Source organism: Podarcis muralis, chromosome 6, assembly GCF_964188315.1.
Source record: "Podarcis muralis chromosome 6, rPodMur119.hap1.1, whole genome shotgun sequence".
In the NCBI taxonomy this organism is placed as follows: Eukaryota; Metazoa; Chordata; class Lepidosauria; order Squamata; family Lacertidae; genus Podarcis; species Podarcis muralis.
In genome coordinates, this window is record NC_135660.1 from 61,717,521 (window position 1) to 61,861,699 (window position 144,179).

Consider the following 144,179-nt stretch of genomic DNA (forward strand, 5'->3'; position numbering starts at 1 on the left):
AAGCCAAGAGTTCAAAGCTGCTTTCCTTCAGAATCTTCCTTAGTGATGTTTTCTGGATTCTTCCCAAGATGGATTCAGTGGGTTCAATGTCCCCCCCCCCCCAAAAAAAAAAACCCTCAAGGGTCCATCTCTGACAACTGACACTGTAGCAGCCCTGCAATGTGCTGGCATGCCACATGGGGAGGGTTGTGAAGCAATGACACTTTAATTTGGAGCCCAAAGCTCTGGCATTATCATGGAGTGGGGATTTCGTTGCAAATGAGACTACAAACTATACAGAACACCAGCCTCAAAAGAGGCTCTTTGTTAAGTTGTCCCATCTGAATTACAAAATATAATTTAATACGCAGACACGTCTGTCTTATGAAAAGGACTGGGGCAATTTAATGGAGTAGGACAAATTACGTGTCTTAAAGTGCAAAATTATATCATGTAATAAAGAACACAACACAAGGCGTCTCTCACTGTTCTCCCCCGCCCCCCGGGTTCTCTTTTGGAATCAGTCTGGGTTATTGAAAAATAAAGAAATTTCCCTCTTGTTATGATGCAATTATGTGTCTCTCCCACCCCAAACGAAAAAAACCTCTTAACTCGGCATGCATGTGTGTTGAAGAGCTCCATTTTCATGCTTAATTTGAAACTACAGAGACCATAAAAGGAATATGGCTCTTATTTGTATGACTCACTGGTTTGGAGAAAATGGAGCTTTATATCCCAGGCACAGTTTTCTGACCTAGGGCAGAGTCGTAAAGGCCAGGGAGGCAGCAGACGTGCACAAGCCAGGCTTGTTACTGTAACAGGGAAACAGTAGGGGCAGGGAGAAGGAGTTGGCGTCAGGCGAAAGGAATTGGCAATGCATTCCCTTTTCCTTCTCTTACTCATGGGCTCCAGAGATGATTTTGTAGCTAGGCTGAGGTTCCCTGAAGAAGAAGAGGAGGAGGAGGAGGAGTTTGGCTTTGATATCCTGCTTTATCACTACCCAAAGGAGTCTCAAAGCGGCTAACAGTCTCCTTTCCCTTCCTCCCCCACAACACTCTGTGAGGTGAGTGAGGCTGAGAGACTTCAAAGAAGTGTGACTAGCCCAAGGTCACCCAGCAGCTGCATGTGGAGGAGCGGAGACGCCAGATTACGACTCTACTGCTCTTAACCACTACACCACACTGGCTCTCCTATAGAATCGTCTCCTTCAAATAATGTAGAGTTCTTTCCTTCCTGGTGGTTTTTGCCCAGAACTGATTGCAAGGTGCTTCCCAGCAGCTGGCCTAGTGCTAATCTTCTGTAGTGACTGACATGCCTATTCCCGCAGCAAGACTTGCGTTCTGCTCCAACAATAGGAAGCCTAATCAACACGAGTAGGAAACACTTTAAAATATGTATTGATTTCCGGAGCTGTGTTCTAAGCTACTGTACAAGGAAAGACGAGTACATGGTCTCCAGAGGGAGAATCAAAACAAAATACTACTACAGAAAAGATTGTGTTGCAATTGGGAAATTCAAAATGGTACAGAGGTGGGAACTTGGGAGTCCATAATGCTTACTAGCCATGATGCCTATGTTCTGCCTCCAGAGTCAGGCAGAAATGCTTCTGAATACCAGTTGCTGGAAAATACAGAAAGAGATGTCCTCTCATGCTCAGGTCCTGCGGTAGAAATCTGGGTGGCCACTGTGAGAACAGAATGCTGAACTTAATGAGCCATTGGCCTGATGCAGCAGGCTCTCCTTATGTAGCTCAGTGGTAGAGAATCTGCTTTGCATGCAGAAGGTTCCAGGTTCAATTCCTGGCAATCTCTGGGCACACCTGGAAATGTCCCATCTGAAACCCTGCTGCCAGCCATGCTAAGCTAGATGGCCTCGGTATAAAGCTGTTTCCTATGTTCCTATCCAATATCACTTCCTCCCAAATAGATGCCTGTACTGGGTGGATGATTTCCTTTTGCGGAGCAGTGGTATAGTGAGGCTTCAGCTATTTTCACAGCAGGGATTATGATGATGTCGTCTTCCGGGTGTTTGATGTTTTGATGCCAAGCAATTTTTTCTGTGAGAGAACCCTTACCAAATAAGCAGAGGAAGAGGTAAGTTACATTAGTATGCATGGCCGACTACCAGAGCTCTTCCATCATGCTGAATATTAAGCAAAGCAGGAGGAAAGAGGGAGGAAAAAATGTTGACTTTGTATGGGAGCCATAATCATTGCATTGGTGAAGAGTTCATTTTTGTTGTATAGTCTTAGTAGAGGCCTGGCTATCAGAATCACTGTTTTCAAGTGTCAGGCTTCACCAATGAAAAACAGCCCCAGTTCATCCCTGGTGCCTGAAGCTAGCTTGTTGTAACAACCAAACCTGGAAGAGCTGCTCTGTGTGTTGTGATGGTGCGAGACTCTTCCTGCTGTGTCTTCCTTTATGCACACTGGCTTGGAAAAGCGGAGGAGGTGGGGAGGGAATCTAGGGAAGCTGGATTTTCATTTCATCAGGATATCTTTTGTTCTCAAAAAGGGAATATGTGAATTATGGAATCTCTGAATTTAGCCCTATATTGACGTCTTGAGAAGAGTGTTGTTAAGTAAGATCTAACAAGCTGGAAGGTCAAACTGCTGACAATCTACACAAAGAGTAGAATCTCAACTCGAGAGAGAAATATGAGGAGATGAGGACAAAAGCAGCTTTCTATAAGTTTTCTAAAAGGAGCACACTGTTAAAAACCAGAGAAAGTACCAGGAGATTTCAAATGTCAAGTTTATTTAAAACAGCACTGCAGAATGCATGCCTAGGAAAGTCAGCTCCATGTTGAGAAGTTCTTTGCCTTCAAGACGCTATGGGCACCAACTCTGTGATATGCTTGTTTGTTAATGTCCAAGTCATCAATGAGATTCAGTGATTCAGTGAATGAAGAATGAGAGGCTTTAAGAAATCAAGCTGGGTGGACACAACTAAAAGGAGTGAGTGATAACTAGATTCATCTTTAAGTCAACAATCTTAAGGAAATCCAGAAATATTTCCTCATGATCTACTTCAACTGGATAGCAACCTCTCTTCGTGGGTTCTGCATTGGATCCATGGGTTAGGTCTTTCTGGACACTCACCTTGCCTCACATATCCCATGTCTTGCTAAACTCTTCACCTTTCTTCTGTTTCTCAAGACTGGCTCAGAGCTTACAACTTCCAATTAAAACTCTCCACACCAGCACAAACAGTAGCATTGATGTGAAGGCTCTTTGTGTTTTGGCCAAAATGTATTGGAAATGGCTTTTCCCCAGCTCCCCCACGGAGTATCGCCACACAGAAGCCATTTTCCCCACCCGAGTCAGCTTTGAGCTTTGAACCCTGCAAGGTCCTGCTTCAAGAGAACCAGGTAACAATCCTGGACTTCTGTTTTTATAAGTCAGTTCAGTTTTTATATGTCTGGCCCAGCTGCCAATTTTGGCAGTCTAAAAGTGGGGAGCCTGAGAAAGTGAGGCAACCCTTTCCTGCCTTTTCCTATCCTGTCATTATTGTCAGTATTGTGGCTGAGGCAACTACCATCACATTGCTGATCAGTTAGTTGGAGTGAAAAGAGCTGGAGCTCTGAATTGTGACATTCCTTCCCTGTCCCTAACAGATAATCAAAGATACTGATGGTCCTTGGGTTGGGTCTCTCCCAGTGCTGATCAGCTTTTTGGGTTGAAGCATATAGGTAGGCTAGTTTAGTTTGACACCCCAGAATGGAGGGGGCTCCAAACCTCTTAGGCCAGCTGACATTCAGATTTTTTAAAAGAAAGAGGATGAAGAGACACAGAGATTTTTTAAAAAGACATAAAACACAGACTGAGAGAAAGAGAGAGAAGATGCATTCAGCCATTGAGAGGTCCAGCTTTCTCACCATAGGGATATCAATGGAAGAGGGTTTCCCTTCACTTGCATAGTTAAAACCAAAACAAACCCTGATAATGAAGGCTGGAGTGTAGGAAGAAGGGCTGAATCAAACAATATGTCAATACCATGTTTGTCTCTTGACCTTTTTTGATTAGTCTCCAGACAGGATGCATCTCTCTCTCTCTCTCTCTCTCTCTCTCTCTCTCTCTCTCTCTCTCTCTCTCCCCCTCCCTCCCTCCCTCTCTCTCTCTCTCTCTCTCTCTCTCTCTCTCTCTCTCTCTTCTCCTCGCAATGATTGAAGGTGCTTCTGCAGAAACATCTTTGCCTGTGTTTTATATAAATGACCTAGAGTTAATGCTAAGCAGTGAGGTGACCAGATCTGCTGATGACACCAAATTATTCAGGGTGGTAAAATCAAAGAAAAGGGGATTGTGATGAACTCCAAAAGGATATCTCCAAAAGGGGTGAATTGGCATTAAAATAGCAAATGCGATCCAGGGCTTATTCACACATACCTATCCCCCACTCTTTCCAACCAGAATCCACAATTTAAAGCTCCATGTCTGAGCACCTTTTCTTTTTCCCTCTGGACCTTTCTGTGGTAAAGGTAAAGTGATGATCATTGAGACAAAATAAATTGCTAACTTCATAAATATACTAATTTGGCATGAACTGGCAGTAATTGGCCAAGAAAGAGATCATGGGAGTCATGGTGGTTATCTCAAGGAGAATGAAAGTGATCATGTGGAATTTTGTAGTTTGGTTTAATTTTCCATGCTTCTAAACATCTACATTAAAAATACTCAGCAAGATTGTTCAGTAACTTGGAGAATGATTTCAACAGTATGCTGATGGCATCCAGCTTCTCCTCCTCCTGCTCCCTTTCACTCTAGCAGGTGTGGCAGGCTGAATGACTCCCCTGAAGACAGTAATGGATTGAATGAGAGTGAATAAACTGAATCTCTATTCATACAATGCAGAGATGTTGATGGTGGTGGTAGTGGTATTTCATGGGAAATACGTCTTTGCCTGCTACTGTCACAGCTTGAGTGATAATGGGATGTGTTCTGAAACCTATTATGCCTCAGTGACAATCTTACTATTAGTAGCAGGAGTATGGGTATATTATGCTATTTGACTCAATGTGCATCCACTTTACTTTGCCCTGAATATCATTTGCAATTCATTGTCCATCCACCCATTTTGGAGATATCTTTTTGGAGCTGTTTTGCAGGTCACTATGGCTCTCACCATCCTGAATCACATCATCGCAAACTCGACCAATTCACTGCACACGCTGAAGTCCAGATTATTTTTAGATTAATTGCGTATCGCCAGTCCAGATGCAGATCTTTGAAGAATCACACTGCTTGCTTCCTTCACGGCAGAAACTGTCTGCTTATGACTACCCTCTGCTGCCTATTGTTTAATGCTAAAGTAATCCAAAACATTTGGAGACTAAGGGCTGCTTTGTGAATTAAATGGAGGTGGGGGAGGATGGAGATGATGCTATGAATCATTTCTATTTCACTGCGCATGCAAACTGCAGACCTGAGATAGAGTCGATGCTTTGTGTCAGACAGAATTTAATCCCTGAAACATTTTGTCAGCATAGTTCCATATTAATAGGTAATCAGGAATGCAAAAATGCTGAGCCATCTAAAATAAGCCAATCTATAGTTGATCTTTTGTCTGAGCCACACATTTTGAGGCCTGCAAACTTTGGTGTTGAAATTAAGTGTCTCAGTCCATTAGTTGCTCACTTCAACATGACTCGGCTGTAGTTGGACTGAAAATTGCACTAATGAGATGGATGTGAAATGGCCTTCTGTAGAATGAGCATTTTGATGATTTTTGCTAATTTACTATAGCACAACGGGCACATTAGGAAAATTTATCTCTTTTGGCTTAGAAGAGACTGTAGGCTATATACTAATAAAAATGGAGGAAAGGCTGTTATTTTGAGCTGGGAGTCATCAGCATGGCAAACTGATAAAGCATGTCCTGGGAATCCCAGGCCAGCAACTGGATTCATTGCATACATTGATTCTGCCTGGTTATTTCCATTCATCTCTGCATATTCAAATATGTATGTTCCCAGTGTTTTAACAGCCTATTGCTCATTGCAGTACAACCTGCAGATTAGATTTTTGGTGCTCTGTACCTTGAAAAATGTTTACATGCATTTCAATACCTCTCAATCATTTGCAGCCTCCAATAATCTTGCTTCTCAGTGTGTCACAGAAATTATTCCTGCATAGCAGATGCTTCTGTACTAAAAGACAGTGGTTTTTAGAGAGAAGCACAATGATCTAAATGTTGGTTGCTAACAGCGGTCTCACTATAGTAAATTCTCCAACCATTGGTGAGTGTTAGCACATAGCAAGAGCATGAGGAGCTGATGCCTTTGCTACACCCTGTCATTCACCCCATTCCCAAATTCCTTGAGTGTTTTCAATGTTCTCCAAATCTCTATAGGTTTACATAGCTAAACAGTACAGTGGTCCCTCGGGTTAAGTACTTAATTCGTTCCGGGGGTCCGTTCTTAACCTGAAACTGTTTTTAACCCGAAGCACCACTTTAGCTAATGGGGCCTCCCGCTGCTGCTGCGCCACCAGAGTACGATTTCTGTTCTCATCCTGAAGCAAAGTTCTTAACCCGAGGTACTATTTCTGGGTTAGCGGAGTCTGTAACCTAAAGCGTCTGTAACCTGAAGTGTATGTAACCCGAGGTACCACTGTATATTGATGGGCTAGTCTGCGAGCTAGAACCGTGGAAACTCTTGTCTTGACTCACAGGCTGTAATAAAGGGTGGGCAATGTTACTCTATTGTGCCAAGCAATGAGACAACCTGTGAGCCGAGAGTCAACAATGTTTGCCTTTGTTATCACAAAAGCTTCAAATGGCCTTTATAGAAAACACCATTGTTGAAAGGATCTGAAACCACTGTTATCTGCTGAAATGTACAGCCTGTGCACCTTGAATTTCTCCAGAAATAAACTATTCTGGCTGGAGAAGCATGCTTTGGGAGCAGGCTGCCAGTTTGCTGCTGTTCCTTTGAGAGGGTCTGGGAATTCTTCAAGATGGCTGCTGTTGGTCTTAGGAAGGGATCATAGCTCAGTGTGGCAAAGCACATTTTTACATACAGCAGGGATGGGGAACCTCTGACATTGCTGTTGCTAGACTCAAATTCCCATCAGCACCAGCCAGCCATCGGGGATCTTGGCAGCTATTATCCAGCAACATCTGGAAGGCTACAGGTTCCAGCTGCGAAAGATCATTGCCTCAAAGCTGCTTCTGGACAAAGTAGGCAATACTGAGCTAACTGGACCAATCATCTCCCTCAGCATAAGGCAGCTTCACATTTCCTAAATCATAATAATAACATTCCCTAACAGTGCAGCACTTCTTTATGGGAGCCAGTGTGGTGTAGTGGTTAAAAGTGGTAGACTCATAATCTAGTGAACTGGGTTCATGTCTCCGCTCCTCCACATGCAGCTGCTGGGTGACCTTGGGCTAGTCACACTTCTCTGAAGTCTCTCACCCCCACTCACCTCACAGAGTGTTTGTTGTGCGGAAGGAAGGGAAAGGAGAATGTTAGCTGCTTTGAGACTCCTTAGGGTAGTGATATAATAATATAATAATAATAAATTTTATTTATATCCCGCCCTCCCCAGCCGAAGCCGGGCTCAGGGCGGCTAACAACAATAAAACAGTACAAAAGTACAGCATAAACAACACTCTAAAATCATTCATTATAAAATTAATTAATTCAAGCCACTGGCAACCATTGGGCCAGAGCTCCACAAAGATTGCCGAGGGAGGGAGTCAGGCTGTGCCCTGGCCAAAGGCCTGGTGGAACAGCTCTGTCTTGCAGGCCCTGTGGAAAGATGTCAAGTCCCGCAGGGCCCTGGTCTCTTGTGACAGAGTGTTCCACCAGATCGGAGCCACAGCCGAAAAAGCCCTGGCTCTAGTTGAGGCCAGCCTAACTTCTCTGTGGCCTGGGACCTTCAAGATGTTTTTATTTGAAGACCGTAAGTTTCTCTGTGGGGCATACCAGGAGAGGCGGCCCCATAGGTACGAGGGTCCTAGGCCGTATAGGGCTTTAAAGGTTAAAACCAGCACCTTAAACCTGATCCTGTACTCCACCGGGAGCCAGTGCAGCTGGTATAGCACCGGGTGAATGTGATCTCGCAGCGAAGACCTCGTAAGGAGTCTCGCTGCAGCATTCTGCACCCGCTGGAGTTTCTGGGTCAGTCTCAAGGGCAGCCCCACGTAGAGCGAGTTACAATAATCCAGTCTGGAGGTGACCGTTGCGTGGATCACAGTGGCTAGGTCAGGGCGAGAGAGGTAAGGAGCCAACTGCTTAGCTTGGCGGAGATGGAAAAATGCTGCCTTTGTTATAGCTGCAATCTGCGCCTCCATGGAAAGGGAGGTGTCGAAGATTACACCCAAACTCTTAATGGACAGTGCTGGCACTAATTGCGCCCCCGCAAGAGATGGGAGTTGCCCCCCCAATCCCATATCGCCCCATCCCAGCCACAGGACCTCTGTCTTCGAAGGATTTAGCTTCAACCGGCTCCCACGTAACCATCCAGCCACAGCTTCCAAACATCTGGTCAGTGTGTCTGGGGCCGAGTCAGGATGGCCATCCATCAACAGATAGAGTTGGGTGTCATCGGCATACTGATGACAACCCAGCCCAAAACTCCGAACAAGCTGGGCGAAATCAACTTGCAGAACCATCAGTACATTTTTGGCCCATTTGTCATGCTTGTTTTTTTAATACCATGTAATACCTGTATCTGTTACCAATGCAGGACTATCAATTGCCTTTTTTTCTTTTTTCTTTGTAAGCAGGGCTTGTGCTTATGGATGTATGCCTAAAATGCAGAACCATTTAATCCTTTGTGATGGCTATTCAGTAAGGAGAGCCTTAGAGTTCAGAAGAAATACAAATTCTTTCAAAGAATCATCATCACATGTGGTCTGAATCTGAAACCGCTGCAATCCTACCATCTGCTCCACAATGAAGCCCATGACTACTGGTCCACTGGCATGGGAGAGAGAAGGCTTAATCTACTGAAGGTTTTGGGATGTAGTGGACCCAATCTCACTGCAGAGTTTAGGATTTGGAAAACTCCCAGTCATGTCTTTGTCACTTTATTGTGCTCTACAGCTTCCATTTACATCTGTTAAAATGCCCAAAGCTTTTCCATTCTCCTGAAACAGTATTTGGTAAGGACAGAAGAGGAACCATTCTCCAAAGGTCAGCCACAAAGTTCTGATAATTTCTGTCCAGCATTGGAGTCACGACGGAGAATTTACAGAATTAAACTTTGCTCTGTGGCCTGATTCTCACTCAAATGAAAACACATTGTTGGGCTCTAAACAGTATCTGGGCTGTGATAATTAATAGCAGCAGTGGCTAGTTCTCCAGGGGACTGGTAGGGCAAAAGGAAGGGAGACCAGCAGTAGGTGGAGCTAGTGCCAGGGACAGGCAGAACCACTCCTTGATTCATTGCAAATAACAAGGCAGGCGAGTGTGAATTCGCTGAGGGCAGAATCTTCTCCATTGTACCCTCCCTATTGAAGTTACCTGGGCGACAATCAGATAGCTGGCCTTTCCTGTCTCTTTCCAGGGAAACCCAGTTGGTGCCTATTTTATTAACTCACAAGCACCACAAAGAACAACCACATTTTCCCAAGCTTTCCATAGTGTTCTCAACCCCTGGTCTACCTGGCAGCATCAGTATATCAAGTACAAAGTCTCGGAGTCAAGCTACATAAGCTATGTGATGCTTTTTAAACACACACACACAGACCACATTTGTTGTGCTGGAAGCTTTCAGCCCCAAAATTAGGATATAAATCTTTAAAATAAATAGAAAAATAAATGAAATGAAACTTTCTCCCCTAAAGCTGTTGACTGGATCCAATAAGGGCTCTTCATTTAACTGTGAAGATAGAAACCACTGAGAGGTCAGATCAGAATATTTCACATCATCTTAGCCCTAAAATGGGGGGGGGGGAGCAGGAAGAGTAATAATTCCACAAAAAGAGCTTTAAAATGTTGCATAGCCATCCCTTTTTCTTATGTTAAGGATACCCTTCCTTCAAGCCAATTCCCTGTTTTGATGAAAAACTTTGATAAGCAACAGGGAGGGAGGTATGTTGTTCCATGATCTGTTTTTTTGCAACGTTCATACTGAAGCAAAGGCTTTGGGAGGCCTGACAAAAATAATCAGGACTCTTCATCATTTCTCCACCCTGAATGTTGACATGAACACTGTAGCCTAGCAATGAAAAGAGGTATTCAAACACACAACCGTGTGTGTCGACTCCAATTATATCCCATGTGGTTGGTCAAGGAAGGCGAGGTGTAGCTGTGATCCTCTGTGCTCTTATATGGAAATAAGTCCCATTCAAAATCAATGAGACTTCCAAGCGATTATCCCTAGGCTCAAAGTAGAAATGTTATTATCTCATTTGTAAAACTAGAAACTGCCATTGACTGATACCTGGAGTGTGCAATTAGTGCCTCTAACCGACAAGGCAATCAAAAGAAGACGATTTCATCATTGTTAGCGGTGTCGATAACTACACCTTTTCCCACACTGTCCACTTATCCTTGACACAAAGAGGGTAAATGCTCCCTTTCTATCCTTGACATAAGGAAGGTAAACGTTCCCTTTCTGTCCTTTGGAGGTTAACCAAACCTTTGTTCCTTGGAGGTTATTCTGTTCAAAGCTCCGCAGCATGAAGCTATTTAGATGGCTGAAATTACGTGTCACGCTGGAAAGCTATTTGGATATTTATGGTGAGCGTAAATCTACAAAGGTGCACCAGCCCTGTCAGGTGGGGATTGTATTTATTCATAAGATAAACATTAAAGCATGTAGGGACTGTTGATACGCTTGCACTTGATCCCATATCTCTGATGTGCTACTAAGTTTGAATTATAAGAAATGCATTTTGCATGGTGCAGATTAAGACAGATGAGAGAGGCCACTGTGTAATATGAACAGGCAGAGTAAAAGGGCTACATGACAGAGCAGGGTGCAAGAATGGAAGCAACACCAGATGATGTGGAAAGGTGGACAAGACACTGGGTCCAATCCCCATGCAGAGAGATGCTCATGGAAAAGAGACATACTGGGTGAATTACCTGCTATATGCTTACATCGAATGAAGCACCAATGTTTGGTTTTTAAAATGCAGGTGAACATGTTAATTCTGTTTATTTCCTTAGTCCCGCTCTATTCTGTCTTGGTCAGACCACACCTGGAATACTGTATCCATTTCTGGCACCACAGTTTAAGAAGGATGTTGACAAGCTGGAACGTGTGCAGAGGAGGGTGACCAAGATGATCAAGACATTGTAACAAATGAGCACTGGTAGACTCTCCTTCCTTCAAGGTCGTTAAGAAGAGGTTGGATGGCCACCTGTCATGGATGCTTTAGTTGAGATTCCTGCATTGCAGGGGGTTGGACTTGATGACCCTTGAAGTCCCCTCCAATTCTATGATTCTGTGATTTTAAGATGCCTGCAATGGCTAGGAAGCAGTGAAAGTTCTGCTACTTGAGCTCTGTTGTTTATATACATAGCAATCAAAAGATTTGAGGAGGCGGGGGGGGGGGGGGAGATAAAAGAAGAATGGAAATAATGATATATAACGTTTTCTCCAAAAGATAGATTTAATGCATTTTATAAATTGTGCTTTTACTTTTGTTCTGGTGGTATTTTACAAGCTGTTTTCAAAGGTTTTCCTCTTCAGTCATACCCAGGTGGTAAAAAAATAAATAAATGGAGATTTTAACGGAGAGTGTCCAAAATGCGTAAACTGCTAGCAATTACACAGGGACGTTGACAATCTGGTAAATGCCTCCAATTATGGTGTTCCATTAGCAAAGGATGGCAATGACCATTAGGCAACTTTTACTAGGCTGACTCCATAATTTTTGATATTCACCTGATGCATGTGGAATGTCCCACATTCCCTCTTTGCCCTTTGCAGCTATAGCTATCTATATTTGACATACCCTATAAGGTATATAGTGCCTGTATTACATATAAGACATTTCTTTTCTGCAGTGCAGCAGCTGGTAATTATGTTGATGTTTCTCCAAGCCTCCTGGGAACTGGCACTTGGAGCTGCCAAGAGTGAGATGAGAAAGCATTGCAGAGGCTGCAGAGAACTGTGGCTGCAGATTAACTGCAGTTCATTATTTTTCTTGTCGTTTTATTCAGATCCAGTAATAGTGGGATCGGTGAGTCAATAGGAGTAGTAGAATCACATTGTTTTCCGGGTGCTACTGATCTGGCTGCTGCATAAAAATCAACTGAAGTCTTATAACACACTGACATTCACGCCTTCACCTGTTCCTCCCCACTTGCTTATTTGCCCTATTTATCATTTTAACGGAAATGGGAGTCTCATGGGCAGAGCAATCCTGGACTCACTTTATGCCAGACCCATCAATTTTAATAGGTGCACTCTGAGTAAAACTTAGAGGAATACCACCCAAAGGACTTCAGCTGGAAGTTACGGGACATGCACTGAATAATAGATTCATAGAATTGTAGAGTTGGAACGAACCCCTAGGACCATCTAGTCCAACTCCTTGCAATGCAGGAAACTCAACTAAAGCATCCATGACAGGTGGCCATCCAACCTCTGCTTTAAAAATTGCAAGGAAGGAGAGATCACCACTTCCTGAGAGAGTCTGTTCCACTGTCTAACACCTCTTACATTCAGAAAGTTATTCCTGGTGTTTAGCTGGAATTTCCTTTCTTGTAACGTGAAGCCATTGGTATGGGTCTTACCTTCCAGAGCAGGAGAAAACGTGTGCTATTCCATCTTCCATGTGACATCCCTTTAGATATTTGAAGAGGACTATCATATCTCCTCTCAGTCTCCTCTTTCCCATAGTGTCCATACTATCACCTAGAAAGCTCAAACCATGAGAAGGCATGTAGCTCAGTGATGCCTAGGAAGTCATGGTCATGTTCTCAAGATGGTGACAGTCACCACATGTGGTGTGCGATCAAGTTGCAATTGTGGGTGCCTCTTGATTGCGCTGTCACCATTGCCTGCTCTGGAGCTTGTTTTGGCTGGTGTAAAGTTGCATTGTTGACAAGGGGTGATGGCTGAAGGGACACAGGATACAACATGCATCTCCCCCCCCCAATGTTGCCCATGGGCCACCCACATCTCTGACCTCTTTTCATTGCTTTGATAGTGTTACTGGTGAAATGACCCTACAAAGATATCAGGAGAGTTCTGATGGCTGCATATCTAAAAGTCTACCAGATTTGTAGTAGGGTTTGCGCCAAATCCTAAAGCTTCTAAGCTGGTGGATCTTGGTTACAAGATTGTGCTCTCAGTCACTTGTTTGGTTAAGCTTCTAGCTGCACCAGCCATTAATCTTGACTCTTATGTTTTCCTTGGAATTAAGCCAGCCTTGAACAGCACACAACTCTCTGTAGCAGCAAATCTTATTTCAGAATAAAGTTCTCAGAAACATTACCTGACTCAGGGATTCCAAGAATATTGCTGTCTTTCTGAACATCCGCCCATTCCTGCTTGTAAATAGAAACCTCTTTTGACAGCTGAGCAATGGTATACACCCGTCACGCAGGGCTCTTCAAATGCTTTCAAGATAAACAATTTAATTCATTACTTTTTCAGTGCTTGTCTCATTTCCTAAACTCCTATAGAAGGAAGTACTTGCTTCCTTTTTCAGATCCAGAATGCACGTGGAATAAAATAACTTTCCTCCTAACAAACATTCTGAAGGTTTGTCTTATTGGTTCAAATAGTTCATGGGAAATGCAAAATAGATTCACAGTCAGAAGTCTGTATAAGCCACAGTGCTAGATATTTAAGCTTCTAAGGACCTTCACAAAAACTGTACAGCCAGAGACAGAGTCCATAATTGACTCTGTATCCAACAAGCTGTTTTAAACTGCAGCTGTGTTATATTTTATCTAGGCTTTTAATTGTTAATTTGGGAAGGCTTTTTTTTTTTGGCAGCTGCTGTGGGTGGTTTTATCTGCAGTTTTAACTTTCTTGTACTTTGCACTATTTTATTGTAATTTTTTTACTTAACACAATTTGTAAAAATAAAAAGACCATCCAAGCAGCTTACAGAGACTGTAAACAAATATATACATTATTGTTAAAAATCAGACGTTAAAAACAAGCTGACCTGAAAGAATTCAAAATGTAAAATAAAAATGAGCTACTAAAAATGTACCGGCCCTGCCCTTCTCTTTTGTTTTCCCCTTCCCATATTGACTGCTTTTGGAAGGCTACAGAAGAACATAACTAAAATTTGGGAGGGTCTAGCTGTAGGGCTTATAAATTCCCACCTTTCACACCTCAATCTGAGCGTGATTAGGCTGTGCTTCTTTTCCAAGGATAAGTATTATTGTCAGGAATGGGGGATTTTATTTATTTTTTAATCCCGTGGGCTCATTATCTCAGTGGAAGGACCCACTTCAGCCAGGCAAAATACACAAGAATGCAGAGCAAGCCAGTAAAAAGGTTGTGTCCCGAGAAGCAGGTGTGTCCTGGGGAGATGGGGAGTAGTCTAAGAAGAGTCCTGAGGGCAGGACAGAGCAGCCTGGGGGAACCACATGCAGCACCCAAGGCCTGAGGTTTAAGCTGATGAATGGGGAGGCGCCATTGCTTCTCATCCAGCACAGTTTTGTTGTTGTCCTTTTTAAGTCTATACATGCTGGCTGGTTTGCAGCGTTCCATCGCACATTGTCAGTCTCTACGCTGCCCATTCTTCTTCATTATGGCTCATGATGACAACTTTGTGTTATAAAGTGCTGTAAGTGAAGAAAGTAATCAATAGACAGTGAGTCAGTACTGGAAACCCAATCCTAGTATGCAAAACCAGCAACACGAATTCCCCGTATTTCACTGAACTTCTCTTCTGAACCACACAGTGAAATTTTCAATTGAAAAGTTAACCATCAAACATTTATCCATTTCCGTTTAATCTTAGTCACCCCGTTGAGTTTTTGGTCCTTGGAGTGATTCTTAGGAATGCAAATCATTTATATAGCACTGTTCTCTCTCTCCTCCCCCCTGCCATCTTATCTATAGCAGTGGCAAACCTTTGAAATACACAGTCTGGAAACACTGGAGGAAATTGTTCCGTTTGAAATTATGGAGGCAATTTGGTATTGATTAGTTAAAATGAATGCTTCCTGTTGAAAATGGACTTTTGAAAGTATGCTATAAATGAAGTAGATAGGAAAAGATGCTGGCATGCCAGCAGGGGGGGAAATGCAACAATAATCTTACATTTCTAATTGATAGCGGGGAAGTTCAAGTAACACAAGGTTCGTCTTTGAAACCTTACAATTTACAAGGAGTCATTTGTTATACTTTCAGTTCGTAGAAAAAGATACAGCCACATCTCTTAGCGGTTGGCAGTGAAGGAGACAAGGCTGTGTGGTATTGAATTTTCATGCTCTCCTCTTGACAGTACGGTGCCTGAACTTGAAGAACATAAGAATAAGGGGTAAACACTCTTGATGGAATTAATAAATCACTTTATACATGTATGTTCCTCAAGAGAGAGCTTACCAGGGAGTTGGGGGAAGCCCTCGCCTGCAAGAGCTGGCCAAACTGAGGCAGACATTCCCACCTTGGGATGCTGTCCCTCCCCAGCCTGACTGAATCCATGGCAGAGCAACTGGCAACATTCCAGATGGGGGTGAGCAACAGAGAGACAGTGGGGAAGGGATGTGTCTGGTCTGCCCTGGATAAAAGGCTTTTTCTCTCCCTTCTCAGACAGAAGAGGGGGCCAGGAGATTGGTGGGACTTACCTGCGAGAAGCAGATGTGGGAGACATCCAATCCATTTCACATTTAAAGGCAAGTCTCCCTAATTCACACTTTCCAAAGCAACATGTGGACCAACCGGTGGACTCGGCTATCCTCCAAAACGTGCACTCCTACACACTGTGCAATATAGTTCTCCCCCCAAGCGACGTGTACAAAAATGCATGTGCCAGAGTAAAGTGTGCACAAAAATGCATCTGTTAGTAAAAATAAGATGCAATAATGTGTAATATTGGGGGGGATTGATTTGCCAAAATGTGTGCAATAGGGGACAAAGTTGTGTATATCAGGAGAAAATGGCATCAATATGCTGGTGTATTTTTATGATGCCTTTAAAAGATATAATAATACTAATCACCAACTGATAAGGAGAATTGAAGCCAAGATTGGAAAAATAGGCAACTGATAGAAACCGAAAACAACAGATTGGTCCCATTCCTTGTACCACTTAGCAAACAGCAGCCCAGAGAGCTTCTCCATTCTTCCCTATCCCATTGTTTGGCTCTTTGTACAGGCCAGATTATTTCTGTTTCTGTTTCCAGTGAACTAACTGAGACAGGACCCTTTGCTTTGGGTAATTAAAAAGTTGATAGTACTATCTCATGCTTTTTTTCCTTCTGTTTACTCTCAGTAAAGATGGGAAAAGATTTCCCTCCAGGACTGCCCCACCCAGGAGGCCAGTTGAGGTGACTCACTCAGGTGGCAGGATCCACAGGGGCAGTGTATCCTGATGTAGATCTTTCTGTCTTGTTCCTGATGTAGATCTTCACTCACACCTTCTTCCCTGGTGGAGAGGTGCCATTTTGTGGTTTGCCGCAAGTGCCAAAAATGTCATGGGCTGGCCTAGCAGCTTGCTGGCTTTGCCCCTTGCTCTTTCTTAAGGTGAAAAGGGCCGCCTCAGAGTTAGGGTGCGCCTATGAGGTCGGATTGCCCTAGTCCAATACCACCTGTTCTAACTGGCAGCAGCCCTCCACAGTATCAGGCAGAGAGAGATCTTTACCCCCCCCCCCCCAACTGTTACCTGTTCCTTTTACCTGAAAATGGTGGGGACTGAATCTGGAGCACAACAAGTATATGTTCTTCCGCTGAGCAATGCTCTCCTCATTTACCTTGGAACATGAAACTCATTACCGGTCTCTGAGCTGAAGTAGCCATGGATGATTGTGTCAACACACTTCATTATTATGCTGCTGATCGTAATAGTACAGATAACGGAGACAGATGAGAGAAAGGACAAAAATAGAACTTAAACGCATCTAGTCAAGTGAGCTCGGTACACACACTCAGGGCTTTTTCAGCAGTGATTACCACAGCAGTTCTGAGAGCTGATGAACCAAGACATTTTTAAAACTGAGCATTGATTTGTTTCACTGTGAGGAGTCCCTCAGGACAAGCCTTGAGTTGAAATAAGAATACAATCAATTATTCTATAGGTGGGCTTTTATTTCTTGGTTTAGATGTACAAGTATGGATCCAATGGTACAGGCTGTGTATACTGGCCCTGCCTTCATGGTAACTGTTTCATTTTGTATCTATGAAATTATTTAAATGAGGATGAAGAAGAGGCAAGACAAGTTTCTTCCTTTGACACACGCTTCCGTCCCCTGCTCAAACTAAGGAGAGTCACATGCAGAAACAGCCTTCAATGGGCATATCACTTGTTGGACACATACTGGCTGTGCACTCAATTGAACGAATACAGTGAACGAATACAGTGATTGAATGCTATCCATTGTTTTTATGGGTTGTGAAAATCCAGTAGCAGCTAGTGAGGCAATGCCTAGCACATTCCTCTGAAAGGAATTGCATCTACACTTGGCTGCACATCTGGATAAATATTCAACGGACTCATAATTTATCTTCCAGAAAGTGACATTCATGCTGGAGTCTTCCTCTATGGTTGAATCTCCTTAATTGGGCATCTGGCTTCACAGAATCTGCACAGGTAAAAGTTGGTGCACGTAACTGAGAGGATGGGCTCTGGCAGGTGTCCTAGGATGGGCACACTAGGTATGTAGTCTTTGAGATGAATTCTTTCCCCCACTTGCAATCTTTTCACCTGCAAAGTTAGGGAGTATGAATTGTCTTTAGTACATAACTACCGAGATTTCAAAACTTGGGAGAAAAATAAGGGGCTGCCTTATACCTGAAGCTTCTACTCTCACATCAGTTAAAGAGCAGGTGAAAAGCCACATTATATGCTGGAGCAGCATTAGCTACTGAAGGACACAGCAACCCAGACATGTTTTGTTGTGTTATCAGACAAGAATGGCAGTCAGGGGATATGAGATCTCTTGTTCTCAGTCTGGCCTTTACGTAAATTGATTGCTAAGGTTGAGCCAACTTGATATTTCTGACTTCCATTTAACAAGGCAAAACTCCCTTTTTGTGCCAGTGAAGCTAGCTTGTCTTACCTGCTAACCTTATTGTCTTTTTCTCACCTAGACAACAAAAGCTAGGTTTTTCTGGAAACTTATTTCCATCCTGTCTCCTAATCACCCTTAAAAACCTGTATATCAAACTAGTTAGATAATGTGAAAAGTTGAAATTTGGAGTTTTCTTCCTGTACTAGTTTGTATCATCATGGACAATAGGAAAGATCTACTACACAGATTGGCTTTTCATAATCCCTACCTCTTGAAGGCTTTAGGTGGTCCAGAGATAAGGAGTAGTAGGTGATACTTTAATCTCTACTAAAGGGCGAGAGTGAATTTACCTGGGATATTCTTTTGAACAGAGTCTTCTGTTATGCAGAATATTCATATTAAAGTTTCTTAGGGTCAGCTGAGTTGGCCACCTGCTTCCAAGGTCCTGGAATGATTTATTTTTTTAATTAGATGTTAATTCTTTGAACACTCTATGTTTATGGGCTCTACTGTTAGACTTGTTCATCAGTACTCCTGATCAGGACCTTGTATAGAAATAAATGAGCTTTCCACCTCAAGAATGAGTTTCAAAGCTTTACCAAAGAACAGTCTTAAATATGTTAGGAAAGATAAATGTTACAAAGTAAGACATTGCTCTCAAATAGCAGGCAATGTGGTTCAGTCCTTTAAGCCCTTTATGTAGTTCAGTAAACTCTCCTCTCTCTGATCCCAGAGAGATCCTAAACTTGTTCAGCATCGCAGAACTTGGCTTCATATGCCACTGCTGTTAGAGATCAGCAGTTCAGGTTTCTAGCAATGAGTAATCAGGTAGCCTAAACCTGTTAAATGGAAAAACACCAGCCTTCTGCTTTCATCTAGAGTGAAACCTCTCGCTTAATGTATACTTATCTGCTTTGCAAATGCAAATCTTTAGAGAAGTTTTAATTTCAGTTGATACAAACATTACACTTTAACATCTATCCAGTGCGATCACATTTTATGAGTATCAAAATGTTTTCTGTACAATAACTTCACAAAAAAGCCTCAGTTTATACTTTCCTGGAGGAAAGCATGATGAGAGCATGCATCTGTTATGGCTGCTGCTGCCATTTTATAAGCATGCTGCAAATATGCATGGAGAGGTATCATTATAATTTAATATAACCTTGGAAATGCTAAAAGGATTTGCAAACCAAATTTATCACTCTTTCAAGAAGAAACAAATAGGCAACTGTTCAAGAATGTAACACATAAAAGCTCCTTTCTATCTTAGTCCTAACAGTTTAGCAGAAAAGTCTCAACATGGGAAGTGATTGACATTTTTCACTCATTCCAATTGGCCTCCTTATTTAGCAGTTAGCTCTTTGTGTAAAAGTACAAAATGAACATTTGATGAAATTCATGGAAAGAATGAATGCTTTATTTTATATTCCACATCAGTGAATAAAGTTATTGATAGATAATATGTAATCTTTTGGGAGCACAGCAAAAAAATTCTTCTGCATTTTCCCCACTTACATTCACAATTCATTGAGTAAATCTGTTTCCTTTATTCTCCCCCTTTTGGGGATAAAATTAAAATAAAAAGACAAAACAGAGCTAGTGTCCTCTCTTTTCTAGCTTTTGAACACCAGTGATTGATGTAATTATGTAAAAATTGATAGAAAAAATGGGATCGGAGACCTTTGTGAAGCAACACAGCATATGGATTGATTCAAATCTACATCTCCAGAATAGAAACATGATTAATAATGTGTCCAAAACAATAACCATAGAATACCTTAGAGGTTACTGGAATCAATTTGCAAATAAAAAACAACTCATCCATCTTATGACTTTCACAATACGAAACAGAAGGTACAGTGTTTTCTTCTAAAAAGTTCAAGTACTTCTGAAAGAAAAAGACAAATATCGGGCAGTATGGGACCAAGTCATACTCAGAATAGACCCACTAAAATTAACAGACTTAAACTAGACTAATAGCTAACTTCAGTCCATTTGTTACAATAGGTCTACTCTGAGTATGACTTGGTTGGATACCACCCACTGTTGTGTTTGATGTCACTCTGATACTTTGGGTACTATATTACTGAGGTATGCATTGGTAGCAATGCTACACATACTTGCTCAGAAGTAAGTCCCACTCTGTTCAATGGGGCTTCCTTCCTGGTAAGTGCACATAGGAAGCACAACACTGCTTATTAAGGGCAAACATGCTTATGATTCCACTGTTAGAGATTACCCTGTGAATCAGGGAGTCGCTGGTTTGAATTAACTGTTTGCTGTGAACTCAGTAAGTGACTCATTGCCGTCCATTCTGCAGTATGCCCCCCGCATTGCTTCTGAGGCCACTCCAGGTTTAGAGCACCTGTAGCTTAAGCTTAATAAGTTTCATAGTAGATCTGCCCCTGCCTGCACCATCTCCAAATCTGCTCTGGAGGATTGTGGTGAGGGGGAATCCAGATTAAGGGAGCACACAATGGGAGGGGGAGAACATTCCAATGTGGAACATTCCACTGATGGAACATCTGCCTTGGTGCTACATTGAATATCATCCAATGTTTGACAACTATGTGAGGTTGGTAGAGACTTCAGGTCCCTTGTGCCAACCCTTCTCCATCTCAAGCTAGAATGCCCAGACCCAATGTATTCAAGAGCCGTCCTGTAAACCAAGCATGGCTGAGACTGTTCTCCAGCAACACATCTCTCTGTCCATAACACAGCCAGGGGGTGATCTATGGGAGCACATGTTCTGCTTTGTTGCTTGCATTGCTGTATGTACATTCTGAAATTGTGGCCTTCTCTTCCTCTCACAACTCTGCTTTCAATGATCTTCCAGACTTGCACTTCTAAGTTTTATAGGAGACAGGTGGCCTGTTCCACATGTTTTAATTCTTTCACGTTCATTGGAGAAAGAGAATGGTCTTGGGTTGTCTTCTAGTTCTCAGATTCAAGGATCCATTCTGCAATATATATTTTTTTTTGGGGGGGGGGGGGAAATCTAGATACTGTTCCTAATGACTGGATATACTATTATTCTTTGAGAGAATATGTTCTATACAAGTGACTATTTCAATTTTTCCAGTTTAGAGGGTCCCTCAAAAAGATCTACTGTTTCAGAGTGGCAATTTATTTGTGGTTGCATTTCTGTATCAATATAATGCAAATCTGTAGCTTGTTGTTCCAAAGAGCTACATAATTCTGGAGTAAAAGTAACACAAGGTACATTGCCGATTGCAGCCAGGTTATGGTAAATGGACTGTAACTAACAGCATGGCAATACTATAATGGACTGAGCCCCACTGATTGCTAAATAAAGATTAGCCTGGCAGAATATTGCTATCAGATGATATGATGTTTCTCTCATATTGATTTTGTTCCAGTTTGTGGAACTATTTTTGTTGTTGTTTACATATTTATAAACCACACTTTGTTTTAAAAAATACAGCAAGGCAGTATCCAACATACAAAATAGCAATGAAATCATCAAAACATAGACTAGAACAGCTTGGGGGGAAATGCGTTGTTGTATTTATGATATAACATTACAGAAAATATGAAAAATGTGAATGGTAGGCAAGTTTGATTTAGCTATAATGATGAAATCATGTTACTATTCTTTTATGCTACTTTGTTAAAGCTGGGCATCTGTGGTCCCATCCCGACTAGGATTTGTTTGGTAGGGGTGTTATGCAACATGTCATTGGCATAGTGATGGATTAAAACTGGACCATCCACACGTTATTCTGCTTTATGAGTTGTTCTGAAATGCTTCCCCGGTGCTATCACAATTATGCTGTCTGCAGGGGCACTCTTGAACAGTCGTGCAATGAAAGAGAAACAAAAACGTTTGTGATATAAAATGTTAAAAGGTGGTATTCAGCTGAGTTTTTATTCAACATAGATTCATTGAAATTGAACAACATAATTAAGGTAGGCCCATTAATTTCAAGGAGTCTATTCTAAATTCTCCTCTGGATTTCAGCAGGAAGCACGAGGAAACGGGGATGATGAGAGTCAAGGCTCATATTAGCTTAACATCAATCTATAAGTGGTTGACACTGAAATTGCTCCCCCAAGCTCCACTGATTCTGTGTGATCGGTTCCAGTCTGGCTGGCAGATAGTGGTCCTGAACTCTCTGCAAAAACTGGGCCTTGATCCTCAAGCCATCTTAAATTTGGGATTGGATCAAGCAAGATCTGTGGTTAGGCAACGAATTACGGACATAGAGAAACAACAGGACTGCTTAAGGTCCCCTGATTACTGTACATAACTGCAGAACACGAGAGATATGTTGCTGTCCCGGCAGCATACCTCCATTTCCTTGTATCCAGAAATCCAGAATTTACTCTTGCCAGAAGTTTGGCTCTGCCCTTGCCAGTTCTGGAAGGATCTTTTGGAAAAGTCCCATACGCCCAGAGACTTTGCGCCTGCCCATTAGGGGAAATAGGAAGTCCTGAACACTAATTTTTTAGATGTCCTTTTTACGATGAGGCTTGCTGACCTTCCAGACAAGCCCAAACTCAATTTTCTCCTCTTAGGCAAAAATCACAAGACGACCCGGATGGTCGTCAGATTTTGCATGCAGATTTGTAGGTGCAGAACACACCCTCCCCCCGGAAAACTGCCGTACCCAGCCTCCTGGGTGTCCCAGGGTCAATCTGCATGTTAGTTTAATTTTAGGTATTTTCATGTACATGCGACTATTTAAATTTTAATCTATAAGCTGTTATTATATACTGTTTTAAATGTCTATTTCACTTTTGTGAAAGTAGTCTCAGTTGTGCTTCTTGAACTGGTCTTTGACCGTAAATAATAATAATAATAAACAGGTTCAGCCTTCCTCTGACTTCATATTTGTGCCAAGCAAAGTTGTATTTGTTGGATTTCTACTTCTTATGCAGCTATAAAAGTGAGAGCTATAAAATGTCAGGAGACTATGGTATCATCCCAGCTGATTTGAGGTGATAAAATTATGAAAGATATTTGTGTTTGGCATGTGAATGCTTTGCCATTTCTTAAAAGTGTGGTCTGCTGCTTTAAACTACATTTAGATTATCCTGAAAGCTGTGATTCTGAAAACAATGTCTGTTGTTATGTAATACATGAAGCAACAAATGGCTGCTGAGTATGATTAATTGCTAAAACTAACTTGAGACATTTCATTGATCTCTGAAGCCATTTATTGCAAGTTTCAAAGCAATAGGAGATCATTCCTATTATATTCCAAATTGTAAAGTCAAAATGTAAAAAAGGGCATGTGTATTTCTCATATTCCTTCTTAACATGCCTTTTAACTTTGTTCTTGGGCTCTTCTCTGACATTCACTTTATAGATATGAACCGAGATCAATAGCCAAGCAACCACATTGTTAAATGCTGATTAAATTATTGAGGGTAGATGGCATTTGATGTAGGGCATTTAAGGAGGGTTATTGATTCCAAATTAGATTTGCACATGCCAGGACAATTGTGGCTCTATTTGCTAATAGAGGTTTCCCCCCCTGCATTTCTGGTTTCTTAATAAATAGCTGAGATATCTCGGTCCATAGAGCATGCAACTCTTAATCTCAGCTTCATGGGTTTGAGCTCCATGTTGGGAAAAAGATTCCTGCATTGCAGGGGGTTAGATTAGATGACCCTCATGGCCCCTTACATTTCTATCATCCTTTGATTTTATGAACAAAAAGTATTTAGTATTTGTTGAGTGAAAGGAAAACTAAACACTGTACTGTATAGAACTTTGAGTAGAGGGGTGGGGAGATATAATCTAATTTAGACAACAGCAACAAATACAAAATAATTAAAACTAGAGGCAGAGAAGTCTAATGCTGAAATAAAAACCACAGCATTTTAGTCTTAGGCAATCTTATGAGTCCTAGGACTTATTAAAAAAGAAATTAGCTGGCAATTAATTCCACAAATAAGGAGTAATAACAGAAAAAAAATTACTAAGAGGCAAGTGGGACGATTTTAAAAAGAATACCTGTCTGATTCTGAACTAGTTTGGGCACGGGAGGCTCCATATTTGTGATTTAAAAAAACACAAGTCTAATTTGAGTTCAGTTCCCCAGTTTTGCCACTGCCAAAACCAGGTTAGAACACAACTTTCAGTATACTTTTGCACACAGTGGGAAAACAGGCACCGATTAAAAAAGTGGAGTTGGGAGTTCTCTGAATATTGAATATGGTTCCCCCTAAATCCAGCCTAAATCCAAAGATGGGTGTATAATTTGTAAACACACTCTTCTCCCTCCCTCTTAGTCAACTACGGCTTGTGGCACCGTCTTTATAGCCCTCTGTTGTTGTTGTTGTTGTTAGAGAGCTCCAAGGAGAATTCCATTAGAAAAGCACAGCAACAAATACTGCAGCCTCAGAAGTCTATACATACTTGTTAGGTGTTCAGGATATAAAATAATCTCCAGTGCTGTAATAGTAAGTAGAGTGGAAGCTGGTTGCATGCCACAGGTGATGGGGACTGCGGTTTCTTCGCCCCTGGATCTTGTGTGTACATGTTTGTTTAATGGCAGGAAGTTAAGAGCCCGGCAAGACATTATTTGCTTTCTTCACTGCTGCATTCGCACTGCTGCTTCACACAGGGCTGCAGTCAGACATTGCCAGAATGTTTTCCTCCTGCTTAAATAATGATGCAATTGCTCGGGAGAAAGGGAGAAATTAAAGAGGGAGAGAGAGAAAGGAATAACTGCTTTCAGAGAGACGGTGTTAATGAAACTGCTATTAAAAGAGGAACCATTGTAATAAAAGTTAAAAGAAGTGAAACTGAATGGCTCGACCATGCAAAAGGACTGAGTATTTTTACTGCACCCCTCTGGTTCTTGTGGTTTCACCCAAACTAAATTAAAATGAACACCTTCAGGCAACCCGGCAGTAAACAAAACTCTTCAAAATAGAGTACGCTTCTAATTACAGTGTAACAAATGTGTACTCTTTCATCTACAATAGCATCGTCCCCCCATAAAATGTAGTACAGTCGTTTATGATTAGACAATCTAGAAACCAGACTTGCCAAGTTCTTATAATGAACTAAAGGGGGGAAACCCCAGTAATTTAAACTAAAAAGCACAACTAATGAGAAAAGCGCCACCATACCAACATCCTCCGTTCAGGTTTTTTCTTATGTTATCTCTGCCGTATCTTGCTTATGAAAGTGAAGCTTCCAAAACTGATTGGCTGGGCTGCTGTGATGGAACAGAATGTTCCTAGCCACTTCATGCTTGGGGAACAACACTGACCTAGTCTGCACATCAGTGCAGGCACCTCCTTAACTATGGCTTGAGTGTGGCTTGTTTCATTGCCTCACCCAAATCACCAGTCAAGCAACGAAGCTACTAGGCAAGAGGCACTAGAAAATGGAGCTGCTCTCAGCATTCCACCCCTGTTGGCATTTTCCCCCAAACTGACAGTTGCTGCTAATGTAGCCCAGTAATAGGTCCATTTCCCCCCTGCCCCCAGCTCAATTCTGCCCTGTCTGCACATGTCTGGTTCAGTTCCCAACTGCGGCTCTAGCTCGGCTGCATTTCTGCCTGCATATTCTTTCAGAAAGTGTGAATTAGGTCTGTTTCCCTTTAAATGCAAACTGAATCTCCCATTCCTGCCTGACAGTCTTTACAAGTAACAGATGAAACTACTTAAGTGTGCATTTGTATTGCAGTCCTGAGCTGCTGCCCCATATCAGCTGAGGTTTAGAGGACAGTTAGGCCATCCAGCACAGTGAGAGTGATGCTTATTAAAGTCAATATATAATTCACAGTAACAGCCTATTGCTGGTTGGGGGGAAAGAGAAATGAAAAAGTGTGGTTACAGAGTGGAAGAGTAAGCTAAAAGGGATAAACAGTTGCAAGCTGCAAAGGAGTATGGGTGTTTCTTTCTTGAGAGAGCAGAAGTAAGGGGTAACTGGCTGTTTGACAATTGCCAAGATTGCTAAGATTCCCACACTGTCACTCTCACAGGTGACCAGTAGAAAGAGAAATGCTAATATGGCTAGGCAAGGCCAGTAGCTGGGTGCCACAAGTAGAGAGACAGCTGAGGGTGGGAATTAGACTGGGTGGATGAAACAAACCATAGCTAATTGAATAATCTGCAGGACATCTTTTGGCTTAATGGTGGTTTGTTCAATAAACCATGGTTTAATGATGCTTTAATTGGACATGCAAACGTGGCCAAAGTGCTTCTCATAAGTTATATTTTTGTAATTACTCAAGAGAGAAAGATTTGCCTGAGTTCATGTTAGCTGAACTGAAATCAGGGACATACTGATTTGTAGAACAGTCTCTTTGCCACTATATTACGCTTGCTTTTCTATGAAACTCCATGCACCCTTAGATCTTATGAAGAAACCCTGCTCTGTGAGCAATCGCAATTGACAGCTAGTTTGTCTACCATAAGGAACAGAGCATTCTCTGTTGTGCTGTCACAATGGTTGGATTTCCTCCAAATCTTTATTATCTGAAAGACTGAGAAGAAGGCATCTGGTGTGGGAATATTTTTTTTCCAAATTTGCACTGTGTTTCTTTAACAATTTTATTGCAATACTGTATTAGTTTTATTTTATCCATGCGTAGCCTAGCAGTTTATGCGTTAGAGAAAAGTGGCTGAAAAATATAATTAATAATAATTGACTGGCTTGGCTTCCATTTTCTTCATGGAATCAGTAGAATTTCCAGGAGCTGGTCTAATTTTTGGTTGACTGCACAGTGGACCTTAATGTTCCAGTTTATGTTCTCATCTAATCCATACCATTTTTATCGGGGGAAGTATTTGGCTACCAACATTTAATGTGTTTTCTACAATGCAGCAAGAGAGATTAATGGGAGATAAGAATTGTAAAGCCGTTTGTTAGATTAATGCTCAATAATACACCTTCCAACATTCCACATTAAGGAGTTGGAGTGTGCTTTGTAATATTCCAATTCTCATACCAAGGATCACTACCTAAATCCCCTGACACCCTTAAACACTGTTACATATTGCTAAAGGCTCTATGCTACATCGGTGTGCTGTATTTATTAACTCTGCAGTAACCTGTGCCTTCCATTGATTTAAATACTAAGAGAGTGATGGCTCTTTTGGTAAAGATAGACTAGAAAAACATAACTGTTCAAATTATACATCAGCAACTGCAGTGTGTGAAATGGCAGGCTGTGCACCGTGTGGCTCCTTAGTATTCAGGCCCATGCATTTACCTGGAGACAAGATGAATCCATTACCCCTTCATACACTTCAATTCTGAGAGATCTCAGGGGAGCAAAATCCTGAAGCTAAATCCAGTCTGAATCCAACACAGACTGACAGTGCAATCCTTTACTTCTTTACTCAGAAGTAAGTGTTGTAAGATACAGTTACTGACTCACACTGGCATGCATGAAAGGTTTAACCTGAGCGCAGGCTGCTCTCTGCGGCCTTTTGTTTGCTCCTTTCCTATCTCAGTCTCTTCGTGCTTCCTGGAACAAGCAAGAAAGAGCCATGTGGAATGGCTCCCAACTGCAAGAAAAACCAAGTGAACTGAATTGCTCTAAAAATGAGATTTTATAGCCTGCGTCTTTGCTAACACAAAGACTGCATGATCCTGTTTGTAAGGAAACAAAGTTCTTTTCTTTTTAAGTTGGTTGGGACCTTTTTGCACCTTCAAATTACTGCCAACAGATGGAGACTTATTTTCGGTAACTTCTGGAACCTCTGTGAGTAAAATATTCACCTGTTTGCACAGCTAAGTGTCTGAGATTTATTCTAGTCTAAGTATTTGCATGGGGAACATTTGTTTAAATGTGGATAAGGGCAGATGTACAGAAAATCTCACCAAGTTTAAATGTGCTTGGATCAACCACTATTGTGCTAACTCTGCTACAGGAGAGTCTCTTTCAAACCTTTCAACAGGTAAGTGGGCATAAGACTTCTTCCTAACAATGTGGCCCTAACCCCTTGAGCTGTGCTGCTGGAGGTGGTCAGGGTTAAGACCAAGGCAATCCTGCTGCCACAGTAGAGGCTCCCCAGCTACTCCCAGTGGGATGAGGAGCTACCACTGTGGTTCTCTATGTTGGTGACAGCTGCATTGGGTTCCTAGCTTTTCTGAACATTTCTAATCTGATTTATTTTCTTTCTTATATTCTTTCAGAAGTGAATGTTGTAGGTAGGGAAAGTATCCAAGGATCAATATTTAATAAGGAGAAACTGTACCAATATACTGCAGAGTTGTTATTATTTTTTTACAGCAACTTGACGTGTTCTGGGATGTGTGTTGATTTAAATATTTATAACGAAAAGGTTTCATCTTGCTTACCTGATGTGGTGTTATGCACTTTCCAACTAATGCATAATATGACAAATTTATTTATATTTAAAGGTTTTTTTACAACACAAAGAAGAAGAAGGGGCTGGGGAAAGGATCCCAGAGAGCCTTAAGCAATAAAGCAAGACAGTCCCTGCCCTCAAGCTTAGAATCTAAAGCACAGAGAGGGGCAAGGGCATTCTGACGCTCTTGATGCGACACCCTTGCTATGCTTGCATGGTGCTGAGCTTCCATTGCCATGCCCCTTCCCTTCTCCCTCTCAGTAAGCACCAGCACCCCACTGTGTTGGGAGGCCAGGACAGCAACAAAGGCCCACCTGCACCACCTTCCTGGTTGTTCCTTATTGGAGCGAAGAAGAAGAAAGCAAATTTGTGCATCAGTGCTTACAAGGTCCCCCAACCTTTTAAAAATAAGCAGCTGAGGTGGGGACAGTCCCAGTTTTATTCTATCTCTCCCTATTTTTGCCTTTCAGGGAAGCCTCCTTAAAATGCTGTTAGTGTTGCCATTCTCCAGGGTTTCTCTCCACTTGGCTCTAGAGTAGAGATGGGGCCCTTGGATGATGCTGAACTTCAGCTCTCATCATCCTTCACTGCTGGTGACACTGGCTTGGAGTCTGACAGCATCTGGAGTGCAACAGGACCCCAGCTTTTCTGTACAAATTACATCTTTGAATGGAAATGCATTTTGTCTTTACATCACACACGTGTAACAGCCTGGGAATGAATGAGTCACCACACAACACACCCACTCCACCACCAGCCTCTGAGGCTTGTTTTTGAACTGTTGATGACATACTGTATTCTGTTTTCTGCTTTGTTCTTTTAAGCATTCTCTTGTAGCTTTTAAATCAACCAAGGACAGGCTGCTGCGGCATAAATGAATGAAGCTTACAACACTATTAAGAGCCTTCAACAGCGTGCCAGTATTAGAGAATGGTGCTCAGGAAGTGTCGCTTGAAATGAGAACTGGGCCATTACCCTATTTCATCTACTGACAATCCTAACTGGTCTTGTCTGCTCAGAAGTAAGTCATGCTGTGAGCCCCAGGTAAGTGCATCAGATTGCAGCAAAAGGCTAGGAGTGAGTGCCGTTGAATGGCATTGTAGAGACATGCATAGGGCTGTGTTTTACTCTTCCATGCACTGGAATCCTACGCACACTTCCCATTTGCATAGACTCACATTGGACTGAACTGTCAGAACAATATTATTCTAGTCACTATGCAGATACCAGAACAACAACAAAAATGTGTTTACTTTTTAGTGTCCTGATTTCTCCACAGTGGCCCAATAGCCCTTTAGAAGTTTAACTCTTATTTAGTGTGGAGTGACTTTCTTTTCTTTTCTTTTTTGAAGGGGGTCTACTTCTTGTGCATCTGGTGAAGTTTGGTTTGAAGCCTAAGAAAGCTCAGCATGGTTGGCCCAAGACATGTTGCTGATGAAACGACATTTTGGCATCTGATTTGACAAATCCAGCAAATAGGTCTGTCCCTTCCGAGCAATGAAAATTGTTGTTGGTTACATACCACTCCAATCTCCAAGAGCAATGCAAGATTCCAAGGGCATACCTAGCCATTGATGAGGTTGGCTCTGCCAAGGGCACAGGTACGTGTAAAAACTGTGATGTTGCTTGGCTTCCCTCCTGCTGCTGCTTTTACATTTAAGAATGCAGTGGTGCCTCTAGTTACGAACTTAATTCGTTCCAGCAGTCCGTTCTTAACCTGAAACTGTTCTTAACTAGAGGCGTGCTTTCACTAATGGGGCCTCTTGCTGCTGCTGTGCCACTGAAAAGGATAAACCAAGAACTCTGGCCACAAGTTGTGTGCCACTGGCACACGATTTCCGTTCTCATCCTGGGGCAAAGTTCTCAACTCAAGGTAACTCTTCCAGGTTAGCGGAGTTTGTAACCTGAAGCGTTTGTAACTTGAGGTACCACTGCAGAGCTTCCCTTGCAGGCTGCAGCCAGATCTTTTACGGAAAGCAGGCCTCACTACAATGTTGCAACTTGCCTATTAACACCTTATACCTTAGGGTACATATTTGCATCAGACTTCATGCTGAAATAAAACAGGCGTGCAAGAAGCCCAGAACTTTATTTTAATGCCCTGAAGGATGACTGGGAAAATATTAGCGAGAGTCTGACATTCATTCATTTATTGAGTTAAGGATGGGGGATCTCCCCCACAAAAAAACTTAAGACATAAACCCCGCATAGATACATTGAAACCAAGAGGAAAGATAAATTTAATAACAATTACCCTTTCCTGACACCTGAATTGGCTCCCTGAAGCTCCAGCCTCCCTCTGCCTAAGGGCAAGACCAGACTTGTATGGACATAATTCAGTCCTTATCAGTGCAGCTGTAGGCAATTTTATCCAGAAGCTAAACCCCCTTGAGATCAACGGAGCGCAATCCCATGCATGCCCACTTAAGCACGCGCTTCTCTGTTTCTAAGGGCTTAATAGCCAGGTATAGGATTGCAGCTTCACTTCCTAGTACGTATATTTAGGATTGGAGCCCAAACTGCCTCAGATAGCAGAGTGATCGTATAAGACCTTAATCCCTAGTATTCTACAGATTTTGGACTCCAACCTAGGTTGCCTCAAATAGCCTTCGTCTCTAGCGCATGTGTCTAGGATTGTATCCCAAGTACAGCGCCTTCTGAGCTTTAGAAAGTGGGCTGCGTTCCACGTGGCGTACCCTCTCCTTTAAAAACAAAACACTCCCGCCCCCGTCCAGTTCTTCGTTTCCTCCTTTCGTTCCAAATCGATCCCAAGGGAGGGAGGGCGGTCGGGTGTGTGTTTCTCTCGGGCCGGAGAGAGGCGGGGCGTCGCCTGGTGGGCGAAGGCGAGGCGCGAAGCAGCGTCTGTTGCCCTGGGCGCTCGTCTCCTCCGCCGGCTCTCTTGTCGGACAGGGCGGGGAGGCGGCGGCGGCGGCTCCGAGCTGCAAACTCGGCGTGGCTGAGAAGGTGGCGGGAAGGGCGCGACACAGACGCGCACAGAAGAAAGTTCGAGCAGAGCCACAGGGCAGCCCTTCTCCATGGAAGCCTCGCGGCCCGGACCTGACTTCGGGGCGCGCTGCGCCAGGAGCGACGAAGCTCTGGTCCTTTAGACTGGCCTCTCCTCGGGCGGAGAGGCGTCTGCGCGCAAGCAGCCATGGGCGACTTTCCCGAGGAGCAGCAGCAGGCGGAGGACGAGGCGTGCTGCGACTTCGAGCCTTTGCCTGCGCTCTCGGAGGACGAGGTGAGCGTGGCCCGAGGCGAGGACAGAGCAGCCCGGGCGCAGCGCGCAAACTTGCCCTGGACGGTCGCCTCCACCCTGCGCGCCTTCCAGCTCCAGCTTCCCTCCCCGCTCGGCTGCTTTCTGTGTGTGGCGCTTGTCTCGGGGCGGAGGGTGCAATCGCCCCTGCTAGGCCACTCCGGGGATAATGGGCTCTAGTTGACCTGCGGTTATTGCCCTCCCGTGTTGTGGGAATGTAACCTAGGAACCGCATTTCCATGGCCTGACAACCGTTGGCCGCTATTAACCTTTCGGGGAATAGGCAGCAGCAGTAGCAACTGGTCAAAATTGCTCCATAAAGGCGACTGGCTGAGCCCAGTCCACTTTTCAGTGAAAACTACCCCACATGCCTTTTAGAAAACAAAAGCACAAAAAAGCGAACCTTTCCTACAGCGAAGGAGAGCTATTAAACAAGTTTTTAAAAGTAGGTAAAGAGAGGCTGAAGTCCTAACATGCCTGGTTTTTTTTAAAAGCCTCATTGAAGTCAATGGTTGCTAAGTAAACACAGAGATTGAATCAAGCGGGTTTAATCCCTTAATGGTAGGTAGAGAGGCTGCAGTCCTAAGCAGATCTTGCTCTGAAAAAGCCTCGTTGAAATCCCTGGCTGCTACATAAAGGTAGAGGATGACTTGTGACCTCTAAGTAAAGGGGGCTGAATCCCATAAAGTCAGCTGCCCCTTTGATCCCATTGATTTTAGAGGGAGAAATAAGCAGAAACTTAACTCTCACAGAAGTCAGTGGGTCTTACACTGCTGGAGTGTGCCCATGTTTAGGGTCAGTTTGAAACATTGTTATCTTTCCAAAGTCATGGAAGATAGCTCAGCTGGTTAGAGCATGGTGCTGATAATGCCAAGGTTGCAGGCTTGATTCCTGTATGGGACAGCTGTGTTTTCCTCCATTGCATGGGGTTGGAATAGATGATCATCAGGGTCCCTTCCAACTCTCTGATTCTAAGCCTAATTTCACTTTTTAAACTGTGCTGAATTACCTTCTGTGTATGTTACCAGTCTATATTAATACAAAGGCATGTGCTTTGAGAAACTGAATTTTAGATACTTCAGTAAAGTGCCAGTATTATTACTTTCCATGAAAGGCCTTTAGTGCAACAAGATGTGTTAATCAAACTCTAGACATGTGCCAAAAAAAAGCGCATAGGAATGTAAATGTGGTCTTCCACTTGTACTGGAAGTAGGTGGGTTTTCATTCAGATCAAGGCATTCTTTGGTTTATCATTTGCTCATTAGTAAAAGATTTTGCTTTAATGAAGCAGAGAAGAGTTAGGGCAGTATCCAAGGCCAGTATATTAAGCTAAGTATTTACCCAGAAATGTCAAAAGGCAACTTTGAAAAATGAATGTCAGTGTGAGAATTATTTTTTTAAAAAAAACATGCATTCTTTTTTTTGGGGGGGGGGAATCAAGTAATAAACCTGTTCGTTAGCTTGCTCATAAGGAAGTATTTTTTGTTGACAAAGTACATGCAATGTCACAAACAGCTACTTTGGAACTGCTTACATTGAGAAGTAAAATACTGTAACAGTTGTGATCACCAATCAAGTTAATACCGGATATTAACATAAAGTAGGTGTTGTTGTTTAGTCATTTAGTCATGTCCGACTCTTCGTGACCCCATGGACCTCACCCCAGGTGAGGTGATAGTAGCAATATTTACCCCCCCCCCCATGAACCTTTGGACATATAGGAAAGGTTTAACATTTTTTTTATAAATGTGTCATTTTCTTTTGGCATCATAGATGAGTAAATAAATACACACATATCTCATTTGGATTTATGTTAATTCCATGCATTTTTCATTAGTAACAAGCTATTTGGGGGAAGGGAAGGAGATGGAATTATTTCATTTTCCCTGTGCTGCTCATTCATAGCTGTGCCCCACAAGCCCTGTGCTGTGTCATTGACAATCACCTTAGCAACTGTTCCAGATGAAATACATTTTGGAATCTGTAGACAGCTTCAACTAGAGAAAAAGAGCACCACAGACAGTAGGGGGGAGAATTAAGAACAGGAGAGGAATGGAACAACTGGAAGTCACCATAAAAGTGCACTGTGTGAAAGAGACATGCGTCTTCTAGATCTTTTGTCCTAGAAAGCCTTAAACTTGCTGGAAACATGTTGGGTTTGTGTATTATAGATTATATTTGACACAATTGGCTACAAGTAATGTCAAAAAATGTGGAGTAATTTATGAATTCATGTCTTGGCAGGAGAACGTGTCTCTTGCTGATGTATTGTCACTGCGGGATAGCTGTCTCACTGAGGAAGATATCTGGGCTGTTTGCTTGGAGTGTAGCCAGTCTCTGAAGAGCATTGCCCATTCTGCAATCTTTCAGACACTTTGCATTACTCCTGACACTTTGGCTTTTAACACCAATGGCAATGTATGCTTCATGGAGCAGATCAGTGGTAAGTATTTATGCTCCTAGGCAATTCGTTGCAAAGTGCAAAAACTCACGCTGAGAGGATGTAGTGAAACATTATATTCTCTCCATCAGACTTGTACATGGATTTTAATTAGATTGGAAACTGTAATTTCTTAATGCAAGGCTGAGTGTCAGCCCACGTAAAGCTAAATTAGGATATATCAACTAATACTGTATGTTCATTTAGTTGTTACAGTGTTGAACAAAGGTTTCCAATTCAAATTTTAATAAGCTTTTAGATTCGATTCATTGGGCTAATCAATATCTTCCAAAGGATCTACATGATGATTGCTGCCATACACTTGTCTGAATGTGCTTTAAATCTAAAGAGAGTCTTACAAATAGGAGAGGATGTGAGGAACTGAGGAGGAGATTTTTGTAAAAACTGATGTAGCTGGCATTGGCAATTTTTTTTTAACAAACAATAGGTTAAAGCCTTACGCAACTTACTGTCCCTCCAGTGAATTGGTCTCATACTTGTTGGAAATAATGATGGCTAAGAATTAAATTCCAAACTATCCCCATATCCCATTAATCTGTATGCTGAAATACTATTGGCTAAGATGATCAGAGCAATGTTGCCTTGCCTCAGTATTTCTAAACATTGTGAAGAAGAAGCCTGGAGGTAAACAAGAAGGCTGGATGCAAAGCTGGGTAATATTTAATCCTTCCGATGTGGCAAGAGGAAACCTATGAGGAAGTGGAGGTGATGGGCAGACATGGTTCTCCAGTATGTGAGAGGAACTGGGAATCTTCTGTTAGTATAATTGTGTCCTGAAATGCTCATCCAGCCAGCAACAGAGAGTATACTCTGTTTTGGAGGTGGGGACTCTTTGCAAATATGGAGAGATGGGGTTAAAAATGAATGTGACGTGGGGAGCTGCCTGTAAGCAACTGGAGGAAGGATGGATCTCTGGAACCTGTCTGCTTGGAACTGAGGAAGAGAAGGCACATCAGAGCCAGCTTCTACTCTTCTGAGGCCTTGTGCAGATGGGCAAGTCAGAAGTAGAGTTGAGGGCTCCACCACAGATGCAAGATGTATTGCCTTTTATTCTGGGTAACTATGCCGGCCTTGAAATTAACTACCTGCCTTGGGCAAGTAACAGTAATTTCTAAGAAAGTAGCTTTCTCAGGTTATGTGACACAAGATAAATGGGGCATATAACTTTGCTTATGTACTGGTAAATTTTTCATACTGTCCGTCAAGCTGTACTATATTAGCTCATTGGTTTTATTTTCATGTCTTGTATTTTTTCAAGCACCTTTAAATTGGGTCTAGCAGCTTGCAATACAAGATTTAATGGCTTCAGCATGGATTTATTATCTGTCTAGCAGCATCTCAAAACTCATTGTAGTAAATATGTAGTGGGGGCAACTATGTCTACTCTGTCATCAGAGGTGTTCTCTAAATGTTTTTGGGACTCCTGACAACCAAGGTTGCAATCCTGGCACTGGTTACTTGGGGGTAAGCCCTAATGAATTCAGTGGGACCTACTTCTGAGTAGACTTGGTTAGGATTGCAGGTGAGGAACCTCTGCTGTCTTGATATTGTTGGCAAGCAACTTCCATTATCCCTAACCATTGGCTATATTGACTGAAGCTGATAGGCGTTGGAATCCCAACAATGTTGGAAGGACCACAATTCCTATAGGACGGAGATATAACCTCTCTCACTGATGTGCCATTTTATATATGAGGATGTCTGAGATGGGTGGGCAGGAGGAAGAGGTAGCATCCTTACTCAGCATAAAATAGCATAAAATAGTGCAGGGAGATGGTGTTGGTTGTTGGTTTAGTCTTATCTGGAGTTTCCACGTCTGGGACAAGTGTGAGAAATGTAGTATGGACTTGTCCCATTTTTGCTTTCCCCCCTGCAAAGTCAAGACCTCCTCCTATCACATTTGTTTTTCTTATTTGTCTAGGTACAACTTCCTCACTAATTCTAAGACTGCTGTATAAATATCCTGGAGACCCTGAACTAAGACATCAGTCTTGGTTTTCCTCTTTGCCCTTTCTTGGACTTTGCATTTGATGAAAAGCTTAGCGTGGAGACGATTTCAGATTGCCATTTCTGATTTGTCAGAACTTAGACATGCCTAAATATGGTCATTGAAACAGCTGTCCAGCACCTTTACATTCTAAGGGGCCTTGCTTTCATACAACAAAATTCTGTTTTGAAATTTCTTGTATGTGAAAGGTTGACTGTCTTAGACATTTTGATAGTATTTGGTAGGAACCGACGCTAAACAAATTGAACTGATTTACTCAGTGCTGAAGCCTTTGAGATCTTCAGCAAGCTTGTTACTACCTATTTGTTCTCTGCTTTCTCTCTTTCTTAAAAAAGATTAATTTAACAACCATGTCAGAATTTCAAAATCTCCAGTTCTCTTCTCAAGTTCATTGATGATGTCTTTCTAGATTGCATTTAACTCTGATGTAATTGTTGAAATGACAAGAGAACACAATTTGTGGATAGCATTGCACTGATGGTGTCCTCTCTCTCCAATGATTCAGTAGCCTCAATTGAGTGATGTGTTACAGCATGAATTGAGCAAGTCTGAAATCCTCAAGCACTGCTCCTTGGATGTTTTTGTTTAAAAGGAGATGTCTCTGTCTTGATTTGTCCATTTCACCCTAAATTTAACCTGCTGATAACAAAGTGCTCTAGTGTTGCACTTGCTACTGTTCCTAGGTGCAATATTCACCCATTTTAGTTTTGCACCTAGGAATATTTCATTCATTTTGTTTGTATGGTGCTTTTCCACACACAGAAATCATGCTCAAAGCGGCTTGCAACAAAGAAGCACATGCATTTCAAACAAACACTACAAAAACAATTTCGTGATAACGTAGAAAAGCAGCATCAGTAGCAATTTCGGAACATAGCAAAACAAAAATAATAGCATACTAACATAGCAAAACAACAGCAAAAGTAGTAATTTACCAAACAGCCACATTCTAGTACTATAAATATGAAAAGATTACTTAAGCAACATGTAACATCCAGTAGTAAAAATAACAAGGCAGTTTCACAGATTCACCACACTCCTAAAAACACCCCTCCCACGATGTTGCTCTCAGCCCCTCTCCTGCAGCAGCAGCAGCAGCTTATAAGGCTTCCAAGGGCAAAGGGGGGGGGGGAGCTGGAAACACCCCTCCCATGATATTGCTCACCACCCACCTGCCCACCTGCTGTGTATTTACCCTTGCAACTGAGACGGTTAAATTCTTTTTCAAACCTGCTTACAGCCTTTGTTCCTTCTGTCCACTGTTGTCATTATCATCATCATTATCACTGGAAATTGAAGATTTATGTGGCATAAGTGGAGACTAAGGCTATGTCACTAGGTGAACACTTGGATCCTCTTTCACTATAATTCCCCCCAAATTATGAATGGGTGGGGGGAAATATATTCCTATGCAGTTAAGAGTATTCATGAACATTGCCTCCATACTTTTGATCAGACTCTTTTTCCTAAATGAGTCCCACCCTGGTTGATAGAGCTCCAATTTTAAGCGTAAATACTGCTTTGCTCGTATTGTGTTATCAAACAAACCCAACAGAGTAATTGTATACTTTGGATCATACTTTGTTTCTGAGGTTGTGCTGGTGGGAGACTAGGATCAGACCATGAACTAGTGTGGTACCTCAGGTGTGCCACTTCCCTGCTGGGGAGATAATTCACTATGGAGATACTAATAAATTAACTGGAAGATCCTGCGTCTGTCTTTATGCAAGGTCTCTCTGACCCTGTAAGACAGAATGTGCTAGAAATATCTTCCAGAAGAGCCCAGAGTCAGCATCTTAAGATCTGGAGTCTGTAAGAATCTATCAGTCTGTCAGCCTTCTTCTTCATCCTTGAAATGGATTGATGGCTTTTAACCTTCAAGATAGCTACACATGACAAGGATTAAATAGTTTGCAGTTTGTTTTTCCCCATTAGGCACATGCGATGATAAGGTATGTCTTTATCACTCTTATTTGGGATATTAGTAATTCCTTAAATAGAATTACTAGTGAGTTATACAGAACACCTTTACAATGCTTTTTTTTAGACAGGAAATATTAGGAAGTAATTGTATCTGTTTTGTGTGATTTTTTTTGGCAATGCATATTGCTGCATTTATATAATTCAGTAGTCAAAAGCTGTTGAATCTACTCTATAGATACTGGAAGGATTTTTAAAATTTTGTTCTTGAAACATTCTGCTTGAATGTATTCTATTTTAACTTCTTAATCCCTGCTTCTTTTTAAAGATGACCCAGAAGGTACCTTTGTGCCGCCAGAGATTGATGAAACTGGTAACACATTTGAGGTAAGTAATGAAGTTTCCATGTAACAACCTTGTGCTTCTATAACCACAAAGAGTTTCATAAAATTTTGAATTTTTGATTATTCCCCAAAATGAATGTCTATATGTTCCCCCCTCCCTTGATTTTGGCCCCCACATATTTTAATACAGTGGTACCTCAGGTTATATACGCTTCAGGTTACATATGCTTCAGGTTACAGACTCCGCTAACCCAGAAATAGTACCTCGGGTTAAGAACTTTGCTTCAGGATGAGAACAAAAATTGTGATCCGGAGGCACGGCAGCAGCGGGAGGCCCCATTAGCTAAAGTGGTGCTTCAGGTTAAGAACAGTTTCAGGTTAAGAGCGGACCTCTGGAATGAATTAAGTACTTAACCCGAGGTACCACTGTATGGATCACGTACAGATTTTTTATTGTTGTACTAACAATGACTTCCAAGAAATTAGTCCTTCATTATGTACTGAAACAAAACAAAACAAAACAAAACAAAATACTGTTTGGCAGATAAAAGTAGTCGTTTGCACTAAGCACCAGCTCTTTTAAACTCTGGTTTTTCTTAATTTGTTCAAGGGCTAATTCTGAATTTTATTTTGTTGTTGGTGGTGGTGGTGGAGGAACAGAGCACGCCAGGCACTTCTGTCTTCCACTGCCTCCCGCAGTTTGGTCAAACTCATGCTGGTAGCTTCGAGAACACTGTCCAACCATCTCGTCCTCTGTCGTCCCCTTCTTCTTGTGCCCTCAGTCATTCCCAACATCAGGGTCTTTTCCAGGGAGTCTTCTCTTCTCATGAGGTGGCCAAAGTATTGGAGCCTCAGCTTCAGGATCTGTCCTTCCAGTGAGCACTCAGGGCTGATTTCCTTAAGAATGGATAGGTTTGATCTTCTTGCAGTCCATGGGACTCTCAAGAGTCTCCTCCAGCACCATAATTCAAAAACATCAATTCTTCGGCGATCAGCCTTCTTTATGGTCTAGCACTCACTTCCATACATCACTACTGGGAAAACCATAGCTTTAACTATATGGACCTTTGTTAGCAAGGTGTTGTCTCTGCTTTTTAAGATGCTGTCTAGGTTTGTGATTGCTTTTCTCCCAAGAAGCAGGCGTCTTTTATTTTTGGGTCTGAATTTTATAGCAAACTATAAAATGTACTTGGTATTTTCTATAAAAATAGCTCATGATGGAATAGTTAATTTAGTCTTCTGGTATAATGAACTTACCAACTGATGTCTGTAGCCTAGTAGTTCATAAATGTTCTTTATTCTTGAGCTGAATTAGTGGCATAATTGTTTCCATTGATTCATTAGCCTCCCTGATCCTTTAGACCAACTGCAATGTGTGAATTTTTGTTGAACATCCTGTTCAGAATATTCAATGTTTTGTTGTTTCTATTATGAATTATATTCAAATAGTCTAATTAGCAGTGTGTGAATGTGAGCATCTATTTTTTATAGAGCCATTGTATAGAGCTACTCAATTAAAATTCTCATAATTTTTCTCCATTTTAAAAAGAATGTGTAAATGAGTCCTGGCAATTGGAATATTATATATCAGCAGGATGCAATGCAGTATTTCACATTATTAAGTTTCTTTTAAACTATGCTTTTAGATCTTTCAATCTATAGGGCAGTTACCTGAACCTACATCAAATGTATCACTACAATTTTATTGGTAATAAAAGTGAACTTATCGGATATGTTTCAGCATTAGGTACCTGGCCAGTTGTGGCTGATAGTGCTGCTGTTTTATATCCTCTTAATTTTAGGTACAGTTATTATATTTATTCGAAAGACATACCATACTTTTCCATGTATAAGATGCCCCTGTGTATAAGAGACTCCCATGTATAAGACGCCCCCTATTTTAGGGTTCTCAAATTTAAGAAAATGGGGGGAGATGGCTCAGAGTTGTGGAGCTTTTTTTAGGGGGAAATGTCGAAAATCACTCACCCACACATGCCGCTCAATCCGCCTCTCATCTGTCCCCTCACCAGCAGAAGCTACCAATTGCCCACCCAATTGCCGCAGCATTAGCCAGTCAACACCAGCCCTTGACGCAGCAACCAATAACACGCCTGATAGCTGTTGACAGCTGCGGCAGCAACCAATCAAACATCCACCCTATGCACTATCTGTTGATAAGACGACCCCCACTTTTCCGCATATTTTTTAAAGAAAAAAACCTAGTCTTATACACAGAAAAGTATGGTATTCTTTCAATCAGTAGACCACCTAAGAGTGATGGTCTCACCATGATATTTGACTTTTTAATAGGAGTGGGGAAGAGCTGCATTAACTAGTGTCTAACCTTCTGGGTGTCCCATGTTGCTAGTATGTCAAGCTAATGCAAAAAAATGGGTTGGATTCTTCTCCCTCTCATATATAGTACCCATTCATAGGGATTTTTTCAGCTGGAATTCAGTTCTGGAATATGGGCGCCATTGTCATTCAAAGAGAATAAGGCGAGTTCGGGCACCTCTTTTTCTAGAAAAATAGCAGTGCCATGGGTGTAGCCAAAGGGGAAGGGGGGCAGCTGCCTCCCAGATAATACAAATCAATACAGATCTGAGGTTCTGACCCCCTTAACAAAAGTCTATCCCTTCCAACAAAAGCCTGCCCCTCCTAACAAAAACCCTGGCTACGCCCATGAGCAGTGCCCATACACACTCATTCCTACATGTGCACCCACAATACAAACCCATATATCCCCCTCTCTCACACAGTAATATTTGAAGACCCTCCCATCAAAAGGCAATTAGGCTTTTAGAGCATAGGAGGCTGTTTTTAAGCTTCATTTTCATGTGAGGGAAGACTTCACAGAAGACGAGTGGTCCCCACTCCTGCCTTATAGGGTTGCTGAATCAAAGGTTCCAAAATTCAAGAAGTTTAAGTTGCACATTGTGCAATATGTTGCTTCATCTGCAAAAATGAAATGAAACAAAACAAAATGGAGGGAAGCACATTACTAGTGGTTTTCCCAATATTGGAAAGTACCAGGAAAGTTCTTTTTAATATTCTCTTGATAAACTTGATACAAAGTTAAGTTCATATGTTATGCTCTCCCTTTTCAAGTAGTCTTGGGCAAATTAGTATCATTCCAAATCTGTAAAGTGGTATCATTGTGATTACTTCTTAGTGTTATTATGGTGATACAATTAAGGGTGGTTACACTAGGAAAAAGGGACGCGGGTGGCGCTGTGGGTAAAAGCCTCAGCGCCTAGGGCTTGCCGATCGAAAGGTCGGCGGTTCGAATCCCCGCGGTGGGGTGCGCTCCCGTTGCTCGGTCCCAGCGCCTGCCAACCTAGCAGTTCGAAAGCACCCCCGGGTGCAAGTAGATAAATAGGGACCGCTTACCAGCGGGAAGGTAAACGGCGTTTCCGTGTGCTGCGCTGGCTCACCAGATGCAGCTTTGTCACGCTGGCCACGTGACCCGGAAGTGTCTCCGGACAGCGCTGGCCCCCGGCCTCTTGAGTGAGATGGGCGCACAACCCTAGAGTCTGCCAAGACTGGCCCGTACGGGCAGGGGTACCTTTACCTTTTTACACTAGGAAAAACACTTGCTACATAATACAGTAAGTCATAACTCAAGTCAGAATTTTGGGTCGTACACTAGGGATGGTTGCAGCACGGACATCAAACAAAACCAACATGGCTAGTTATGAATTCTGAGGTTTGGGTTTTTTTTTTAGTTTACAGCAACAAAATACATAGTTAAAATAGAAATGATGCATTTATTGAGGTTTAAGGAAGGTAAATGAACCCAGTTTTCTGCACTGAGTAGCTCTTTTTCAGCTGTAACTGTGTCCATGCCCTGAAACCAATCCTTGTTCACAACAATATGCCATGGAGAACTCTGTTTGAACAGTGATTCTGGATCACAGCTGTGACTGTCCTCAGTATCACTTGAACCTCTTGCTCTCATTTTGAAGATATCTATCCATATTCTGCAAATGAAAAACAATATTTTGATACTATACTGTACTGCACTGCACTGTTTAATTTCTTCTTTCTTTTTGTAGAACAGCTTTTGTTGTGTTATTGACGATGTATTGATGATTTACTTTGACCTTGGAAAACAAAGCAATAAAAAATATTATAAAAAAATATATATATACTGTACTGCACTGAAATATTTTAAGTGTTTATTTGTCCTTGAATCTTCCCACCACACTTGCCATCCTCTCCTGTCACATCAGTGTGATGCAGCACAGCCTTTGAGAACCACGGCCTTAGACTAGGTCAGGGATATCCAACATGTTGATCGCGATCCACTGGTAGATTAGATTGCAGTCATTCGCTGGCTGCCTTTCTTTAGCATAGGTAAAATATAATCTGGCCCCTCCCTACCACTCTGCTCTCCATTGTTGCACCATCTGCAGATTGGAAGGTGGAGTTTACTCAGCAAGGCTGTTTGTTTTCCCAGCGATCTGCTAGTGAGTGGCTATTCCCCTATCTTTTTTGAAGTTAGGCATGAACTCTCCAAAATCAGGGCTTTCCCCCTCCATAAAAAAGTTCAACAACTTTGACCCCCCAAAACCCAGGGCTGTCTAAAAAAAGCTCAACAGCTTTGACCTGAATGCCAAAAAGGGGGTAGATCACTGCCAGTTTTTAATTCTGTGAGTAGATCACAGTCTCTTGGGAGTTGGCCACCCCTGGACTAGGTTACCAGCTTTATTCTGAGCAAGGATCATTTGCTAAACAGAGAGAGTGAGCCATTATGGTGCAAAACCACGCCGCCACAGACAGGAGATTGCACACACCCAATTGATCCCCAAGAACTCCTTGCCAATTCCAACATAATGCCTATAGTTTGGCCATGAATCCTGCTCTTGAGAGTGAATAGATCCCAGCCAGGCAAGCATATCCTGTCTTGATTAAACCAAGTGCCCTTTGTGCATTTAGTGAGGAGACTCAAGCTTGTCCCTTTCAGTCAACACAAGATCACTATATTCAAAATAAGATCTGTCAGGTAGAGACACCCTTGTAACTTTGCTGTAGCCCTTAAGCGGGATGCCTAGCCGATATGACTCAGGATGACATGTGAGAACTCATTACCTGTGTCCTTTGTTATGTAATGATTCTCAGATTAAGCTCAGGTCTTTGTGAAAAGCCCCTTTGAAATCCCTGCTGAGGTTTATACAGAAGGTTACACAGAGGGCACTTGCATAGTATTCATTGGGAAGGAGCTCCAGAACAATAGTACTGCCACACTGAAAGCTCCTGGTACTCATGGAGCCAGTATCATTGTGAAGCACTGTCAAAAGTGTCACTGCTGCTGTTTGTAGTGGTTGAGCAGGATTATATAGGGCAAGTGTACTAGGCTCATGTTGTTTACGGCTTAATATACCTTAAATTTGCATATTAGTAGGCAATAGAGATTGGCTGGGGAGACCTGGCCGGATGGGCGGGGTATAAATAATACAATTAGTAGTAGTAGTAGCCAGTAGAGACTAAGTAAAAATATTTTATGCTGATGATAAACTGTACCTATCAGGAGGTGTGCTGCCATGTTCTGCACTGGCTGCTGTTTCTCAAGTAGCTCCAAATGGAAATCATTGCAGTACAGTAATTCAGTCTTGAGGTTACCAATGTGTGAGCCACTGTGTGGCTATGATATTTTTGCAGCTGTCATACCAACCCCTGCCTGCTGAAGATACCTATTTCAGCAGCAACAGCTGGATGTAGGAATACTACCACCAGATAGCATATCTCCCAGATAGGGAAACAATTATAGTTCTCACCTCCAAACAATACCGGGATAGTTTAGGGGAGAAGGATTTAAGGACCTCACATTACCTCCCCCCCCCCACCCCCCACTTCCCACCTCCACTGCCCTTATTAGTCCCAGGAAAAGGAAGTTTCCATTGATGCCATTCATGCATTAAATGTATCATCTAATTTGGTTGTCTTATATACGGAGAGGAACATTAATATTTCATATTTCCCTCCACAGTGTATTGATCAAGGAGACAAAAGCCTTATACTGGTATTGCTTGGGAATAATAGGAAACCAGAGTTTTGAAATCAGTCATTAAAATAGGTGCAGTTTTGAAAGGTTCAGTCTGTCATCTTGATTGAAACGGGTGAACTTTAATACAGTTTCCATACATGTAGAAAAAGGAATATGGTGTGTCTCTGCTTATTCAGGCTTTCTTTACATACTCACCAAACTAAGAACCCTTTACGTAATGTGGAACAGTGTGCTCATGCTCTGCTTTACAAAAGTACAGCATAATGTATAGTATTGGTGAAATGTATACATGCATTGACATAAACAGATTCTGAGTAGTAAAAAAAGGGTGGGGAAGAAGAATAGTGAAACTTTTGTGTACAAAAGATGTGGGTACTTTTGTGTACAAAAGATGTGCCTGCATCTGCCCAATGCCTCACCAAGCACTGAAGAATTCCTCGTTAAATTAGGGTTCCAAGTTATCCTAAGTAGTGGCTCAATTATTTAAAGTTGCTGCGCCATCAGTGGTAGACTGAGAATGTGGAAACATAGGTGTGTACTAGCCTAGTGTTTTACGTGGTGTCAAAATTTCAGCAGCAGACCTTGACTTATTAGTGCCACTGACACTCCTAAACTGGCAAGATCTTTTTCTAATCGCTGCAGCACCATCACAGTAGCATGAGAGCTGATATGACTAGTGGTGGTGCCATTGTGCACACTCATTCTACAGCTGCTGCCTCTGCTACTACTGCACATTGATCTAGCGCCACTAATGTGCAGTCCTGTTCTAGTCTCCTTAAACAGAATAATCGAATAATGGCATCTGAGCCAATACACTGTATGTGTTGCTTTGTTTTGTATTAACTGAAATGGATAGTCGCTTCAGTGGCTGTGAATAGCAATAATGGAAGAGGAATATATAATAGGCATAGCTACTTCAAACACCGTGCTATTATTTTACATAGAGATCCTGTGCAGGAAGTTGTTGTGTAGTCATTGCCGCGAACGTCGCTTGCGTTCGCACAATTGAAATACATTAGAAATGTTGTTAAAATAATTGGTGTTGTAAATCTGCTATATATTTGAATGGCTCAACAGGGAGCTAGTTATGAAAACTCCCCGTTACTATTGTTAACAGCAGAACTGACAAATTTAATTGTGCTGCCTTTTGAGGCTTTAATATAAATACAAACCATGCCATGTTGTCTACTGCTAAACACTGACGTTAGCTTTCATTTTTAAAAGTCAGCTCAAGCATCTACAAAACCTTACCTCACCCTGCAAGGTCTTTGTCGGTGAGCTTGCTTTGCGGTGACATTAAAAGGCTAATTCTGCTTACTCCCCTAGATGTTCAATGAAAAATATGAGTATATAGATTTGGTTATTATTATTTTTTAATATTGTGTTTGCTCAGTATGGATCACTTGCCCTTTAGGTGACATTTTGTCTAATTCAGACTCTGCCTAGCCCAGTAAGCTAAAGGGGTGAGCGGGCTTCAGGCAGTCGTGGGGACATGCAGTGACGCACAGTCTGATGTTCAGTGGAGAAGTACCATGTGAAGTAGCTGCTGTCACCCCTATCTTCATTGGGGGGGGGACTGAATAGTGGGGCGCTTCAAACCTCATATCGGCCCTAGTGCTGAGTAGATTCCCCTTTGTCCAAGGAGGCATAACCTAAAACTTCTGGGTAGTAAAGTATTGTCTGGAAAGAGGATGCAGGGTGTGGCTCATCTGTATCCTAAAGTCACCACAGAACTTGCTGCAATAATACAGTGCTTAAGATACAGTAGGGAGGTATTTCGTGGACGATCAACCAGCACACAACCTAGTTCGGGCATGCAGGCAAGTCATAAAAAAATTAACCTTTGTGTTTTGTTCCTGCTTTCATTGATCATGTTTTCAATGCAGGGTGTGTGGCAACTCTAACAGGAAACACTTCCTCCTGTCTAATATGCATTGAGGCAAACTGTTAGTGAGATTTATAAGTTATAGTGTTAGGAATGATTGCAAAGGAGCTATGTGTGCACATGCAAGAGAACCCACACAGAGAGTGGTTTCACAAATGTATGCTCACCACGTGGTGACTGGCATGTTTGAATGAGCCATCGCAGCTCTCATAACCCAGAGAGAGCTTTGGTGTTCTCCAGTGTTACTTAAAACACAGAGGCTTGGTTCATGCACATCGCTTTAAGTCATTGATTGATCAAGTGATGATGAAGTGTACATCATGGGATAGTTGTATTTTGGGAGAGGAGTGATAAGGACAAGAAAATATTTTCTATTTTCACTTTGACCTACTTAGTTTCCTCAAGCCATCTAATGCCCATTACTTAGATTATCATGGCCCCAAAGGGCTTTCTACTTCAGTGAATTTTTATATGTCTGCTGGAACCAACAGGATAGGATGGGGCATAAATAAATAATTTCCACTGAATGTTGTGCTGTTGTGGTGAAATATTTTCTGTAGGTAATGCAGCTAACCTAGAATTGGAAGGCTTGGCTACAGTTTCTCAAACTGGATAAACCACTGATCGCTGCTTCAGTGTTTTAGGCTTTTCTGATGTATCTAGGTCATTACAAATGCAAATCTAAATGTGCTTTTATGCTTTTTTTAATCACATTAAGGTGCATTTAATATTGGGCCACTTAAAATTAGAACACTTTCCTTAGCACATAAACCTTAAAGATGTTCTGGTCAGGAAGTCCAGGCAAGCCAAATGTATTCACAATTGAATGCCTCTGAATGGCTACTAGCCATGATGGCTATATGTTCCCTCCAGGTTTGGAACCACTTTGCTAGGGACAAACAACAGGAGAGATAGCTGTTGCCCACACCATGCTTTGGGGTTTCTCAGGAGCATCTGGTTAGCTACTGTAGGAAGCCAGGTGTCAGACTAGGTCAGGCATAGGCAAACTCAGCCCTCCAGATGTTTTGAGACTACAATTCCCATCATCCCTGACCCCTGGTCCTGTTAGCTAGGGATGATGGGAGGTGTAGTCCCAAAACATCTGGAGGGCCGAGTTTGCCTATGGTTTGATGCAGCAGATGTCTTAAGTTTATAAAGCCTGTGTACTGAACATTGTGTTAGCTAGTAACAAGCAAGGTACTGGCGGGTGCAAAAGTAAATTTTGCAAACTATAAATTAAGCAAAGCAAACAGATATGCAAAAGAAATTCTGCTATTTTCTGGTCTGTTAGGTATAGGGAAGAAAGGGCAAGAAGCAGTGCAGGGCACGTATCCTGCCCCTTCTCACTGGAAATGTGTGTCAACAGCAAAATATTCAGTATTGAAATTTTCCAGCCTCCCCCACCCCCATCTTTTAGGTGTATCTTAGCAGTCATAAAATAGACATTTTAAAATGATAGACATAATTCTGTGTAAATTGCACTTTGCTTTAACCATTCAGACCTGCCCATGCAGTTTAAATTCTGCTCAGAAAATTCTCTGGTCCAAACTTCTATCATTGTGCAAAAAGCTTTAGGACCAAAAGAATGGGAGGCTGTAATCATCAGTATTGCCATCATTGAAAACCTTGAAACCGCAGCTCCCTGTCTTGTTTTACATTCACACTGAACTCCTTACGTACCTTAATTACTCGCTTTTCTTTGACTGATCTGTCTCTCCAACTGATTTCTTTCCCATCCTGTCTCCTTCCTTGTTTCTGCTGATTTTTGCATTCATGTTCCTCATGAATTTTCTGTAGAGGCGTATCACTATACACGAAAGTTCATATTAACGTCAAAGAAACATTAACCAAGCAAGAAGGTAAATATCAACACTTTCTAGCTACAAATCATTTCTGAGACACTCCTGGCATCTGTGCTATATATACCTCGAGGACAGAGATGTTAAAATGAAGTGGCTGGGAAAAGCACTCCAAGTGTTGTCACTGAAGTGTTGCTGGATCTTTTCAAATCTGCAAGTTTTCCAATCAATCTTGAGGCTTTTTTTTTTAAATGCCCGCAAGGCTGGCCTTGACTTACAGTTCATGCATTGTACTGATACTTAGCATATCTCTGTTAAAGGAGTTGTAGAGTATTTCAATTTTTCAGTTCCTGGATTCTGTGCTTGGATATTGTGCACTTCAAGCTGTATTCAGGCTTCTAGCGTAGCCAAAATGTGGGGAAGCTGCCCAGGTGACCTGTTGTGTTAGGGAAAATGTCGACATGGCATTTGAACAGGCATGTTTCAAAAAAATCTATGCTAAGCATTTAGAACATGCCAAGGCCTCATTTTTGGGACGCGGGTGGCGCTGTGGGTAAAAGCCTCAGCGCCTAGGGCTTGCCGATCGAAAGGTCGGCGGTTCGAATCCCCGCGGCGGGGTGCGCTCCCGTTGCTTGGTCCCAGCCCCTGCCAACCTAGCAGTTCGAAAGCACTCCCGGGTGCAAGTAGATAAATAGGGACTGCTTACTAGCGGGAAGGTAAACGCCGTTTCCGTGTGCGGCTCTGGCTCGCCAGATGCAGCTTTGTCACGCTGGCCAAGTGACCCGGAAGTGTCTCCGGACAGCGCTGGCCCCTGGCCTCTTAAGTGAGATGGGCGCACAACCCCAGAGTCTGGCAAGACTGGCCCGTACGGGCAGGGGTACCTTTACCTTTACCAAGGCCTCATTTGTGCATGAGATGGATCCCATAGGATTGCCTTGCATATTACATCCGCAAATGTATTTGTTTATTTATTTATTTAGAACATTTATGCATCACTTTTTGGCTTGAGCCATCAAAGCAACCAACAACCTTTTAAAACACAACAGATACACCAAGAACTGACATGCTCAAGAACAAGTAGCTGCAGGTTGTGGTTTCTATGATTTTTTTTGTGGGTATACATGGAAGGGGAGACAGGAATAAGTCTGAACATTTTCCTAGTACTTTCAATTTCCTAGTACTACTACTTTCATTCTAGAGGCGAGTCTTGCTGTGTTAAGAGATCCTGGAGTTCAAATGAAGCTCTGCACTTTACATTAAAATGAGACAGAGAAGAAATAAATATTCACAAGTCAATAAGATGTGCACAGAAAAGTTTCCCAGTTACTCTCTTAAAACTGTTCAGCTTTTAATACACTCTCAGTATACTGTACCATTGTTTATTAGTAGCAGTGTTTAATTAAAGAGCTGAGAACTGCATTTAATTTAGCAGGGTTTTTTTGTTGTTGTTGCTAGCTTGTTTCAACATTTGTGACTTACTTATTTATCTAGCCTTAAGCTTTCTTTCTTTCTTTTTAATATTGCCCTTTTACTTCAGTGGAGAACACTCTAGTCTTGCTCAGCACATTCATGAGAAAATATAGATTTAGTATAAAACTAATATTGAGCACTATAGTGAGCTGTTTAGCTGTTTTCCAAAGAAACAAAAAACCCCATGTTCATCTTTAGGTGCCAAATGTGGAACCTTTCATTTCCCCAGTGGGATTTCATCTTCATTTTTTCTCCAGTATTGCACTATGCTGGAAAGAGATGATAGTGAATTTTAAATAAGGCTTGCAACAAAAATTCCCATTTGAGAATTATTTAATAGATTCATTTTATGCACTGCCACAGTAGGTTTCTGCTGGGGCTAACAAGCATTGCTAGTGTCAGCTCAGCCTCAAACAGGCATTTGTCCATGTTACAAAGCTGCCATTCAAACAGATATTGTAGATTACCAATATGTATCCCCCTGTTTTCTACATATGAAATGTTCTGTGTTAAGTTCTTGTATGGAGGCCATTTAAAGCTTTACACTGCTTTAAATTTCACATGCTTAATTGACCTTTGGGATAGACCTCCATTCCTTTTTGTTGCTTCTTGACTCAATGGGATGTATACAGAAAGGAGATTACTGAAGATATTTATAGTAGCATCATTTAAACGCAGCAGTAGGCTATTCACAAATGAAGAATGTTGTTCCTGAAATCTGTTGTCTCTCTGCTGCTGCCCCCCTATTCCTAAACCTACCTCTGTTTTTATTCTCACCTCTATTTTTATTCATTTGGAACCTTTGCCTCCAGTTCTTATCACCAGCATTCTTTTTTGGGCAAGGTGGTGAAGAGAGCGATAGTGGAGAATTTGCAGGAGTTCCCGGACGATAGAAACTATCTGGAGCAGTTTCAGTCTGTCTTCAGGCATTGTTTTGATTCTGAATCAGCCCTGATGGCCCTGATGGGTGACCTACGGTATATTGATAGTAAGACAGGGAAACTGTGTCCCTGCTCCTGCTTCTCATCCTGTCTGTGGCTTTTGAGGCTCAAGTAGTTTCCCTGGCTAGGAGTCCTTTTTTCAACCAAGGCTGGTGTGCCAACTTTGGCCTTTTTTGGACAGGGATAACGTAGCTGTGGTGATTTATGCACTGGCAATCTCATGACTTGATTATTGCAATGTGTTGCGTGTTCAGACCCAGAGACCTCCCCCCTAAATAAATTCACACATGACTCAAATTTTAGTTTTGGCCACAACTTTATTGATTACAGAAAGTGAGTGATTGCATAGGCTCTGGTTCGACTAGCTCCCTGCACTCTTGCAGGCAGCGCTGACCCAGGGCACCAGCATAGGTCAGCCCAAAGGTGAACACCTGGGAAGGTGAAAAGCCAGGAACAGACTCTGTTCACCACCCAGATGCCCCCCCCCAGACTCAGGTATGGGCACAACCCCCTCTCAGGGGTTGACCAAACCAGTTGAGTCCCTGGATTCCTTTAACGGAATACCGTTCACATAAGGATGGCGAGACCATTCTCCCATCCCTATTACCTGAACCAGTGCCTATCCGCAACCTTACAAGTTGTGATGATTTGCTATGTGGCAGGCGAAACCCAAATGGCAACAGCCAATTGGCCAAGTGGGGAAATTCCTATCGTGCCCCTGTCCCAATGGCAGACGACACATGACTGCATAGCAAGGTCAATCACACAAATCCCTAAATTTAGGGAGAGGTGGGTGGGTGTTCCAAATGCACGAGCCAAAAGAGGAAGCTCTGGGTCATATGCATGGGTATAAATAGGTCCCTCGATCCATTTGGACTGCGCCCCATTGGTCAGATTGAACCCAACATCGAGGGACCTACCAATTGGGTGTTGTGGCAATCCAATCCAACCCACCCATGACACAGGAGGTCAGTCTCCAGGTCTCACCACAACATCTGCCCTCTTTTAGGGAGGATACGATCTCTGTGTGCAGCTATCCTTGGAAGAGCCAGCTGGTGCAAATTTCTGCAGCTAGACAGTCAATGGGGAGAGACTACCATATAACAGTGGTGCTTTAAAACTTGCACTGGCTGCTCATGTGTAACTGGGCCAGGTTCGTGGTTCTGGTATTAATTTTCAAGGCCCTTGTTAATTTGCAACTTGGCTCCATGATTTCTTAAGGACCAGCTGATTCCCTATATCACTGTCCAGTCACTGTGATATTTCAGGGGAGTCTCTGTTGGTGATCCCCCATGGCTCAGCCACATAGTTTGTAACTACTAGAAGCCATGCATTCAGTGTTACGGCCCAAGCTAGTGGAACTCTCTTCCAACTGAGATTGGAACTTCAGGCATGTGACCAAGACTTCCATATTTCAGCAGGCATTTTATGGTAGTGTTTAGTTTTGTTGTGAATTTTATTGTTCTTATTCATCATATCAGTTTGTTTGTTTTTTTGGTACATTGCTTAGAAGTGTTGATGACTAAGTGATTTATCAATCAATAAAGAAATAAGTAAAATATAATTTTCTGCTATACCATCTAACCTAGCTTATGAATGTATTTTAGCTTTTGTATAAGATAGGGAATTTATAAAATTTGAATGTGAATTTGCAAACTTTTCTTTACTTTCTCTCTCGTTCCTACTGTTTCTGTAACTGTGTTATAATCAACAAAGACCATCTTCGCCACTACTTTGTCCTGAATTAGTGATGCAGCTGCTATAGCACAAAATTTACTATGTTTTACTAAATAAATTTGAAATGGGCAATTGACCAGGATAACTCCTAATTCCCTTTTCTGATATGGCTTTGTTGCTCTATGGACCTTGCTGAGGTGTGTTTTATGGAATGTGATGTGATAAATGGAGTGTTTTATTAAAGCTGAAAAGAGACTACAATTCTTTATATATTACTCTTATAAGATGTGTAAAATCTTACTGAGACACTCTCTGCTTGATGACTGCATTTTCAAGACTCCTGTGCAAGAAGGATAGCTGTTTTCCATGGAAACAGAGCTAGAGAAAGTGGAAAGGCTCTCAAGCTCCTTACTTGTTGAATTTCCCACAACTTTTCTATATACCTGGCCCTTCCTGCCTTCATAAAAGAGATTAGAACAACAGAATATTGTGACAAAAATCCCAGAGTATTAAAATTGACATTTTAAGCCATAAGGGACTGTGCTGGCCAGCAGGTAATGGCTTTTCCCACCTGCCTTGCCCCACCCTCAAGCCCTGGGAGCCTTCATAAGGAATCTCTTTCCATAGGAACTGCTATGAGGAGAGAGAGACACTGTTTGCCATCAGACAGTGGTTAGCCCCACCTCCAGCCCAAGGAACCTTCAGAAGGCAGTTGTTGCCACGGGCATTATGTGTGTCTGCATTTTAATGAGCTGAATAGAGTGAAAGGTTATGGGGGTGTGGAGAAGTGTGTCTGAACTTAACAATGCTTAGCTTATTTTTTGGTTGCAATTTTGTTCATGTTGTTAATACTCTTTTATTGATTATAAATCAATTTGTTGATTTGTTAATCATATAATATGACTTTTGCTTTAATTGTGATGTTTGTTGTTTAGTCGTGTCTGACTCTTCATGATCCCATGGACCAGAGCATGCCAGGCACTCCTGTCTTCCACTGCCTCCTGCAATTTGGTCAAACTCATGATGTTTAGTTGTTGTTTTTTAGCTGTAGATTTGTTAACCATTTTATAGATTGTTATTGTTTCACTGATGATTTGTTAATTACTCTATATGATTATTCTCTGTTTGTGATGTTCCATTTTGTTCTATCCTGTTATTGTTGTTTATCGTTTGTAAGCCAATTTGGGAGCCATTTGAATGAAAAACGGCATAGGAATATAATAAATAAATCGAATCAATCACTCAGTTAGGTATTATGGTTGGAGTGTTGGAGGTGGGATCCACATTTGACTATACACTTATTATGTGATTTCAAACCAGCTATGATCTCTTTTGCCTCACCTACTTTTCAGGGTGGTGGTTGGGATATTGTCAGGTTTGGAAGTTGTTGCTCGCGAGTAACCAGGCAGGACTCCGATCTGTCTTTTACAGGTTTTATTGGTGAAATACTATTTACAGTGCAGAACCCCAAAGTTCATGTCCGTCTCAGTCACTTGCAGATTCCGGGAGTGGCCCCTTCCGGTTTCTCACCCAACATAAGAACTTAGACACCCTAAATCTCTGCCTCCCCTCCTTATGTTTCACCCCTCTGCGCAAACTGGATGACGGAAACGGCATGTCAGTTTCCTGGCCAGCCGGGCTAGGTGAGGCGCTTGGGCTCTCAGTCGCATCTTCGAGCCCTCCCCTCGCCTGGCTATCCACTTCCCGCTCTGCTCCACTGGAAGTGTGGCTTCCCTGGCCGCTGGACGAGGAGCTGCTCCTCAGCAGCGTCAGAGGCTCTCTGTATTCTCCTGCCCCCCTCCCCTGTTCTGATAGCAGTCCCCTGACAGATATAATGATGGAGATGGAGAGAGGGAAGAAGAGCATGCATACCACCCTAGGCTCTTTGGAGAAAATGAGGGGTCAAAATATAATAAAACAATTACCTTCGAGATTTTACGTGCAACCATAAAGCTCACAAAAACCTACCTTTTGTAACTTTTGAGATTTTGATTCTAACAAATGCTTTGCTCTTTCACGAGGAGTTTTATTCATTTTATTCTTATGTGGTGAGTTAACTGACAAATTATTTCAAAATGAACATGGATTGTTTTTATGGTGCATTTAATGGATTGCATTTCAGTTCACTACTTTGAGGGCTTTGGGGCCAAAATAAACTTCAGTGGCCATCAGAAACTTGCCTGTTCAAAGAGCGTTTTAAACCTTGCATTTTTGATTAGGTGAGAACATCAATACGAGCCCTGCTGCGTCAGACCACAAGCCTACCTGGTCCAGCACCATTTCTCTCAGAGGCCGGCAATGCCATGGGAAGCCCAAGAGCAGACCATGAGCTCAGTCGCATTTTCCTGCTCATGATCCTCAGCAGTTAGTAATCAGCTGTATGCTGACTCTCATCCTTTAATACACAGCTATCAATGACCAGCAGCTTGCTCACCTTTTCTAACGATGTTGTCATAGCTACTGTTGTTTGGTTTATTATATTTGTACCCTGACTTCCTGCCAAGAGTGACTTCCAGAATGGCTTTTATGTGCTCTTCAAAGCCATAGCAAAGATATTTGACTATTTATCCAATGTAGATTCCTTTGTTGGTCGGGAAAAATAGTAGTGGATATATATGTCTGAATATCCTGGTTACAATCCTTCCTATACCTGCATAACTCAGGATTATCCAAAACAGTTTAAAAAAAAAATTCTGTGCCAACTGCACTATGTTTTTTCATCCCCCCCCCTTACATTGCACCTTGTACTACATACAGGGAATTGATGGTACTGCTTCTGTAGAGATGGCTGTAAGTGATAGGGTGCTGCAGTGGAGCAAATGGATCACTGTTGGACTGGCCCTCCCTTTGACAAATATATCCCTTTGACTGTGCTTGCACCTAGCCAGAAATTCCAGTATGAGCGATGCCTTTCCATACCACACTTCCTATTTTGTGGTGCAAAATACAGATAGCTCAGGCACTTGAATCAGTGTTAGTTGTCTCTGTTTGGAACATCCTGTTGGACTCTGCTTTCTGTATATAAGCTGTTGCATCTTATTATCTGCAAATAAGTCCTCGGACAGAAGCCTATTCAGACGATAAGGCAGTTTCCGAAAAAACGTATTTGATGGTGACTTGTTTTGCCAAGGGTTTTTTTTATCTGAGTGGGGTTTTGTTTCCTTGGAGCTTTTGATTCCAGAGAAATTGTGTCTCTGCCTTCAGGTAAAATGTGCCATGCCCTCTTAGGAGCTTCTTTATAATATGACCTTGTGGCATGCCCTTGGTATTTCCCCCCTTAAACTGGCATCCCAGGGAGTACTGAGGTAAGCCTATTTAAATGGGTTTTGGGTTGCACCAGCATAATGCACCAGTACTAAAACCAGCCTAAAATTCCCTTACAGACTCATAGCTGTCACCACCTGCTGAATTAAAAGAACAGTGGGGCTCTTTAAGTATCTTCAGGGGAGAGAGCCGACTGCCAAGTAACCAATCTCTGTCCACCTCACTCCCCTATATAGATAACACAGGTCTATTCAGAAGCTTGGCCGAGAACATCAGGAAAATAAAATGTGAGATACCTTGATTTAGGGACACATTGGTTTGCTGTAACAGAATGAATAGATTTATTAATCAGAACACATTTATTTTGGAATTATTTGCATACTAGATTGTCTTTTTCTGGCTTTCCCATGAAGAGCAATTTTTGTTATTGGTCTGCTTTTGCTGTTCACTTTGGGTAATTTTGGGTAGGGCTGTTTTATTGAGAGATTTGTATATTGCCCTTCACCAAAAATGGTAACAGGGCAATTTGAAATAATAGGATATTATTAATAGTATATGCAGCTGTTGTCTTTTTATTTTATCTATGTGTATTTTTATTGTATTATTGTGTTTTTATTGTTAGCTGCCTTGGAAGAGTATACTTCTGTCAGTGAAGGTCATAGATCATGGCTAGCAAATTTCCTCAGATATCAGCCAACTATTATTGTATTCTTAATTGCCTTGTATAAGCTGATGGAACAGAACAGTTTTCAGCAGGTACTGAAAAAACACTTCTGTTGGACAGTGGAATAGACTGATAGACTCCCTTAGAAGGTGGTGGACTATCCTTAATTGGAGGTTGTAAAACAGTGGTTGGATGGTCATCTGTCATGCTTGAGTTAGCTGAGATTTCTGCACTGCAGGGCGTTGCAATAGACTGTGTGATCCTCATGGTCCCTCCCAACTCTATAATCCTTTGATCTGTGAAAACTTGAAACAGAAGGCTCCTGTTGAATCTGTATTCCCCAAGACTGTGCTGATGACACAAAAGGCTTGGCGTTTTATTGCTGTCAGATGAGCTTTGCCAACTCAGGGAGTGACCAAAGCTTCTGCAGATGATCAAACTATTGACTGACAAAGTGGCAAGTCTTACTTGAGGATACTAGGCAGGGTTGAAACAGAGCTTACTGCAACGGTCTGCGTGTGATGGAATGCTGAGGTTTATTATTAGCTACAGCTTCTGGACAAGCGCCAGTGCCAGTGGCATTTCAGCAGGGAGATAATTCTACAACACTGATACCACCAGTGAAAAAGCCCATTGGGCTGTGGGGAGGGGGAATACAGATTCCATTTGTTGATCTTAATGCTCTTAGCGGACAGTAGAGGGGAAGAGATGGTCTTTCAGGTTGTTTAGTTCTGATGTGATTTAGTTGTACTAACTGTTGTTTAGTTCTGAAGTTGAGGGTGTTCATAGCTTTATTATTGTAATAGATTGTTGTGTGGTAACTGGCAAGCCACCTCCAAGGCCTGCTCTCAGGGAAAGAGGCAATGTTAAGAATATCCCAAGTAAACTGTTAGATGATCTTGCAGAATCTTTGTGTATTCTGCACATGTTTGATAGAAATTGAACTTTAGCTTAAAGATTTATTGTGGTGATGAGTCAGCTGAATTGCTAAGATCTTCTAGTTATTGCAGAAATTTTTGCTATTTTAAAAGCTGATACCTTGTTACAAGTTCGGATTATCCTCTCCTACCATCTGATTACTCACCATTAACAATTCCAGTTATGGAGAGCTTTTTTGTCTCTTTGTTTGGATACTGTATCATGTTGAGATTGTTTTTTGGCGTTCTCATTAATCAGATTGAATTCCCTTAGAAACTTTATTATAGGACATGCTTCTCTAAGCTCAAGTGAGGCTAATGACTCCGGTCTGGAGCATTTTTCAACTTATTTACTTCAAATAAAGCAATTAATCTAGAATGGAATTCTTTTTGCCAACACCATTCATAGATTGCAACAGCTCTTCTTTCACGGATGTGGAAGGATTTTTAACCCGTTCTGGCCACTAACACGTGAAACATACCTTGTTAAATATTATGAAACGTATATATGCTGTTGCGTCATGAAAGATGCTAGCTGGTTGGTGCAGTCCCTATCTTATTCAACATCATGTCACTGATGAAGTACAGTTCCGCTTGGCAGAAGCTACAGATTATAGCACTTATGGTGTAGATCAGGCATGTCCATTGTGTCAATCGTGACTGATCAGTTGATCGCGGGATGAATGTTCGTAGATCGCGGCCTTCCCTCTGCTGGAGATGCGCCCAAGGGGCTGCTGCGACACCACATGTGCACCCAGTCAGGGAAGCAACCAGGAAGTTCTTCTCACAGGAGGTGATGTTTTGCTGCTGTGCATGCCTGCCGTGTCAGGGGAAGCAACTGGCATCAGGGGAAGCAGGCGGAATACCCCCCTGCCCCCTCAGAAGAAGAAGCTGGCGTCGGAGGAAGCAGGCGTCGGGCGCCCAGCTACCCTGCCCCCATCCCTGGGTGGTAGGTCACTGCCAGTTTTTATATTGGATCATAGATCACAGCCTTCTTCGTTGGACATGCCTGGTGTAGATGATTCCACTTTAGATTCTGTTTCTCCATCTCACATGGTTGTACAGCTTTTCCTGGGTTTTCAATGCACCTGTGCCATTACTTCCTAGGATGAAGGAAGCCCAAGCCCTCCATGAAATGTGTGCTCACTGCAAACTGCTGTGTACCTCCTTCTTCTGCCTATGCACACAGTGGTTGTGTGGGGCATGGGCTGTGTTTTCATGAAGTTGGAATTTGTGATTCTTCTCTCATTCCAAATACAACACTGATGGAATTAGGAACATAGGATGCTGCGTTATACTGAAACAGATTATTGGTCCATCTAGCTCAGTACTGTCTATGCTGACTCATAGCAGCTCTCCAGGGTTTCAGGCAGTGAACCCAACCAGCTCTAGCTGGAGATGCTGCAGAGACCAATACAGGAGAAACATGTTTTGTTGCAGCTGGGGCAGATGAAGGCATCCACTTGTGCTGATGGAGGGGTACAATCGTGTGTCTTCTTTCTGCACTCCTCCCAGCAGTCATTCCTCCTCTGCTCACTGCTACGTTTCCTACATGGGAAGTGTAAGCATATGTGAAAAACTCACATATGGATATATTAAGCTGCCTAGTTGCTTAATATACTGTATGCACTGATCAGCAGCAGGTCTCAATGAACTTTGTGGGGTCCTTTCCCATCCCTGCTTAGTTCCTTTTTCCCAGGAGGTGCCAGGGAGCCTTCCATATAGACAGCATATACTCCGCCACTGTGTATATTCTCTTCCTTTTTCCATAGATCCAGATCTTTGTTTTAGCAGTCATCCCTGAACTGATGTACAGAATTATGAATTGGAAACTTTTGTTAACCTGCATGCATGTAAGATGATGATGATGAATGACACACAGCTTTTCTCCCATGTAGCAAATTTTTGTCTTGTGTGAAACGATGCTTACACAGGGGTTTTCTTTTTGATGAGTTTTCTTCTTCTTCTTCACTAAAAGTAGGGAGGGTTTAAAAGGCTGTGTGTACATATATTGCAGATAATTAATCAGCACTGTCAAAGTTGCAGTGCATGGTTTTAATAGACTTGGAGAAAGCTCCACCTAGTGGAATGCTGCCAAATCATTTCCCCCCCAATTTTTTCCTGAAATCAGAAGCATTGCAATTATATGCAATGTTCAGAGATGATTTAGATGCTCCTTCCAACTCATGGTTGCTGCTGATAACTGCTTCCCTCTGTGGACAATCAAGATCATTAGCAGGAATACTTGAATGCTTCTCTTACTCGTATTGGTGTGCACACTTGGTACAATTGGATTACCAAAATTAGATCACCCTCAGGGACTATATGACTATAGGTTATATAAAGGCTGATCCTTGCCTAAGATATAACATTAAGGTTGAGTGCAGGCTTCCCCAATTTTGTGTCCTCCAGATTTTTTGAACTATAATTGCATAATCCCTATGTTCTATGCTTGCTGGGGCTAATAGAGGGTGGCTCAAAACAGTCTGAGTGAACCACTTTGCTGATGGCTGCTAGTGTTTACACAAGGTGGAGAAAGTGTACTACAGGTGTATTACTTCATCTGTGGTCCACATACGGCTTAAGCTGGTTTTGCTCATTTTAATGGAGCTAATCTGGTTTTAAGTGGGAACACGTGGTCGTTTGTACAATGTGCTCATTTTCTGTATCCCAATTATTGCAGGCACATATCTTTTCCTTGGGAGCTACACTAAAAGCAGCCCTTGAATATATCATGGAGCCTGGAACCGATTCAGAATTCAAATTCAGTCAAGATCTGCATACTTTGCTTGAACAAATGCAGGAAGAAAGTCCTAAAGAGAGACCAGATATCGAGGTAAAAAAAAAAGTGTGCGATTGGTTTTTTTGCCTTGGAAACTTCCATATCATATTGACTATCCTGATGTGTCACCTTTAACATTCAACATTTCTCCACTCTTAAAGGATATCTTAGTTACTCTTTTGGAAGGCAGTTGCTTGATGGGCAAAGCAATTACTGTATACTGTAAATACAGGGTTTAGGGGGGTGATGCAGGGAAATGCAGAGAATGATTTCCAACTCAAAGTAGCCCAACACAGCACTTGAAACAAAGTGGCTGCTAAGCTACAAAGTAGCAGCAGCAATACAAAAACAACAGATGCTCACCGTTCCACATACTGTAATGCTAGGCACAAGAGTAATTGATAACCTTCTGTGTTGGAAACCATAAGTGGTGGTGGTCGTGGTTGTTTTAAATAAGGCTAAATGTTTTGGAAAGAGAGCCTCCCTTAATAGCACTCATGTGTTTAATATTATATGTAAAGTGGTACCTTGGGTTACGAACAGTCCTGCTTACGAACACTTCAGATGACGAACTCCACAAACCCGGAAGTAGGTGTTCCGGGTGGCAAACTTTGCCCCGGGATACAAACGCAATCCACTTCTGGGGCCGCGGGAGGCCTATGTTGGGATTGTCGGGTCAAGAATGTTTTGGGTTAAGAACGGACTTCTGGAACCAGTGGCGTAGCGTGGGGGGTGCGGGGGGGGGGGCCGGCCGCACCGGGTGCAACATCTGGTGTTAGGGCAAATCCACAGGTTAGGGGGTGCAAATCCACGGGTTAGGGGGCGCAAATCCACGGGTTAGGGGGCACAAATTACTTGCCTTGCCCCGGGTGCTGACAACCCACGCTACGCCACTGTCTGGAATGAATTAAGTTCGTAACCTGAGGTGCCACTGTATTCATATGCAGCAGAATTACCAAGAGAATGCAGATTTGTATCCAGGAAAGGGAACGGGTAAGGATTCATGACCCTTTCTTACACTAGTTGCTTCTTTTGACCAGTGACAATTTAGCATGGGCTAGACAGGATGTGCTAAAAACATGAATGGAGGTGTAAGTGAACATCAATGAAATAAGTATAAGGGACATTTTCTCCTTGGAATTTTAGGGACTGACTAACTACACATAATGTTTGGATGACTGCTGAAGTTTTTCAACTTGTATCAGAAAACAATAATAATAATGAAACAATCACTTCAACAAAGTGATATTGTAGTTTGAGCTCTCTAATGTCTGTAAGGAAAAAACATCTCTCTTTGCTTGAGGGTGACTTCCCATTTACTGTTGAAACACGACTCTGTGCTATTGAGTATGTACCTCTCTACATGTAAAACATTCTATGAATGATGGCTATGGAGTTTATTATTAATTCAAGAAAAGTCTGAAGAACACAATTTTAACTAAAAACAATGAATTTCATAAATAGGCAAATCAGCCTAATTAAATATATTTACAGTTGGTAAAGATTATTATAATTATAATTAATACTTTGTTGAACTATTAATTGAAATAATCCATTATAAAACATTTTAAAATGCTACAGTTCAAATTAATCTCTGCTAAATCTTGGAGAAAGGCTACAGTTGGGAAATAATGTTCCCTTACAACTCCTGAATGGCCTTGCTTCACAAATGCAAAATCTTGACGTTTCCTAGGGAATGCTAATCTCTTGTATCATGTTGAAGTCCATGTCCTGTATGATAACTAGGTATTAAATGCTTTACTTTACAATTATCATTATAGACTGTCATATCATTGAGTAAAGAGAACCTGAAGCTTTCTTCCTCGAGTGATATTTGCCAATGCCTCTCTGCAATTGGAAGAAGAGTGCTTTCAATTGAATCATGTGGCACCTTTCATGGTATGCTTTCGATAATGTAGCCCATTTGTGTAATGGAATCAAGAGCATTTTTTCTTGCTAAAGATGCAGAACCCAAGTAATTATAAATAGTGGGAGGAATCCAGGTCCCTTTCTACTGCATTAAGTAAAAAAAAAAATTCTTTCCATTGTTAACTTACAGTGAATTTTCATGCTCCTGTTATTTCATATTTTCAGATATTTTTATGATTACCATATATCCTGTTTTGCTAGCAAATAATTAGGATTAAGCACAACTGCTGCAAAAGTACAGTTCTGCACCCTCTAGCACTGTACTAATTTTGCATGTTGAGATTGCCAAATTAGCACATATGTGAAGGGGCAGTTGGGTTGTGTGGCTATTTGCTGCCTGTCATATAAAACACCTTCTGTCTTAGTGGAGGGGAAAGGTGGTTTGAAATGCCTTTGGGATCCTGTATTAAAAGCCATCTGTGGTTTGGTTCTCTCTAAAAAGCCAACCAACTTTTGATAGTAGTCTCTTTCCAACTGTAGGGCAGCATAAGGTGTGCATGTAATATCAGTGGAAGCTGCTTGTAATTTGGATGGGATGAGGAGATGGAGGGGGAGAAAACCGAAAATGTTTTTAATAAGAACATTTGTCTTTACACCCAGACAGTTGTGATAACTTGTGGAGTGGAAAAGTCTATGAGAGGATTTCACCTTATGAACAGTGCACAGATTACAATTTAAGAGAGCATTCATCTTCAGAGGTGGAAGACTTGGAAGTTGTGAGTGGTGGAAATTCTTCTCACACGTATACCATGAATGACAGAAATGGTGATATAAAAGAAATTAAAACCAACTCAGCGCATGAAAATGTTTGCTGTCAGCATGTTTCAACTCAGGTCACAAACTGTAAAGAGAACAGCAATAACAACAACATCAAGTGTGTGAATCTTGTCTTAGACACAAAGCCATGTACAAGTGAGTTGGAGGAAGATGCATTAAAAAGAAACTGCTCAAGGAAAGTAAAAGCATTTCCAAAGCTACCGTCTGGATCTGAGACAGACCCAAGAACTTTCTTCCCCTTTGTAAGTCATAGCGGACCACTAACATGGAAACAATATCCATTACAGCCCAAGTCATTATCTCAAGTCGATAATAATGAGAATGCTGCTTTAGAGGGAAACTTAAGTCATTGTGATGGAAATAATGAACTTGGATTTAAAGGAGCAGATTTCCAGGAACCAAATAATAATTTAGATGAATTTTACAAGAGCCCGGAAGTATCTTATCAAATCCACAAGCCGACCTGCAATGATAAAAAAGCATATATTCTTCCATACACTCGTATGGGTTCTGAAACTTCAAACAACTATGAACCAGACAAATCAAATTCTGACTGCAAGATACTAAAAAACCATAAATCATGGGAATACTGTGGAGAAACTTCCGCAAGGTCAAATGAAAACAGTCTGTTGCATATTAACAGGATGACTACGGGGCTTAGAACATTTAATGAAAATGGATGTAGCTCAAGCCTGCTAAGTTCTCCAGGACAAAATCACAGTGAGATGAAAGACTATTATGTTGAAGAGAAACAATATGAAGGCAGGGAGTCAGAAATGAGAAACAGCAAGCAGGTAGTAGAAACAGAAACTTCTTTTTTAAAATTGTCTTAAATGTGGCACTGAAGGGACATAGTTAATTTTGGGGGATGGAGGGGGTTGTCTTCCTTGGAAACGTCGTAACTCGCTTACATTGTGCATGCACTATAGTCAGCAGCAATTAGTTGAGCACTTTCATTATTACCAAAGGATTTAATTAGTAAGGATCTGAACTGAGGTGTGTGGTTGGTGAGCCTTTGATGTTTTGACATTTGTATGGTTAACTTTAATTGAATTGAACTAGTACTATAGATTTAAATTGCACTATACTTTTGTCAGAATAAATTAAAGGTAATTATCTGCAGATAGAAATCATCCTGAGTCACTCAATTTGCAGTCAGTTTTGTAAGAAATAAATTCTCTGGTTTCTTTTCTGCAGCTAAGTTAGTGTCGTGTGGCCTTGGCAAGCTACTTATGTAGTGCCTTACCAGGCAGTTGAGCAATCTGCTCTCTCTTCCCTCTCTCTTCTTGGACTGTGAATTGTCCAAGAAACATTTATGAGAGTAATGCACCAATAGTGGTGAATGGCTCCATCTGAATGACTTGCTTTATAATGACAGCAGCAATGTGGAGGAATTTAAAGCAGTTTAAACATATATTTGCTGTAGTGTCATTAATTTATGTGTGTATTGTGATACACTCTCTCTTTTTTGTCATAGCATACATTGAGATATTAAAAATTAGTAGATTCATAAGTAGGTTCAAAATTCTTTGCTGATTTTGGCTAATATATATGAATTAAATTAGTTTGATTCAGTGTGAAGATATTTAGGTTAAAGTCCCCATCTTAGAGATGGAGAAGATTACTTTTCCAGCGTATGTTCTCTCTCCCTCTCTCTCCCACCCCCCCTGTGTTTCACTTGCATGAGCTTGAGTAAGGTTTGGTACATAAGAGGTGTGATTCTTGCAGAAAGGAAAACTTGAACGTTGAGTGCTATCGTTAGCTTTCTTCTCTGCTGGTTAATTTTGTATAAGAAATTGTTCACCACTAGGAAGAGTCAAATAAACAAAATCTAGAATTTCTAGTAGTACGGCTTTAGAAGCATTTGAAAGCTTGTTTTATCTGGCCCCAAATGAAGGTGTGAGACATTTTAGAGACTGCTGCATTGTGGCAAGAGACTACAAGGTTGCATATTAAAACTTGGTATCAACAATCTTTTGTAACATACAGGCGTCTCTGATTCTTGTCACTAATCCTTTCATCCTGAATAATTGAAATTATATCTATGCAAGGTTGTTGAGATGCAAGGATATTGAGATAGATACAATAGTTTAGTGTATTATCATGAAAGAGGATATTTTTGAAATTATATAGAGGTTTATTGGGAAACGTGAAATAGTAAGCAGTGCTATCCTGTTTTGTTTTAACTGAAATCTATTGCAATCCATGTTTAGCTTCCCTTTATTCTACAGTTTTGGGTGCCATAAGGTACATAGGCATTACTTTCTGATTTCCCTCACCCACCACCAAATTACATATTACCACTAATTTTTCAAAGGCTTTGCAATACCAATGATCTTTTCCATTGTGGCATGCATTTCCTAGATTGGGGATTCCATAAGTTGCACAAGAATCATTTTGTAACTTTGATCACACAGCTCCTTTTGCAGCTGACTTCAATTCATGCTGCTCCATGTGAGCTTTCCCCATTCTCCTCAATGCTGGAGGTGGTGTTTAAAATGTAGTGCTTGTGTGTGTGACATTTTCTTGACCTTAGAGAATATAGAAATCCCCCTTCTTGTGCAGACTTTGGTGTGCTCATTGGAGTCCAGTCCATTGGTTCTGGTGTTCTGTTTTGTCCCGTAAATAATGCCTCTCTGCATTTCCTAAGTGGTTAGTATGCCTTCCTTTATGCTATAACCTTGCTTTCTTTATTCTCTGCCAAACATTGCCAAACCTGTTTGCCTGCTGGCTTCAAAACTGTATCTTTAGAATTCTTTTAAATGGCTTTTTCTTTGCAATTCTCAAATAAACACTTTTATCAATTCAAGCGTGACTGGAGCTCCTTTTTCCTCTAACCTACATAATTCCAGCCTCTATATCTCATCTCTTTTCATGCAGTTGCTAGAGTGTTTAGTGTGGGAAGCTACAGCTTGTGTGTGCATTCTTTCTATTGCTTTGTGCCAGTGGCCTTAAACCCTTTAAAGTGACAGAAGTGAAAACCAAGTAAAATTTGTGCATCACCTTAAACTACAGTTAAGCTAAACTGGTATAGAGGTGAAACAAAATTTAAAAATTCCTTCCAGTAGCACCTTAGAGACATGTGCTGATGCATGTTGTTGCCGAAATCATGGTTGCTTTGCTTCTCCCCCGCTACAAACGTAATGCTGGGAATTTGGTCACATTACACCATACAATTTGGGCATTTTAGAGCACACGTGCCCCCCCCCCCCAAAAAATATCCTGGGAATTTAAATTTGTTTAGGGTGGTGCTGATTGTAGGTCTGCGATAGGTGAGCTACAGTTTCCCCTCCGAAAAATGACCATGTTCTAAATGTCCTGCATTCCAGATGTGCTCATGGAAAGAGTATCTGAAAAAATTACTCTGTGATTTGGTCTTGCAGTAAAATTGTGTTTGATGTTTTTAAACAAAGGAACAAAGCAAATGTATTTTAAAGAGAAGCGACAAGAATTGTTTCATTTAAAAAACAAACCCCTGAAATTCAGCGCTTGGTTTTGATTTATCCCTTTATAACAATTACGTTTTATGCAGCTCACCTATAAAGGGATGGTAGGTCTGAAGTGTATTGACATCTGCTTTAGAATTATAAGGATGCATAAAAGGCAAATAATTTTAACCTCAGTGGATCAGCAAAGACATGCTTATCCTCTGCTGCAATATGAGTTTGCAGTAACATGTAATTCATGTTCAGTAAACTTCTCAGTAACCCCTCTCTGATGTCTTACTGGAGAGTCAAATGCTGCTTTTTGTATAAAGAAAAGGGAATATTAATAATAGAGCAGGTCAGGGAAAAGGTAAGGCCTTCTGCTTGGCATGTTGGTTTTATAAATATAGGGGGTTTTTGTCATATGGCAGCAGTTAAAGCTAGAGCTCTTACAGTCTTGACATCTTAAGAATCCAGCAACAGAAAACACCATGCGAGATTGCTGACTTTGTAGTTTGGCTCTCGGTGCTATCAACCTGTTTCTGTGAAATATATAAGTAATACCAATCTTTTTGTTGGAGCAGTAAGTTAATATCCTGCTAACTTCGCTAGCGATGTTTCTTATATTCTGGGAATAAAAGGCTCGCCACAAAATACTTATCTTTCCGTATCATTTTTGCTTGTTTCACAGGAGAGCTCTAAGTAGTGATGAAGCTTTTAAAGTAAGATGTACAAAGCACAGCTGCCAAGGTAGATCAAGTTTTAGAGCAGGCAGGTTAGAGATGACAGATATAGCTGAAGAGGTTCTGACATGTTGCAAAGAATAGACTGGAGTTTTATTAAGGACAAAAATAGCCTATTCTCCTCTTCTGTTGTCTTTTACAAAGTTTAATTTCAATTGAATCTTATTTCAAAAGTTGAGACCTTCTTGAAATGCTGCTAGATTTGGAGAGGTTAAACAGGATACATTAGGTAGCATTTGCTAATCAATAGAGGTCCCAATTGCTGTGCAAATGGTCAGACATTTACCCTACTTTCCCTAAACACAAAGCTCTACAGTGGAACCAGTTACATTTTAAAGTTTCTCCTGGTTCTTTGTATATATCTATTAATTTCATTTTGTCTGTGGGGGAAACTTCCCTTCGTATGCCAGTGGAAAAGGAATAAAACTATGATCTTGAATCAGTGAATTTGGCTTCAGAAATACTTTTTGTCTCTTAACTGTCCTTAATATTTTGTTTTCAGTCTGTTTTTCTGAAACGTCTCTTAACACAGTATGACAAACCACTGAAAGACTATGAGCTCTGGGCTTTATGCCATGAATGCTTGCTTGCTATGGAAACCTATACAATTTATCCAGGTAGGTCTTCCTTAATCTCTTCTTTTTACACTGATTTATTTCATTATCTTGACATTAAGGACACATCTTTCTGCAAACAGGTGTCTGGGCCCTGGTGAGGAGAAGGTGGATTGGCATTTGGGAGGTACACATTGATCTGTGGTTTATAAATTATGGCCAGTGCTATGTGGCATGCCAAGAGGCGGGGGCAGCTGAGGAGAAGGTTATCTTCTGATGGTTGTGATACCACTGGGCAGTCAGACAGGGAGCAATGGCTGTTGGAAAAACCCTGGTGCCTGCTTCCCATCCTTAAGAGTTTATTGAGACAGCCAGCTGGCTCATCATCTGTTGTAAGGATATAAGTATGTAGGGTATCCCATCCCACCTGAACTTGAGAAGAAGAGATCTCCAAGTGGAAATTTGTTTCTACTCATGGGTCTCTTTGTTACGGAGGAAGTCAAAATAGGCAGATTTTGTTCTACAAGGGAAGATGGGGCAAGTCAGTGTCTTGAAGAGCATTCATTTTTGGGGAAAGGAGGTTTGTTTGTTTTTAACAAACTTTCTTCCATTATTATGTCAGAATATTATGTACTGCCTTACGATATCTTTTGTGATACTGCGAGGCCCACAATGTTTAGATGTACTTAATTGCTGCTATATTTTGTTTTGCTTTTGTCTGAACAATCCCTGTAGCACAAATCTCTGAATGACTGAAGTATAATTTATTTTAGAATATATACAATCCCACAAATGAGTTTATGAAAGCAAGACTTTGTTATTTTCTCAGCAGTCCTAATATTTATAATACCTGTTTTTCAGCATACTTGTGTTTAGACTCTGTCTTGATTAACAGTGATGGAAGTGTTCAGTTTGTTCCACCTGAAAGTGAAGGTAATTTAGCATGCTGCTAATTTTATGAATTTCTATTTATTTTTGTCACCAAGATTAAAATAGATTATTTTATTTTTTTTAATACTTTAGGCTCATATGATATGTTTTATTTGGCTCCTGAGACAGAGGAAGAGGATTATGTTTCTGAAAAGGTATGGTGACATGTTACAAATATGGCTGTTTCCTTTAAAAGTTAAATAGAAGGACCTCTTTAAAGAAAATAAAGGGCACATTTTCTGGTTTACATAGATGCTTGTGGTACCAAGATAGCTCCATCTTATACTATATTTACACAGTAGTTTCCCATGGCACCTTAGAGTATTATCTTATGCTTTAAAAATTTTTTAGGCAAACCTTTTTGCTTAGCCAATACTTTAGACTCTAGAATACTTAATGCAACTAAAAAGGTATTTAAGAGTCTTCCCCTCACCTTAAGTATCAAAACAGACTTGACATTATTCTCACAATTACTAATATATTTTTAAAAAGTAATTAGTTGCTGCAAGGGCCTTACAATCTGGATCAGAATCTCTCTCTGTGTGTATGTGTGTGTAAAGGGCAGTTTAACTTTTTGTTCCATTATGGATTGGGGATTCTTGCTGCTCCTGTTTTACTCTTTCAAAAAAATATTAATTATAATAATGCCACATCTGCTTTCTAGCTTCTAGTTCAAGCAGTACAGGTTTGGCTGTGACATTAGACTTCATTTATTGTAGCTTGAGGCAAACTCAAAACTGAAAGTGAAAGTTGTGGCACTGTACTCGAGATCTGTAAACAATAGTGCAAAGTAAAGTTTTTACATTTTAAAAACATTTCAAATTAACATCATTTTGTGGATGTTTTGAAAAAAAACGCCAAGTGGTAGCACAATATGTTGTTCTGATTAATTTTAGAGTAATTGCGTTTGGCGAATATAAAGACCAAACTAGGCTTAATGTTTGTTATGTAGTGTGGTATTTCTCAATTCATTTTTGTTAATAGTCAGCGTCTAGCACAGGCGTCAGCAAACATTTTCAGCAGGTAGCCGTCCACTGTCCCTCAGACCTTGTGGGGAGCCGGACTATATATTTTTTGGGGGGGAAATGAACGAATTCCTATGCCCCACAAATAACCAAGAGATGCATTTTAAATAAAAGGACACATTCTACTCATGTAAAAACACACGGATTCCTAGACCGTCCGTGGGCTGGATTGAGAAGGCGATTGGGCCGGATCCGGCCCCCGGGCCTTAGTTTGCCTACCCATGGTCTAGCCAGAGGAGCTGCACTGAGACCATGGCATGGGTGATGATGGTGGGCTTTTTTTAACCCTTTGAGTTTGTTGTCGCTCTAATGGGAATCAGACCTCCATTGCCAATAGCTGGCTGGAGGGTGCCTGAAACCAAAGTGGGGCAAAGGGTTAATTTCCCTGCCCTTACACTATGGTTCTGATTTGGGTCCCTTGCCCCCAGTGCCTGCTATTTGTTTAATCAAGGCACTGTGGCCACAAACTATGAGACAAAATGTGAAGTTTAGTTTGGCCCCAAGAGCATGGGTGAAATTGACTTCTGTTCTGCTATCTTAATGGCGGTTAAGCATTAATGGAACATTTTCCTATGCTGATCAGATGTTTTGTGTGCAATATATATGCATTTGTTGCGCATAAGCTTCTCATCTCAAGCTAGCGCTTTGAGTACAATATCTCCTACACCCAAATATGAACTATTGTATACAGTGGTACCTCGGGTTACAAACACTTCAGGTTACAGACTCCACTATCCTGGAAGTAGTACCTTGGGTTAATAACTTTACCTCAGGATGAGAACAGAAATTGCACGCTGGCGACGCAGCGGCAGCGGGAGGCCCCATTAGCTAAAGTGGTGCTTCAGGTTAAGAACAGTTTCAGGTTAAGAACGGACCTCTGGAAGGAATTAAGTTCTTAACCAGAGGTACCACTGTATATTGGAAAACAATGTACGACACATTGACAGGGGGGATTCATTGCTGCTGCAGATTGCTGTCTGCATTATTGTTGTGTGAACATCGCAATGAGAAAGCTTCCCTTTTCTTTTCCCTCTCCCCATATCCAGCTATGCTATTTTACAAACCTTTTCCTTTCTATTTAATTTTGTACGCTTTAATTCTTTTTGGAGGCTTTGTCTTATTCTGCTATGTTATGTCTGTTCTACACAGCATATCTAGTCAGATTTTAGATGCCTCCAAAGTCTTGAACTGCAACAGTGCTTTCTCCCTCCAGGTTGCTTTTGTGTTACTTTCAGAACTGATGATTCAGTGGTACTAACTCAGTGGTGACCAACGTGTGCTTGTGGCATGCTTTCGGTGACCATGAAGGAAGGTGCATAGTTATGCTATGCTGTGCCCTGACTTCAGGTATGCCTGGGGTTGGCTCAGTTGCCTGTGCCGATGCCGGAAGGAATGTCGGCACAGCCATTTGTAGATTGTGCTTTTAGTGAATACCCATCCTTGCGCTGGAGACCTGAAATTGGCTGCTTTAAGTATATGTATTTAAGAGCAGGGTTCAATCTGAGTGGGAGTCGTCCAGTGACTTGGTTGCCTATTCACTGTGCCATTTCCAACAGGTCTGTATTTACTGTATTGCTGCAATTTTGTGGAGAGCTGCAAAACATAATTTCCCACCTGATCACAAAATAGTGTTGCCAAGGAAACTGAAGAATTTTCTTCTGGATATGGCTAGACGAAAGTCAGAAGACAGGCCTTCTCTGGCAGATGCAATTAAGGTGATTTAAATTAAGCAATTTCTTTTTTTCCAAAAATTGCAAAAATGTATTTTATTCCTGCAAATTATTCTGGTACCGAAGATAACTTACTTTCTTTTTCTTTTTCTTTTTGGTAACAACTCTAAATTAAGGAGTTGATAACTGTACTCGGTTTCATTCCTTAGTGGCTCCATTGAGAACCAAGGTGTGGCGTTTTGTTGTTGTTTAAAAACAATATTGAAATATAGCAACTTCAGATTAGTTGTGATAAAATAATACTCCTAAATTTAAAATTATTTGCAAAATTATTTCTAATTTTTGCACCTATCCTCTGTCTAATACTAAACACTTCAAAATGCTGTTTTCTAGACATGTGATAGCTATCTTCTTGAACAAAGAATAAGCAGCAAGAAGGTTCTGGCATGTTTAACCAGATCTGCCTTTCAGGTATGAGTGTTTACCTTCATGTGTTCAGAAATAAATAAATAAATGAGAATTCCCACGAAGCTTCTTAGAACTAGATTTGGCTCCATGAAACTCTTCTGTCACCTCCCATTTCTGCACTCTGTAACTAGCTTTAAATATCAATTATCCAATGCCTTGGTTAAATAGAATTAACATAACAGATCAATGTAATTAAGATTTCTTTTTAACTCCATATGTAAATGTGTAAACCTTCTCTCATGTTTATGTAAACTGCTCCTGAATCCTAACAACCACATCTACAATAACAACACTCCATAGAAGCACTAGCGTTGGCTGTTCAAAAACCATTAAAGATGTGCCATATCTCAAATATCTTGGAGCACATCTCCTCCATTGTCCACGGAACTCTTGCTTAATTAAAGACAAGTTAAGATTTCTGTCAGCATTGTACATTTTGCTACAATATCTGGGGCTGCTTTACATGTGTTACAGAATCCTGCCTGCTTTATATACTGGGAGTAGCTCTTCTGCAAACTGGCCTACCTCCCAATTGGAAAAGTTTCATCAGCTAGTAATTTTCAAACCAGTCCTGTTGGGGCGTGACTTGGTCCAATTAGAAATTTTTATGTTGGGTGGCCCTCCACTATTATTTCCACTGCTCCCACATCAACATGGAATGCTGTCATATTTTAACATTTTCTCTGTTTTGTGTTGTGTTTCTATACAAAGAATAGAATCTAATCAAAGCAAACACAACTCTGTATATAATGAATGTATAATATGCACTGAATGTCCCAATGCAATTGGTATTGTGACTCAAAATAATATAATATTATAATAATACCAATACAGAATTGTGTTTGTTTTGATGTGTTTCTAAAACAAGCCTGGATGAGAATAGCTTATGTCCTCTGAGTAGCTCTTGCGCTGCATTCCTTCAAAGCTCTTTCTACTGTCTAGTCTTTCCTGGCCTTGTATTATGCTGGAATCTATACTGTACTTTTTGGAAGCTGACAGTTTCAAACTGTATGAGTCAAACTGTATGAGGTCAGCATTGGCTTCTAGTGTTCAAGCTCCATTAATTAAAAACCCAGGAGCCACATAACGCTATGCTTGGCTCAGATAAGGGTATTTTTTAGAGCAGAAAGAGAGTTTGGTATACCAGGCTAGTGGCTCTCCTGATTAAAGAACTTGTTCTACAAAAATGGCAAGAATGTGTGGGAAAGAGGTGCCTGGAAAGACAGCACCCTCCCTCTTTGCTTTTCTTGCTTGTTGCTATGGCAGCAGAATTGGAGCATGCTGGAATATGACCAAGAGATGCTTAGCCTTCTATATGATAAGTACCCTCAGTGGTTTTAGGGTAGCCTTGGACTTTGACAACGGCCATTTTGTCTGCCAGTTGACTCAAATGACCAAGGAGTGTACTAGGGACCTACAATTGCTTATTCGACTTCTCCACAACCTCCCAGTGCATTTGGGAAATTAAATGCCGCATTCCACACGTCCTTTTATTTCTGGTGCATTTGTTTTTGGGAGTGGGGGGGATTCAAACCTGGTGATGCATTCCTTCCAGGGAATATGTGCAGAAAATGTAGCTATTATTAATCCAGAGCAAGTTTCAACAATATTTCACAATAGGAAGGAACAATTATGGCTGGTCTAGAAATATAAACGACATTGGGCTCAAGGACTTCGCTCTATGCTTTTATTCTTTTGACTCCTTTGAAATTGGAAGTATTAAGTGTGTTGAGCCCTCAGGAAAGAGCAGACGAAAGCTTGAGCAAATAAATGTTTGTCTTTATCACTGTGTGCTTTAAAAGACAATTTATAATGCATTTGTGTTTTTTGCTTTTTACTCTTTGGCTGTTAGGCTTTCAAAGAAGCGGATTCTTTTAATGATAGCATGCCTTTTGATTTACAAAGTGAGAGAAGTTCAGTGGATGAAAACTTAGGTGAGTGTACCTGTAGGCATTCCTGCATTTTTATTTTGGGAAGACGCCATTTCCAGTCATGTTGGAAATATTTTTCTTATGTAAGCAATTGTACATCCTGCCTTTATGCTAAATGCATACTTTTGTCTTTGTCTTCACCTTCTGCATATTCAGGATTTTTACCTATGAGCAATGAAAGCAAACTGATAGCAGTGAAAGGACCAGTCCCCTGCCAGCCTTCTTTGAACAGAGAAAGTACCATGTTGCCAAGTGCTTTCACTTCTACAGCAACCCATTTCAAGCCAATTATTCTACATCAAAACATTGATATTAAAAAGTAAGTGTGTTGGTGTAATGTCCAGAAAGTAATATGCTGTATTTGATGTGATGCAAAATGAGATTTTAGTATTGTTTTAATATTCTTCCTTCTTTTGACTGAGATGAAGCCATTTTGGCTTGGTTTGGTGTTCTGAACATCATTTTTCAGCAAGGCGCCATGTAGATTTCCTGCTTTTTCTAGTATAATAAGAGCATAAGGATTACTAGATCAGACCAAGAATCATTCAGATTGCCCACGGAGGCAAGTCAGATGTCCATCCTTGGCATCTGCAATAGCTGTGGTACCGTCATATGGAATTTCCATTTTGCTAACGTGTCTTTGAGGCTATACTTGGTCGGAAGAGGAATTTCATTTCATTTTAATGCCATAAATTGAAACAGTGCCTTATTTATAGGAAAAATACCACACCAGTGGTTTTGACATCAGATGCAAAGCGCAGGCAATTTAGGGTGCTAGACCTTTAAATATCCCAGTATTAAACACTCACAATGTGATTCCCACACTTCTATCCCCTCTCAGTGAAAAGACCACAAACTTAAGTAAGTTTAAATATTTTACTTACAGCAATCATAGGTCACTCATGCATCATTCAGTGCTGTAGCAGAAACAACACAGGTGAAAACTTGCTGAGTACAAAAATACAAAAGATGGTTTTCAAAATTGGTTTCTGGAGCTTGGGAGTTCCAGCCTCATGCCTCTGGTCAGTTACATGGTTCGAACAGGAGGGGTGTGGAAACAGGAAACAACCCTTAATCCTCCCTCCCTGAAGATGAGGGAGCATGACCTAGCCGAGTCTTCTCTAGCAATTTACAGCTCTGTGGTCCTTAACCACTCCATTTACTAACTAGCATAGACATGCCTTGTTAGGTTTGACTGCAAAATCTCCCACAGGTATAATTTTAAGAATTATTTGCAGTAGAATTATTACTCCCACCCTTCCCCCAGTACTCTTATAGTGGGCCATTTCTACTACAAAAGAAAAACCTCCTTTCATTGTTTTGGCTGTTTCTAACTCTTCAGACTCAAACAGTGATTTTTATTTTGCTTAATGTATGAGAAGTAATGTACCTTGTTGATATCACCTTGAAACAATTTTCTCTTACATCTGTATTAAAAAGGAAAGCAGCATTTCATCTTAACTGCCATGCCTAATAGCTATTGATGCACCTATTAAGAGTCATTGAGGCTGGTATCCATCATTACATTTTGGTAATTAATTGTAAGATTATTCATTCTGTGAGGGGAAAAAATATTTTATATGTTCTAAGCCTACTACCAATAAAATTAATTGAATTAGCTTGATTGTTATATTGGGAAAGAAACATTGTTCTGTCTCTCCATGCAAATTAAAATTCTACAAACCTCTGTTATGTCTTTTCTTAGCCATATATAGGGCAAATAACAACAAAAATTAAACAGGAATTAGGGAGGGGATTCAGAGTAGATACGTTCAGCATTGTCACTGAAACACAGAAACAGTTACAGTGGTACCTCTGGTTGCGAACGGGATCCGTTCTGGAAGCCCGTTCGCAACATGAAAAGAATGCAACCTGCAGCGGCATGTCTGCGCACACGTGGGTTGCTATTCGCCGCTTCTGCGTATGCGCATGACGTCATTTTGCACTTCTGTGCAAGTAAGTAACCCTTTCTGGTACTTCCGGGTCGCCACGGGACGTAACCTGAAAGAACGTAACATGAAGTGGACGTAACATGAGGTATGACTGTATTAAGAAGACTTCGGTGTGGAAGGTAAGAGTACAGCAGATTGTGGATGGGTCAATGTGATGTGTCAAATTCCTGCAACTGTTTTGCATAAAGTATCTTGTTTTTCAGAGGTACTGCTGCATCCTCAGTGATACAATGTGGAATGACTATGGAAAGTGGTGTGCCTGTGGATTTTAAAAATTCAATACGTTTAAATATTGATTCTGAAAGCAAGATGGATGAGGACTCTGATTTGCCAGCAGTCTGTGTTACTACATCTGGTATTCTGGAGCAGGATAAACAAGGATTGGAAGCCTCACTTCCGACTGGTGCAGAGGAGCCAAAAACAAACAGTGCTAGCTCAGGCATGGCAAAATTACCCTTATTCTCTGAAACCTCATGTCCTTCTCAAGGGAAGCGTCCTTCCTCAAGCGATCCTAACTGCACCGTGTCTTCTAGTATGGCTTTTATAAACAATTTCCTTTTGAAGCAGGACCCAGTCACAAGGGTGTTAACCCTCGTACCAGTCCAGATTGCTATATCAGAGCAAATACCGAATAAGCCTCTTCATTCAAAAACAGCTTACAGTTGTTGTCCCAGCTTACACGTCCTCCTTTCGGATTCTATAGTGAACTATGATGTTGACAAAGCATTGCAAAGCGCTTCACCCACGAACCATCTGAGGAATTGCGAGACTAGTAACGCACGGCATGAATGTCTGGACATGAAACTGAAGATTAATAGTTCACCCCTAACTACAGTTAACAAAGAGCCTGAAACCAGGTATCCTGAAAAGAATCTGTCCCTAACGTTTTGTGAGGAATGCAATACAGATGCAAGGAATAATGACCCTTTATCAAATCACTCGCCGGAAGCCTCTGGGGAATCAAGTCCTCCTTGTTCACTGAACCTGGAAACCTCTCTCCATAATAATGGGATAAACGAAAATTTCTTGAAGAAAGTGGTGCATCTTATCCAAGAAGAGTTTGCATCTGGTACTCATCTGATGAATACAGTTGAAGCTCTGGCCATAGGTAGGCATTTAATACTTGGAATCACATCATAGATGCAAAAATATATTCTAGACCATGCTCAAATAGAGATTCTGGTGGCTTTGTGCAAGGCATGGTCTTGATGGTTATTTTTAATTAAAGTTGGCATGTGCAGATCCCAAGAGTTCTCCTGTACCATTGAAAGTGGTTTTTGTTTTTAATATGACCTGAATAGTTCCAGTGGTTCTGATTTCTTCCTTCATCTGATTTCATCTGTGTAAAGGGGAAAGCCTATTCTAGATAAGAATGTCTGTTTTTGAAGCTCTTGTTTTATTTATATACATTTGTATCCTGCCCTTCCTTCAAGGAACTTAAGAAGATGATGATGATGATGATGATGATGATACCCCACCCATCTGGCTGGGTTTCCCCAGCCACTCTGGGCAGCTTCCAACAAAAGATTAAAAACACATTAAAACATCAGTCATTAAAACCTTCAGATGTCTTCTAAACGTCAGATAGTTCTTTGATGGGAGGGCATTCCACAGGGTGGGCGCCACTACCGAGAAGGCCCTCTGCCTGGTTCCCTGTAACTTCGCTTCTTGCAGTGAGTGAACTGCCAGAAGGCCCTCGGAGCTGGACATCAGTGGAGACGCTCCTTCAGGTATACTGATGGGGGTGGAGACGCTCCTTCAGGTATATTGGGCCGCGGCTATTTAGGGCTTTAAAGGTCAGCACCAACACTTTGAATTTTGCTCAGATACATACTGGGAGCCAATGCAGGTCTTTCAATACAGGTGTTACATGATTTTATTATCCCAACAACCTTGTAAGGTAGGTTAGGCTGAGACATGGTAAGTGGTCCCAGGGTCACTTACCATGAGATGGGTCTTTGAGCTTGTCCCCTCCTTAAAATATGTTCACAAAATGTTACAGGCATGCAGAAGAGAATAGATCACATAACCAGTAATGTAGCCAGTCGGTTGCTGCGATAATTGGTGCAGCCATTCATATGTGATACTTCACACTGCAATAGGCATACTAATTTGGGTGAACTATATTTTCCCAGTGACAGATTGTTTACTTAGCCCTATACCTTAATTAGTTGGGGTATTTTTCCCCCATATTTCATTTTAAATCAAAATTCAAGTGCTTTGGACATTCCCTTGATCAAAGGAACAGTAACTTGTTATTTATTCAATTTCTTATCTTCTCTTCACCATGAGTCCTAGAGTGGGTTGCAACCATTTAAAAATACAATATTAAAATCAGTTAAAACTTGCCCAACAAAGCTTCACAAAACATACTGATAACCACGTAAGAGATTTGCTGTCTCCCCCTTCCCGATTTAATTCTCATTTTTTAAAATGTCTTGAACCAGGTAAATATATTTACAGCTTAAAGGATCTCAAATATAAAACTTTCTGTAATGCAATCTCCGAAAAATTTTGCGATGTTTTCTGGGAAGAAAAACTACTAGCAAAACTGTATGATGCAGCAAATGGTAAAACTGTTATATTTGCAAGGTAAGTGACTCTTCTGTTATCTGTTAGAATATGTGTTGGCATTTGTTCTCTGGCGTGACATCTAAATGAGGCACTGGAACTAGAACTTCTTCATTGATCTAATGGTTGAGGAAGCTGAGTATGTTTAGCCTGGGACAGAGGAAACTGAGAGGAGATGTCACAAGGAAGATGGACCAAGCTTGGTTTCTGCTGCTCTGAAGGGTAGGACTTGAACCAATGGATTCAAGTTTCCAGAAAGGCGATTCCAATTAATCAAGAAGAACTTTCTGTCTGACAGTGGAACAGGGGGTGGTGGGTGGGCTCTCCTTTCTTGGAGGTTTTTAAGCAAATGTTGGCTGGCCATCTGTCATGGATGATTTAGTTGACATTCCTACATTTCAGGGGGTTGGACTAGATGATTCTCGCAGCGCCTTTCAACTCTACAGTTCTGTGATTCTATGAACTTCCTTGCCTTTTGACATTGACTCCTAAACTCCCATTCCTGGGTTGGATCATGACGTTTTATCTAATTATTAAGTCAGGGAAACTTAACCAAGTGGGAAATGCATTTTTAAAAAGGAAAGGATTTTAGCATTTAAGAATTATGCAGGAGCTTGAATTGGCTGGTATATCTGTATGGACATAAACATGACTGTGCTGATGTAAAAATGAATAAACCCATCAGAGGCTATAAACCACTCAGAAGTTGTGACTGCAAGCTGCCATGCAATCAAGATGGAATCCCTCGTTCACACTATGCAGTTTGTTCTCTAGAGCTTGGTTATAGTGTATCTAACGTTAAAACTTCATTAAGAGTATAATGAAGATATTTCTTAATTTCGGTGTTGAGTGCAAAAAGAAAAAGATGACGACTCAAAACATATGGTTGGCATTTCATAAGTTTATATCATGAATGCCTCTAGTTTTGCTTAATGTTTCTCATGACTAAGTTATTACATAGGAGGCTTTAATGAAGACCAACAATATACTGGTGTCTATTCCCTGTTGAAGGGACGCGGGTGGCGCTGTGGGTAAGACCTCAGTGCCTAGGACTTGCTGATCGCATGGTCGGCAGTTCGAATCCCTGCGGCGGGGTGAGCTCCCGTCTTTCGGTCCCAGCTCCTGCCCACCTAGCAGTTCGAAAGCACCCCTAAGTGCAAGTAGATAAATAGGGACCGCTGTATAGTGGGAAGGTAAACGGCGTTTCCGTGCGCTGCGCTGGTGCAGGCTCGCCAGTTGCAGCTTCGTCACGCTGGCCACGTGACCCGGAAGTGTCTTCGGACGGCGCCAGCTCACGGCCTCTAGAGCGAGATGAGCACGCAACCCTAGAGTCGAACACGACTGGCCTGTACGGGCAGGGGTACCTTTACCTTTACCTTTATTCCCTGTTGGCAATGTTTCGGAAAATGGCTTTTTGTAGAAAAGAGAGAAATGTGTGTGTGTTGGGGTGGTGTTAATACAGTTTCTAAAAGAAGTATTTTCACATTTTTATCAGGTATTACTGTGTTCAGAACATCTTTTATAGACATAACTGAAAATGTGTTGTGGATTGACTATTGAGGAGAAAGCTAGGAATGTCTCTGGAATTTATATTGCATGCTTCTTTGGGTGAAAGAAAGAACAACAGAGGAAATTTCACAACCACTGTACCTTGTCCAATGTCATTGTATACTAGTGGAGTGGTTTTCAAACCTTCTGTTTTATGGAAACTCTGCACATCGACCTGTCTGCCAGACTTTTGTTTAATTTTTGTTTTTATTATTATGGTACATTGCAGAAGACTCTGCGGCCTGGTCCAAAACAATTCACATGGAGTGCTAGTTTATGTCTCTGAGGTCTTGTTTCCTTTACTTTTGTTGTGTGCTGCATAACAAGAAAACCTGAATGAAATTGTTTTTAAAAGTTTCAGGCCCTTTGAACCTCATATTTGAGCTTTTCTCCCTAACAAATCTTTCCTGCATGTCTCTGTGTATTCAACTATCTCACCACCCCATCTCTCTATTTACAGCATGAATGAAACAAAATACTGTGGCAACACATTTCAGAGCCAAAATAAACCTAAGAATCTTGGGGACACCAGTGAAGAAACAAATGGTAAGGAAAGACCACAGCTTGTGATGATGGTCACAGCTTGTGATGATGATAATGAGACCAGAAAGTGTTAGAAGATATTAATTCAGTTGCTGAAGATATTAATTCAATTGCCAGTGGGATAGCCATGTTGGCTCCTTGCAGCAAAAAGCAACGAAGCATCATGTGGCATGTTAAAGACTAACAAATGTATTATGGCATAAGCTTCGGTGGATTACACTCCACTCCATCAGATGCATACATACCCCGAATTACAAGTATACATACACACATGGATGGCAGGGGGTGGGGAAATTGTAAATAGTGAGGTCAGAGGGAAATTATATACGGAAAAGTGCAGAGTGGTAATTGCCTAATTCACAGTGATAATTCACAAAACAGTTGTTGATATCACATATTGTGGAACCAATTAACATATGTAATATGCTAAAAAGAGTTTGTCTAGGTTCAGTTCACAAATGACCGCATTTGAACCTCTTGATGTAGTCTAATTAAGCAGTTTTATGTTGCAGACTTTCTTTGAAGTTGTTTTGTTCCAAGATGCTCACTTTCATAGTGTCCATAGTGGTTAAAATGCTGCCTGCTCCATCCAGCTTTTTAATGTTGTGGTTTATGATGTCAGATTTATGTGCATTTATTTTTTACATAGAGACTGACCTGTTTGTCTTATATAGAAAGGCAATGTTGACAGAGGATGGCACAGATCACATTGGAAGGTGCACAGGAGAATAAACTCTTTCTAATAGCTGTCCCTTCCACTCATAGAGTTTCGGTGTTGGGGACCCTATCTGTAGCAAAGCATTTATGTGTTTTCCACAAGGACAGGCTCGTCCCCTCCTTTCTACCCAAAGTTCTGTTGAGATTCCATGTTCAGCAAGAGTTGGTGTCCCCTACGTTTTGTCCCAACCCTGCTCACCCATTGGAAAAGGCCTGGCACTCATTAGATGTGAGGTGTGCACCCAAGGACTAAAGCATGTAGATTAACTGATTTCTTATTTATTTCCTTTCACCACACTTCCTTGGGCAAAATGGTTAGCTCCTTCACCTTATCTAGGTGGCTTAAAGCTTGTATTGTGGTGGAATATGGAGCTTTGAAGCTTTTCCAACCATCTTCTTTGATGAATCAAAGATGGTTCATCAACCATCTTTACAGCTCATCCTACTAGAGTGGCAGCCACTTTGGCAGCTTTCTTTGCTAACAACCCTTTGATTGATATCTGTTGGGCAGCCAGTTGGCTGTCCCTAGCTACATTCACAAGGGGAAGTCATAAGATGGAGCTTATGCCTCAGCAGAGGCTGCTTTTGGCTGTATGGTCTTGCACCAAGTCCTTCTGGCCTTACTCTCCATTGCAGCTGGGATCCACCCTAATTGGGTTTGCTGTGTGGAACATCCCTTTTTTTTTTTAAATATTTTTTATTGCTTTGTTTTCCAGGGTCAAAGTACAACATTAATACATCGTCAATAACACAACAAAAGCTTTTTTTTTTACAAAGTAAATAAACAAGAAAAAAATAATTCACTTTTTCAAATCTTTTTTCGACATCAACTGGACTTCCCCACATCCTCCATCCCTGCATTCTTTACAATAAAAATCAACAGCAAATTAAAACCTTGTTTCATGTGTTTTTGTATTTTCATCTAATTATTTACTCTAAAAGTTAAGCTTTTCTCAGTCGTAACTTAGTTTCAATCATTTCCAAATCTCAATACTGAAGCATGTTTTTCTCAAGACTTAGCAAATTCTCAACATTCATATAACTTAAAATGTTTTTGTAAGTAGTCCTTAAATTTTTTCCAGTCCTCTTCCACTGCCTCTTCTCCCTGGTCTCGGATTCTGCCGGTCATTTCAGCCAATTCCATGTAGTCCATCAGTTGCGTGTGCCATTCTTCCAGTGTGGGTAACTCCTGTGCCTTCCAGTATTTGGCTATAAGAATTCTTGCTGCTGTAGTTGCATATAAAAAGAAAGTTCTATCTTTCTTTAGCACTCTCTGGCCCACAATGCCCAGGAGGAAGGCTTCTGGTTTCTTATGAAAGGTATACTTAAATACCTTTTTCAACTCGTTATAAATCATTTCCCAAAAAGCCTTCACCCTCGGGCATGTCCACCAGAGGTGAAAGAATGTTCCTTCAGCCTCCTTACATTTCCAACATTTATTATCAGACAAATGATATATCTTTGCAAGTTTGACTGGGGTCATGTACCACCTGTACATCATTTTCATAATGTTTTCTTTTAAGGCACTACATGCCGTAAATTTCATACCGGTGGTCCATAACCTTTCCCAGTCTTCAAACATAATGTTGTATCCAATATCTTGTGCCCATTTTATCATGGCTGATTTAACTGTCTCATCTTGAGTATTCCATTTAAGCAACAAGTTATACATTCTTGAAAGCACTTTCGTCTTAGGTTCAAGTAGTTCTGACTCTAATTTTGATTTTTCCACCTGGAAACCAATTTTTTTGTCCTTTTTAAAGATCTCTAAAATTTGGGCGTAATGAAACCAGTCTCGCACCTTTCCTTTCAATTTTTCAAAGCTCTGCAACCTCCAAGTGTCCCCTACTTTTTCTATTATTTCACAGTATTTTGCCCAGCCACCCCCCATATTAAGTATTTTTGTGGCCTTAGCCTCCATTGGTGACAGCCACCTCGGAGTCTTGTTTTCAAGTAAGTCCTTGTATTTAGTCCAGACAGTAAACAAAGATTTCCTGACAATATGGTTTTTAAATAACTTATGAGACTTTACCTTGTCGTACCACAAATATGCATGCCATCCAAAAGCATTGTTGAACCCTTCCAGATCTAGGACATCAGTGTTTTCTAGCAAAAACCAATCTTTCATCCAGCAGAGGGATGCAGCTTCATAGTACAACCTTAAGTCCGGCAGGGCAAATCCCCCTCTTTCCTTCGCATCTGTTAATATTTTAAATTTTATTCGGGGCTTTTTGCCCTGCCAGACAAACTTCATAATGTCCCTCTGCCACTTTCCAAAACACTCCACCCTGTCCACGATCTGCAGGGCCTGAAACAGAAACAGCATTCTTGGCAATACATTCATCTTAACTGCTGCAATTCTTCCCAACAAGGAAAGTTTCAGTCTTGACCAAATTTCTAAGTCCTTTTTGATTTCAGACCAACATTTTTCATAATTATCTTTAAACAAGTTCAAATTTTTCCCAGTCAAATTAACCCCCAGGTATTTCACTTTTTTAACCACATTTAGCTCCGTTTCCTTCTGAAACCCCTCTATTTCTAAAGGTGTCAAGTTTTTCACCAAAACCTTAGTTTTTTGTTTATTTAACTTGAATCCCGCCACCCGACCAAACTCAGAAATTAGTTCTAAAGCTCTTTTTGTACTGGGTTCTGGCTCCTGTAATGTCAAAACCAAATCATCTGCTGTGTGGAACATCCCAACCCAATAATCCAGCAACACCCTCCTGAATCGTATAGTATAGTTGGTACTTACCTGAACAGTAGATTTAGGAGGGTTCACTGGGCTATTAGGACTTCGTCCTAGTGGGGACTGCAATGGTCTGTAAGTTTGTGTTGGAATGTTCACAAGTCCCCCACCCCACCCTTACTGGGACGCGAGTTTTCTGTTATTTTATTTACCCTTATTGTGTTGACTCCATTGATTGTCGATCTTGGAGGGTCTGTAAAACTGATCGGCAGCTGATCACTTCCTGGAAGAGTTTTCTTTTCCTGCATCATCATCAAGGCATATCCTAAGACCAACCTGATAGCCCAATGACTCCTCCAAAATCTACCATTCAGATTAGTACCAACTGTACTTTCTTAATGAGAGCTAAAAATAGGGGACTGTAGAAGAATGGTATTGGAAAGTTGCGTCTCGCCTTCTTTTATAGTCCCAATTTGTTGATAGTGATGATGGCAGCTCCTTTGTCAGCATCTTTAATTATGATGTCAGTATTGTTTCTGAGGCTGTGGATGACATCACACCCTGCATGGGAGAGGTTGTATCTTAGCTGATTACCTCAACTTGGGCACAGTGACAGAAGTACTCCATATAAAAACCTAACTGTGCGTGATGTTGTGGGGTCTATGCAGAATTCTTGTTTCTGTGCTATTTGGGGGTACACTGTCCAGTAGTGTTCAGGGAAGATAGTAGTTGAGTGCTGGTGCACTGGGCAGTGCCATGGTAGAAATGTTCCTTGAGTCATAAACAGTAGGATTCCCACCCCACACCCCACCTCAGCTTGCATTTTCCAAATGTTCATAGTTTCTACTTTTGGTTCAAAATGCAGCTTAAAAAAATAATAATCTAATAATGCTTTTTTTTTTTTAGCAAAATTTATTTAGAAATGCAGATTTTTGAAAAAATACTTACTTGAAAGATGAATTTTCATGCTGCTTTTTAAAAATTTTAATGTAGAAATAGGGCAGGAGACCCTCATGGGTGCACATACGTGAAGATGCAACAAAGATTCACTCGCTTTTACTCACTGCTATTCCAAAGCAGCTGCGATGCCATACTAATGCATATTCTCAATCAGAAATGTGTATTGGAAACCTCATTTTGCCTCTAAGATTGCATTGGAATGGCTGGACAATATATCCATCCTTTAATCATTCTGGTTGAGTAGCATACTTTGTTTACATTTCTTTCTTTTAAGCATTTGTGCACTGCCCCTTCATTGCTTAAGCTGACATTCAACAAAAAATAATAACGCAGTTAATATGAAAATATCATGAATACTCATTGATTGTAATATTTCTATATAATCTACAGCAGGAGGAACATAAGGCCACACTCTGCTGCTGTAAATGCCCATAGGCTTACTGGGAGAGGAGTTTTGTGTCCTACTCAAAAAGCTAAGAAAATAGGGCAGTGTTAGACTGCAATGGGATAAATCATTTTTTTAACCTTTGTACCGTTCAGTCAAGGCCCTACATGGTGTCCTCGCATGCAGTGTAGGCATGTGGAATAAAGCCCCACCTTGCAGAAAATTTGCAGTGGCTGTGCTTCTGTGTGAAGAGGGCATGTGGGTCCCTGGCCATGAAGAAATTTTAAGGTTGCTGCTGTGGGATGTAATCCACTGAGAGCAGTCAAGTACAACATTCCTTGTTTTGCTATAGTGGACATGCAAAGGAATGTTTGGTTCAGCCAGGCGAAACTTCCTGTTCCTCTTGGCCCGGAGCATCCTTCCTTGCATGTGGGTGGGCGTGACCTTTCCAGACCTGGTAAAAGGACAAGGCATGCTGCCACTCTCTCTCTCTTTTCCATCTTCTTTTCATCCTGCGAACTTCCTGGAATGAACTGCTAGCTGCCAGCCAAGCAGTCCTCCAGGTCATCTTCTTTATGGGATAAACCTGTTAGTATAAGTTTGTAACTTTAAGCCTTAAACCTGCCTTCAGGGATCACACTGTGCTCTGCCCGATCGTGAGTAAACTTTCTTTTTATTGCTTATGAATAAGACTGTGGTGTCTTTATTCTTTTAGGAGGGATTCAAGTGGTCTTACCAGGAAAACATTAGAACACATTTCAATCTGGACGAGCCAGATTGAATTGTGTATTGTCTTAAGAAACTCACATGAGTTTGCAACTAGTTTTCTGCTGTGAAAAGGGGAATGCACTCTGCTAAGTAAAGAAACTTGCTAATGCAAGTTAGGAAGGATATTAATAAACGACATTCTCTCCTGCCCCGCTGAACATTCCCACAGCTGCTACACATAATGTTTGTGCGTGTATTTTTTATGCCAATTGGCTTGGTGACAGTTGCCAGTGTGATGAAAGAAATGTGATGAACATGTTTTCACACAACTGCAGTTTCTATTGCTGGCATAGATGCAGATGACCTCCCACAAGATAATTCTGGAAAGGAAGCCGAATCACAGGAAATTGCAGGTGGAATACAAAAGAATGGTGGAGAAATTTTGCAAGCCAACGAATGTTACCTCCGTGCAGACTTGCCAGCAGAGAACCAAGAACAAGAGCAGGTTCTGTTAAAGTTGGAGGAAAATGTTTGCACCAAAGCTCCCTGCTTATCTGAACTGTGTGGATTTTGTCCTGGTTGGAGCACTGCATTCTATGGTTCGGAATGTTTTAGTTTGGAAGTACATCACTACATAAGAAAACTTGGAAAGCGGAAAGTTAATGATGCACAAGACATAGATGCAAAAAAAGCGGTAGGTATCCTGATTTTCAAGAATGGATGAAAAATCAGGAACACTTTTTTTTTTGTTTCAAGGTGTAATATAGAGCATGAAAAGCAGGCTACATTTTAATTCTTCCAGATGTAAACTAGTACATTACATATGATTTCTACAAGCTGCATTCATATGGGTGATTTAAAAGCATTGGATATGCTTTAAAACCTATTTTCTCCAGTCCTTGCAAGATGGGTTACTCTAGTTACTATTGTCCACACTATTGCAATATCCACTTGCAGTACATATAATTACCAGTGTAGGTTTGTGTAATCTGGACAGTATCATGAGCAATGTTGGGGTAGGGAGCTTCCCTGGGCTTCATGTTTAATGAGCATGAAGGGGAGTCATGGAGAATTGCGAAGCTGTGCCTTAAACTACTCTGCCTGATTATGAAAGTTGAGACATTTGTTCGCAAGAGAAATGGAAACGTTTTGGAAATACTTCCAGTCATGTTAGCCCCTTGCAGAGAAAACAGCAGAGTATTGCAACACCTTAAAGACTACGAGTGGAATTTAATGTCACACTGTTGCAGACATTCCATCCTCACAAGCATATTAGCTTGCCAGGCTGAGCAATCCCCTGCCCCTTCCCTTACAGATTGTACTGGGGACCAATCTCAGGCCCCAGGGAAGGAGAGGGGGAGCCCTTTTGTGGAGAGCTGCTGCTGCTGGAGTTCATTGGTTGAGTTGCCATTCAACTTTACAGTTTGCTCCTTTTTGTATCTGCCAACTAAGATTTCACTTCACACATCTGACAAAGTGGGCTTGAGTTTGCAGCAGCTTAAAAAAGGTAAAGGTAAAGGTACCCCTGCCTGTACGGGCCAGTCTTGACAGACTCTGGGGTTGTGCGCCCATCTCACTCAAGAGGCCGGGGGCCAGCGCTGTCCGGAGACACTTCCGGGTCACGTGGCCAGCGTGACATCGCTGCTCTGGCGAGCCAGAGCCGCACACGGAAACGCCGTTTACCTTCCCGCTAGTAAGCAGGCCCTATTTATCTACTTGCACCCGGGAGTGCTTTCAAACTGCTAGGTTGGCAGGCGCTGGGACCGAGCAACGGGAGCACACCCCGCCGCGGGGATTCGAACCGCCGACCTTTCGATCGGCAAGTCCTAGGCGCTGAGGCTTTTACCCACAGCGCCACCCGCGTCCACAGCTTATGCTGTAATAAATGTATTCGTCTTTAAGGTAAATGTATTCGTCTTTAAGGTGCCATAAAAAACTCTGGGGTTGTTGTTTTTTAATGCCGTCTCTTCTGTACTCCAAATGGTTTACTAGGCTTTCACTACCAGCTAATATCAAGGGTTTTGTATAGTCTTACAATGAGCATTACAATTTCAGCGATCAAGCTCACAGAAATCTAGCACACTTTTGATGTATAATTCTCTGCCTACATAGTAGGTCAAGTATTTAGCAGAGAAATCATTTTTGTGAGGACATGTTTTGAATCGAAGAACATTGACCTTTGATCTTTAATATGTGCTTAAATGCAAAGGCTGTTCTCAAGAGCCACTGTATTAGTTCACACCTCACCTTGTGTTCTTATCAAAGAAATTTTAGCCTTCGGGCATCTTTAGCTTCAGGGAGAGCAATGGAAGATGGTCCTTACTTTAACAGATCAAAAGCTTATGTTGAGTTAAACCTAATGATTTTTTTTTTTTCAAACCAGAAAGAGAACTGGTTTGTCTTTGAGTTTGTTGGCTGTATTCCCATTTCTTTTATTTCACAAAATGCTTTTCAGTTTACAAACACCCACATTCGCCTAGAATGCTATAAGGCAATGCCGCTGCTATTTAAGGTAAACAGCCCTAATCAGACCTCACTTATTTGATTTAAGAAGTCATTCATTCTAGAATTAACTACTGTGCTTTGTTGATAATTGTTTCCAATGGAAATAATTAAAATACCAGGCTTTATTGCATAACTGCAGGTGTGTCAGTCATACAGCTTGTTTTCACTCGCATGCTAAGGCCACCCTCCAGACGGAAATGCGCCAGGACTTCTGTGTAATTCTTCTTTAATAGGATTCTTGCCTACCACTTGAAAACATGTTTTTGAAATTCAGGGAAGAATCTGAATTATTGTTGTTTTCACTTACTCTTTCCACCCTTTAAGAACTGTTTGCTCAGGGGAAACAACAGTCCCTTTTTTGCCATCAGTTAGTGTGCCCCTGAATAGGAATGTATACCCTGGTCTACATCAGATGCACAAAGAAAGGAGTCTGGATTCACACAATGATATACAACCATATTAGCATACAGATCTCCCTTGCAGAGCTGGGAAAAGCTACCTTTGGTATCTCATGATAGAATTGTGGAATATAAATCTTTTAATGAAAGCAAACAGAGCAAAGTCTTTATTTCCTATATGACATTGACTTGTTTTGGGACACATGACTAGTCTTGATGGTCCCTAGATATTTTTATAAATACTTTGTTTCATTCATCCTGATTTTTTACACTGTTCGTTGAAGTCTACTTCAGCTGGCATTGAACATTCAATTTAAAACAGACTATAGACCTGTCAGTATTCCTGGAAAGAAAGAAAAGAAAAGAAAAGAAAGAAAGAAAAGAAAGGAAGGAAGGAAGGAAGGAAGGAAGGAAGGAAGGGTTATATGATGTGCATATAATATTAATGAAAATAATTATGTTCATCAATAATTTTAAAGGCATTTAAGTACAATTTATGTGCTTAAATGAGTTTAAGTACCTATTATTCCGATACTATGACCCCGTTCAGAGAGAATTTCATTTCCAATTAACCGCAGTTTAGCAGATTGGGAGCAAACCATGTGTCTGTATGCTTTCTCCTTTTCTCTCCGTCCTTTGTATGCCTGGCCTTGTTGAGGATATCCTGCTCTATTTAAACTACAGTTTTTTGTCATAGCCAAGCATGTAGAGTGTTTAAGGGCTCATTCCCTATCAAGATGGCCCTCCATATCCTTGTTTGGAGTGAGCCCTTAAACCACAGTTATAATCGGATGTTCCAGAGAAGAGATGGCATATAGGAACACAACTCAGTTTCGGGTCTGATAAACCATTGTTTAATCGGAACAAAATTTATACTTTTGAACCAGACCCATATGGCTAGTTGTTAGAATTGTTAACAGACAGTTAAAATGTGATAATGTTTAGCTTTACCTTTTATGCATATTAACTGTTAGGGGCAATACTAGGTGCTATTGTTGGTTGATTCTTATTTGCAACCAGCTTCTGCTTATCAGAAGTAAAACCACTACATCATGATACTTACTATACTTTCACTTCCCTCCGTCCTTCACACCAGGAACTTGAGCAGCTGATAACGATGGAGACAAAGAATTATAGAAAGAGTATAAAATTCTACCAGAGGTTGTTGCATAAGGAGAGAAGAAGCAAAGGTATATCTGTAGTTTGTCATTTTAAGAGCTTTGTTACAGTAATTGTGCATCTGTGCTGACGCAAAGTGGCCCTTACTGCACTTTTTAAATCTTGAGGTGGTGAAGTGAAAACAGTGTTGCCCAAGCTGAAGGGACAGCTGGAAGAAATGAAATCAAAGGTGCAGTTTCTTGACCTGGTGAAGAAGTATCTGCAGGTAATTCTTTGGCTTTCTTTTTGAATTAGAAATTGGTATCTACTGTTTCCATATCAGTGCAGCAGGAGGTAGATTTTTTTCCTGCATGCCACACTTCAGTGCTGGAGGAATGAAGTATGAGAGCCCAAAGTAGCATTGCTATTTTAATGTGTAGAAGTGGCTCCCTTTGATCAGCACCACTCCCATAGTTCCCCACCAGTTCTCGGACCTGTTTATTGGTCATACAAGAATGTGCAGTTTCCTTAGAGGCATCTGGCTGGCCAGGGTCAGAATCAGGGTGGTGGACTTTGAGCTAGTGCAGTTCCTTCTCCAGCACAGAGTTCAAAGAACCTCCTGGGAGGGCAGTGAGGATATGCATGTCCAGCTTTTGCATGCCCAGTGATGTGCAAATTAGTAGTCAGGGCCGTCTTTACCTGGGGGTGCAAGGGGTGCGGGGCACCCAGGCGCCAAATTCTGTGGGGTGTCAAATGTATACCCGCTGTATTCCAGTCCCTCTCAATTGGCAGCAGTGAAAAGCAATGGGGTGAAAGTCCCTGCCCCCCTCCTCCGTCGCTCTGTTACTCCGTAGCGACAAATATTCCCGACGAGTCAGAAAACAAAAGCAGGTTTCCCCCCACTGTGTTGTTTTTACAGGTGAGTGAAAAAAAAAGGTCAACAACTTTGGCTTCCCCACACAATAGAAGTTAATTTGGGGGCGGCTAAACTAAAATTTGGGGACGCTGGGCAAATAATCTGTGCATCCGGGTGGGGCATATGCTAAAGACGGCCCTGTTAGTAGTGCCTTTGTGTCCCTTCCCTTCTCCTCCCCATCACTGGAATAACCTTGTACCATTTTGTCTGCCTTGTCTCCTTCTGCTGCAGATTATGTCTATAGAGAAATGGGGAGTTGAGGCACGCAACCTTCTTGCAGTTGTTAACATGGCAAGCAGTGAAGCTCTGGGCATCGTTAGCTCCTTGGACTGCATGCTCCTCTTCTATAATATAAATAAAACCCAGTACAGAGCCCCGTGTAATGACAATCAAACTCAGCCAAGAAATCTACAAGCTGGAACACCACTTGGGCTGATGGCATATCTCTATTCCAGGTACAGCCTGTTCTGCAGTCTCACAAAAGGTGATGTCTGTTCTCACCCCCCTCCCTACTGAAATGAAGGTTTAATTCTATTATCAATCTCCATGCATTTTATGCTGCAAGAGTGAAAGGAAACTGTCTCTCTCACTGCTTTGCAAAAGTAAGGTGAGAAAGAAGTTAAGGAATCACTCCCAGGTTAACACAACTCCTTTCGACAATTCTTTTCCAAGTTTAGGCAATGGAGAGTAGGATGGTCTGTTTATCATTTTAAGTACTGGAGCAGGGGGGGGGGTCCTATAGTTTAGAGTTAAATTTATTTTATCATGTCATGGTTGGGGAAGGCAAAGGGAGCTCTTATTTTTATGAAATTCTCATTTTCTGGATTACATTGAGCATTCCAGATCAACATTTAGAAATGAACACATTGGGATAAAACACGTATTTAAGTACCAGTTATTTCTGCATATTTTTTAAAATCACAGATTAATGTTGGAATGGGACAGAACAGACTTAAGAAGTGAACACATTTAAAATTCACATGGACTGGAAATAGGGTATGTCCAGTGTTAGTCATAGACCCAATGAAATAATAGGGTTTAATCACAATAGACCTGTTTACATAAGAGGGTTTGATAAATCATTTCAGTGAGACTACTATATTACTTAGTTGGATATCACTCGGGATTATCTATTCCTCGTTGCAGCTCCTGAAAATGTAGGATTGTGCTTTAATGTCATTAATTTTTTGAACATGGAATTTCTAAAAACAAAGGATCTGTTTTAAAAGAAAATAGAGATTGTGGGAATACAAGTGACATTAATTGAATCTCTTCCTTTCACTTTTCAATCTTTCGCTGTACTTGATTCTAAGAAAGCACGCTTGAGCTTACAATATTGATTTTTTTTCTTGTACTCTGTAGAAATGCATTTTTAGAAGGCTATGTACAGCAATTCCTCTTCACCTTTCGTTACTTCTGCTCCCAAGAAGAATTTTTTCAATTTCTTCTTGATAGAATCAGAATCACATTACCCAAGTAAGTGTTGAAATAAAGCTGAACTCTTGATACATTCCAGTTTACTAGCATAGATGTATCGGTAGTCTTTCCTTGTTCCTTTGAAATTGTGAATGATCGCTTTATTTTGAAACTAAAAGCATTCAGTTAAGTTAGATGGGATTTATAAAATTTATTACAAGATACAACTGCAAATTAAAGACAAGAGTCCTCTTCTTGGCTGAGTGTTTTGTCCAACAAATACATTCTTATTTCAATAGCTTTCCTTTCTTATTAAGCTACAAAAAAGGAAGCTACACTTCTTGTTTGTGTTCTGGAAGAGATAAACTGAGACACATAATCCTTTCAAGTACATAATTATAATTGGTGGAATATTCAAATGTCAGTTTATTCACCAACTTTCTGTTGTTCTTAGTTCAAGCCTGGAATCTTGTTCGTTGCTTAGCAAAATATGTCATCGTAGCTTCGCCATTCTGCAAACCTGGATTAAAGACTGCTATGCTGTAGACTTTGCAGTAAATCCTGATTTTATGAGTACACTAAAAGGCGTTATCATTTCTAAGGTAATTCACTATATTTACAGGAAATTTAAGGTGGATGTCATCTAAGTAAGTCATGACATGCAAAATTGCATCAACGTTATACGATATAATTGAACTGAGAGGAAATAACATGCCTTGGGGATCCATCAGTTTTGTTTCCTAAATCACACTAATAAAGCAGGGTTTATTTTGGAGATATTAAGGCCATTATAATCTGAAGAAGACTCTAATAATGCCCTCTTTGTAGGTAGGTCCACTCAATGGCTATGGCGAATGGTTGCTGTCACTACTGGGAAGCATTACTAGCAGGAAGCAAAGCAATGTTTCTGAATACTACCAGACAGAAAAATGGGAAGAAGAAGAGGAGGAGGAGGAGACCAGTGAAATAAAACCTTTACACTTTCATTGCAAAAAGAGCTCAAAAGATGTTTTGCAAAAGGTACGAGGCTTCTTTAACTTGCTCTACGGACAGCAGCACCTGGCATGTGCTCTTCTGTCTCTCTGTTTAGTTTTTATTACAAGTTTTCCCCAAAGCAATACAATAAACATCAACAACTGTTACAGGGTCTGAGAGTTACATTCACAGCCTAGATTAAGACACGCCAGATAATAGGTCGTTCCTGGCTGCTGTTCTGGTAGTGTAGCAGACCTCCGCTTGCACAATGGAATTTCACCCCTCTTCTCCCCTACAGCATCTGTCCCCATCATACTTCCTTAAAAGATTACTAGTATGGAAAATAATCAGCTCGAGAGAGAGAGAGATCTCCAGTATTGGGAATAGAAGATTGGAGGCTTTATGGAGATATGCCTATTTTTGACCAGAGCTAAATTAGTGATAGAGATTAATAGCATGGCAACTGTGTCAAAATATTCTTTAACCAAAGATGTTTTGTTGTAACAGTTGAAATATTTGCTATTAGCATACTTGTTACATGTTAATAAACCCAAGCCATAGTTTATTTTCTGGCTAAGGCTTATAATTAGTCTTTCAACTAGGCAAGAATGGAGAATGATGTAAAAAACAAAAACCCAACTTGAAGTATTGAACTTGAAGTTATTTTAATGCAAGGGGGAAGTAGTAATAATAGGATTCTATAGAGTCCTGTTCAATTAGACTTGTGGACTGTGCTCTCAAATGGATATTGTTGTATTAGGGTATGATGGTATAAAATTTAACCGCATAGATTTATTGTACAGGTACTAGTCTTTGAACTTAACTTACATATTACATTATGTAATAATGTGTTCATTTTTGCCTGAGTAAAGTTATAGACAGAGCAAATGCCTTTTGTTCTTTTTGTACAGAGCTTTAATTGGAATATCTCAAAGGAAAGTGAAACTGTTGCACCTTATCAGAGAGGCAAGCATAGCATTACATCAGCTTTAGCAAATCCATGCTATTCCAATGAAACAGAAGAATTCTCAGGCTTTTACTCTAAAATAGATGGAATGCCATATCTCTTAACAGAATATACCGCACAACAACTTTGCCATCAGCTGACGCTGCTGGAACAGGTAAAATTGCATTTTTGGATAAAACCGACTTTCTGGGTCAGTTTCTTAGTTGAGGTTCAGGCCTGGTTCTGGCACATAAACTGCCTTTCTTGCCCTGTAGAATGACTCCTGCCAAGAAAGAGACAGGGTAGGGTTGCCATATTTCAAAAAGTAAAAGCCAGGACACCTTTGATTGCCTTGCCTAAGATCCAGGACAAAGCGCTGACTTTCTGAAATTCCCCCTGGGCATCAATTCCACCTTTGAAATCCTGGTAATGTCCGGAAAAATCCGGACATATGGCAGCCCTAGGACAGAGTGAGTGTAACTCTGTTGATTCACCTGGACCTCTTCAGTGGTTTTTGATACTATCAACCATGGTATCTTTCTAGAGAGGTTGTCAGAGTTAGGGGGTCAATGGATAAGTAGTGTACACCAGATCAAATGCATCAGACACCATTTTTGTCTGTTTTAGGAAATGTTCCAGAAATGTCACCCAGTGCACTTTCTAAATTCAAGATTCCTTGGAGTCAATGATAAGAGTGTGCCTTTCCAAAAGTAAGTTTGGTGCTTTGCCTAGCCTAATGGCATACTGATATGTATTGGGGGGAAATTTATTAGCATGAGAAAATTTGTTGTAGACTTAAGAGTATGAGAGACTTCAACAAAGCACACCAACCGAGACAGGGCAACATTATCCAAGGACATGGCTACTGCCTGATGCTGAACACTGAACATACTTTTTTTAAGCAAAACGTTTTGACAAAATAGTAGCATACATCTAGTTTGTAAAATAGATATTTTTCATTTATTAATAGTCTAGTGTTAGCCAGAGGCTTATATAAGGCAACTTAGTGCTTATACTTCTGAGAAAACATTTTGGTTAAATATTCTAAGGTCTCTCACATTTTGAACGTACCTCTTGCTTCCAGTTCACGATTATAATTTGTTACACCTTTGACATGTTTTGTAGGTTCTATATTTTGCTGGCTCAATTTAAGACTGGAGCCTGGGAGTTGACATTTTCTCCATTATTTTCCCCACTGTACATAATTTGGGATTAACAGAAGTAAATTAGCGAAGCAGAAATGGTAAGGGACTGTAAATCAAAGGCACCTGTGCCAGTTACTTTACTGACACAGGGAGAGAGAGAAAAGGGAAAATAAATATATCTAGCCTATTTGGCTATTCACACAGGGGTTCCATCTGCTGGAATGAAGGGAGGAGTGCCCCTCAGTAAATGCCTCCCAGACACATAAGCAGGTGGACAGGAGGAAGTGGTACTTGCTTCACTCTGTTGCTTCATTCAAATCTCTCCTGCCAAGCCTTGTTACCCACTGCATTGGCTGCTCCAGAGTATCTTGTTTGACTCCTCACAGCCAAGAGTGGGAGCCTTTATTGTACTAGGAATGTCTCTCTGTAGCCCCATCACCAACACCTGTCTCTTTGTCTGAGCCACTGGGTAATTCTGGGAGCTACACTCAACTAATTGTAAGGAAATAATGTTGCTTTGCCCCCTTTGTATGGATATAATCTAGTATTTCAATTTTGTAGATGCTTGTCTTTTACAGAGCTGCTTCCTCTGAGCAACTGCCTGCTCAAGCCTATAACCTTTTTGCGGAAAACTGTGACCAAGATGCTTACCTTTTGCAGCTTTTAAAATATGCAGACAATGTCAGTAATTGGGTTGCTGCTGAAATTGTAACAAGCTACAGCTCTAAGGTTTGCAGTCTTCTTTTTCATGATTGCTTTTCATGTGTATTGATAATTTATTTGTGGTTGACCCTTCTTATTCAGTTATTTTGTCTGTGTATGATCTGAATGGACGTGGCTGGAGCTGTGGTCTAACCACAGAGCCTAGGGCTTGCCGATCAGAAGGTTGGCGGTTCGAATCCCCGCGACGAAGTGAGCTCCTGTTGCTCGGTCCCTGCTCTTGCCCACCTAGCAGTTCAAAAGCACATCAAAGTGCAAGTAGATAAATAGGTACCACTCCGGCGGGAAGGTAAACGCCGTTTCCGTGCGCTGCTCTGGTTTTGCCAGAAGCGGCTTAGTGCCACATGACCCGGAAAAAATGTCTGTGGACAAACGATGGCTCCCTGAGCCAGTAAAGCGAGATGAGCGCCACAACCCGAGTCGTTCGCGACTAGACAACTGTCAGGGGTCCTTTACCTTTACCTTTATGATCTAAATAAGGTTCTCAGCCAGTAGGATGAAGTAGCCATAGTGGCTGCAAGAGGTTTAACATTCAAAGGAAGAGGCTTCACTTGCAATGCAAACATTAGCTCCTGAGAAAAGGGTTGTTGTTTTTTTATAATACTATGGCAGAGAGAGAGAGAGTGAAATTTCCGTTGGCTCTCCCTAACAATCCCAATGCTTCTGTTTACATAACAAAATATATGCTTTATTCTTTCTCCTGGTTAAACTGCGGGTTAGAGTATACAGTTGCTTTAAATCATTGTTTTGTGTGGTTGCTTTTAGTAGTGTTGAGAATTATGAATACTGCCATTGATTTATTGACATTATGTTGAAATTTGTATCTGTTTATATTACATTTTGATTATCTTTAATAATATTGTTCATTTGATATGAAGTAAGCTGCTTTCTGCACAATGTTGTGGAAAACCAAGGTCACACCTGTAACATATATTTTAATGCACACATTCATACCACTTTAAAACCCATGGCTTTCCCCCAAGAATCCTGGGAACTGTTGCTTGCCCTGCACAGAGCTACAGTGCTCAGCACCCTTAACCATCGCAGTTCCTAAGATTCCTTGGTGGAAGTCAAACATTTCAAATAAGTTCTACACAAGAGTGGAATCAGTGGCATTAATGAACCTGAGTTAGTCCTTAACACCAGTGGATTTGCTCTGAGTAGCACTAGCATTGAATACCACCCCATGTGCTTTAAAATGTATGGTGCAGATGTGGCCTAAGAAATGAATGAATACATTCAGTATGTTCTGGCAGAAGGCAGCACCTCTTCCTATAACAGTACAGAGATAACCTGGAGAAGTGTTGCACAGGACTGAAATGCATCTATTATAGGCACCTTTGTTTTTAGGGTTTTTTTAAAGGGATGGATTAGCTATACAGGCTTTAGACATTCATAGCTGTTAGAGATTAGGTTCATTCATTTGCATCCTTGCAAAGGCCTGCCATGAGCTAGGCATGTAGTAAAAATTTGTTTAATTAGCCTTCTGTTTCATGAATGCCAAGATTTCCTGTTTATATTCTTGCACACACAAACACACATGGTAGCAGCTGGTTGGGCTGTATTGCTCTTCTGTTTTCCTCATGAGCCACAACCAAATACCAGGAGGCGCAAGAAGCAGAGACCTCAGTGTGGTGTGGTTTGTGCCAGCACACTGTGCTGGGCTTCAGACACCTTCCCCTCTTCCTCTTGGCGAGGGCAGTGATACATGGTGTTGGAAAGCTGGCAGAGCAACTCAGCTCCACTTGCAGTACAGCTGCTGCTGCACAAACAGATAGGAGAGAGGATATTTTGCTACGCAAAACACAAACTTCTGAAAAAAGAGAGAAGTAGTAGTTGCAAGTATGCTCCTATGACTTTCTGAAGTGGGTATTAGAATTCACCTTTAATCTTGCGTTATAAATATGTTCTTGCCATCAAGGGGCTTTTTCCCATGCTTGAGATGAAAAGATCTCTATCTAAAGTTAAAGTTTATAAAATGTTATTTCACACTAATTTGGTCAGGTTTGCAGTATTTAAGATAGCCACAGCTGCATGGTTGCATGAACCCATCTCTCATTTTTATGATTCAGGGCATGATTCCACCTTTCATTAAATTTGCTTTATTGGAATGTTATGTTCTTCAAGTGTTGGCAGAAGTGTACAGTTGACATATCTTTCTATTAACGTTCAAAAAAATATCTGGGACCAGGAGCAGATCAGTAGATAAGCTGCTTGCCTTTCAACAATCCCCTTCTGGTTCAATAGGAGACTGCAATTTGCCATAATTGCATCTGTTGGCTTTACCATTCATACTGACTTTCCTTTTAAAAAGTAATTTACCAATAAAACGTCACCGTTTCTCACAGTGTGATGAAATATCTGACATCTATTTGTACATGTGTGGCAGCAAGTTGAATTCAGCAGAAATTGAGATGAATGCTTTTCCTTTGCGCGTCTCTGCACATAGTCCATTGACAATGGGTGCAATCTTTTAGTACTCCAGAAACAAATGAGGCATAACATGACCAAGTCTATGGAACTCTAAGAGTATTATTCAGAACTATTGTTTTAGGATGCAATTTAGAGGGGGAAGAGAGAGAGAAAGGTGGAAATGCTTTTCTTGTTCTGTGTTGAGTGCCCCCCTGCTAAAGTGTAAAGGTTGGATAAAAGTCCCATAAATAAACTAAGTTATGGAGAAAGACCCATATCTCTGCCCCTCGGTTCAGCTCTAACAAGATGAGGATCCTCTCCTCGTCACTTGGTCACCCATTTTGTTCTTGCCCATGTGGAAATCTCTTATGGCCACAGTCTTGCAAGCTCCAGTTGTTTGTTTGGCTTTAGTTCCAGCAAATCAGCATGGCCTTTTCATTGGCAGTGTTGTAATTTGCAGGGATCTCCTGGAAAGCAGCTGCTCTCCATAATTCTACAGTCACTGGTGAATAAACAATGTCCTGGTTGTCAATTGCCTGCAGGGGTCTTGCAGTGCCAGACTCCCAGCAGATGCATGCAGAAGGAAGGACACTGGAAGGAGTTTTATTTGTGCATTTATCTGCCCCATTTATATCCCAAAGGGAAATTCTAGTATGATGTATAAGAACCACTGCACTTCATTGCCTTTTCCCTTCATGTGCACAGATGATACATATTTTTTTAATGTCAGGATTTACTTGGAACCATAATAAGCTTTCTTATCCAATTTCAATACTTTAGGGAGGAAACATATACAGTAGGATAATTGATGAGCTGATGAGTTTCCTAACATAAAATAATAGAAATGCAATTTATATGCCACTGATGCATGGCATTTTTATAAATTGGGTGCTGTTGTGAAAGGCTCAATTCATTTATACATTTTTAGCAGGTTTAAAAGGAAACCATAAAAAGTTTGCACTGTTGACATGTTTGCTGAAAAGTATTGGTTTTTGTTTTGTTTGCAATATTCAGTTCTTCAGCCAATGCAGCCAAGATGTGTTTATGCTATAGTTTCTTTAGCTGAGTCCAACTTGCCAATTCAAAAGGTTCAAATCCCAGATATTTCTATTAATAAAATATATTACCAGTGCCAGGTTGCTTTGCTGGACTGTTTTAACTTTATACTATACACGAGAGCGGCATGGGGTCCGTACACCCTGTCTTCCTATTTCATATGTTGATTCATTTTGTCAATTTGAGAATTCTTGTTCTTATCATTTTGATAGCACCAACCTCAATCAAAGAATAAGTTACCGGTAGATTCTTTTTTCAACATGCACAGCAGGAAATTTTGTTAGCTGTTCTTTTAATAGCTTTCCATGTTTCTATCTATAGCATTCTTCAGAAATGCACATAGTTGTTGACTGGCAACCAGAAAACAAGCAATTAGAGAACAGCCACTTTTCTTGTTGTTAAGAAATGTGGTCAATACAGGGTTTTACAGAATAAAGATGTCATGAAATAAGTGTTCCATGATACCTCTTTCCAACATGTAAAGCAATATTTGATAACTATATAATTTTATATAGTCTGCTCTAAAAGTCAACCTTTTTTGCCAGCTTATAGATGGTAGATAATGCATTTCCACGCATTGGGTTGTTCTGCAGTTAGCTGTTTTCATTTTCCTCCTTAGAACAGCCCTGCCTTCTCTCATTGCCTAACAATATGCACAGTAATAGGTTCACTGGTGCCTCATTGTGAGGGTTTCCAAGCATACGTCTCACACACACATTGGCACTAAATATCAGCACGTTCTATAAAACATGTATTATTATTTTTATTCCAGATGCAGGTGAACTTGCTATCAAAATTACTCTTCATTGCAAAATGTTGCTATGAGCAAAGAAATTTTGCTACCGCAATGCAAATCCTAAAAGGACTGGAAAACCTCATTGTGAGACAATTACCAGTGAGTAAGCATTCACTTTGCAATTCATCCAGATATTGTAGTTTTATAATATATTTTGGACAGGCAATATGTTGAATTGCAGATCAAAGTCCAAGCTTCAGAGGACTAACACTTTGCTTAATTTCCTTTTTCCACTAAGGTTTGGAAATGCTTGTCTTCTAAAGTGTCTGAAATAATGGAAGAACTGAAGGCTGTTGAGGTACTGCAAAAATATAATCTCTTATGTGAATTGTGGATAGGTACAGGAGCCAACTTCAAGTTACTCTTTTTTTCTTCCCTACCACTTCTCCGCTTCCCAGCAAATCCTGTTTCAGTAAGAAAATGTACATACTTTTTTTTCTTTTCTAGGGAAATTTGAGGCATCTGTAGAAAGCTGAAAGCAATGGAATTTGCACACCTCTCAATTTGGATTGTGCCAAATAGGTTGGATCCAGAATTGGTTAGGTGAAATTAAGTTCCATTGAAATCAGTGAGACTTAACTTAGTCTACTCTACACTTATTGTTCACACTGTTTTTAATGGGTCCCGAATCCAACACATTATGTTTAGCACAATATTTATTTTACATTTTACACTTGTCCCAGTATTACTCCCAAGAAACTCAGGTTTCCTCTTTTATCCTCTCTACAATCTTGTGATCCTAGGGGAGACTTTCTCAAACAGTGAGCCTTCATGATTATGGGGGAATTTAAACCAGATTTCCCTAGTCAGAGCTAGGGCCTCTTATCTTCTGAACAACAAAGCTTTTTGTTCTTTGCCCCCGCTGATTGGTTTTATCTGTCCCTCAAGATAACTCATATTCAAATTCTTTGCTATAAAGAACATTCACAAATTCTGGATAGTGATTGGTGGAAGAATTGGAAATTCATTCAGGAAAGGAATCCCAACCTTTGTTTCCGAATAGCTTTTATCTTACTAGATTCAGTATAACTGAGAAAGTCAATTGATCCATCAATTGTATGTTATCTAATACACACATCTGGAGCTATGTCCTACTGAAACTAATTGGGATTATTTCTGACTAGACATGCATAGGGTTTTGCTGATAATAATCTTTAACTTGTAAACAGAAGTAGTTGTCTTACCACTAACTTTGCCCCTTGGACTCTGGCTTCCTAAACAGTGGTGTAGCGTGGGGGGTGCAAGGGGGGGGGCGGCCGCACCGGGCGCAACATCTGGGGTTAGGGCAAATCCATGGGTTAGGGGGCGCAAATCCACAGGTTAGGGGGCGCAAATCCACGGGTTAGGGGGCGCAAATCCACGGGTTAGGGGGCGCAAATTACTTGCCTTGCCCCGGGTGCTGACAACCCACGCTACGCCACTGTTCCTAAATCCAGAAGTGCTTCTTGTTGAAAATCTAGTAATTCTCTTGGCCTGACTACAGTTTCTGAAATACATTCCAGGGGACCCTCGGTTCCAATGAAATAGATATGCGGCCACTTCAATTGTTTAAGATGCTACATTGCCCTGTCCAGGTTCACCTGGCTGGAGATAAGTTTCCCAGGCTGTGTCATGCCAATCTCTTACTCAAGTTAAGCTTCACTTACTCGTCTGCATTATTTCCTTCTCTAATCCCGGTTCTTTTCCCTAAAACACTATTGTTGCACTGAGCATGTTATGTACGGTGCCCTAAAGCCCCCATCTGATTTATCTTTTATGCCATGTACTAATGTGTCTGCATATGTATCTATACAAATTGTACCAGGTGTTTTTAAAAAGTGACAGCTTGTGTTTAATGGAAGGAGAGAGATTTAAGACTTCACCAACAATTCCATCAGCCCACGTTCTGGCAATGCATGTTCAGCAGCTTGAAACTGGAGGATTTACGATGAGAAATGGGACATATAAATGGACTAAACTTAGGTAATCTTACTTATGCCACAGAATTCTTCACAAACCAATATAGAGCAATGGAAACCTTAAAAGTACATTCAGTATTTTGGCATCTCACTATAGGTATAAAGGTAAAAAGAGCTGACTTGGTTTGATTTCATTGTATAATGCCTTGTGTGTGTCTACCAAAAAAATTTGAAAATATTTATTATATACACATTAGTCTTTCCTGCCCTTTGTCAGCTGGGAAACTAACTCATTTCTTTAATTTGTTTTTGTTTAAGAAACATTGCGAAAGTTGTGAGCCAGGTTCATGCACTGCAAGAAAACCACTACTTGTTCTCTCCAGATCACCGGCTGCAATCTTTCTTAAGACACAGAATAGCATCTTTTAGTGATGCAGACATCTCTGCCTTAGCAGCAGACAACTATGCCAACTTTTACCAGATACCAGCTGAAAAGCAGTCTCGGAAAATCCAGGACACACTGCATAGGATGAAGGCAATGTTTCAATAACTGCTTATATTTCATCCTCAGTTTTTTAAGGTTTAAATAATTTACTTTTTGTAGTAATTGGTCCATAAATGTATCATCTCAGCAGTGACTGAGCTCTATTTATGAATGTTTCAGTTTGAAAAATCCGAACACTAAGCAAAAGGGGCAAGATTCCTACTGTGTTGCTCACTTGTCAAATAGCAAGTTGCCCTCATATGAATTTGTCAAAGCTGTGTGTCATGTGAGGAAATTAAATATTAAGTCCTTATTGTTTTGTTTTAATTTTGTCTGAACAGTGGAGTTTATTGGAGAATATGAGTGCTATGTTTATATCAAGTTTGAGTATTTATTATCTTGTCAGGAGGTATATTAATTTTTGGTTGAGATTTGCTTTTGCTTTTCCTTTAGGAAAAACAAACTGATCTCTTGCAGTATGAGTTATTTCTATCATAGAATAAGAGGTGCTAAATGTGGAAAAGGAAGGCCAGTATACATCTCTACATTTCAGTAAGGCTTGTAATTGCCTCAACTATTCCATTTTCAAACAATGAACTCATTATCCACCACTGTTCTTTGAACTGGCCCCATTCTACTTTCAGAGCCTATTGAAGAGGTAATTTTATTCAAGATTTCACTTGAAATGAATGCTGTGCCAAAAAGGCATTTTGATGCTTTCTGCTAAAAGCTTATTCAACCCATTACATGAGCCTCCCCTTTGGTGACCTTTCGAAGGACCTTACAAAAGGAAGTGAAAATATGTTTTTGCAGGCCTATCCCTTGGTCTGAATGGATTTTTTGGGGGGGGAGGGACACATCCCTCTTAACAAGCCAACCAGACCAACACCTTTTTATTTTTGCCACACTGTACTGCAATAACATAAATTTCACAGCATGGCAAAATATGGATCATTAGCCTGGTTACCTCTTCAACAGGGATGTTTCCTATTCAACAGGCATGAAGGAAATGGATTGACTTTGCTTACCCTTGCTGACGTCTTCACTTGGGGCACAATCGAGCAAGGCAGGCCAGAATTTCAGAATCTCAAGAGAGCTCCAACTCAGTGTCCAGACTGGACAGCATTCTGCTCACACAAGGCCTGATTCCCCCTGGTAGAAACAACAACCATGGGTAACATTAAAATCCCAGACCACACCCCAGTAGAAGCTACTCTCAAAATAGGAGAGGAAGCACAAAATACCCCATCATGGTTCTTCAGCCTCATCCTAACCACAAACAACTAGCTCAGGGTTCAGCAACCTTTTTCAGCCGGGGGCCTGTCTACCGTCCCTCAGACCTTGTTGGGGGCCGGACTATATTTTTTGGGGGGAAATGAACAAATTCCTATGCCCCACAAAGAACCCAGAGATGCATTTTAAATAAAAGGGCACATTCTACTCATGCAAAAACACGCTGATTCCTGGACCATCCACGGGCCGGATTTAGAAGGTGATTGGGCCGGATCCAGCCCCCAGGCCTTAGTTTGCCTACCCATGAACTAGCTAGAGAGAGTCTCTTGAAAACTCTCCAAAACTACTTTAAGGACAGCAATGTGGGCAACATTGCAACTACCCTGGAACACAATGAAAGCAGTCATCAGAGGAGCCTGCATAAAAGGAGAGGGCATCCCTTAAAAAACAAACCACCTCAAAAATCAGTAAACTAGAACAGGACATTGCAACCCGCTCATCACACTACAATCAATCGGGAGCCAAAAAACTCCTTAAACTCATAGAACAAAAAAGAAGAGAAATTGACTCTCTAGAAATCAATAAAACAATGATTAACATCCTATACTCTAAACAACACTTTTACGAATATGGAGGGAAGAACTCCAGACTATTAGCAAACAGATGCAGGGGGTTGAAATCACTCAAAACAAGAATACACTGCATCACTAAAAAAGACAGTAACATAACATCCTCCACCAAAGAAATAATTTCAGAATTTGCTGGATTTTATGCACCTCCCGCAACCCATCTGAACAGGAAATTGGAAGATTCCTAACAGGGCTGACCATGCCAACCTTAACTGCAAAATGCAGAATTAACAATATGGACTCCAATACCACAGCAATCCAAAGAGGCACAAAGCAAGGATGCCCACTGTCTCCCTTCCTATTCGTCTTAGCCCTGGAACCCCTAGCTATCCTACTCTGAGCAGCCCCAGATATCAAGGGTGCGGAAATAAAAGGATAAACTTACAAACGAGGGCTGTTTGCAGACAACCTGATGGTCACAACACCAGACCCCATAAACACAGCAACCACCCTAACTAAAGAACTCAACACATTCGCAAAGGTGTTGGGCCTACAAGTAAACTACAAATAAACTTTGCAAAATCTGAGGCTATATGCTTCAACACCTGCCCACCCCACCCCTGCATACCCAAAAGGAATCCACCAACATCACAAAGATAAAACTCTTGCCGTACCAAATTCAGGTACCTAGGGGTTGAAACTATACCTCCACAATAACAAGCCCTTGTGGCTACAAAACAACAGAGCCTTGAGGAAATAGAACAACACCAACTTCACCCTCTCAGACAAAATAGCCATGATCAAAATGATTACCCTCCCAAAACTAACCTATATATTCCAAACCCTCCCAAATCCGGATTCCCCCAACCCAGCTCCAGAAGTGGCAGAAAAAAATATACTCATTTATTTTCTCACACTAAAAGCCAAGAATAATCCCCAAATACCTGCACCTGCCCTCCTCAGAAGGAGGATGGAGAATCCCCAACATAGAATCATATTACATTGCCAACCATAATCCAGTATATTCTAGAAGATGAGACGAAACAATGGGTCCACTTCGAGAGAGACACCATCAAAAATATCCCCATAACAGCATACCCATTTCTGGTTACTGAATGACCAGCAGGGCATCATCAGAAGATCATAAAGGTTGGCTTGGTCTGCACCAAAAGAGACAGTCTGATGATTTTCCTCTTAGATTTTTGTGGTCCGCATCCTCAACCTTCAAACACAGCAAAGATCTTAGCCTTCAAGCCATTAGGTAGGTAAAGTAAAGGTAAAGGGACCCCTGACCATTAGGTCCAGTCATGGCCGACTCTGGGGTTGCGGCGCTCATCTTGCTTTATTGGCTAAGGGAGCCGGCGTACAGCTTTGGGGTCATGTGGCCAGCATGATGAAGCCGCTTCTGGCGAACCAGCCAGAGCGGTACCTATTTATCTACTTGCACTTTGACGTGCTTTCGAACTGCTAGATTGGCAGGAGCAGGGACTGAGCAATGGGAGCTCACCCTGTCGTGGGGATTCGAACCGCCAACCTTCTGATTGGCAAGTCCTAGGCTCTGTGGTTTAACCCACAGCACATCAGTTGCCCCCCCCCACACACACTTTGAACATCATCTAACATTTCCCTCCAACTTTGCTAATAGAAAACTGTTGTGTTTCTCTTTACTTTGTTTTTTTTTTAATAAGTAACTTGTGTTTTGTGCTTAAGGAGGCATATAGATCCTGGTAATTGCTGGACTTTGTTTTCAGAATTGGAATCAGCCATTGTTTTTCCATACAATCCTAGGTGTAACCCGAGACCTGCATAGCAGGAGACCTAGGAGAAGCTAAGCCAATCAATTTTGCAATCTTCTTTCCTATCTATATTCCAGCCTCTGTATCCATGAACCCATCCATCTTAATGTAGAATGCCAGAGCAACTAAGTGCCTTGAAATGGACTTTGCTGCCAACTGCCTCTCACTTTAGTAGCCAGCTGTGCATGTATATCTACCCCCCCACTTTGTGCCTGAACTCCTCAATTCTTTGAAGCTCTTGCATGTCTTGCCCTAGTTCTGGGTGCCAGTGATAACTAGATGGCCCTGTGTCCTTGGCAGTCAACGTACTACAGTGCCTACATTGCATCAGGCAAGAATGAGAAGGCATCAGTTGTGATGCTTTTAAAGCCCAGCACATGTTTTGCTGTGAAGCCACTTTACAATGCTCAGAACACTTCATTGCTGTAAGGAAGGTTGATTGGTACTGTATGGTATAGAATGAGATTGGCTTGCTGAAAACCACATTGAGTCTACAGGCATTAAATCTTGCATTCCCATCAACCCCTCTCTCTTTCCTTCAAGGGCCTTAGTAATGACAGTTGTAGTTAACCGTTTCCTCTGAAGAGTTAACAAGGTAGAACTGTATGGAAGCTTCTATCTTTCAGTAGCCTCCAAGTGAAGAAGCTGAGGTTTAACTTTACCAAGTCTAATAATCAGACAAAACTTTGGTAATTACCATAGCTGAAATAAATAAAGCTACCCCCAGTATGTATACTAGGGTACTAAGATACGCACCCACTTAGGCAGCCCTGAAAGTGGATTATGCCCGCAAAGGCCTAAACTTGCCTAACCTTCCCCAGGTTATGAGTAGATCATGGATAGCTAATTTGTTGCCATCCAGATGTTAGACTCTCAACTCCCATCATCCCCAGCCAGCATGGCCAATGATAAAGGGTGATGGGAGGAGTTGTCCTGCAGCTTCTGGAGGGCCAAGGGTTCCACATCCCTGGTCTAGTCCAATGAAGGCCTAGCAAGGCTTCCCTTCCCACAGTGGCGTAGCGTGGGGGGTGCAGGGGGGGCCGGCTGCACCGGGCGCAACATCTGGGGGTTAGGGTTAGGGGGCGCAAATCCATGGGTTAGGGGGCGTAAATCCACGGGTTAGGGGGCGCAAATTACTTGCCTTGCCCCGGGTGCTGACAACCCACGCTACGCCACTGCCTTCCCATGCTAAAAAGGGCATCTGTGGAAATCCAGATTCAGAAAAGCAGCTGCAGCAAAGGCCCTCCAGAGCCATATTATTTTAGAAATGGCAATCCTGGGCTTAGCCTCATCTCCTTCCTGACCCGTTGAGAGCAAAACATGCACACAATTAACAAACACTGATTTCTTGTGGTGTTTCATTCCAGCTGGTCTTGCTTTCTTTATATCCTCTCAATACTTTTCCTTGGTTACTGAGCTATTTGTGTATAACTTTGAAACCGCCTGGCATTTCTTGTGTGTTGCCAGTTTTATTGCACTAATTTTGAGTGCGCACATTCTCCCTCTATTTTTAATACATTAATCCTGACACTATGGTTTTAGACAGCTTTTGTATTGAAACAAAATGAAAAGTTGTGACAAAATAAGTATCTTAAAATATTCATTATACTTTCTCATTAGCTATTTTCCTGTTGCATTTCAATAAAGTTAATTACTTTTTTCTGCCTGTATATATCTTTTGCAGCAGAAAATTGCATCTGAAAGAGTTAAAGCCATCATTGCTAAAAATTAAAAAATGCTACTCATTCATAAGCAGTTCATCAAACTCAAGTTCTCATTAAATTAACTGCAGTGTAAAATAAATTCTTTGCTTTAAAATACTCTATTTTCAGATGACAAGCCATAATATCCTATTTTATTGGGTTTGTGTGACTATATAATATTTGAAATTCCTTTGAGGTTCCTTATACTGAAATCTGTTTTCCCCCCAATCCAGAATTTAATGTGTGCTTTTTTTTACATTGCTTATAATTTATTTCTATATGAAACAGCCAATATGTAAAGTAACAAGGGTTTTAAAGCCAAATATTTTTGCTTTTTATGATACCACATGAAAATAAATGACTAGTTTGTATTATCTTTGTTGATTTTGTGTTATTCCTATTGAAGTTTCTGCTTCATTTTAAAAACATAAATGGTGTCCTGAACCCCTGGCCTACCTGTCACGCAAGCAAAGTCCAAAGGTCAGGAAATGCAGTCCAGGGTCAATCCAAGTAGCCAAGTCTGAAGTCCAACGGTCAAGATACAGGATACTGAAGCATCGTCCCCTAGAGATCCAAGAGCATCCAAGCCAAAGTCCATCAACATGTGCCATTGAACAGACACCTCAGCTCTGCTTCTCTTTTGCAGCATCTGGGCTTGATGAGGCAGGTGACCCTCACCTGCCCCAAGCTTACGCCAACTGAGGAATCACACCCCTCCTCCCAGAGCCAGCAAGCCCCACCTGGCCAGCCGTCATAGGGACTCCACTCCAGATTTCTGTTGGGTTCACTCCTTACCATGGGTGTAGCCAAGGTGGGGGCACCAGCTGCCACACATCCACCCCAACATAAATCCTGGCTTCCTTATCCTTTTCTTTTCCTGAAGATATCCTGAAAGACAGTGGAGGTTTAGGATCAGTTTTCCTTCCCAGGTTAACAAACTCCACCTGCCTCTCACTTCCCCCTACAGCATGTGCAGAAACCACCACTGGATCCGCTCTTGGTCTCATCTGATCAATCCACCAGAGCTTGTCTTTGCAGGCAGGGGAAGTTCCTAACTCACTGACCTATTGGTTACCCTCATCTGGTTTAGCTGGCCAGTCAAAGCCATTCCTGGGTTGTGGCCGCTGTTGCATGCTGACAGCTCCTAGGGGCCACAGGTGAGAGCCGAGTTCAGGGTGGGAACCAAAGGTGGACAAACTACCAGAGAAGGAGCATGACATGTCCCCCACCAGAGGTACTAAAAGGTAAAGGTAAAGGGACCCCTGACCATTAGGTCCACTCGTGACCAACTCTGGGGTTGCAGCGCTCATCTTGCTTTATTGGCCGAGGGAGCCAGCGTACAGCTTCCGGGTCATGTGGTCAGCATGACTAAGCTGCTTCTGGCGAACCAGAGCAGCGCACGGAAAACCGTTTACCTTCCCGCTGGAGCGGTACCTATTTATCTACTTGCACTTTGACGTGCTTTCGAACTGCTAGGTTGGCAGGAGCAGGGACCGAGCAACGGGAGCTCAACCCATTGCGGGGATTCGAACCGCCGACCTTCTGATTGGCAAGTCCTAGGCTCTGTGGTTTAACCCACAGCACCAGCCACGTCCCTAACACCAGAGGTACTACCCCTCCCCTAAAACATAAAATGGTAGCAAAGGATGAGAATAAGAGAAATAATACAGAAGAGAGAAAATATGAAACTAGAACTGTAAAGAAAGATACATCTTATTTCAAAATAGTTTCTCTTTGGAAACATTAAAAAAATAGAAAAAGGACTTTTAGAAAAAGTACCAGTTCTCCCTCCCCCTCCCCCCGCTCCCTTCTTTTCTGGTACCATGTAATTACACTTTCTTCCAGAAGGTGGTACTGGAGCACCTCTGTAGTTTTTGAATAGCGATACCCTGAGCCTCTGTCATATCAAATATTTAATAAACAGAGTCCTGGTTGGTTTGAAATGTTCAGCTGATTTATTGGGGCATAAGCTTTCCATGAAAGCTGATGCCCCAATAAATATGTTAGTCTTTTACCGCATCACAATCATTCTCCTTTTCTGTATTTTCAGTTTCATAGAAATCATAAAGTTACATAGTACCATATCCAGGATGCAATAAAATATAGCCTGATGTTCCATTATTAGAATAAATCCTTCCATGTGAAGAGAGGAATTACGTTTCTACTGGTATTAATCATACTCTACTTTTTTTTACCAAGAGAACTGTTCAAAGACAGTATTGGCACTAGGGGGCCTCTTCAGATGATCTGAAAGCATCAGAAATGCCTCCTAAGCAATTGTCCTCTAGCACAGTGTTTCCCAACCTTTTTTGGGCAAAGGCACACTTGTTTGATGAAAAAAATCTCGAGGCACACCACCATTACAGCCCCGTGACGTCAGCGCGCAGCGTCACTTGAGCTCCTTCTCCTGCTCGTTCAGGGCCGCAGTGGCGTAGCGTGGGTTGTCAGCACCCGGGGCAATGCAAGTAATTTGCGCCCCCTAACCCGTGGATTTGCGCCCCCTAACACTAACCCCCAGATGTTGCGCCCGGTGTGGCCGGCCCCCCCTGCACCCCCCACGCTAGGCCACTGATCCATAGCTAAAAGCAGAAGTCGACAAATGTGTCCTGTTTTTTGCTCTTCAAAATATGGCAACCCGAAGACCCCCAGGGACCGTCCAACCAGCCTAGGAAGTGTGCTCTGGTCGTGGGGGAGGAGACACGAGGCATTGCCATCCACACCTGGAATTGAGGAGGAGCTGGAAAGGTCCTTTGGTTTCACACCCAGGACCCATTTTTTCTCTCTTCTTTTGAGAAAGGGGTGGGAAACGGGATTTGGAGGGCGCATGTGTGCGCGTAGCTGAGCTCCAGTTGCTCTGGGCATTTCTGGACGGCACCGGCAGCGTCTCTCCTAACCCCTCCCCACCCCGGTCTCCACCCCCCGCCCGCCCAAAGGCTTCCCCCTACCTGGCCAAAGTTCCACCCGAAGCTGGAGATGCGGTTCGCGCTGCCCACGAAGAGGACGCCGAACTCGGAGAGGACGTATTCCTTGCGGTCAGCGCAGCGGCGCAGCTAGCCGCTCAGGGGCCCGGGGCGGCGCGCGCATCCTGCAGCCAGGGGCGAGTGCCATGGGGGCGAGCCATGGCAGGGCGCGCTGCGTGGAGCCTCGCTGCAGCCTCCCCCTCAGCTGTAGGGAGGCTGAGGCGGTGGGCAGAGGCCAGAGCGGAGCTTGCGGGCAGTTCGCCCGCAGACGCATGGCTCAGGCGCGCTGCAGGCGCCGAGGTGTGGCGCCCAGTGCCCCCCGCCTCGCCTAGCTACCAGTGGCATAGGAAGGGGTCTGCGGTGGGTGCGGGGCTGAAAGGACAGACAAGGCTCCAGCAACCACCCCCACCGCCAAGTCCGCCGGTCCTGCAATCCCTTGCATGCTGACTTGGAAGTACAGTGGTACCTCGGGTTACATACGCTTCAGGTTACAGACTCCGCTAACCCAGAAACCTCGGGAGGGGCAGAGAGCTGCGAGTGCGCCCCCCGCAGATGTTGCGCCCGGTGCGGCCGGCCCCCCCCTGCACCCCCCACGCTACGCCACTGCAGGGCCGGGTCGCCGCCGTGAGGGAAGGGCACCGGGGCGCTGCTGCTGCTGCTGCCGCCGCCGCTCCCGGCAGGCATGGGCCGAGCTGAGGCGGAGGCGGCTGTTGTGGTGGTGGCGGCGATAGCGGGCGGAGGAGGGGGCGGCGGCGGGGCCGAGGTGGCCGGCGGCGGCGGGTGGAGCAGGAGGGCGGCCGAGGCCGGTGAGGGAGTAGGGTTGCCCGGGGCTTGAGGAGCCGTCGCCGGGAGTTGCTGCTGCTGTTGTTGCTGCTGCTGCCCGGACATGCCGGCCTCCTCCTTGTCCGCTGTCTCGCGCTCCTCCCTTTTGCACGCGCTGCCCCGCCGCCCCATTGGCCGGGTCCTGTCAGCTGATCCTGTGTTATTTCCTGTGTGTGTGTGTGAGGGGAGAATGGAGAGAGAAACCTCGGCACCACCACCGCGGAGCCGCCCCCGGCTCGACGTGGATCCTCGCCGCCGCCGCCCCGCCTCTCGCCGCCCGACTCGCCCGCCTCCCTCCCACGGCACACCAGGCAAGGTCTCGCGGCACACTACTGTGCCGCGGAACACCAGTTGGGAAACACTGCTCTAGCAAACTAGACCAGATGCCCTCTAGCCTTTTTTAAAAAAGTAGTAGGCTTGCATTAGTTTACCCCCTACCATGGAAGAGGTAAACCTGAGATGCTTATATTTGCTCATCAAAGCAGTATACAGTCATACCTTGGTTCTTGAACATAATCTGTTCCGGAAGTCCATTTGACTTCTGAAATGTTCAAAAACCAAGGCACAGTTTCCAATTGGTTGCAGCAGCTTCCTGCACTCAAGCAGAAACTGCATTGGAAGTTCAGCTTCCAAAAAATGTTTGAAAACCGGAACACTTACTTCTGGGTTTGCGGCATTCGGGAGCCAAAACGTAAGAGTACCAAGGTGTTTGAGAACCAAGGCATGACTGCATATAGACCAGGACTTTTATCGAGAGTAGCATCAAGTCCATTAGTGCAAGGATTTAACTTCGTACAATGAAACTTTCCCCACCCCTCTCCATGCCTCCTAAATCTGTTCTGGGGTTTCAGCAACCCTCTGGAACAGACTTAGGGACAACAGGTGGAGCATATATGGGAGAAAGGGGGCAAAGGTCTGTTGCACAACCATAAATCCTTGAGCTAATGGATCCAGGGCATCGGATGCCACCTCAGATACAGTTAGACTACAACTCCACCATCCCTGACCATTGCCTATGCTAGAGGGAGCTGATGGGACTTGTAGTCAGACATCTGAAGGGCCACAGGTTCCACCTCTCTAATATGGACAATCTTTTCATAGCTGTGATTAGAACAATTGGTTACAAACCAGCAATGCTAGGAACAGTCAATGTTGGATGGCAGCCACTGTGTGTTGTGTGGCAGGTCAGTACTTTGTCACATACAGCTGCTTAATTTCAGGCCATAGTGGCAGCAGGCCTGCCCCATTCCACCCCTCTTCCTGGTCTAAAAGGTCTCACATGGCCACAATTGCATGTCAATTGGACGTGCCTAAAATGGTTGCCACCCATAGGTAGAACCATGAGATGGAAGAGACAGAAATTGGGACCAGCCTTCTTCAGCAAGACACATCCAGCTATCAAGCAGCCTGCCACATTCTAGACCACAAGTCTACTCCTGTCACAAGACAGTTGCCTGCACAGGCCACAATAGCACCAGATGAGTAGACATGCGCAGAAGTGTCCATCAGTTGACATGGCAAAAGATGTAATTCATGCACATTCAAGTCTCACTGAAATAGGTAAAGGTAAAGGTAAAGGTACCCCTGCCCGTACGGGCCAGTCGTGTCCGACTCTAGGGTTGTGCGCCCATCTCACTCAAGAGGCCGGGGGCCAGCGCTGTCCGCAGACACTTCCGGGTCACATGGCCAGCGTGACGAAGCTGCTCTGGCGAGCCAGCACAGCACACGGAAACGGCATTTACCTTCCGGCCAGTAAGCGGTCCCTATTTATCTACTTGCACTTGGGGGTGCTTTCGAACTGCTAGGTGGGCAGGAGCTGGGACCGAAAGACGGGAGCTCACCCCGCCGCGGGGATTTGAACCATCGACCATGCGATCAGCAAGTCCTAGGCACTGAGGTTTTACCCACAGCGCCACCCGTGTCCCGCTCTCACTGAAATAAAAGGAGCCTAAATGTGCTTAACTCCATATTAAATTGTGAGTCATCCCAGTGGTGAAAATGTTGGTTTTAAAAGCACTGAGTCTGCAATAAGAGCTGATAAAAAGTCTTTATGATGTTCTTAAGTCCTATGGAACCTGTAGTTTGCCATCTCCTCTCTAGGTTTAGAGAAGCCACGTGTCCCATTAAATCCTGACAACATCTGGAAGGGAGAGGAAAAGCAGGCCTCTTCTCAGTCACCAGAATGTGCTGGAGATTTATGTTCTGGCTCACTCAGTTTCTGATGGATGAGCAATTAATTTGTGGAAAGCGGAGTTAAAAATAAACAGGCAATGGCTCTGGCGTAATATTTCACTAAGCTGAGTTTGACCACAATAGTGAAAGGCACCACATTGGCAAGCACAAATATTAGTTCACTGGGCAGTCTTGTGTTTGCTTAATGTGTTGTGAGCACTCCACCGTTGGCCTGGGGTTAACAACGCTGCAAACTGGCATACTCATTTGCAATGTTGCGCTTTGTCCGATAGGTGGCAGTTTGTTTCCAAAGCATTGTCCAGATTGCAGCATATTTTTCTGGCTTGTCTCTCATTTTACACCTTTTGTTTTGTTGCTCTTTGCATATTTCCGGTACACATGTGCCCATCTGCCTGCCCCCTCAATATAATTGTAAGAAAAATGGGTGGATGTGTGTGTGTGTAAAAGCAACAGCACAGACCATTTCAAAATAAGTTGACCTACTCATTGGTGGATGCGAGTGTCTCCTATGGCAAGCACAAAGTATGGTAACTACAGAAAATTCCCTGCTTTAAAATATATTCTTATTTAGATATTTATAAACCACACTTTCATAGTAAATATATAAGAAAGCAGTGTACAAAATAAAAACTTTTTGACCATCCTACATCAATAACATCAATGAAAACACATTGGGGTTTTTTGGGGGGAAACACGTTTTTGGATTTTGAAAAAAAAAACAAAACATTCTTAAGGCCTGTCTGAAAGAAAGTGCAGATGGCTCCTGCTGACTTTCTATTGGCAAGGAGTTCCAAAGGGCAGGGTCTGCCACATTAAAGGCTCAGTTCCTGGCAATAGCTGGCCAAACCTCATTGGAGGATCTCAGGGATCAAGGTGCAGCACAAGGAATGAGGCAGTCTGAAACAGGATAATGCTGCAGACAACTGAAGAGAGTTATGCTGTGTTGGGGGGGGGGGATGAGAACACCAGCTCCAAAGCTCAGACACAAGACTTACCAGACCTTAGCAAAAGGTCCCATCTGAGCAAACCCTAAAGAATAGCCATCCATCGGTTTGGCCCCTTCTTACACAGACCTGAGGGGAAATTCCTTTCTAAACAATGTCATGGCAATCAGGTGGTCCTGAACAATGCAAAATAGAATACAAATCTGGACAAAGCAGCTGTTTGTCTGCAGATCAATGGTGTCATTTAAGCCCCTCCAGGGATATGGGCTGGGTTTATTTATTTATTATTGCTGATGGCCTTTGCTGAGACCAAAAGGATTGACTTTGCAAGGTGCTCTAGGTGCTGGTGAACAATGAATCCTAGCTTTAAATGATCCTAGCTTCCAGTCTGGCAGAATCCGTGACCAGGGGAAAGAGACAGTGGAAGAAGACTGGAAGAAATTTAAAATTTATCTTAAAAATTGCTGTAAAATTGAGGAGTGCTAAGATGTTAAGATGTTAAGAAATAGAGAATTGCAGCTGTAATCAATAAGTTAAAGAAAAAAGAATCTAATGAAAGTGAATTAAATAATTAGTTAATTGGAGGGTTGCTGAAGAAATGTAAAACAAGGATGCAGAAAAGGGGAGGTATGGGGAAGTCCGGGAAGTAAGGTGCATGAAAATAAGATTATGAAATTATACATGTTTATATGTTTGTATGTTTTTGTTTTGTGTATTGTTTGTTTTTATTATGTGTTTGGAAAATTAATAAAAATTTATTTTTTAAAAAATTAAATGATCCTAGCTTTGCCATCTAGGGAACCAGATGCCTATCTGCCAATCTTTACAGATAGCAGAATAATACATTGGCACTTTAATAGCCCTTGTGAACAATTGGTTTATGGCAGGGGTGGGGAATCTCGGGCCTGGGAGCCAAAAATGGCCCTCTGGGCCTTTCTATCTGGCCCTCAAGACTCTCCCCCCAGGCCACACTACTTTCTCACTCTTAACCCTGACCATTCCTACTTTGTGCGCTCCCTGAGTGCTCTTGCTTGGAATGTGCCCTTTTACTATCATAATACCCCTTGATTACCTGGATGAAGATAGAGAGGCCTACTGTACAATGCGGCCGACAAAGGTCCGTATAGTTCAAGCTATGATTTTCCCAGTAGTGATGTATGGAAGTGAGAGCTGGACCATAAAGAAGGCTGATTGTCAAAGAATTGATGCTTTTGAATTATGGTGCTAGAGGAGACTCTTGAGAGTCCAATGGACTGCAAGAAGATCAAACCTCTCCATTCTGAAGGAAATCAGCCCTAAGTGTTCACTGGAAGGACAGATCCTGAAGCTGAGGCTCCAATACTTTGGCCACTTCATGAGAAGAGAAGACTCCCTGGAAAAGACCCTGATGTTGGTAAAAATGAAGGGCACAAGGAGAAGGGGACAGCAGAGGGCAAGATGGTTGGACAGTGTTCTTGAAGCTACCACGATGCGTTTGACCAAACTGCGGGAGGCAGTGGAAGACAGGAGTGCCTGGCATGCTCTGGTCCATGGGGTCCTGAAGAGTCAGCCATGACTAAACAACTAAACAACTGTACAATGCTAAACTGCATGCTCACTTTTGCCTGTGGTCCCCAGAAGGCTGCAGAGATGGCAATGTAGTCCTCAAGCTGAAAGAAACCCCCCACTCCTTGTTTATGGCATAGGATGCAGCCTTGTATCAAGTTGGACAATTTGTCCATTTCCTCCAGCCATTGTCAACTCTGATTCTTTTCCATCACTGATCCTTCTTAAGCTGGAGATTCTAGGGATTGAACCTGGGACCTTCTCATGGAAGGATGTCACTGATTTATCCCCCCCCCCCCCAAAGCAAGAACCTTGTAATGAGGACAGCATTGCCACAGACATAACACTTTGGGTAGTGGAGGAGAGAAAGAGCAATGACTGCTAGCACTTTCTGCAGCTCAGTGTTACGACCCGGCAGCTTCATAAAAAGCATCAAGAAATGTGTTGCCATTAACCCTGTTTTCCTGCCAATGAACTAAACTGGCAATTCGGCAGACCTACCCAACCTAGCCTACTGGTCAATACTTTTCTTGTAGCAATAAATATGATTACCAGATTCAATTCAGGCCCAGAAACCTAACTGGTAACAGCCAAAGAGAAGGCAAATTTCAAAAGATACAGCTCCCCTGCCCCCATTAAATCACTATCAGGAAACATGGCAGCTGCAATAAATAAATGATAAAAAAATCTTTCCGCCTCTACAATCAATAAAAACACAGGAGATCTGTCTCACATTACTGAATGTGGATTTGGAGACAGTATCGCCCAGGGGCTAGGTTGGTTGATGATCTCACAGATAAATATTAGCTGCAAATTGAAAATATGGGGTATAGTGTGGGTAGGTTGTGCTTATTCTGGAGGGGGTTTTTGGTGAAAAAGAACTATGTTTTACAATGGTTACATGTTCAATGCAAAAACTCACCTGTTCCAGCTTACTTTTACCAGTTGAAGGTTTGCAGGCCCAAAATTCCTTGATAGTCTGTTTCTTTATAGAGATGCTGCTACTGTATTCCCTAAAAACATTCAGGAAATGAGTGCTAATCAGTGACCTGACTGGATGCCAGAGGAAAACATTACAGCCACTTCTGGCATGTTTTGGATGTGGTGCTCTGTTGTGGTAGGTATCGAAGCAAAAGGTGTAAGTGTGGACGTCTTTTTGGTTTATATTTCTCCTTAGCCATGAATTAATAAAATAGTATTAAACAAGGAAGCCCTTGTGTCTGAGCTTCATCTACAACAGGGCTGGCAGAAAGTATATCAGGTTTTGCCAATTTCTGGAGGGCCATCTACCCCCTGTTGCTTCGTGGGGATTCTTCCAAAGAATACTAGATAGGGTGGGCCTTGATTGAATCCAGCAGGCCATTACTTAATATTGTTAGGCATCACTAACACAGATTAAGTTATTGCCTTAACTGTTAAAGAAATCCCCCATAAGCACTGGTGCTTTGTAGAGCTAAATTGTGTAATGCACCACGAGGGTTCTGTTTAGAGTGGGGGAGAGTAGATCACAAAAGACTGAAACCATATTGGCCGACACTGCAGGGATTATAGTATCTTCTAGGGCTATTGTAAGGAATGCTTACATAATGTATGCAAATCACTACGTATTTAAATGCCACAGATCTACAGATACAGATCTATCCCTCCTTGTTTTCAGAGATTTCTGTTCAGGTGCTAAACTTTGAAAAGTTTCTCAGATCTACTTGGCTACAGATGGTAGTTTTACTAAACATCTGCACCACCATCTCACACAGAATCAGGCACATGAGAATGAGAGATGCTTTAAGGCCACTGAAGCCTACAAGTTTAAGAATGCCTGGCTCTCAGTGATTTTCTGTGTAGCTAGAATTCACAGTGTTGTGACAAAAAGCTCCCTTGAATGTAGGGAGATGGGGCAAACATTAAAACAACTAGTAAACCCCTCCTGAGCACTTGTTTGGATGGCATGGCTAGCTAAGCAACCCCAAAGTGAGAAAACTCAACCAAAACTAGTTGACCTATCTGTATAAACTCAGAGAGCTGAAACCGAGTGATTGTGTGCAGATCACACAAGTAAACACTGGGCAAATGTTAATCTGTATTCCTTCTAAATTGCACTCAGGGAAGCTTTAATATGTTTTTCATTCTCTCCCTTGAAACTGCTGTTCTCCTGAACACCAAACCTTGTTGGCAGAGAATTAACCAAAATGCCAATTTAAGAATTTTCCGTCTCTTATATTATGTTGCTTATGGGGTGCGTCAAAGCTCAGAAAAGGAAACTGTGAAAACAGTGCCCTAGATTTCACTGTAGAAATACAGTGGTACCTCGGGTTAAGTACTTAATTCGTTCTGGAGGTCCATTCTTAACCTGAAACTGTTCTTAACCTGAAGCACCACTTTAGCTAATGGGGCCTCCTCCTCCTCCTGCTGCTGCTGCTGCTGCTGCTGCTGCTGTGCGATTTCTGTTCTCATCCAGAAGCAAAGTTCTTAACCCGAGGTACTATTTCTGGGTTAGCGGAGTCTGTAACCTGAAGTGTCTGTAACCTGAAGCGTCTGTAATGTTGAAAACATATGCACATACCTGCATATCACAACACACAAACTATGGCCTGCCCTTTTCACTACTACCTGGGAAAGTCAACATGGTGTAAAGCAGGACTGGCAGTGTCCTAGGTTCAAAACCCCAATCAGTCATGAATCTTAAATCGCGATCTTAGGACAGCAACAAACTCTCAAAATAACCCATATTGGGGGCTGTTTGTGAGAATTCTGTTCATTTACTTATTTATAGATGTCTATGCCCCCTCTCCTCCAAGGAGCTCAATGTGGACTGCATGACATCCCCCTTCTCATTTCCCCCTTCACAACAACCCTGCAAAGTAATTTACGCTAAAAGTGGGTGACTGCTCCCAGATCAGTGAGCTTTATGACAAGTTGGGCTTTGAACCCTGGTCTTCCAGGTCCTAGGAGACCAACGTTTTAACCCCAGGTTCCACCAACATAGTACACTCTACATGTTGATGGGATTTGACTCAAATTATCCCTGACCACTGGCCATGTTGACTAGACCTGATGGGAGTTTGGAGTCCAATAGCTACCACTATTCCACTATACCAAGAAGGGAGAAGAACCATGGAGTGACTTGGAGAGGCAAAACTATTATTTTGGAGAGGGAGGGTCATGGGCACTAATAAATTATAACCAACAGTACGAAAACCTCAAAACCGGGCTGGTGCAATTGCTGGGGTTTGCAAGGCTTGAGAGGTCTAGGAGCTCGGGGTCTGCTCCTGGATCTCTCAGCAATCTGCAATGGACCAGTCAGGATGTCTGATTCCCAACTGCTCAACAATGACAGCAACAAAGCGGCTCTTCTGACCCTCTCTAAATTATGAAGAAGCTTGAGGAGAACCAGGAAGCGGTGTTTTCCTAGAAGGCCTGTGGACTCCAGGCCTTGCACACAAAACAACTGCCTGGATTGTTTCATTGGAAGGGCCTTTTGGATCTTGGGGGTCCAGCAAAAAATGTAGCTTGCCTGGCCCTGCTATACTGAATGGAAAAAGCTTGACTCTGATCGAGCAGCAACAACCGACGAGGCTTCTTTCCCCCATTAAAGCTCACCTTTGCCTTCTCTGACATCCATTTTACGACCCTGGCAGCTCTTTAAGGAAATACATTCTGAAACGGGTCCTCATTCCAGTCTGAAGAAGACGGCAAATTATATCCAGGCCCGTTTTGATCCGAAATGTGTATTTGAAAAAAAAGAAAGAAAAAAGAAAAGAAGAAATGGCCGTTGCTCCGTTGAAATTCCCCGGTTGCCTTTTGAAGCCTCCTTCAATCGAGTCGGGCAGTAAGCGAACATTTGCATAGACGGATAAAGGATGTGACAAGTCCTGTAAATCGCTTACAATCCAACGAAATGATCTCTCGGCAGACACGGTGGAGCCAGCCCTACCAGGGCTTTGGAAAATGTGCGAACAACCTCTTTTGTCGGGGAGGCATGATGATAATGAGCCGGTACTTATCTGGCCTTTGATGTTGTGTTTACCCCTGTCGCTGTTTACTTGGGGGCGCCCCATATAAGGGAAGATGCGCGTCACGGCCTGCGCGTCCAAAGGCTTCGGCTCATCTAGCACTCCCGCACAGGACCCGGGCTCGTCTAACCCCCGACGGCAAGCGCGCCATGACCAAGGCTCCCTTCTCCGTGGAGTGGCTGTCCCAGAGCAGCCAAGCCACCAACCACGCCCGGAGCAGGGAAGGAGCCAGCCCAACCGCGTCTTCGACCTTCCCCGACGGCATCCGGACCCAGCAGAACGAGCCTCCGTCTAACTGCCGGTCTGCCGGGAGAGAACGAAGGCCGGTCGGGGAAAAAGTCGATCCCAGGGGCCACGAACCGCCTTCTGAACATCTCCCTTCGCTCCAGAAGAAAGTGGATTCCTCCTCGACGTCAGCAGGTACTACTTCTCTAGCAGGCTCCGATTCATGGAGGAGAAGCTATCAATTTGCCTTCACTAAACTTCCAATTTGTGTCCTGATTGATACCAGCTGCTGGGAAACGGAGGGAGAACGCTATTGAGCTTCCCATGGTCATCTGGTTGGCTACTGTTAAGACCAGGACGCCGGACTTGCTGGGCCGCTGGCCTGATCCAGCACGGCTCTTATTATCTTTATAGGTTTTTTACATTGATCTCCGGGTTTCTAAACTCGCAATTCCTCGGAAGCAAGTGCCCCTGCTGTTGCTTTTTTTCGACGGAATAATGCAACTTTGGGGAAGGGCGAATCCTAGTGCTCTCTAGAGTCTAGCCGGACCTTCCAACGTGGGGAATATTGCCCGTCGGGGCGCGAAGGGGTTTTCTGGGGACGCTGGTTCGAAAGCCTAGGAGGTTGGAAAGGCGGCAACATTAATAATGGGAAGCGAGAAACTTGCTCGGTTTTCCTAACAATCGAGCACGGAATAGAGTATAGGCCACTTACTATTTTCCGGTTTCCCGGCCACTGATCAGGTCCTTTGCTTCCCGTCAATTCTTTTGGCAAGACCGAGCTGCGAGCTGATCGCAAGCCGCTTTCCCGAAAACCCATCCGAGCCCTTCTTTCCACCTGGAAATACTGGCCTGTGTTTCCACCTCTATCTGTCAAACTAAAAGCCAACTTTGCGGGTGAAGACCTGGCTGAAATATATCCCGATCCTGTGCGGGAAGTCCTAACCAGCTCTATAAGACTTAATCACCCAGGTGAAACTCTTACATCAAATGGCAAACTCAGGTGTAGGAATCATAGAATCATTGACTTAGGAGGGACCACGAGGGTCACTTGGCCCAACGTGGAGCTCGAAACCACGACTCTTGAGATTAAAAGTCTCATGCTCTTATCAACAAACTACCCAGGTCAGGGGAAAGGAATCGCAGCTGTTGGTGTGGCGGTTCAGATCCTTTGCAACTGCCTGCCACCAGTCGGCCACCTCTTTTATTATCTTTTCGGCATCTATTGAAGTCCTTTCTCTTTTAACAAGTCTTTTAAGTGGAGATCTCCCCACCCCCGGTCTTCTCTGCATTGGCCTAGAAGTCGCTTGTGTGTGTTGTTATTGATGTTTTTATTGTGAAATAGTTCGGGGTTTTCAAAGAGAGCGATTGATAGAGCAGAATAAAATAGAGGATAATGGAAGTGTTTTCGCGGTGCTGTGAACGAACGGCGCTAAAACTGCAATTAGATGCATACTTATATTGGGAGTAAGTTCTCTTCAGTGCAATGGGGCTCTTTATTTTTTTATTAGACATGCATGTAGGCTGGACGAATGAGCCGGAAACAGCTGAGCCCAGCTTACTGCCCTAGGATTTTGGGGAGATAAAACATCAGTTTCTCCCAACGTGGGAAAAGTGTTCCTTTATCCTAACCTACCCGCTGTTGATTTCCACGGTGGGCGTGTCCCTGACCCTGGCTTTTGTCTCTTCTTTCTGCCAGAGGCGTCTGAGGCTCCCAAGCGGGCGTGGAGTGCAACGGAAGCCAGTTCGGACGGCGAAGGGAGCCTCTCGGAGGGCCAGACCCCAGAAGAGGGCAGCGGTAGTAGAAGCACCAACAGCCGCCGCTTGCGCACCGCTTTCAGCGTGGAGCAGATCAGCACCTTGGAGAACTCCTTTAAGCGTCACAGGTACTTGGGCGCCGCAGAGAGACGCAAACTGGCCAGTAAAATGCAACTCTCCGAAGTGCAGGTAAGTGACCAGACTGGCTCAACTCCTGACAAACAGAGAGAGACCCTAAAATGGCTATTATACTGAGTAAAAGTCAATAAAATAACCTAGCTACTTTTGGGGAGGCAGGTGGGTGTGGATGTGTGCATGAGAGAATTTCCTTGACTGACTTCTCGCTAACTTTAAACAATTCTTACTGCATTTTATATCATGCCTTTCCTTCAGTGTGAGGTTCAAGGTCTCCACCCACCACCACCCAAAAAAAATGACAACCTGGAAATTACTTGGTGGTTTGGGAAATTTTAAAGAAGCAGAATGATTTCAACATAAAAGTGGTTGAGTGAGGGAGAATGCTCTGTTGACCAATGAAGGGCTCCTCCATTAGTTCATCCACTTCTCTCTCTCTCTCCTGTCCACAGATCAAGACTTGGTTCCAGAACCGACGGATGAAACTGAAGCGTCAGTTGCAGGAGATAAGACCCGAACCTTTTCATGCAGTGCCATTTTACAGCCCCCTCCCTTTTGGACCTCAGAGTGGGCCTGTGTCCTATGTTTACTCTCCACACCAGCATACTTTCGCTGGGAGGGAAGCTGTTCCTTCTGGCATCCCCTTCCCTCCAATGCCAGCTCCAACTCTGGATCCCAGAAGCAACTCTGGAGGGCAACCTGGTGCTCTCTGGCCAGTGCCCATGCCCTACTTTATAGGATGCCAGGACCCTAGAACTGTCTTCCTGCCCCTCTGAGTCAATCGTCAGGGATGCTGCTGACCCACAGAAGGATTTGCACTAAAGCCTGCTCTTCCAGAGCTATATTTATAGCTACCGAGATCCCTGGATACATAGGCTTTGAATATATTTTGCACAGAGATATAAATGGGTGAGTGGGAAAGTGGGGTGAAAATAAATAACTACAATGTGGTTTTTTTAAAAAAGCTAATTCATTCAGCAAGACCTTACTGGGTTTTGACATTTAAACGAGGGCTTGACACAGACCAGCTTCAAGCTGCCCCTTAAATTTAGGTCATGTCATTGGGCAGAACAGCAACATCTGGAGAAGCCTGATATAAAATTAGACAAGAGCCCATCTCCTGTGATCGATTTAGCATGATCAGCTTATGCTTGATTTAGGGCTTGATAGTGTGTTGTTCGGAGAGTTGTGCAATAATAGCATCAGAGAGATGTTAAACACTGTGATTAACTTACTTCTTTGTAAGGGTGACCCTGAGAACATTGATGTGCCATAAAATTCTGGTGTTCATTCACAACCCACTGATAAAGTTGTCTGTGTTTGCAGTGCAATATATTGTACTTTATCAATATATTGCTCTTTATGATAAGATGTAAGCCATAAGCTAATTCAAAATGCTTTCTGCATTAATAGGTATGTTTTTAGCCGGGGTTGGGTGGGGATTGGACTTTTTTTCCAATATCAAATACAGAAAATAACTGGAACCATTAATTTTGGTAAAGATGTATGCATGTGCAGAATTAATCAGATATATACTATTAGTATATAGAGCCCTTAACAGCCTGGAACCACTTTATTCTTTACCTAGAATTTTAATTTTGTTGGGTAAACCACTTAGAGGTTTTATTACAGTCAAGCAGTGCATTTCGTTTTTCAAAAGCAGCTATATAATTTTAACATTTGTGTAGTGCTTTCAGATATTCACATGCATTACCTAGTTGAAATGCTAACAACAATCCTGTAAACAAGATCCATGGGCAAAATGTGCCTCCAGACCTCTCTGGCACTTGGGACTTTCCCCCAGGCCTCAACCCATCCCTAGTCACACATCCTCTCCCCAGGCATGTTTGGCACATTCCTTTGCTGTTTTTGCCTGGCTGGAATGTGTCTATGAACTCTGATCATGTTTTTTGCTTCCTTGGATGGAGGAAAGAGGTTTCTCTGTGTGTATGTGTAGAAACTAGCCTAATGTACAAGGGTAACATTCACTTGTTCCTCTGCCTATGTGTTCCTCTGGCTCTGCTCCCCATGGTCATGGGGCCTCCAGAAAGGCTGAAAAGGAGTCCCCAGTCCAGGTTATTGTTCCCCATATAGCAGATGAAGACTGAGGGAACTTGCCACATGCATTTTTATAAAATCCTTATGATACAGTGGTACCTCGGGTTACAGACGCTTCAGGTTACAGACTCTGCTAACCCAGAAATAGTACCCCGGGTTAAGAAGTTTGCTTCAGGATGAGAACAGAAATTGCATGACAATGGCGCAGTGGGAGGCCCCATTAGCTAAAGTGGTGCTTCAGGTTAAGAACACTTTCAGGTTAAGAACGGACCTCCGGAACGAATTAAGTACCCAAGGTACCACTGTACTACTTTTATACTCAGGTAACTACAACAGCCCTGAAAGGTAGATCATTAATATTCCCCACATTACAGAATAGGGGTTTATAGTGAGCTGCTTTGTAATTTGCAGGGCAGGCCTGTTCATGTCTACTCAGAAGCAAATTCCCTCAGGTTCAATGGGGTTTATTCTCAGGTTATAGGACTGTAGCTCAGTGGTAGAGCAAATGCTTTGCATGCAGAAGGTCCAGGATTTAGTGCCTAGCAACTTCAGGTAGGAAATGGGACGCGGGTGGCGCTGTGGGTAAAAGCCTCAGCGCCTAGGGCTTGCCGATTGAAAGGTCGGCGGTTCGAATCCCCGTGGCGGGGTGCGCTCCCGTTGCTCGGTCCCAGCGCCTGCCAACCTAGCAGTTTGAAAGCACCCCCGGGTGCAAGTAGATAAATAGGGACCGCTTACTAGCGGGAAGGTAAACGGCGTTCCGTGTGCTGCGCTGGCTCGCCAGATGCAGCTTGTCACGCTGGCCACGTGACCCGGAAGTGTCTCCGGACAGCGCTGGCCCCCGGCCTCTAGAGTGAGATGGGCGCACAACCCTAGAGTCTGTCAAGACTGGCCCGTACGGGCAGGGGTACCTTTACCTTTACCTTTAACTTCAGGTAGGACTGGAAAAGTCCTGAAATCCTGGAGAGCTGCTGCCAGTCAGTGTAGGAAATGCTGACTTTGATGGACCAATAGTCTGTATAAGAGAGCTTTCTATGTTCCTAATGTTAGCACTTTAGACAAAGTGGCCCAACAGAAAATAAATCTAATCATTTTCTATCTTTTGGATAGTCCACAGATATCTGAACTGTGATTGTATTTGATTTGATCTGCTCTGATTTAATATTACAGCATTTGTGCAAATGTTGAGAAGTGAATTATTAATCTGTTAATGAGTATTAAGAGGAGATTTCATGTTTCTACTTCATTTCAACGTGTATATTTTTATATGCTCCCCACACAATAAAAAAAAAAGTTTTGGAAGTTTCATTTGGTTCACTTTGCAAGCCCTCTTTTTTTTTTTTTTTAAATGGATTCATTTAGGTAGTTGTTAGCAGGATCAAGCTCCAACTGTGTGTGTGTGTGTGTGTGTGTGTGTGTGTGTCTTTTAGCTAGGCTCTTGACATGCACTGGATTCCCAGAGAAATAATTGAACCCAGATCTGCATCAAGTTGAGGTCCATGTCATCATGAAGTAGCAATGCAGAGCTGATACTCCCTCCACTTCCAGCTGGGTGTGCTTCCATAAAAATACACATTTTCAAACTTTCATATATATCCAGCTAAGTTATACTCAAGAGTAGAACCATTGATGTTAATGGACCTATGTTAGTCATGCCCATTAATTTCAATAGGTCTGCTCTGAGTATGACTAGCATTGGATACAACCCTTCAATTTAATTTACAAGCCTATGGATTTCATCTCAACACATGACATTTCAATGTGTCTGGCTTGAATGACCTATTCATATTTAATGGGTTAACTTGAGAATGCAATCGGTGAAGTACCACTTTTTCTACTTTGTTCCTTAAACAGCATACAGACGTGTAATTGCATGTCACACACTGATTAGGTGTGTGGCATGGTAAAACTTGAGCCAAGCATTATGCATCAAAATGGGTAATTTCATTTGCTTCACTGGGATTCTGCAAGATCTGGCTCTTTGCTTTGAATAAAAGGCAAGGTATCTGAGATCAGAGCCCATCCCTAATCCCAAATCCTCATGCTGAAACGACTTCACATATCTTAATTCAGCTGTTGATTGTGTGTTTAAGATTGGGACCCTTAAACTCTAATCTCAGCCTTAATCCAGACTAGCTGGGGTTGATGGGAGTTGGAGCCCAATAAGATAGGGAGTCAGCAGGCAAAACTAGAATGAGTTGGCTCTGTCTGGCATTGGCTCCATCCACTGTTGACCTCTCGACTTTCCACCAGCTCCAATGAGCACTTAAATGCCACTGCCTGTCTGCTACTTTAAGCAGCAGGCTGTAGCTCTTCCCTTGCAAAGGACCACTTGTGAGCATCTAGTGATATTCTAGTCCTTACCCAGCACCAGACATTTGATCAGCATGATGTATGGACTCATCATGTGGAAAAACAGGTGGCATATAGTGCGTGGTTCATTCATGTAACTCAGTTCAGTTGCCCTTGTTCATTTATTCTCCTTCCCTGTTGGGACCTGGATTAGAGCAGAAATAGATGGAATCCTACCATATCCTTCAGCAACAATGAACATATAACTGATGGGAACATCTGGAAGCTAATAGCAGATTGTCAGGGTGGTGGAAGGTACCATTTCATACTGCATCTTGTCTCTAGCCTTACTCATCCTTATGTGAATCAGTTGCAGAGAGAGCAAAAGGGGGGGGAGAGAGTTTCTGGTGTTATAATTCTTCTCTCTTCAATGTGATGAAAGATTAAGATGCCTCCAAGGGAACCCTGACATGTGACTTTATCAGACAAAAAAGGAGATTTAGCCTGGGAGAGTATAAAAAAATCAAAAGTTTTCTGAACAAAAAAATTCTAACCAGCTCTATTCCCACTGATGTTTTGTGATTCAGAAAACAGTCAGAGTAGCTTTGCTTTCTAATTCCCTATGGGGCTGTAAAATGGTGATGGACTTAGCAAATACCTGTGGAGGTATCCTTCCTGGCGTTGTACACATCAAATTGTGCATCAATGTGAAAAGGTTGAGATGCGAAGTATTGGAAATTGTGCAACACACAGCCCGCTGAAGTTACATTGTACACTTTTTATACTAAGAGCTTGTTTATTTTTACAGGCTTTCCAAGAAGGATGAGTTTACACACAGGCAGAATCTGATGTGTTTTAGACCTCTATGGCATTCTGTGATGGTTTATTTGGAATACTTATATTCAAGATGGACGCGGGTGGTGCTGTGGGTAAAACCTCAGTGCCTAGGACTTGCCGATTGCATGGTCGGCGGTTCGAATCCCCGCGGTGGGGTGAGCTCCTGTCTTTCGGTCCCAGCTCCTGCCCACCTAGCAGTTCGAATGCACCCCTAAGTGCAAGTAGATAAATAGGAACCGCTTCATAGCGGGAAGGTAAACGGCGTTTCCGTGTGCTGTGCTGGTGCTGGCTCGCCAGAGCAGCTTCGTCACACTGGCCACGTGACCCAGAAGTGTCTCTGGACAGTGTTGGCTCCCGGCCTCTTAAGTGAGATGAGCGCACAACCCTAGAGTCGGACACGACTGGCCCGTACGGGCAGGGGTACCTTTACCTTTTTATATTCAAGACAAATAAAGTCTGGCTACCATATGGCAACAGACCTAAGTGTAACTAACTAGCAACTAACACATGAGTTTTAGGTAGCATGCATTTGTGTTCGATCAGTTCACGGAAGTATACATTCACTTCACAACAAACCTGTAAGGTAGGGCAGACTGTGAGAGAGGACGACTTACTTCAAGGCATTCCTGTGAGTTTCACAACTGTGTAGGGATATGAACGGGGTCTTGCTGGTCCAGATCTTGCACTCTGTCCATACTGGCCTTAGTCTAATCAAAGTTTCTTGCTGCTGTGCTGTATGTTCAAAGAAACTGGCCCTTCCAGGCCAAGATATTGAAACAACAGCAACACAGAGACAGAGAGTACAATTACCTGGGAGAACTGTTTTCCCACCCCCACCCCCTTTTTGGCGGGGGAAGGATAAATGCAGCCATGGGAAAATCTCAGTTTGGATCAGGGTCATAACAAAAGGAAGGACTTAAACTCCTTCCTTTTGCACCAGTTTCCTGGCCCAAATCTCCCGCCAAGAGCTGGTGGGAGTGGCAGGTGTTGTTCTGCAAAGCCAGCTGCTGCTCTGGCAGAGTGATTCAGACCAGGAATGGGTACATGGAGGTAATAGTTTACCCATCTCCACCCCCAGGGCTGTGATCCTAATCTGAATTGGATCCCATGACACCACATTTACTTTTTTTTGGGGGGGGGAATATTGTTATATATTTATAGCCTCCCTTTTTCCCTGATGGGACTCAAGGCAAGCTTACAGATAAAAACAAGAATCACTAAAAACATGGGGGAAATAACCATAATTAAAAACAACTAAACATTAATAGACTTAAAACTATATACATATAGAAAATCTGTTTAAAACATACAAATAATTACAATAATAAATGGTGTATGTAGGAGGCCGGGAGAGATGAGAGGGAGATATAGAGCCTGAGCTCCATGAACTGGTTAATCCATTCTGCATCCAACAGCTGTTAAGCCATCCCTAGTTTTGGACAACCAGACTGGGTGCTTGTACTCCAAAATACACCAGGGCTAGACTTGGAATGCTAACTCATTGAATTAAAAGCCCTGCAGAGTTATAGGGCTATCTAGTTCTCAGGTGGCCTTCAAAGCAGGAGATGATGCTTGTCTGTTTCACCCCAGGGCATATCTCCAGATCTTACTTGCTGAACTACAGTCATTAAGAAAGGATGTTAATAAGGAGAGAATTTACAGCCCACTTAGCTCTCATTCAGAAAGCAATGGAGAAAAGCAGAATGAATGGGAGGAGCAGAGAAAACTGCTGATGAAGTCCTAGGAATAGGTAACAGTGTAGACTGCTGCCTTGTTATTTTTAGAAAACCAAATATATTATTAATTTGGGAACAGCTATGCATCGGCAGAATGCGCCCAGAAAGGAGTACATCCAGAATCAATGGAGAACTGCTATGATCTAAGAAGGATCCTATTCATATCTCCCAACATTTTCCTAGTTTAACTAAGAGAGTTTTCATCATCTTTGTAATTGTTTGGCATAGAAAATAAAGATGGGGAAACAGCAGTGTGTCACTTTTGTTGATGGATGCCAATTGTTTTCTTAGGCACCAAGCAAGCTGTTCTAGTTTCAAGGTCTGCTTGTTGAGGCAGCCATTCTTCACCACATTGGCCTCAACAATTGACCTCCTTGAGGTTGGTATGGTGAACCAATTCTTTACCACAAGGCTCATGAGATCCACTGACAAGTTCTCTACAGCCATGATTTGGAAATCATAAACTTAACTGAGGGGAATGGAGAATTGGCCATGCATGCACAAATGGTACCTTCTGGACCCCATCAATACATTTTGGAATTGGTGGATTTCAGGCTTATTTTTCTTCTGCCATTCGAGTTAGGATGTGACATGCCAAAAAGTGCCCCTCTCTCTCAGAAGGCGCTGTATCCAGCTGTGTTGCCTCTTAAGGACCGATGACACGTGGTCTTAAACAAACAAGGAACTTGTGACATTCTGTGGAAGACAAGTGGATGAAAATGGAAGGGAGGTGAGATAAAGTAACATCAGAGAAGATGAAACAAAAAGGAAGTGGAGAGGAAAAATCAGATAGATGATGATAAGCTGAGTAACTTATGTTGTAGCAAACAAGAGGTGCCTTTATGGGTGCCAGAGAAGGTCAAGCATTTACCTAACTTCAGGAGCATAAAGCAACAAACACATTTCCTCTGTGCTGTCAAAGGAGATCTGCATTCAAAACCAGTTATATACAGGCCCCAATAGTGAGTTGATGTAGATGAGAATGCATGGCCCCAATTCAGTCATGCACAATGTGATCATTTGGAGTTGGAGCAGAGTCACAGTCTTTTAGGGACCAACTTCTGCTACAATAGGAGTCTTATTGTAAGCTTTCTGGTTACACGGAAGACTTCACCAGGCAGAACAGAATGATAGTTTAACTCTCAGATAATTATGTGTGATAAAGACTTCTGTGTGACACATAGCGTTTCACCTGTAGATGGTTCTATATCAACTAACGTTAGTGAAATAAAATAGGCTACTTTTTCTGTTATATGTCTTAATCTCTAGGACCACAATGGCAATTACCATTTTAATGGCAGGAAATACAAAACAAACCATTTTGAAAGATAATTGGTTGAAAAATTTGCCTTTCTTAATGACACTGAAACATAATGTTTATGAACATAAGCAAGTTTAACTATGTTCCATAGGGCTCACTCCTAAGTAAATGTGTTTTTAGTATGATAATTCTGTATAGTGCCATAATGGGCAGTATGCACTACCATCCATATATATCACAAAGTTATTTTTCTTTTCTTTTTCTGTTGAGAAAAAAAAGTGTTAAAGTATGAGGAAAATATTCCAGTTGCAATCTTCTTAATCAATCTCATTGTGCTACTTTCTGGAAAACTGTAATAAATTTCAAGCATCTCCCCATTGTTAAGCATAGAGTACAATACATTATCAAATATCTTTAGTGTGGTCACTGATTGCTGATTGGGGTAATGTTTAGACTGAGCCTTTGATCATGAGAGACTGCAGAAAACCTGTTGTCCAAAGAGAATTCAAATCCTAAAAATACCTTCACCAGCATCTAGTGTTGTGTTAAGGAGGTATCGCCTAAGGCTATCATTCGGGGCACATCTCTGTAGAACAACAACCAGCATCTCATTTGTGAAGGGATTTCTTGTAAACAAAACTTCTATCCAAACAGTTGCTCCATTGCTCAGATATAGTCCTATGAAGGAATCTGCAGGGACATTTCCAGATGGATTTTATCCATTCATTTTTTAAAAAGTGAGTATAACTCACTCTTCATCCGTAAAGACACCTGGGAGGGATACATAACATGAAATACAATGACACAACCAGAGCCATAAAATAGATGACAATAAAAGCATCTACTACAAAGAGCAGCAGCTAAGACAAGAGCAGAGCTGGTGGCACAGATACATCAAAACCAGAATTCTAAGCTTAGGAAGGCTTCAGCTGATGCTACAAAAAAGTCAAAGCCAAATATAGCATAGGATTGCATCATAATGTTTGTCTTTTTCCTTATCTCTCCACCCCATGCTCTGCGTAGCACCTGATGAAGTCCTGAAGAGTTCTGCAGGACTCAGAAAGCTTGCCGCTATTTTGTGACATGCTGGTTGGTCCTAGTAAAAGTATTGCCCAACTGTGTATTTTGGATCTTATGGACCAATGCAGCTCCAGTTGCTTTTTATAGAACTGCAGTCACCTTTAGGAGATCTTATGGGTCCTGTGTGATCAGGATGCTTGGACACTCTCATTCAAGAGAGACTGGTCCAAGTAAAACACATATCCTGCCTGTGACTCATACTCAGAGTAGGTGCACTGAGATCAATGGACTTGGCTAACTTAGAATTATAGAGTTGGAAGGGACCCCGAGGGTCATCTAGTCCAACCCCCTGCAATGCTTGTCCTCAGAGTACGATGTAACTGGACACAGCCCATGGAGTACAGTTGAGCATATGTAGTGTGCACTTTCTCAGCCACTGAGAAACTAAGGACCGGCCTATTGCCACAAATCTGTAACTCAGGACACTGGTCTCAGGCCAGGAGATCTTCCCTGAGAGGTCGGTGCCTCCTTTTCAGAAGTCAGCTCCCCATAGGGAGGGGCTGCTTTGCGAGGGGGGGAGCCGGGTCTCCATAGCGACCCTGGAGTGGGCGGAGGTAAGCCGCCCATGTCAGCAGGGACCCCAGCTGTGTCTCCTTCAGCCCAACCAATTGGGCTTGCATAGGGGGGTGGCTTCTCCTGTGGCCAGGGATGCTGCCTTTTCTGCTTCCAGTCAGATCTCCCAGCCCACCCACCCTCTTTTTTGTGGTTTGACTACGACCTTGCTATGACTTATTTCGGTCGCCTGGTTGTCGGGGCCGGGTAGGAATTTTCCCACTTGGCATAATTTGCTCTAGCCACTTGTTTTTCGCCTACCTATTAGCAATCATCACAACTTTGTGAGGTTAGGCATTGGGTAAGCCTTTTATGGGAGGGGAGGTTGCTGCCTCCGCCTGCCCCTCCATGGTAAGGGTATCCCGTTAAAGGGAACCAGGGGTGTGGTTCCTGTCTGAAGCCCGGGCATGGGATAGGGCCAAGACACATCCCTAACGGTGACCGGGGGGGGGGGGCTCATTTGATGTACATCAGAGGGCTCCCCCCCTTCCGGTGGTTAACCCTTCAAAGGGTGTGCAGGAGTCAGGTTATAGCATGGGTAGGCAAACTAAGGTCCGGGGGCCATATCTGGCCCAATCGCCTTCTAAATCCGACCCGCAGATGGTCCGGGAATCAGCATGTTTTTACATGAGTAGAATGTGTCCTTTTTATTTAAAATGCATCTCTGGGTTATTTGTGGGGCCTGCCTGGTGTTTTTACATGAGTAGAATGTATGCTTTTACTTAAAATACATCTCTGGGTTATTTGTGGGGCATAAGAATTCGTTCATTTCCCCCCAAAAAATATAGTCCGGCCCACCACAAGGTTTGAGGAACAGTGGCCGGCCGCCTGCTGAAAAAGTTTGCTGACCCCTGGGTTATAGTCTTGCTTCACCCAATTGCCAAAGCCAATACTGCTCACATCTGTAACCAATAAAGTTGTGGCCTCATTTATCCCATTAACCCAATACATTTGTTCTCGTGTGTTTTATTCCAGGGAAGCTTGGGATCTGGGTCCTTGCCATGCAACTTTAGACCCCTACTGACTATTATTATTCCTTAACAGATACACTCCAGGGAAACATGACTGAATCAGCAAGGCAATCTGGGCTTTTTCTTGCTCAAGCAACCATTCTGCAATGGGGCTAGGAAAGTCAGCAGGGAGCTGTGTCCTCCGGCAAACCACTCTGCCCCCTGCTGCCCCCCTACCAGGCAGGCAAAACCATTTCAGGCTGTGAGTTCAAGGAGAAAGATTTCACCCTACCAGGCCATTAGGTCTAATTGCCGCCTATTATCTCTCCCTTTGAAGCACAATTAACTGTCAGTTAAACTAGGATAACCTACACCCTTCCCTTTCCAAGGAGGCTGGGCGTGGTGGTGGTGGTGGTGGGGGGGGCACTCAAGCTTTGTTTTTTTGTGGAATATTTTCTTAACTCAAGGCAGTTTGGAACTGGAAGCAGCTGCAAGGAGGGGAGGTCTGGATTTCATCCAGCTGTTTTCAACACATCTGTGACAAAACTGGGGAAAGGAAAAGTGGGCTTCTAAAAGTGGTGCACGGGGGAGGGGGAGTGTTAAGAGAAAAATAATAGCACTGTGTAATGTGTATAGATTAAATAGTATAATAAATATATAATTTTGACTTTATAAAGTATGGTGTATATTTGATAAAAGGGGCATTGTAGAAAAACCCTCATGTAATCTTAAAAAAGATATCAATCAGGATTTTTAGAGCAGGGGAGGTGGCAGAAGCCAAGGTCTACCCCCTTTTTCAGTAGTGGCTGGTGCCTAATAATAATAATAATAATAATAATAATAATAATAATAATAATTTATTTATACCCCGTACATCTGGCTGGGTTTCCCCAGCCACTCTGGGCGGCTTCCAACAAGATTAAAAATACATTGAGAGGGTAGAAGGAAGGGAGTTAAAGCCAGAGCCAATGAACAGCAGAGATAACTCATTCCAGTTTGGTCTTCCTCTTCCTCCCTGCTGCATTCTATAATGGGCAACACCAAGAGGAAGGAGGTAGAAACAGGCAGCAAGTATCAACCCCTGGACTGAATGGATGTCAGAAGATGTTGGCCAAGTGAGATTAGTGTCCTCATGGACAATCCTTCGCTGCTGTTTTTCGTAAAATAGGTTTCAGCCCTCAACCAATAGCAGACCCAGCTGTCAAAAATATATATATGCAGATGTGATCAACATGAATACAACCAGCACTAATGCAGATTCCATTCCTTCTCAATGGAACTCTCTTTTTGCTAAGTGCTCACAAAGATGTTAGAAAAGGCCATTTCACCAAGTTGGGGGCATTGTGCGAGTGAGAGACTTACAAATCTCCTCTACTTTTTTTTTTGTAGCAATGCTGTTCAGCGCATTTCACAATCCCATCCTTTTGATCATCAGTCTCAAGCAAGGAGCTAATGAGATTTACTGAGATAATCACAATGAGAGTCCTCCCTTGAAACCAATGGCCAATGAAACTGTGACTTATTTTTTTCAAAATCAGAAGCAAATGGGAAGGAATGGGATTCTAATTGGTAAAGGAGCAGGTAACTCCATTTGGGAAGAAAGAGAAAGTGTATGTCAAGCTATCCCAAAACCCTGTTTTGTGTGTGTTGCAACACTTTTACCAATGCCAAATATCTCCTTTGCCCCAAAGTAGGGAAAAGGCGAGGCAAGGGACAAGTTAGTGGGCAAGGGTCCCTTAAACAAAAGGTTTTCTTACCCAGTTAATCTCATTGAAGCCTAATTGACTATCTAATAGCAATGATAAGGACATCAAAGGCCGGACTAAATAAACTTGTTAGCATTTCCAAAGGAGGCGGTGAGTGTTACAAACAGCCATCAATTGCTTATGGTTGGTACTTAAAAGGGAAACTGTCCCTCTGGGCAGATAATGATGTGTGATCTTAAATGAAGCATGGGAGGGGGGGCATTGTCTCCCATGCAAAGCCTGAGGACAATGACAGTCTGGAGGGGATGAGGTGGGAGCTGCCCTATTTTGGATTCCTTTGATCAGCCAAATCCAGTCCTGAGTAGCTGGGGATCATGTCAGACTCCTGGCGCCTGGCCCTTACAGGGCTCTTTTACAACCCCCTATGCTCTGTGGATTGGAAGGTATTGCCTAGAATGGAACAACAGCAGTTCTCCAAATAGCTGGTGTGACCTTGCAGGAAAAGGAAAGGGAAAAGAAGGCGCCCGTCTCCTGTCACAACAGTGTTGGGAAGCCTTACCTGTTGGTTGTTGCTGTGTATAGGTAATCTTTACCTGTTGAATGGTTGCTGGCCATACTTAGGAACGCAGAAAGCTACCTTATATACCAAGTCAGACCATTGGTCTACCTAGATCAGCATTGTCTACAAGACTCTACATTGACTGGCAAAATCACCCAAATGTTCTGCTGTGATCTGGCAAGAAAGAGGGGTCTAATGAACATGAATGGGGGATTATAGGCACTAGATCCTATGTAGCTAGGTAGAACGAAAGCCCACCTTTTTCAGCATTTTGTTTCTGACGTCAGCTAGGGACATATGCCTCTGGAAGCAACCAAGCACAAAGGGATTTTAGTTGTTTCTGTTTGCAGCCCTAGCAGCTGGTATTTGGTGCTATACTGCCTCTGTTCATGGAGGCTCCTTAATGGGTTAACTGTGTTTTGCCTGGTTGAGTAACAGCTCTTTGTGGGTTAACAATGTGTTTGCATGGTAGAGATCATTATCATTCCAGAAAATCTTTTGACATCCCTCTCTGAAATGTTGACATAATAGCTCAAATGCATCCCGGGCTCAGTCCAGGAACTACTTTTGCACTGTCAAGTGTGCAGTCTTTGAAAACATATCTTGGTAATAATGGAAAGCTTGCACAGACTACATACGGAGTATTTTCTCACTTTATGCCAACGCCTCTGGAAGAACAATAACAGTGATGATAACAGGAATAATAATTTACATTTCAACCCAAAGGTTTATATTTGATAAAATGCAAGAAATCAAAACAGCAATATTAAAATGGTAAAACCAAAGATCACTTGCAAAGAAATATCAGGAAACATACACCCAATGTAGCAGAGAGACCAGCACCGTAGCTCAGTTGTCTCCGAAAGCCTGAAGGAAAATACACACACATAAAAGCTGTTAATGTGCAAGACAGACAGTCTCCAGTGGAAGGGAGTTCCAAACTCTCTGTTAGTGGCTCAGATCATGGCCTGAATCCAGCAGAACTGCATGCTAAGTGATCCGGCGTGATCCGGTGGAACATCCTCCCCCTGCAGTCAGACAGGCCCCTTCTCTGTTGAAGTTCAGGCACCTGACAAAGACTTCTATTTCAGCAGCCATTTTAAGGATTTTCTGTTTTCATGATTAACTTTAATTGATTTTATCTACTTTCTCATTCTTGCTATATTTATTTACATCCCTTAGAAACTGTGGTGTCAGGACAGAAGGCCCTGAACCACCCACAGAGCCACAGCTGTTGAAAGGCAGTCTCCTCTGCAGAACTTCAAGCATTTGTGTATCAACTGTATAAACTTTTATGGACCAAAATTGACACTTTATATTGTGTCTGGTGGGAAACAGGTGTAGTATGACAGCTGCCTTCAAATATCTAAAGAGCTGTGACATGGAAGATGGAACAAGCTTGTTTTCTCCTGCACCAGAGAGTAGGACCAGAACCAATGAATTCAATTTTCAAGAAAGGAGATTCCGACTGAACATCAGGAAGAACTTTCTGATGGTAAGAGCTGTTTGACAGTGGAACAAACTCTCTTGGAAGGTGATAGACTCTCCTTCCTTGGAGGTTTTTAAGCAGAGATTGGAAGGCCATCTGTCATAGATGATCTAGTTGAGATTCCTGCATTGCAAGGGGTTGGACTAGATGATCCTCGGGGTCCCACTCAACTCCACAACTCTATTATCACATTTTGCTGCATCACTCAGCAACCTTGCAGCTGCATTCTGGACCATCTTCAAGGGCAGCCTCATGTACAGCGCATGACAATAGACTAAAGATGAGGCTTCCACAGCATGTATAACTGCTGCTAGGCTATCCAAGACCAGGAGGGGTGGGAAAATGCATTTATTTTCCTATTTTCATAAAACTTATACTTCGCTTGATTGGAAAAAAAACAACAACAAACCATCAAAGTGGTTTACGAAGAGTGGTTTACATTCATTACCACTGGGGCTTCCTAGACCTCAAATGGCAATGATGGCTCTAGTACAGATCGGTTCAGGTCTATCCCTATCCAGAACAGGTTCTCACCAAAACGTCTGGATTTGGGAGCCACCCATCACCAGCAACGAAGAGTTTTAATCTAGCCCATCAGTGCCTGTAGGCACTAGTCTAGCAACTAGTCTGAGAATTGTGATGGAATGGAGAGATAGAGTTGGGTAGTTAGGCAAAATCCACATACTGATGACAACATTGGTTGAAACTTCCTGGCAGCTCCATACATTCATATAGATGTTGCAAAGCATGGGGGACAGAATAAAGAGGTAAGGTTGTGCTGCTTGCAAATATGCAAAAAGTGTCCCATGCATTTAGCAACTGCATGCATTCAGTATTTGGGATGCAATCACATTTTTAAGTTTTAAGTTTGAGGCTTTGGATAACTGTAAGGGATGTGGGTGGTGCTGTGGTCTAAACCACTGAGCCTCCTGGGCTTGCCAATCAGAAGGTTGGCAGTTTGAATCCCCATGACAGAATGAGCTCCCTTTGCTTTGTCCCAGCTCCTGCCAACCTAGCAGTTTGAAAGCATGCCAAAAAAGTGAAAGTACATAAAAGGTAACGCTCCAGCGGGAAGGTAAACAGCGTTTCCGTGCGCTGCTCTGGTTTCGGTGTTCTGTTGCACCAGAAGCGGCTTAGTCGTGCTGGCCACATGACCCGGAAAAACTGTCTGCGGACAAATGCCGGCTCCCTCGGCCTGTAAAGCGAGATGAGTGCCGCAACCCCAAACTCGTCTGCGACTGGACTTAACTTTCAGGGGTCCTTTACCAATTACCTTTAAGGCAGGTCTTTCAGATCAGCTGTTTCTTGACATCATTTGAATTCTTCTGCTTGGTGTAGGTTTCATTGTGTTAAGTCTGTGTGGCATTGTGAGGTCCTACTCAGTACTGACCCTCCAGCAGCTTTGGGATCCTGCAACCTTTGACCAAAAAAAAAAAATGTTTCCCACCCCTTCTTTGTTGAAGGTTCTGCTTAAATGTAATACTATGGTATGCAAGAGGTTAATGGAAACTCTTTATGAAATGGCAGTTTTAAAACACTATAGTTGTGGTCTGTAGTGTGGAACTCATGCATTATTCACAACAATGTCTGAAATATGGTGCTGGACACAACCTTATAATATCAACAGGTCTGATAGCCATTCAGATGGTCTGGAGGCCTTCTGCCTCTTGGCCTTCTGCCTCTTGCAGTCTGTTGGGCCTTGTTTCAGTCTGGGAGTCTCTTTGGGATGTTGCCTCCTCCTGTGTTGAAACAAAACTTCCAGCTGTCTATGTGATATGAATGTTCTTCTGGGTTTGACTATCCAGAATGGGTCAAGTAAACAGAAAACAGGAATGAATGATCCAAGAATTCTAGGGAGAAACCGGTTCTGTGCTGCAATGGCTGTTTTAATTGAGAGAAGACAGAAGGGTTGGAGACTTTTGGAGCCAATGGCCTCAGAGGAGAATTGGGGGCCCATCCTTTGATTTCCCAATCTGCCTGCTGAAAGAAACTGTATTACTGCAACTTAATTCTACTGAAGGGCTGAGCAAAGAAAAGTCACTTTTGTAGCAGGTGGAGACAGGTTTTCTAGACAGACTCCTAGCAGGCCTATCCATCATTTTCTATTTCATTGTATCCTTCCATCATCTGGTTCTTTTTAAGAAACAGCCCATCTCCTTTTTAAATCCCATATGCTGAAGTAAGTGCACAAAATGTGTCTAACTACATATTAGAATAAACTATACTGCATGTCACATCAAAATGGCTCTGGCAAAGCATGTAGCAATTTCCAAAGAGGGATTAAATAGCGGCAGGAAATGATGTCGGAAATTGCCAGCTGCTTATTACAATCTCTGTGTCTACTTGCTGCCATTTTGTGACCGGTTCTGACCTTGCAACACCATTTTGTGACTGATAAGCCTTAGTAATCTTCAGCTCCTCAAGTTGGCCCTGGGGGTAGAAAACTTGTTTTGTTAAATTTGTATGGCGCTTTATACATTTGGAAACTAATCTTCCTGGATTATTCTTTTCAGACCCTCCCTTTAGATTTATGTTCAGATAGTGCTATCTTCCTTTTACCCAGAAATACAGTAGGCCAATCCACATGGGAAATAAATTTGCAGTGGTGAATTGCAATTCAACATTGAATGCATCAAGTTCAAAGGGTGACAAACGGAGGCTACAATCTTGGGTTCAATTGCTTCCGAATAATCACACTCAAGTGAATAAGGAGATTTCTAAGGATCTGGCTTCAGGGTACTGGCAGGCTGATTTAAATCAAGTTCTCCTTTGATATGTAGTACTTCAGAACAATGATGAATACTACCTGTTTACTGAAACCACTAGAACATGTTAATTTACAACTAAATTGAATATTGCTGCTATTTAGAAAGCCATGATTAACTTTACTATTTTGAATCTATTAGCAGAATCTATTTATTCAAATGAGCATTGCTGGCTTTAGGGTGTTGCAGGCAGTTTCCCAGCACAAGTGCCGAGTGGAAGGGGCACATCATTAATAATAATAATAATAATAATACAGTGGTACCTTGGGTTAAGTACTTAATTCGTTCCGGAGGTCCGTTCTTAACCTAAAACTGTTCTTAACCTGAAGCACCACTTTAGCTAATGGGGCCTCCAGCTGCTGCCGTGCCACCAGAGCACGATTTCTGTTCTCATCCTGAAGCAAAGTTCTTAACCGGAGGTACTATTTCTGGGTTAGCAGAGTCTGTAACCTGAAGCGTATGTAACATGAAGCATATGTAACCCACTGTAATGGTAATCTGTACCAAAATGAATGATCGTGAAAATAAACATGGGGATGTTGCACAAAATGCTATCCTTGTTCAGGGTGCCATATTACCAGAGTCCATCCCTGAAACCACTAGAGCATTTTAATTTACAACTAAACAGAAACAGAGCACTGCTGCTCTCTGTGAAGGTATAATTATTTTTGTCCAAGATTAAAAATGATTTTAGAAATGTTTGCTTGATACAGTAATAGTGTTGCCCACTCATTTATTTATCGCACATCATGTGGTATGCATATCTCCTTCTACTTCATGGACCTCACAACAACTCCATGAGGTACATTGAGCTAAGAGACATTAGCTGACCCAAGATTGTTCAGTGAGTTTTGCGGCTGAGTGAGGATTTGAACCCAGGGTGGTGCTGTGGGTTAAAACCACAGAGCCTAGGACTTGCCAATCAGAAGGTAGGCAGTTCGAATCCCTGCGACGGGGTGAGCTCCCATTGCTCGGTCCCTGCTCCTGCCAACCTAGCAGTTCAAAAGCACGTCAAAGTGCAAGTAGATAAATAGGTACCTCTCCGGCAGGAAGGTAAACGGGATTTCTGTGCACTGTTCTGGTTCGCCAGAACATGTCATGCTGGCCACATGACCCGGAAGCTGTACGCCGGCTCCCTCGGCCAATAAAGCGAGATGAGCGCCGCAATCCCAGAGTCGGTCACAACTGGACCTAATGGTCAGGGGTCCTTTTACCTTTACCTTTTACTCCTTAGTTCTAGAAAAGGAATGAGGAACCTGTGGCTCTCCAGATGCTGCTGGACTACAACTCCCATCATTCCTGATCATTGGTCATGTTGGCTGGGACTCTTGGGAGTTGGAGCCAATCAATCAATTTATTGTACATAGCCAAAGGCCTTTACAATGTACAGCAGAGGGCAAGGCAAGGCTTTCCTCTGAAATTGCGTGGCATGCCCTATAAAATTAATTAGAGAGCATTAACAAAAGCGGAAGGGAGCTTCTTAGCTGCCAGAGCAAATTTGGCTACCAGGTGTGTAATCTGTAGATCTTTATCAGCTAAGAGTTTGACTGTCACCTCCTGGGGGGATTGGCCTGAGAAAAGGTTAAGAGTAGATGACATTTTCCCCTCCTCTGGGCATTGTACATAGGGGGCAAGTCAGCAAGTACTGCATGATATCTTCTACCTGATTGCATCCATAAATGCATTTGTTCCCTATGGAGGATTCCCAGGTGTCTCCCCTCTAAGTATGCGGATTGCGTCTGTTGGAATCTTAGTCCAACAAATGCAATTGCAGGAAAGTTGGTTTCTCAAGGTTGTGGGGCCTTGAATGGTTGATCTTAATTTGGGAGTACCAAGTAGAGTAATGGGCAGCTATAATGAATGCTCTATCTCGATTGGAATCCTGGTCAAAGACACAATTTTTAAGGCCAAATATGTCTCCATTTGGAGATTGTAAACCCTAAGCTTATTGTGACACCTTTGTGCCCAGCCACCTGTCCTTAGTTGCTCTAAACAGCAGAGCTCAGCAGGAATATGGTCCCCCTCAGAGGCATTCAGCCTGCACCAGTATCTGAGGTAGGGTAGTTCGATTCTGGCTGTTATCAAGAGGAGAGCCAACTCAGCTCTGAGGTCCCCAGTGGAAGCCCCAATATCTGCCTCATGAATTTGTTTTGTTGGACTTCTAGTTCAGATTTGATACCACTTCCCCAGAGTTCAGCCCTGTAAAGCATTTGTGCAATGATCTTTGACACATAGATCTTGATGGCTGGGTTGATTAACTGGCCCCTCTTCAAACAGAAAAACTGTCCAGTAGAGCGGGCAGATAATAACTTGGTTGCATCCAGGTGGGGTTTCCATGAAAGCTTTTCATCCGTAAATAATCCTAGGTATTTACACCTATGTACTTGCTCAAGAGTATGACCACCTAATGTCTACTTGGATTTAGTAACCCTCTTACCAAATATGACCTCCTTAATTTTCACATAGTTAACTTTTAGATGTTCTTTTTTGCACAGTTGGCCAGATTTGATCAGCATCCTTCTGAGTCCAATTTTGTTGAGGGAGAGCAGAACAAGGTCATCAGCATATAGTAAAACAGACAAATTGGAGTCTGACAACATCTGCAGGACCACAGGTTCCCCATTCCTGTATCCTGTATCCTGTATTCTAACCACTAGACATGGGTCAAGCAGCTGACCCCCCCAGATCAAGTAAAACAATAGAAATACTTAACTGACCAATCATGTCAGTTCTGCCCCCACCAACAAAAGTCCTGCCCCCTAACAAAAATCCTGGCTATGCCCATGCCACTAGTGACTAGACCATCCTAGCTTCTCAGTGTTAGAATCAAGAAACATAGTTTATATCAGAACAAAGGATTTCCACCAGGAAGAATAGGGTTTTTTGCTTCCTTTTTTTTTTTAACAAGAGGAAATGTCCTACTTTTACTTACAAAGTAAGTATTTATGATTTGCATACATCAAAATAAATAGCCTTCGGCCCAGTATACCTGAAGGAGCGTATCCACCCCCATCGTTCTGCCCAGACACTGAGGTCTACTTCCAAGGGCCTCCTGGCAGTTCCCTCACTGCGAGAAGCAAAGTTACAGGGGACCAGATAGAGGGCCTTCTTGGTGGTGGCACACGCCCTGTGGAATGCCCTCCCATTAGATGTCAAGGAAAAAAACCAACTATCTGACTTTTAGAAGACATCTGAAGGCAGCCCTGTTTAGGGAAGTCTTTAATGTGTGGTGTTTTATTCTGTTTTTAATCTGTTGGCAGCTGCCCTGAGTGGTTTGGAAACCCAGCCAGATGGGTGGGATATAAGTAATAAATTATTATTATTATTATTATTATTATTATTATTATTATTATTATTATTGGAGGATAACTTGATGAAGCCAGTTGGGGTACCAAGTCCTTAATATAAATGTTAAAAAGGGTGGAAGAGAACACTCTTGTTTCACTCCTCTTGAAGTTTTAGAGGCTTCAGTCACACTTCCATTTAGACCAGCTCTAACCCTCATTCTGAAGCCTCTAAATATATTGTATATTGTATATTGTCTCCCAGCTTATTTAACTTATATGCAGAATTCATCATGTGAAAGGCTGGGCTGGATGAATCCCTAGCCGGAATAAAATTTGCTGGAAGAAATACCAACAACCTCAGATATGCAGATGATACAACCTTGATGGCAGAAAGTGAGGAGGAATTAAAGAACCTTTTATTGAGGGTGAAAGAGGAGAGTGCAAAATATGGTCTGAAGCTCAACATCAAAAAACGAAGATCATGGCCACTGGTCCCATCACCTCCTGGCAAATAGAAGGGGAAGAAATGGAGGCAGTGAGAGATTTTACTTTCTTGGGCTCCATGATCACTGCAGATGGTGACAGTAGCCACGAAATTAGACACCTGCTTCTTGGGAGAAAAGCAATGACAAACCTAGACAGCATCTTAAAAAGTAGAGACATCACCTTGCCAACAAAGGTCCGTATAGTAAAAGCTATGGTTTTCCCAGTAGTGATGTATGGAAGTGAAAGCTGGACCATAAAGAAGGCTGATCGCCGAAGAATTGATGCTTTTGAATTCTGGTGCTGGAGGAGACTCTTGAGAGTCCCATGGACTGCAAGAAGATCAAACCTATCCATTCTTAAGGAAATCAGCCCTGAGTGCTCACTGGAAGGACAGATCGTGAAGCTGAGGCTCCAATACTTTGGCCACCTCATGAGAAGAGAAGACTCCCTGGAAAAGACCCTGATGTTGGGAAAGATGGAGGGCACAAGGAGAAGGGGACGACAGAGGACGAGATGGTTGGATAGTGTTCTCGAAGCTACCAGCATGAGTTTGACCAAACCGCAGGAGGCAGTGGAAGACAGGAGTGCCTGGTGTGCTCTGGTCCATGGGGTCACAAAGAGTCGGACATGACTAAACAACTAAACAACAACATATAGTCCTCTAATCAACAGCAAGAGTCTGTGGTCAATGTCAAAACTTGATAATTTCTCCCAGTTTCTTATTGAAATTTCAGCTCCGGTCGTCCGAGCTGATATGACTCATCTTCCTTTGAGCCCAGCAGAGCATTAAAACAGCAAAGTCCACAACGGAAGGATGAGGCAGGTATGGTGCTACATTGCTATACTTTATTACTAAGCTATACACAGAGCAAAGAAAAATACATCTTCTCTCTGTGAGAAGCAGAGAGCAACTGAACAAAGGAAACGAACAGAACCAGTAACGTCACATCCCATCTCCCTTTCCCGTGAGAATCCAACAGTATCTGGACTGTGGGATGTAAACAGTCCTGTGACTGCAAGCAGCTGCTCAGTGAGAAACAGAAACTAACATCCTCCCCCTTTCTGTGAACACCACTGGGCAGCGTGTTCGTACAATCTCAGTACAAACCCGATTTCTGTACATAGGTACAGTGTTGATCCCTTGGAACAACCTTGGACAATAAATCA

At 42.2% G+C, this 144,179-nt stretch overlaps 2 protein-coding genes across 13 annotated transcripts; both read left to right on the forward strand.

Annotated features, from left to right (window-relative positions):
• The first annotated feature begins 29,768 nt into the window (after window positions 1-29,768).
• On the forward strand, window positions 29,769-103,968 carry KNDC1 (kinase non-catalytic C-lobe domain containing 1). 11 transcript variants are annotated; one of them, XM_077930408.1, is made up of 30 exons: window positions 29,769-29,986; window positions 33,883-34,081; window positions 38,356-38,414; window positions 59,679-59,831; window positions 61,559-61,676; window positions 62,307-63,277; window positions 67,154-67,268; window positions 68,067-68,138; window positions 68,229-68,290; window positions 70,717-70,875; window positions 71,224-71,301; window positions 73,151-73,232; window positions 73,386-73,548; window positions 75,385-76,289; window positions 77,629-77,773; window positions 79,761-79,846; window positions 85,635-85,993; window positions 89,299-89,392; window positions 89,489-89,586; window positions 90,448-90,671; window positions 91,579-91,692; window positions 92,087-92,234; window positions 92,461-92,652; window positions 93,519-93,728; window positions 94,181-94,263; window positions 95,277-95,427; window positions 99,659-99,781; window positions 99,921-99,980; window positions 101,487-101,644; window positions 101,899-103,968. In XM_077930408.1, the coding sequence occupies exons 1-30, from the start codon at window positions 29,960-29,962 to the stop codon at window positions 102,128-102,130; spliced, it is 5,640 nt and encodes a 1,879-aa protein (XP_077786534.1). In that variant the 5' UTR covers window positions 29,769-29,959; the 3' UTR covers window positions 102,131-103,968. The 11 variants fall into 11 exon arrangements, 10 of the variants coding, with proteins under 10 accessions (XP_077786534.1, XP_077786533.1, XP_028585685.2 ...); XM_077930407.1 differs by lacking the exon at window positions 29,769-29,986 and adding an exon at window positions 31,209-31,623; XM_028729852.2 differs by lacking the exon at window positions 29,769-29,986 and adding an exon at window positions 31,209-31,623 and having other exon boundaries at window positions 85,653-85,993.
• Window positions 103,969-119,884: 15,916 nt separating this feature from the next.
• Window positions 119,885-125,320, forward strand: LOC114596715 (uncharacterized). Of its 2 annotated transcripts, XR_013393231.1 has the most exons (4): window positions 119,885-120,259; window positions 121,764-122,011; window positions 122,410-124,567; window positions 124,948-125,320. XR_013393231.1 is itself a non-coding variant. In XM_028728461.2 (3 exons), the coding sequence occupies exons 1-3, from the start codon at window positions 119,989-119,991 to the stop codon at window positions 122,731-122,733; spliced, it is 843 nt and encodes a 280-aa protein (XP_028584294.2). In that variant the 5' UTR covers window positions 119,885-119,988; the 3' UTR covers window positions 122,734-125,320. The 2 variants fall into 2 exon arrangements, 1 of the variants encoding a protein (XP_028584294.2); XM_028728461.2 differs by having other exon boundaries at window positions 122,410-125,320.
• The last annotated feature ends 18,859 nt before the right edge of the window (window positions 125,321-144,179 follow it).

Coding starts and splice junctions, on each gene's coding strand:
- KNDC1 (XM_077930407.1), top strand. CDS start 31,537: ATGGGCGACTTTCCCGAGGAGCAGCAGCAGGCGGAGGACGAGGCGTGC. Junction 31,624..33,882: donor CTGCGCTCTCGGAGGACGAG/GTGAGCGTGGCC, acceptor ATGTCTTGGCAG/GAGAACGTGTCTCTTGCTGA. Junction 73,233..73,385: donor TTCAGTGGATGAAAACTTAG/GTGAGTGTACCT, acceptor CTGCATATTCAG/GATTTTTACCTATGAGCAAT.
- LOC114596715 (XM_028728461.2), top strand. CDS start 119,989: ATGACCAAGGCTCCCTTCTCCGTGGAGTGGCTGTCCCAGAGCAGCCAA. Junction 120,260..121,763: donor TTCCTCCTCGACGTCAGCAG/GTACTACTTCTC, acceptor TCTTTCTGCCAG/AGGCGTCTGAGGCTCCCAAG. Junction 122,012..122,409: donor TGCAACTCTCCGAAGTGCAG/GTAAGTGACCAG, acceptor TCCTGTCCACAG/ATCAAGACTTGGTTCCAGAA.